The 144,179-nt window shown below is 36.0% G+C and overlaps 7 protein-coding genes across 9 annotated transcripts in view; 4 read left to right on the top strand and 3 right to left on the bottom strand.

The window, feature by feature from the left end:
- Window positions 1–22,789: 22,789 nt before the first annotated feature.
- Window positions 22,790–30,897, top strand: LOC123534895 (uncharacterized). The gene is made up of 6 exons (XM_053520539.1): window positions 22,790–23,642; window positions 23,999–24,149; window positions 24,425–24,465; window positions 27,492–27,666; window positions 28,218–28,337; window positions 30,806–30,897. The coding sequence occupies exons 1-6, from the start codon at window positions 23,394–23,396 to the stop codon at window positions 30,895–30,897; spliced, it is 828 nt and encodes a 275-aa protein (XP_053376514.1). The 5' UTR covers window positions 22,790–23,393.
- A 12,593-nt stretch (window positions 30,898–43,490) lies between these two features.
- Window positions 43,491–61,727, bottom strand: LOC123534030 (RING finger and transmembrane domain-containing protein 2-like). 2 transcript variants are annotated; one of them, XM_053519831.1, is made up of 11 exons: window positions 61,654–61,727; window positions 59,777–59,897; window positions 58,067–58,265; window positions 57,446–57,586; window positions 56,535–56,620; window positions 56,043–56,155; window positions 53,190–53,343; window positions 52,058–52,207; window positions 51,087–51,152; window positions 49,581–49,682; window positions 43,491–45,220 (listed from the first exon to the last, which is right to left on the bottom strand). In XM_053519831.1, the coding sequence occupies exons 2-11, from the start codon at window positions 59,882–59,884 to the stop codon at window positions 45,086–45,088; spliced, it is 1,254 nt and encodes a 417-aa protein (XP_053375806.1). In that variant the 5' UTR covers window positions 59,885–59,897; window positions 61,654–61,727; the 3' UTR covers window positions 43,491–45,085. The 2 variants fall into 2 exon arrangements, with proteins under 2 accessions (XP_053375806.1, XP_053375805.1); XM_053519830.1 differs by having other exon boundaries at window positions 61,636–61,664.
- Window positions 61,728–61,855: 128 nt separating this feature from the next.
- Window positions 61,856–68,750, top strand: LOC123533697 (SREBP regulating gene protein-like). The gene is made up of 5 exons (XM_045315479.2): window positions 61,856–61,989; window positions 66,038–66,197; window positions 66,553–66,704; window positions 67,556–67,669; window positions 68,613–68,750. Exons 1-5 carry the CDS (start codon window positions 61,897–61,899, stop codon window positions 68,700–68,702), a joined length of 609 nt encoding a protein of 202 aa, XP_045171414.2. The 5' UTR covers window positions 61,856–61,896; the 3' UTR covers window positions 68,703–68,750.
- A 466-nt stretch (window positions 68,751–69,216) lies between these two features.
- LOC123533294 (uncharacterized) lies at window positions 69,217–111,655 on the top strand. 2 transcript variants are annotated; one of them, XM_053519828.1, is made up of 29 exons: window positions 69,217–69,350; window positions 70,191–70,337; window positions 71,253–71,380; window positions 72,255–72,357; window positions 73,056–73,197; window positions 73,789–74,002; window positions 75,354–75,477; window positions 76,220–76,400; window positions 81,266–81,444; window positions 81,890–82,033; window positions 82,995–83,156; window positions 83,741–83,856; window positions 84,452–84,578; window positions 85,373–85,522; window positions 86,125–86,257; window positions 86,612–86,821; window positions 87,538–87,679; window positions 89,411–89,600; window positions 90,679–90,918; window positions 94,742–94,897; window positions 95,757–95,928; window positions 96,586–96,750; window positions 97,533–97,693; window positions 98,568–98,752; window positions 100,041–100,064; window positions 102,490–102,625; window positions 105,455–105,523; window positions 106,490–106,693; window positions 108,873–111,655. In XM_053519828.1, the coding sequence occupies exons 1-29, from the start codon at window positions 69,228–69,230 to the stop codon at window positions 108,909–108,911; spliced, it is 4,266 nt and encodes a 1,421-aa protein (XP_053375803.1). In that variant the 5' UTR covers window positions 69,217–69,227; the 3' UTR covers window positions 108,912–111,655. The 2 variants fall into 2 exon arrangements, with proteins under 2 accessions (XP_053375803.1, XP_053375804.1); XM_053519829.1 differs by lacking the exon at window positions 100,041–100,064.
- A 1,960-nt stretch (window positions 111,656–113,615) lies between these two features.
- LOC123533292 (M-phase inducer phosphatase-like) lies at window positions 113,616–119,564 on the bottom strand. Its single transcript, XM_053520538.1, has 6 exons — window positions 119,518–119,564; window positions 116,678–116,810; window positions 115,549–115,692; window positions 114,960–115,306; window positions 114,683–114,800; window positions 113,616–113,890 (listed from the first exon to the last, which is right to left on the bottom strand). Exons 1-6 carry the CDS (start codon window positions 119,562–119,564, stop codon window positions 113,729–113,731), a joined length of 951 nt encoding a protein of 316 aa, XP_053376513.1. The 3' UTR covers window positions 113,616–113,728.
- A 4,893-nt stretch (window positions 119,565–124,457) lies between these two features.
- LOC123533291 (uncharacterized) lies at window positions 124,458–129,623 on the top strand. The gene is made up of 3 exons (XM_053520537.1): window positions 124,458–124,589; window positions 125,501–126,358; window positions 126,980–129,623. The coding sequence occupies exons 2-3, from the start codon at window positions 125,510–125,512 to the stop codon at window positions 128,303–128,305; spliced, it is 2,175 nt and encodes a 724-aa protein (XP_053376512.1). The 5' UTR covers window positions 124,458–124,589; window positions 125,501–125,509; the 3' UTR covers window positions 128,306–129,623.
- A 13,195-nt stretch (window positions 129,624–142,818) lies between these two features.
- The window catches only part of LOC123533290 (M-phase inducer phosphatase-like), a 1,651-nt gene continuing 290 nt past the window's right edge, over window positions 142,819–144,179 (bottom strand). Inside the window, exons 2-4 of the mRNA XM_053520536.1 lie at window positions 143,686–144,038; window positions 143,340–143,457; window positions 142,819–143,084 (exon numbers count right to left, since the gene is read on the bottom strand). Coding sequence (XP_053376511.1) covers window positions 142,923–143,084; window positions 143,340–143,457; window positions 143,686–144,038 — 633 coding nt within the window. The 3' untranslated portion in view covers window positions 142,819–142,922. The remainder of the gene's footprint in view (window positions 143,085–143,339; window positions 143,458–143,685; window positions 144,039–144,179) is intronic.

Here is a 144,179-nt window from a genome sequence, read left to right as displayed (position 1 = left end):
AATCTATTTATAGTAACAACAAAGGGACATAATTCTAAAAAAAGTGTGCCTCATAGTTGTGAACATTTCTGCCAAGTTACATCAAAATCCCATCATGCATGAAGAAGAAATGCTCCTGACAAAGTCATTCTTGAATTTGACCTTTAACCTCTAAGTATGACCTTGACCTTAGACCTAGAGCTGGGGCTTTGCGCACAACATCTTGTTTCATCCAGGGAAATGTTTGTGCCAACTGATATTCAAATCCTGTTTTGCATGACAAAGTTATACACCGGACAGGAAAAAAATCCTATTGACCTTTGATCTCAAAGTGTGACCTTGACCTTTAAGCTAGGGTTCTAGGTGTTGCGCATGACACGTCGTCTCATCATGGGGAACATTTATGCCAAGTAATATTGTAATCCCTTGATGGATGACAAAGTTCTGGACCGGACAGGAAAAAACCCCTATTGACCTTTGGCCTCCAATTGTGACCTTGACCTTTGAGCTAGGGGTCCAGATTTTGCGCATGACATGTTGCCTCATCATTAGGCACATTTGTGCTAAGTAATATCAAAATCCCTTCATTGATGGCAGAGTTATGGACCGGACAGGAAAAAAGCCCTATTGACATTTGACCCCCAATGGTGACCTTGACCTCTGAGCAAGGGCTCCGGCATTTGCGCAGGACATGTTGTCTCATCATGAGGAACATCTGTGCTAAGTAATATTGAAATCCCTTAATGAATGACAGAGTTATGGACCGGACAGGAAACAGACCCTGTTCGATGCCATGTTAACATTTGACTGCTAAGTGTGACCTTGACCTTTGAGCTAGGGGTCTGAAAGTTAAGCAAGACACATCGTCTTATTATGAGGTACAATTGTGCCAATTGATATTAAAATCCCTTCATAGATGGGAGAATTATGGACCGGACAGGAAAAAAGCCCTGTTGACATTTGACCTCAAATTGTGACCTTGACCTTTGAGCTAGGGGTGCAGGTTTTGCGCATGACATGTCGTCTCATCATGGGGAACATTTGTGCCAAGTAATATTAAAATCCCTTCATGGATGAAAGAGTTATGGACCGGACACGAAACAGACCCTGTTCATGCCATGTTAGTGTTTCCTGCAGGCCTTTTTAACATGGCGCAGCGCCATGCCCCGTTTGAAGTGCCGCCAAGCTGCCCTTCAAACTGCCCGTTTGCGCCACGTGCCCTTTTATTCTATGAAGCTTGTATATTTATCTTGACAAGTGCCCTTTCAAAACCAGTTTGGAAAGCCAATGTCCGCGGGCCATGTTCCGTGGATTGTTCCGTCAATTAGCGGCTGTGATCAACTGGTCGACACGTGGGTGCATCAACCGTGAATGACCCTGATTAAGAACTGACAGGATTATGCAATCAATTACTGTTTTATGATAGTTTAATTGGGAACAGTAGATGAAAATTTGTTTGTTTTTAGCACGTCGACGGTGAAGCAACATGTAGCCTTTTTACGGAAGATATGATTGAAACGGTCAATTAAACGATAATTATTTTAAAAGGTTGTAATCATTTAAAATGTAGATTGATTATCGCACATTTTCGATGCGCTAATAAGGCCTTTAAAAATAAAATATTGAAGGTTTGCCGATCGCCGACCAACCCATGAAAATTGACCAGACTCAAAATATTTTATATCGATTTTATCTACAAGATTTATTTTATTCCTTTACGGATTATTTATAAAAATAATAAGATAAACGTTTAAGCTTTAGAATGATACCAAATTCATTAAAATCGACCGATGTCTTGATTTGTAATATTACGAAGCACCTTCATGACGCGCCGATGCAGAAGTCGTCGCCATCTTGAAAATTTAAAAACGTACATCGGTATGAAAATAACCGATAACTTAGCGATTAAGTTATAAAAACTGATCGAGATTTAAATGAATAAACTAAAAATGCAAGGCCCTAGTTTTGTTTTCGTAAATAATTTGCCAAAATGATTTTATAAGGCCGAAATTTAAGATGAAAGTGCACAGCCGCATGCGTCAAGCAAGCCGAAATTTTGAGTTATTACTCGCAATGAACCATTGGTATTCACATTTATGTTTATATTACTGAATAATGTGTGATTAGACGAAAAAAAAAACCAGATTCATAGTCAGTCACTGTATGTATCGCAAAAACATCCGAGCAACGGGGGAGTGATAAAAATAGTGGCAGACGATCTAATCTAGCAATTTCACAGCATGTACTTTTTACGTCGCATTCTACTTTCGTTTTCGCATGCCCAAAACACTAGCAAAATATAACTTTCCGACTCGACCTGTCGTCTAAATCCTACTGGCAAGGAAGAGCAATGGGTTTAATCAGCAATATAGGTACAAAGTCATTGATTACATGTAGATTTGACGAACTGCCTATTCTCTTAACGTAAATCAGTGGTGAAATGATATGATTGACAAAATAAAATTGGGCACTGATAGTTGTTCAATAAAACTTGTTGCTAATTAATTATCACCTGACATCTGTCTCTGAAAATGCAAGCTAACACTTCATGAGGGTAACAGAATAAGAATGTTTGAAAGTATGAATCATCAGTGTCATCTTTAAACAAAAGAAAGGAAAGCACTTTCACAACATGCCCTGGTAGGCATTATAAAGAATAAGTACAAAATATCTATCCCATATCTGAGATATGAAAGATTCTCAAATTCAATGAGAAAATAGTATGTAAAATGACGCCGACAAGCGTTCTTGGACGAATGCCCTTTCAATGCCAAACCGCGCGTTAAAAGTGCCCCTTTTCAAGGGAAGCACCATGCCCCCTTAAGAGTCTGCAGGAAACACTACATGTTAACATTTGACTGCTAAGTGTGACCTTGACCTTTGAGCTAGGGGTCTCAAAGTTGTGCATGACACATCATCTTATTATGAGGTACAATTGTGCCAAGTGATATTAAAATACCTTCATAGATGGGAGAATTATGGACCGGACAGGAAAAAAGCCCTGTTGACCTTTGACCTCCAATTGTGACCTTGACCTTTAAGCTACGGGTCCGGGTTTTGCGCATGACACGTCGTCTCATCATGGGGAACATTTGTGCCAAGTAATATTAAAATCCCTTCATGGATAAAAGAGTTATGGACCGGACACGAAATTGCGGACGGACGGAATGACAGAATGACGGAATGACGGAAAAGCGCATTCCTATAGTCCCCGAAACTGGTTTTCAACCAGTAGGGGACTAATAAATCGTGTTTATTTTAGGCAAGAATTATTTCGGTTTACAATGTTGGCTAATTTTAGAATATGTTATTTTAATAGACTCCTATATCAGCTGTACAAGACAAGGAAAGTAACAAAGTCTAGTCATTTCAATAATTATTGTCTATTCGGAATCTTTTTATTACAACTGTATATTTTGTCAATGACGTCACATCATTCGGAGTCTATTCGGCAGTTCGCATTGACAGATTGATCAGCTGGTGTAGACACAAAATTTGTAAAATTTACTTAATTAAATTGAAATTCATCTTCCAAATTTAAAATGCCTGGCCGTGGTGGAGGCGTCAACATTTATTTATTTTATTTTGTTGGGTTTAACGTCGCACCGACACAATTTTAGGTCATATGGCGACTTTCCAGCTTTAATGGTGGAGGAAGACCCCAGGTGCCCCTCCGTGCACAATTTCATCACGAGCGGGCACCTGGGTAGAACCACCGACCTTCCGTAAGCCAGCTGGATGGCTTCCTCACGTGAAGAATTCTACGCCCCAAATGAGGTTTTAAACCCACATCGATGAGGGGCAAATGGTTTGAAGTCAACGACTCTAACCACTCGGCCACAGAGGCCCCGGAGGCGTCAACAGGAAGGCAAAGAATCCTACAACATCAAAGAGGCAACGCATTGATTTGCCAGATGCTCCGGATTCGGAGGAAAACACAGGTAAAATTGTCACTGAAAATGTGACTTCGAGAAGCCAACAATCTATCATCGATTTTGATGAAATAATTCAGGTATCACAATTAATAAATGAAAAAGAAGGTGAAGGATGTGGTGTAGCTGGTAAAAATCCTCAGCTGGTCATGCAATTTACATAGTTTGCATGGCGCACCTTATAGTGACGATGACATTGCGGCCCACGTGCCATGTTCATTGAAACAACAGATTTGCTGAAGAGTAACATCAAGTTAAATGAGATTTGTAGTGGTTCCTCTTTGCATCTGGCTCAAGGCGGCAAACTTGAATCTCGGCCAAAGGCAAACAAAGAATGATGATGTTATTCCTTCTACTGATCAGCATAAAGATGCATTTTGTTATTTTTATGTCCATGTATTCAACAACTCAAGCTGATGAAATTGCTGGATTACTGCATTATATGTTTATATTGCATTATATTACTTGTGAAGCGGCAGCTAAATATGGCGGTCTGGCTTGGCGTATATATGACGAGCAGTTCTGGCTGCGTCATAAGCTACATCCAAATCAAATTGGTCACACATGAACCAAGATTTGTGGTAGCGCTGTACTTTACAAAGGCAACCCACACCAGGTGGGAAGATGCATTCATACTTTTTAACTGCTTTACTCATGGTTTTAATTTACATTATTCAGGTCCGCATACAGCAAGAGAATCTAATAATTTAAGTTCAGTATATGATAATCCGTCTGTTGTTCAAAAGAAAATTGAAAAAGAAATTAAAGCTGGTAGGGTTGCGGGCCCTTTCATTCATAGACCACTATCAAATTTACAAGTTTTTCCTAGAGGTTTGGTTCCTAAGAAAACTCCTGGCGAATTTAGACTTACACATCATCTGTCTTGTCCTAAATTTGAATCTATTAATGATTTTATTGATCCAGACTTACTCTGTTCAGTATACTAGCTTTGACAAAGCAGTATTTATGGTACAAGACTTTGGTCCAAATTGCAATTTATTCAAGTAAGATATAAAAAATGCATTCAGGTTGTTGCCAATAAATATTGAAGATACTGAATTGCTTGGTTTCAAATATGATGGCAAATACTATGTTGACAAATGCTTGCCATTTGACAATGCACCAGCAGTGCACTACAAAGGAATATAAGCTTTTACAACTTAGGCAGTAACTAAAAGGGAAGGCACTCAAGGCCATCAAAGATTTAGGTCATTCAGAATCAGCATATGATGCTGCAAAACAACGCTTAGTGAGAAAATATGGTGGTTAACGGAGAAGACTTGGAAAATACATGGAATGCATTGAAAAATTTCCAACAATGAGTGTGAAAAATGCCAAGAGTTTGGACCAATGTAAGACTTATTGGACATAACTGTAATAAACATTAGAGAAGCAGGCTTAGAATCGGAGCTAGGCACTGGAATGATGTACCTGGCCTTACAAAAGAAACCGCCAGAACCAATGTTAAGTTATCATTGATTGATATTATTATTCACCTGTTAAACTTGGCCTTTGACTCATCAAGAAAAACATTCTGACCAAGTTCCAAGAAGAAATGGTCATCAATGTGGCATCTACAGTGTAAACAAGCTTTTCCATTGATTGGAGTGGTGACCTAGTTTTTGTCCTGACAAGTCCCAGTTTCAAAACTGGCCAAGGAATCATCAAGATAATGTCTTACCAAGTTTCATGAAAATAGGGTCATAAATATGGCCTCTAGTGTTAATAAGCTCTTCCTTTGATTTAAGTGGGTGACCTAGTTTTTGACAAAACATGATCCAGTTTTGAACTTGGCCTAGAGATCATCAAGATAAAAGATAAACATTTTGATCAAGTTTCATGAAGATACTAAGGGTAACAAGAGCATGTAGAACACGAAATGCTCCACTCACCCTTAATGCATTCAGTAATTACATAAGGAACTGAAATTATTTGGTCACTGTGCACTAGACGTTTGACGTACTGACCTCTAATCAATAACATACATGACATATCTCCCGCCGGGAGCCTTTTTCTCCCATATTTTCAGTACATCTCCAGGTCTCCCGCCGGGACATGAAAACCTCCCATAAAAAAAAAAATATTAAAAAAAAAGTCCCCCGTCGAAAAATCGTATCTCGGACCCAATGTAGACCTTTAGAAAATACTTGAAATTCAATATCGAGTAGCCCGGAAATACTCTTCAAAATACAATTTTTATAGTTGTCTATAATCCCTAGCTTGTTTATTGAGAGATACACGCCTGAGGCATTAATTATCTTACCACCTACTGTCACCATCTGAAAACAATTAACCATTTAATCTTACCCGTAGCCAATTAATTGTAAACATGTGCATGCGAGATTTTACACTGATTAAATACTATCAAAGTCGCTGATCCGTAGTTTTCAAAACAATATGTAAACCAGTCTTAAAATTAAGTCATTTTACCGCCACCTGCCAAAGTGTACTTTCGTTTTCGCTGACCTCGATATTTATCAAGCCATCAGAGGATGAGACAGGTTAGTGCTCACACCGAATTTATGCATCTCAATTTAAATATTTGCACAACATGCAAACTAGAAATGTGTCCATGGGACACAGATGCCCCCACTACATGACATTAGTCAGGGGCCAGAACTCCTACAATACTGAATGAATCCGGATGCGAAACCCCAGGTGCACAATTACACATGCTGACCAACATTCCTGTAAACTTTGGTGATTCTAGGTCAAATACTTTTGGGGCTATGCGCGACACAACATTAAAATGACCAATTTTTTACTAAGTCAGGGGCCATAACTCCTACATGACTGGATGAATCCGGACGCGAAACCGCAGGTGCAAAACTACACATGCTGACCAACATGCCTGTAAAGTTTTGTGACTCTAGGTCATATACTTTTGGAGCTAGGCACGACACAACATAAAAATGACCAATTTTTACAAAGTCAGGGGCCATAACTTCTACATGACTGAATGAATCCGGACGCGAAACCCCAGGTGCACAACTACACATGCTGACCAACATTCCTGTAAACTTTGGTGATTCTAGGTCAAATACTTTTGGAGCTATGCGCGACACAACATTAAAATGACCAATTTTTTACTAAGTCAGGGGCCATAACTTCTATATGTCTGGATTAATCCGGACGCAAAACCCCAGGTGCATAACTACACATGCTGACCAACATGCCTGTAAAGTTTTGTGACTCTAGGTCATATATTTTTGGAGCTAGGCACGACACAACATTAAAATGACCAATTTTTACAAAGTCAGGGGCCATAACTTCTACAGGGCTGAATGAATCCGGACGCGAAACCCCAGGTGCACAACTACACATGCTGACCAACATTCCTGTAAAGTTTTGTGACTCTACGTCAAATACTTTCAGAGCTACGCGCGACACAACATTTTCGGAAGGACGGACGGACGGACAGACGGATGGACGGAAGGACGGACGGACAAGAGCAAATCTATATGCCCCCCCCCCCAAAGTGGGGGCATAAAAATCAACTACGATTTAACAAAAAATGGCGAGTTAATGTCAGACTACACAGAATTTCGGACAAACATGAATTCGGATAAGTGAATTTTATGAAATAAATTGCAATTCACACTGCCCAAAGAATTGACTGCCATTCCTTTGTGATATTGTCATGTTGTAATAATTAACAGTTAACTTGGAGTTCTACTGGGTGAAGCACTGGCTAGGGTATTTGAGATGAACATTGATTTGTGTCGACATTTGCCAATAAATTTGAAATGTCCTGTTAAAGTGGGGAGAAATGTGGTTGTCCTCATATAAGGTGGTCTCTGTTGCTCAGTATTTGAATGCTGGGCATGGTGGGCCAGAGGTCTGAGGTTCGAAGCATGGTCATGGCTACACATTTTCTCCTCAAAACCAGTTTCAATAGTAATTTAGCAATCCGAGTTACTTTAAAAACTCAGAATATCAATCTTAAATCTTATATTTCATGTTCAAATCTACAAAATGTTAAGTTTGATAATTTCAATTTTTAACAATTACACAAATAGTTCTTTAGATATTTAGTTTTTTCTAGAAAAAAAAACCTTAGAGGGAACTTTTACATACTTCAAGTAATAAATTTACAATTAGCCGACATAGCTCTTACTTACTGTAGAGGGTTTTTTGACAGCTGACTTCAGAAACAAAGAAACAGCTAGCAGAGCCAGTTGGTAGCAACACTGATGGCGGACAGAAAGAAGATACACAGAAGTCACCAAAAAAGTCACCAAAGTCATCAAACAAAAATAAGACTACAGTAAGTGATGAAGTATGTGACTCTGAACTTTTCAGACTAAGTGGGCAGTTTTATTTACTTTCATTTTAAAATGCTATATTTCTCTTTTTCTCACCTTGATAAATTTCATAAAATGACAACATTATTGACTCTGTTTAAATCACTTTATAGAATGAAAAGTCAATGTCAAAAACAATGTGTGTGATCCATAGAAGTCATATGAACTTGTCCAATTATCATTTATATTAGTACTCATCTGTACAAAATCTGTAGAAAATGAAACTCCTGATTCTATTTGCTTTTGTTACTGTCTTTTTTTTTTTATTTACTACAAATCTAGCTATATTATAATTCAACGTCAGTAAGTGAGGCATGAATTAATAGCGGATAATTTATCCGCTATCCTCAGCGTTTACCACAGTATTGTTATGAGCTAAAAGTGCACGCCTCCATGCATAAAGTTTATATATAATCTGCCAAATAAAACAGTTATTTTAGTTTATTAATAAGTAACTTTGAACTCGCAGCTGTTCCTTTTAATTTGAAGCCCTGAAATGAACATGTAATTACAAGGATTTGGGCACAATTTTAAGGCATTTTAAAGTCCTCTAAAATGCTAAAATTCAGGAGTCTCCCCCTGGACCCTTGCCGATTAAAGTACCTCTGATTTCGAAATTTCCTTTTCTCATGCCTGCAGTCAGAATGAAGATGAGAGATCGCCTCAAACTAGAGCGCAGGAAGCACGAAGTAGCAGAAATTCTGAATGAAATTACTGAATTTGTTTGTTTAATGTGATTCAATTTTTGATAAAAAATTATTTTCAACAACATTACAGTCCTTTTATTTTTTTTACATTTAATAAATAAGGATTGTCCTGGGAACAGGAATTTCAGGATTTCCTTGGATAGTCTCAGGATTTCCTGTTCATTTTCTGCACAGGCAAGTAAAAACAATGTAGGTGTTACCGACATAATCAGAAGTCAAGGAGATTGAAAAGGAATATGACAAAGTAATGCAACTACTTCATGAGTTACAAAGTGATGATAAGAATGAAACACATGATAGTGACAAACCTGATCTCATAAAAGACCTATGAAAGCAGTTAAAACAGGAGTTGATTCCAATTTACAATAGTGAAACAAACAAGAGGACCATGATGGTCCTGAATCGCTCACCTCTTCCCACATGACCCAATTTTGAGTATGACAACGTTTTTTCTATTATTTGACATAGTGACCTAGTTTTTGAGCTCATGTGACCCTGTTTTGAACTTGACCTAGATATTATCAAGATAAAAATTCTGACCAATTTTCATGAAGATCCATTTAAAAATATGGTCTCTAGAGAGGTCACAAGGTTTTTGTATTATTTGACCTATTGTCCTAGTTTTCGAAGGTACGTGACCCTGTTTTTAACTTTATCTAGATATCATCAAGGTGAACATTCTCACTAATTTTCATGAAGATCTCATGAAAAATATGGCCTCTAGAGAGGTCAAAAGGTTTTTCTATTTTTATACCTACTGGCCTAGCTTTTGACCGCACGTGACCCAGTTTCGAAACTGACCTAGATATCATCAAGGTGAGCATTCAGATCAATTTTCATGAAGATCCATTCAAAAATATGGCCTCTAGAGAGGTCAAAAGATTTTTCTAATTTTAGACCTACTGACCTAGTTTTTGACCGCAGTTGGTCCAGTTTCAAACTTGACCTAGATATCATCAAGATGAACATTCAGACCAACTTTCATACAGATCCCATGAAAAGTATGGCCTCTAGAGAGGTCACAAGGTTTTTATATTATTTGACCTACTGACCTAGTTTTTTAAGGCACATGACCCAGTTTCAAACTTGACCTAGATATCATCAAGGTGAACATTCTGACCAATTTTCATGAAGATCCATTCAAGGGTATGGCCTCTAGAGAGGTCACAAGGTTTTTCTATTTCAAGACCTACTGACCTAGTTTTTGACCCCACGTGACCCAGTTTCGAACTTGATCTAGATATCATCAAGGTGAACATTCTGACCAATTTTCATGAAGATCTCATGAAAAATATGGCCCCTAGAGAGGTCACAAGGTTTTTCTATTTTTAGACCTACTGACCTAGTTTTTGACCGCATGTGACCCAGTTTCGAACTTGACCTAGATATCATCAAGACGAACATTCTGACCAACTTTCATAAAGATCCCATGAAAAATGTGACCTCTAGAGTGGTCATAAGCAAAATTTTACGCACGGATGCACGGACGGACGACGGATGCCACGCAATCACAAAAGCTCACCTTGTCACTTTGTTACAGGTGAGCTAAAAAGTTGTACATTTATATTTAATTTATAACTAATATACGGAATAATTCTGGATATTTAAATACGCTACATTTGATGAAGGATTACATTTAATGCGTAATACAGCCTAATTGGAAATAAGAACAGTCAGTGCAGATCCAGGATCAATATTAAACTCGATCGAATAGCTATTGATTAACAATTAAACAAGAGCTGTCCGTAAGACAGCCAAGCTCGACTATTCGAAATATTGACCCAGAAGCAGGAAAATATTACCCAAAAAAGTTAAATATCAAAAGAGTTTTAAGTTCAAAAGTGGGAATAATTTGACCAAAATGCATATCAGTTATGGGACTTGCTGCTATCAACTAGTTTTATAACCCCGAAGGCACATGAGAAGTTTCAATTCAATATCTGCATTAGTTTTGGAGATAGAAACTTGCATGTAAAACTTTAACCAGAATTTTCAAAGTCCAAAAGGGGGCATAATTTGCCCAAAATACATGCCAGAGTTATGGGACTTGATCCAGTGAGGTTAGTAATTGATCTAGAAAAAGAAAAAATAAGTTTCAAATCTATATGCATTTTAGTAATAGCTGTATGTACTTGCACGCAAAACTTTAACCAGAATTTGCTAAGTCCAAAAGGGGGCATAATTTGGCCAAAATGAAGGTCAGAGTTATGGGACTTGATCCTATCAACTAGTTTTATAACCCCGAAGACACATGTGAAGTTTCAAATCAATATCTGTATTAGTTTTGGAGATAATAACTTGCATGTAAAACTTTAACCAAAATTTTCTAAGTCTAAAAGAGGGCATAATTTGCTCAAAAAACATGTCAGAGTTATGGGACTTGACCCAGTGAGGTTGGTAATTGATGTAGAAAAAGAAAAAATAAGTTTCAAATCTATATGCCTTTTAGAAATAGTTGTATGTACTTGCACGCAAAACTTTAACCAGAATTTTCTAAGTCCAAAAGGGGGCATAATTTGGCCAAAATGAAAGTCAGAGTTATGGGACTTGCTGCTATCAACTAGTTTTATAACCCCGAAGACACATGTGAAGTTTCAAATCAATATCTGCATTAGTTTTGGAGATAGTAACTTGCATGTAAAACTTTAACCAAAATTTTCTAAGTCCAAAAGGGGGCATAATTTGCTCAAAATACATGTCAGAGTTATGGGACTTGACCCAGAGAGGTTGGTAATTGACCTAGAAAAAGAAGAAATAAGTTTCAAAGCTATATGCCTTTCATTGATGACTGTATGTACTTGCATGCAAAAACTTAACCAAGGTGTGACGCCGACGCCGACGCCGACGCCGACGCCAGGGTGAGTAGAATAGCTAGACTATTCTTCGAATAGTCGAGCTAAAAATGGCGTCTTCAAGAAAATCTCGCCAAGAAAAACGAACATATGACAAAGACAATGTGGATAATTGGACCATATCGGATGTTAGGGTTGCACTTGAAAAACAAGGGATTAAAGTTCCAGTGAGCATGACAAAATCAGTGTTAAAATCTTAATATAAAGAAAACGTCGGCGAAAGTTCCATCTGCTCCGACAGACAAAGAAGTAGGTCGCCGGTCAGAAACATAGAGTTGAACGACGCCAATAGCAGCGCGCAAATGGCGCAATGTGTTCAAACATTGAATGCAACTATGTCAGCATTCAATGAAACAATAAACATTAAGTGAAATATACAGGCACACTGAGCAGACAAACAACGGTATGTATACTGGTTTCGAAGCAGTTTCCGTCATAAAATGAAGGTTTTTAAAATATCTTTTTTCTTGAACGTTTCAGTTCCGTAAAATGCTTCCAAAGAGAACACCTTAGCTCTTCTGCTTTACGAAAACATAAATATCAATAGTGTCTAGCCCACGTGATAACACACAGAGGGGCTCCAAAAGGGGTGAATAAATAGAGTTGAATCGGCTGACTACAGAAGCAGTTTCCGTCATCAATTTTTGTTTTAATCTTTATGTACATTTTTACAGTGAAAACGACTAGAAAAGCACCATCCGTGTTTTTTAATCTTTCTGGTGAAATTAATCAATACAATTTGAAGAAGTTTGAAAGTTCAGGTGTTAAATTAGGCTTGTTGAAAATAGGAGGTAAAAAAAAAGAAGCAAGACCTAAGACTCGAACTCGCGATCTCATTTTTGTGAAGCAGATGCTTTACCGATTGAGCTAATCGGCCAGTTGACGAAATAGCAACAATTTATATATCTTATATATACATATACTACGTAAGGGATACAACCGTCACTTTGTATAGCACATAGTATGTGACCAGTTACCCCCCATGGATAAGAAAAAATCTAATCATCTATATTTCATATTGTTTTTTGCTCTTAATTGTGAAAAAATTAGTGCCGATGCACAAAAATGACTCATTTTTTATCTTTATTATGTATTTTTGGTAAATCATCTGGTTTCGACTGCCAAAAGGAGGAACTTTCAACTTTACTGGGGATTACGGAGTTATTCTTTGCGCATGCGCATTAGTTGCACGTGAAATCCCCCATGTGCGGAATGTAAACAAAACAATTATGGAATGAACAATTCGAGTTTTCTTGGAAAGTTTTTACCCTTTGTTGCTGAAATTTGACAGAGCTCTGGATTGCAGGGTAGCGTTATGGAAACAATCTCGACTTCATTGTGAAGAACGTCATGAAACGTAAAATAACGCGTTGACGGATACTACTAGCCGATGGGAACTGCTTCGAAACCAGTATGTCTGAATTAGATTCTCTAAGGCATCAATCCGCAAAAAATAAAAACGGCATTCCAGCAAGTATGCTCACAAACATCGATGTTGTGAGTGATACTGTAAAGAAGCAAATTATTGATGGTAAGGATGTGAATCTGGCAGTTCTACTTATTCCCGAATTCGAACCTAACAGTCAATCTAAGAAAGCAGATAGTCGCCTAAGGAAACGCTTGTCTATAGAACAATTCAGAACAGCTTTCGGGAAATATTCGAGAGTCATGGTTGCAAGGTGGCCGCATCGACTGGAAGAACTTGAGGCTTATGAGACCGATATTAGCAAAATACACTCCTTCTACGTTGAGCGTTTCTACGACTACCATCTTGCATTTTCAAGTAAGGCTGCAGAAGCTGTCAAGTTGGGAATTGCGGTAGATTGGTCAAGAAGCGACAACAACTTATTTCAACTCGTTCTTGGAGGAATAAAGGCATGTCAGTGTTCTGTGTGCACCTCTACGTTGCACGAAACAGACTTCTGCCCCTATACCTTAACGTCTGAGATGCACAAGTAAAAGGCAGTCTTCAGCCATTCTTGGGGATGAAACTCCTCTTCAGCTTTCAACCATGAACGTCTCATGTTTATTGCTGCAGCTGAGTTTCTTTGGGCATTAGGCTATAGTTCAATAGCCTATCCCCCAAGAAAGCTGAAAGTAAACTGGCTCGACTACACCAGACTAGATATAATAACTTGTTCTTTTATTTATCTCTAACTTGTTTACTATGTTCGTATTTACTTCAGTATAACAATATATATACAGTTTCTAGTCATGGTGTATCAAGCCAGTTTTAGCCAAAAAACAAATGATAGAATAGATCTATGCTTTTCTTTTTTCTCTAGTGGAATATTTGGTATAAATTACATATTTTTGCTATATTTACAAATCTTACATGTTTGTAATATGGAATGTAGCAATTTTATCGGAACACTGTATTCTGATTATTGTTGTACTTTTTCCAGCAACATTTCATTAACCTGATTGTAACAGCACCTAACTTGAGTGTTGCAATTCAAGTTTTACTTTCGGAAGCATTCACAACGGAAGAGCTGACATCTTGCAGCGTGATGGGGGCTCGAAATATGAAAGGAGAAACAAAGCCAGCCTTGGATCATAAAAAAAGAAGTTTGATAGAAGGTAATTTAAGGTTTCTGATCACATATTTTACAGACCAGTATGAAACTGAAAATGATTGTTTAAAAAAAAATTAAAATTGCCTAAAGAGTTAAAATCCACGCAGAACCTGAATTCAACCAGAAGGAAAACAAGAGCTGTCAGTGGACAGCACGCTTGACTATTCTCAGTGCTTGATAGTATTATATAAGCTATGAGTAAATTTTTACTTTTAACATTACAATAAGCATATTCTAAGTTGAAAAGGGGCCATAATTCAGTCAAAATGCTTGACAGAGTTGCCTCCTCCTTTTTACAGACTTGGGTCTTGATGGTAAACAAGTATGCAAAATATCAAAGCAATATCTCAATGGACTTTGAAAATATTTGGGGTGGTACGCAAACTTTAACATTTCAATAAGCATATTCCAAGTCGAAAAGGGGCCATAATTCAGTCAAAATGCTTGATAGAGTTGTCTCCTCCTTTTTACAGACTGGGGTCATGATGGTTAACATATGCAAATTATCAAAGCAATATCTCAATGGACTTTGAAAATATTTGGGGTGGTACGCAAACTTTAACATTTGTGTGACACTCATGCTCACGCTGACGCTGGGGCAAGTAGGATAGCTCCCCTATTCTTCGAATAGTCGAGCTAAAAAATTAACATATTTTTTGTCCAAAATCACAGGTCACAGGGCTTTAATACAAGGCCTTCATGGTCCTCTTGTTTTTGGAGATCAAATTTACCTTGTATCAAATTTGTAAATGAATTTCAGTTGAAAGTAAAAGAGTAATTTTTGTCACAGTATAATGATCTATCATAATATTGGGGATACTATGTGTAGGCAATACTGTAGGTTTTTTTTTTACAGAACTCAGAATGGTATTCTGAGTATTCCAGTGTATGTATTGGTTTGGCTGCACATTTTATTCACTTTCTAACATATAATCAATTAAAACAATTAAATTTTCAAATTGATTTTTGATGCACAGCTTAATGGACTTTTACAGTTTTGCTGCTAAAATAGAACCAATTACCTTTACATTAGACCCATTTTAAATTTCAGATTAGTATAACAACTTTTTAAAGTCATTGTTCATGTGTTTTACAGCTGCACTCCTGGAAAAATAAGATTCCAACTTGACTACTGTGAGGAACCTCATGAGAGACAGGCTCAAGTTGATAAGAAAAAATATAACTTACAGTGGAAAAGACATTATTTGTGTTTTGAAAATAATAAGAACATATAAGATTTATGTATGGTACATTGGATTCTTAAAAAAAAATTGACACATATAACATTGTGCTTTTTTTTATTGTCCATATTTTTAGGTATATATCGGATACTACTGTATTTTGCATTTATAATGATCAATGTTTTAAAATAAAATGTGTTGTTTTGATTGAAATGGTTGTCAGTTTTTGTCAGATACCTATGATAAGAATCACAAATAGGAATAATTAAGTTCACCATTTAATTCCATGTTTATTCATGAAATCTCATTTCAGTCCATGCTGAAACTACAAGATATGGTCATTCCAAATAAGGGTCAGTTCTGCAACTAGGATGCCATGGTCCTGTTACTTTTCTAGCTTCCTGGGATATCCTGGTCCCAGCACTACTTTCAAGGGAATCCCAGGATATCCTGGTCCCAGCACTACCATCAAGGAAATCCCAGGATATCCTGGGCCCAGCAATCATTCTACCATCCATTTATCTTAAAGACGTATTATTTAGAAAGGCACTGACAGTAATCATGACTAATACTCTAAAACTGACGTACAAGAAAGCAAAAGAAATGCTCCCGAGAAGTCTGCCTAAAGTCTTTTATATACTTGATTTTTTGTGAAATATCAGGTGTCTGATTACTTTCGAAAGGACAAATTAAATGGATCTAATTTGATTTTGGAACATTGGTTTTTGATTCTATCAATAAAAACAATACAGGCAGAGTTTTTATGCCCCCACCTTGGGGGGGGGGGGGGGCATACAGATTTGTCTTTCCGTCTGTCCGTCCGTCCTTCCGAGAATGTTGTGTCGCGCCTAGATCCAAAAGTATTTGACGTAGAGTCACAAAACTGTTACAGAACGTTGGTCACTGTGTGTTGTGCACCTGGGTTTCGCGTCCGGATTCATTCATCGTGTAGGAGTTATGGCCCCGACTTTGTAAAATTGGTCATTTTTAGTGTTGGTTGCGCCTAGCTCAAAAGTATTGACGTGTCAAAACTTTACAGGAATGTTGGTCACAGTGTATTGTGCACCTGGGGTTTCATGTCAGATTCATTCAGTCGTGAGAGTTATGCCCCTGACTTAGTGAATTGGTCATTTTAATTGTTGTGTCGCGCCTAGCCCCAAAAGTATTTGACCTAGAGCTCACCAAAGTTACAGGAATGTGGTCAGCATGTGAGATGTGCACCTGGGGTTTCATGTCCAGATTCATTCAGTCGTGTAGAAGTTATGCCCCTGACTTAGTTAAAAATTGGTCATTTTAATGTTGTGTTGCGCATACTTCAAAAGTATTGCCCTAATCACCAAAGTTTACAGGAATGTTGTCAGCATGTGCAGTTGTCACTTGGTTTCGCGTCCGATTCATTCAGTTTTGTAGAGTTTTTGCCCTGACCTTGGAAAAAAAATTGTCATTTTAATGTTTGTTCGTGCGTACTCATGAAAATATTTTACCTACAGTCATTACGAAGAAATAGTTTTTGACAGCATCACATAATACACACTTTGTTAAATAGCAACATATTGTTTTCCGAAGTTGATCTGTGTCCTTTGTCATGTAGTGGGCATCTGTGTCCCATGGACACTTCTAGCTTTTTTTTTGTTGTTTTATTTGTGTTTCAACATAAATTGAAGTTCTAGTGAAATATTCCACTTATATAATGATTATTTCTGAGGATAAAGGAAATGATCTGGGGAGTGAGGAGCCCGACGATGTTTCAGAAGAAGTACCACACAGTTGTAGAATCTTTGAAGAAAATGTCTTCAGCCAGCAAGTCAGCATCTGTTCGGCAGATGTTAAGGCTTACCTTGGAAGAGCGTGTGGGAAAACTTCAAAATAGCCAGAGAAAGGCAGATTTCAGGAGTTACAGAAGATGGTTTCCAGTGTTCCCAAAAACAGAATTTGTGAGTATTTAGTTTGTACATCACAGCTATTCTGTTAGGGTTTTAAGCATTTATTAAAGCTTGGCTTGTCGCCCGTATTTATGACACAAGGTCAGTAACTCGAGCAGTAATATGCCCATATCAAAAAGTCGAACGCATTGTCCCCACTGACAGTACTTGTTTGCATATGGAGACTTACTGTAGTACACTTTTAAAATTAGTGTAGTGTGACAGTTTAAATTACAATGCAGTAGCAATAAGTTGCAGTTCCAGTTATTTAACTTGGACTTCATAATAATTATTGTCATTTTAAGGCATTGTTGTTACTCTACACTGAAGAAGCAACTATATTTTGTTTTGGTCTATTCAAAGGTAATCTACAAATGATAATTCAGCTGCCAGACAAAAATACATGCACTGAAGAGCTGATGTCCGAGGGTTGTTGAGCTGGCAGACAGCATTATGGATTATTTAGTTCAAAAGGGCTTTGAAGTTTAGCCGCTCCCTACTCAAAACAGATGGTATGATACGCTTTTTGTTTTAATTATCTTTGTTGATCTGTTTATATCATTTGAGGATTGTACTGAAAAAAGAAATGGTATTCTTCACAAAACCCTATATTGATATTGCTAGTAATTAAATGTCATTTTCTTTTTATACATTTATGTATAAGAAAGATATTTAGGGCAGGTGTGAATATGACTGCATTATCATAATCCAGTATTTCTTACTGTTTATGGCAAGATGCTTTAAAAGATTGCAGTATTAATTGTTTTCTTTTTACTTAAACAGCAAAAGTCTGCCAGCCTCAGTTCATAGTTTTGAAAAGAAGAGTAAACAAGAGGGCAAGATGGCCCTAGGTCGCTCACCTGATAAACACACCATAACAGTGTAACATGTTTGACATAAGTGATTTCATGGAAACAAATATTCTGACCAATTTTCATTAAGATTGTATCAAAAATGTGGTCTCTTAGTGTAAACAAGCATTTTCTTCAATTTGACCTAGTGACCTAGTTTTTGAGCTAAGATGACCTACATTCGAATTTGACCTAGATTTGATCAAGGCAATCATTCTGACTAAATTTCATCAACCTCGATTGAAAATACAGCCTCTATGCATACAAAAGGTTTTATCTTTGTATATCCTAGCGACCTAGTTTTGACCCAGATGACCATATTTAAACTTTACCTTTATTTCATCAAGGCTAGTATTCTGGCCAAATTTCATGAAGATCAATTGAAAATAAAGTCTCTATTGCTTATACAAAGGGTTTTTTGATTTGACCTAGTGACCTAGTTTTTGACCACAGATGACCCTATTCTAAACTGATCTAGATTTCGTCAAGGCAGTCAGTCTGACTAAATTTTATGAGAATCCAGTGAAAAAAATGCAGCCCCTATTGCATACACAAGGTTTTTCTTTAATTTGACCGGGTGACCTAGTTTTTTTAACACAGATGACCCATATTCAAACTCCACCTAGATTTCATATAGACGAACATTCTGATTAAATTTCATGAAGATCCAGTGTAAAATGCAGCCCCTATGCATACAAAAGGTTTTTATTTGATTTGACCTAGTGACCTAGTTTTTGATCCCGATGACCCCATATTCAAACTTAACCTAGATTTTATCAAGGCAATCATTCTGACCAAAATTCATGAAGATCAATTGAAAAATACAGCCTCTATCGCATACACAAGTTTTTCTTTGATTTGACCTAGTGACCTAGTTTTTGATCCCCGATGACCCATTTCGAAATTGGCCTAGATTTTATCAACTTATTATTCTGCCAAATTCATGAAGATCATTGAAAAATCAGCCTCTATCGCATACAAAAGGTTTTTCTTTGATTTGACCTAGTGACCTACTTTTTAACCCCAGATAAACATTTTCAACTCGGCCTGATTTCATCAAGGTAATCATTCTGACCAAAATTCATGAAGATAAATTAAAAAGGACCTGATGGTCATGAACGCTCACCTTCCACATGACCCAGTTTTGATATGACATCGTTTTTTCTATTATTTGACATAGTGACCTAGTTTTTGAGCTCAGTGACCAGTTTTCGAACTTGACCTGATATATCAAGATAAAATTCTGACCAATTTCATGAAGACCCATTGAAAAATATGGTCTCTAGAGAGGTCACAAGGTTTTTCTATATTTGACCTATGACCTAGTTTTCGAAGGTATGTACCTGTTTTGAACTTTATCTAGATATCATCAAGTGAACATTCTCACTAATTTTCATGAAGATCTCATGAAAAATATGGCCTCTAGAGAGGCACAAGGTTTTTCTATTTTTTACCTACTGGCCTAGTTTTTGACCGCACGTGACCCAGTTTCGAAACTGACCTAGATATCATAAAGGGTGAACATTCAGATCAATTTTCATGAAGATCCATTGAAAAATATGGCCTCTAGAGAGGTCAAAAGATTTTAATATTTTAGACCTACTGACCTAGTTTTGACCGCAGTTGACCCAGTTTCAACTGGACCTAGATATCATCAAGATGAACATTCGTACAACTTTCATACAGATCCCATAAAAAGTATGGCCTCTAGAGAGGTCACAAGGTTTTTGCAATTTTTGACCTACTGACTTAGTTTTTTAAGGCATGTGACCCAGTTTCGAACTTGACCTAGATATCATCAAGGTGAACATTCTGACCAATTTTCATGAAGATCCATTCAAGGGTATGGCCTCTAGAGACATCACAAGGTTTTTCTATTTCAAGACCTACTGACCTAGTTTTTGATCGCAGTTGACCCAGTTTCAAACCTGACCTATATATCATCAAGATAAACATTCAGACCACTTTCATACAGATCCCATGAAAAATATGGCTCTAGAGAGGTCACAAGGTTTTTGCATTATTTGACCTACTGACCTACTTTTTGATAACACGTGACCCATTTTCGAACTTGACCTAGATATCATCAAGATGAACATTCTGACCAATTTTTATTGAGATCAATTCACAAGTATGGCCTCTAGAGAGGTCACAAGGTTTTTCTATTTTTAGACCTACTGACCTAGTTTTTGATCGCACATGACCCTGTTTCGAACTTGACCTAGCTATCATCAAGATGAACATTCAGACCAACTTTCATACAGATCCCATGAAAAACATAGCCTCTAGAGAGGTCACAATGTTTTTCTATTATTTGACCTACTGACCTAGTTTTTAAAGGCACATGACCCACTTTCGAACCTGACCTAGATATCATCAAGGTGAACATTCTGACCAATTTTCATGAAGATCTCATGAAATATATGGCCTCTAGAGAGGTCACAAGGTTTTTCTATTATTTGACCTACTGACCTAATTTTTGAAGGCACATGACCCAGTTCGACCTTGACCTAGATATCATCCAGGTGAACGTTCTGACCAATTTTCATGCAGTCCCCATGCAAAAAAAACCTCCGAGAGGTCACAAGGATTTTCTATATTGACACTGTCATGCCGATCAGAGCAAAGAAATATGTCAATTAATTATCAATAGTGTTGCAGTGGTACAGAAACTAATGACACATGATACACCTTTAGCCATGTTAGGCCCTTTAATCTGAATTGAACTAAATAAACCTCACTTTCCATTTAGCAAGATAAGATCTTGCATAAGTTATTCAATAACATGATTATATTAGTGATCTTTAGGCAGAGAAAACAAAAGACAGCTGGAAAGTGCTTTAGTCCAATTCAGCAGAGAAAATGTAGAAAATTAAAATTATTGTAATATGGAATGTAGCAATTTTATCGGAACACTGTATTCTGATTGTTGTACTTTTTCCAGCAACATTTCATTAACCTGATTGTTACAGCACCTAACTTGAGTGTTGCAATTCAAGTTTTACTTTCGGTAGCATTCACAACGGAAGAGCTGACATCTTGCAGCGTGATGGGGGCTCGAAATATGAAAGGAGAAACAAAGCCAGCCTTGGATCATAAAAAAAGAAGTTTGATAGAAGGTAATTTAAGGTTTCTGATCACATATTTTACAGACCAGTATGAAACTGAAAATGATTGTTAAAAAACCAATTAAAATTACCTAAAGAGTTAAAATCTTAATGGACTTTTACAGTTTTGCTGCTAAAATAGAACCAATACCTTTACATTAGACCCATTTTAAATTTCAGATTAGCATAACAACTTTTTAAAGTCATTGTTCATGTGTTTTACAGCTGCACTCCTGGAAAAATACCTGGAAAAATACGATTCCAACTTGACTACTTTGAGGAACCTCATGACGGACAGGCTCAAGTTGATGAGAAAAAGGCACTTTTAAAAAGCTATGAACCTAAAAAATATAACTTACAGTGGAAAAGACATTATTTGTGTTTTGAAATTGATAAGAACATATATGATTTATGTATGGTACACTGGATTCTTAAAAAAACTGACACATATTATATTGTGTTTTTTTTTTATTGTCCATATTTTTAGGTATATATCGGATACTGTACTGTATTTCGCATTTATAATGGTCAATGTTTTAAAATTAAATGTGTTGTTTTGATTGAAATGGTTGTCAGTTTTTGTCAGATACCTATGATAATAATTATGAATCACAAATAGGAATAATTAAGTTCACCATTTAATTCCAATGTTTATTCATGAATTCTCATTTCAGTCCATGCTGAAACTGCAAAATATGGTCATTCCAAATAAGGATCAATTCTGCAACTAGGATGTCATGGTCCTGTTACTTTTCTAGATTCCTGGGATATCCTGGTCCCAGCACTACTTTCAAGGAAATCCCAGGATATCCTGGTCCCAGCACTACTTTCAAGGAAATCCCAGTATATCCTGGTCCCAGCACTACTTTCAAGGAAATCCCAGGATTATCCCGGCACCAGCAATCATTCTACCATCCATTTATCTTAAAGACGCATTATTTAGAGAGGCACTAACAGTAATCATGACTAAAACTCTAAAACTGACGTACAAGAAAGCGAAAGAAATGCTCCGAGAAGTCTGCCTAAAGTCTTTTATATACTTGATTTTTTGTGAAATATCAGGTGTCTGATTACTTTCGAAAGGACAAATTAAATGGATCTAATTTTTTTTTTTGGAACATTGATTTTTGATTCTATCAATAAAAACAATACAGGCAGAGTTTTTATGCCCCCACTTTGGGGGGGGGGGGGGGGGGGGGGCATATAGATTTGTCCTTCCGTCTGTCTGTCCTTCTGAGAATGTTGTGTCGCGCCTAGCTCCAAAAGTATTTGACATAGAGTCACAAAACTTTACAGGAATGTTGGTCAGCATGTGTAGTTGTGCACCTGGGGTTTCATGTCCAGATTCATTCAGTCGTGTAGGAGTTATGGCCCCTGACTTAGTGAAATATTGGTCATTTTAATGTTGTGTCGCGCCTAGCTCCAAAAGTATTTGACCTAGAGTCACCAAAGTTTACAGGAATGTTGGTCAGCATGTGTAGATGTGCACCTGGGGTTTTGCGTCCAGATTCATTCAGTCATGTAGAAGTTACGGCTCCTGACTTAGTTAAAAATTGGTCATTTTAATGTTGTGTTGCACGTAGCTTCAAAAGTATTTGACCTAGAGTCACCAAAGTTTACAGGAATGTTGGTCAGCATGTGCAGTTGTGCACCTGGGGTTTCGCGTCCAGATTCATTCAGTTTTGTAGGAGTTACTGCCCCTGACCTAGGAAAAAAATTGTCATTTTAATGTTTTGTCGTGCGTAGCTCTGAAAATATTTTACCTACAGTCATTACGAAGAGAAATGAGTTGTTTTGACAGCATCAGCATAAATACACACATTTTAAATAGCAACATATTGTTTTCCCAAAGTTGATCTGTGTCCTTTGTCATGTAGTGGGGGCATCTGTGTCCCATGGACACATTTCTAGTTTTTTTTGTTGTTGTTTTTTTTTGTTTCAACATAAAATTTGAAGTTCTATGAAATATATCCACTTATATAATGATTATTTCAGAGGATAAAGGAAATGATTCTGGGGAGGTGGAGGAGCCCGACGATGTTTCGGAAAGAAGTACCACACAGTTGGTAGAATCTTTGAAGAAAATGTCTTCAGCCAGCAAGTCGGCATCTGTTCGGCAGATGTTAAGGCTTACCTTGAACGAGCGTGTGGGAAAACTTCAAAATATGCCAGAGAAAGGCAGATTTCAGGAGTTACAGAAGATGTTTCCAGTGTTCCAAAAATCAGAATTTGTGAGTATTTAGTTGTACATCACAGCTATTCTATTAGGGTTTTTAAGCATTTATTAAAGCTTGGCTTGTCGCCCTTATTATATGACACAAGGTCAGTAACTCGAGCAGTAATATGCCCATATCAAAAAAGTCGAACGCATTGTCCCCACTGACAGTACTTGTTTGCATATGGAGACTTACTGTAGTACACTTTTAAAATTAGTGTAGTGTGACAGTTTAAATTACAATGCAGTATGCAATAAGGTTGCAGTTCAGTTATTTAACTTGGACTTCATAATAATTATTGTTATTTTAAGCAATTGTTGTTACTCTAACACTGAAAGAAGCAACTATATTTTGTTTTGGTCTATTCAAAGGTAATCTACAACATGATAATTCAGCTGCCAGACAAAAATACATGCATTGAAGAGCTGATGTCGAGGGTTGTTGAGCTGGCAGACAGCATATTGGATTATGTTAGTTCAAAAGGGGCTTTGAAGTTTAGCCGCTCCCTACTCAAAACAGATGGTATGATACGCTTTTTGTTTTAATTATCCTTGTTGATCTGTTTATATCATTTGAGGATTGTACTGAAAAAAGAAATGGTATTCTTCACAAAACCCTATCATTGATATTGCTAGTAATTAAATGTCATTCTTCTTTTTGTATACATTTATGTATAAGAAAGATATTAAGGGCAGGTGTGAATATGACTGCATTATCATAATCCAGTATTTCTTACTGTTTATGGCAAGATGCTTTAAAAGATTGCAGTATTAATTGTTTCCTGTTTACTTAAACAGCAAAAGTCTGCCAGCCTCAGTTCATAGTTTTGAAAGAAATAGTAAACAAGAGGGCCAAGATGGCCCTAGGTCGCTCACCTGATAAACACACCATAACAGTGTAAACATGTTTGACATAGTGATTTCATGGAAACAAATATTCTGACCAATTTTCATTAAGATTGTATCAAAAATGTGGTCTCTTAAGTGTAAACAAGCATTTTCTTCAATTTGACCTAGTGACCTAGTTTTTGAGCTAAGATGACCTACATTCGAATTTGACCTAGATTTGATCAAGGCAATCATTCTGACTAAATTTCATCAACCTCGATTGAAAAATACAGCCTCTATTGCATACAAAATGTTTTTCTTTGATATATCCTAGCGACCTAGTTTTTGACCCCAGATGACCCATATTTAAACTTTACCTTTATTTCATCAAGGCTAGTATTCTGGCCAAATTTCATGAAGATCAATTGAAAAATAAAGTCTCTATTGCTTATACAAAGGGTTTTCTTTGATTTGACCTAGTGACCTAGTTTTTGACCACAGATGACCCATATTCTAACTTGATCTAGATTTCGTCAAGGCAGTCAGTCTGACTAAATTTTATGAGAATCCAGTGTAAAATGCAGCCCCTATTGCATACACAAGGTTTTTCTTTAATTTGACCGGGTGACCTAGTTTTTTTAACACAGATGACCCATATTCAAACTCCACCTAGATTTCATATAGACGAACATTCTGATTAAATTTCATGAAGATCCAGTGTAAAATGCAGCCCCTATTGCATACACAAGGTTTTTATTTGATTTGACCTAGTGACCTAGTTTTTGATCCCGATGACCCATATTCAAACTTAACCTAGATTTTATCAAGGCAATCATTCTGACCAAAATTCATGAAGATCAATTGAAAAATACAGCCTCTATCGCATACACAAGGTTTTTCTTTGATTTGACCTAGTGACCTAGTTTTTGATCCCCGATGACCCATTTTCGAAATTGGCCTAGATTTTATCAACGTTATTATTCTGCCAAAATTCATGAAGATCAGTTGAAAAATTCAGCCTCTATCGCATACAAAAGGTTTTTCTTTGATTTGACCTAGTGACCTACTTTTTAACCCCAGATAAACCATTTTCAAACTCGGCCTAGATTTCATCAAGGTAATCATTCTGACCAAAATTCATGAAGATAAAATTAACAAGAGGACCATGATGGTCATGAATCGCTCACCTCTTCCCACATGACCCAGTTTTGAGTATGACATCGTTTTTTCTATTATTTGACATAGTGACCTAGTTTTTGAGCTCATGTGACCCAGTTTTGAACTTGACCTAGATATTATCAAGATAAAAATTCTGACCAATTTTCATGAAGATCCATTGAAAAATATGGTCTCTAGGGAGGTCACAAGGTTTTTCTATTATTTGACCTATTGACCTAGTTTTCGAAGGTATGTGACCCTGTTTTGAACTTTACCTAGATATCATCAAGGTGAACATTCTCACTAATTTTCATGAAGATCTCATGAAAAATATGGCCTCTAGAGAGGTCACAAGGTTTTTCTATTTTTATACCTACTGGCTTAGTTTTTGACCGCACATGACCCAGTTTCGAAACTGACCTAGATATCATCAAGGTGAACATTCAGATCAATTTTCAAGAAGATCCATTGAAAAATATGGCCTCTAGAGAGGTCAAAAGATTTTAATAATTTTAGACCTACTGACCTAGTTTTTGACCGCAGTTGACCCAGTTTCAAACTGGACCTAGATATCATCAAGATGAACATTCAGACCAACTTTCATACAGATCCCATAAAAAGTATGGCCTCTAGAGAGGTCGCAAGGTTTTTTTATTATTTCACCTACTGACTTAGTTTTTTATGGAACCTGACCCAGTTTCGAACTTGACCTAGATATCATCAAGGTGAACATTCTGACCAATTTTCATGAAGATCCATTCAAGGGTATGGCCTCTAGAGAGATCACAAGGTTTTTCTATTTCAAGACCTACTGACCTAGTTTTTGATCGCAGTTGACCCAGTTTCAAACCTGACCTATATATCATCAAGATAAACATTCAGACCAACTTTCATACAGATCCCATGAAAAATATGGCCTCTAGAGAGGTCACAAGGTTTTTGCATTATTTGACCTACTGACCTACTGACCTACTTTTTGATAACACGTGACCCACTTTCGAACTTGACCTAGATATCATCAAGATGAACATTCTGACCAATTTTTATTGAGATCAATTCGCAAGTATGGCCTCTAGAGAGGTCACAAGGTTTTTCTATTTTTAGACGTACTGACCTAGTTTTTGACCGCACATGACCCTGTTTCGAACTTGACCTAGCTATCATCAAGATGAACATTCAGACCAACTTTCATACAGATCCCATGAAAAACATAGCCTCTAGAGAGGTCACAATGTTTTCCTATTATTTGACCAACTGACCTAGTTTTTAAAGGCACATGACCCACTTTCGAACTTGACCTAGATATCATCAAGGTGAACATTCTGACCAATTTTCATGAAGATCTCATGAAATATATGGCCTCTAGAGAGGTCACAAGGTTTTTCTATTATTTGACCTACTGACCTAATTTTTGAAGGCACATGACCCAGTTTCGACCTTGACCTAGATATCATCCAGGTGAACGTTCTGACCAATTTTCATGCAGATCCCATGAAAAATATAACCTCCAGAGAGGTCACAAGGATTTTCTATTATTGACACTGTCATGCCGATCAGAGCAAAGAAATATGTCAATTATCAATAGTGTCGCAGTGGTACAGAAACTAATGACACATGATACACCTTTAGCCATGTTAGGCCCTTTAATCTGAATTGAACTAAATAAACCTCACTTTCCATTTAGCAAGATAAGATCTTGCATAAGTTATTCAATAACATGATTATATTAGTGATCTTTAGGCAGAGAAAACAAAAGACAGCTCGAAAGTGCTTTAGTCCAATTCAGCAGAGAAAATGTAGAAAACTAAAATTATTGTAATATGGAATGTAGCAATTTTATCGGAACACTGTATTCTGATTACTGTTGTACTTTTTCCAGCAACATTTCATTAACGTGATTGTAACAGCACCTAACTTGAGTGCTGCAATTCAAGTTTTACTTTTGGAAGCCTTCACAACGGAAGAGCTGACATCTTGCAGTGTGATGGGGGCTCGAAGTATGAAAGGGGAAACAAAGCCAGCCCTGGATCATAAAAAAAGAAGTTTGATAGAAGGTAATTTAACAAGAAAGAAAGCGAAAGAAATGCTCCGAGGAGTCTGCCTTAAGTTTTTTATAATGGCAATTAAAAACAATATTGGTATTGTTTATTTTCGAACCAAACAGAGAAGAGGTTTAAAAGGCGTATATTGGAGTAACACTGTCAAATTTGTTGCCGATCAGAGCAAAGAAATACGTCAATTATAAATAGTGTCGCAGTGGTACAGAAACTAATGACACATGATACACCTTTAGCCATATTAGGCCCTTTAATCTGAATTGAACTAAATAAACCTCACTTTCCATTTAGCAAGATAAGATCTTACATAAGTTATTCAATAACATGATTATATTAGTGATCTTTTTATCTTTAGGCAGAGAAAACAAAAGACAGCTCGAAAGTGCTTTAGTCCAATTCAGCAGAGAAAATGTAGGAAACTAAAATTATTGTAATATGGAATGTAGCAATTTTATCAGAACACTGTATTCTGATTATTGTTGTACTTTTTCCAGCAACATTTCATTAACCTGATTGTAACAGCACCTAAACTGAGTGTTGCATTCAAGTTTTACTTTCAAAAGCATTCAAAACGGAAGAGCTGACATCTTGCAGTGTGATGGGGGCTCGAAATATGAAAGGAGAAACAAAGCCAGCCCTGGATCATAAAAAAAGAAGTTCAATAAAAGGTAATTTAAGATTTCTGATCACATGTTTTACAGACCAGTATGAAACTGAAAATGATTGTTAAAAAAACAATTAAAACTAGAAAATGCTTTTGTAAAAAAGCGCATGTCTCCCCCAATGCAAAGTCCTATAGGCAAGAAGTCAATAGGGGTCAGGAGCGAAAGTCAAAGAGACACTGATGGTTGGCTGCTATAGGGATCATCTACTTGGCATGTCCAGTCATCCCGCCAAATTTCAACACTCTTGGCCTAGTGGTTCTCAAGTCACTGTTCAGGCTCCTGTGACCTTGACCTTTGATCAAGTGACCTCAAAATAAATAGGGGTCATCTACTCTGCATGTCCAATCATCCTATTAAGTTTCAACATTGTAGGTCAAGTGGTTCTCAAGTTATTTCCAAAAAATGATTTTACATGAACAGGCCACTGTGACCTTGACCTTTAATAGACTGACCCCAAAATCAATAGGGGTCATCTACTCTGCATGTTCAATCATCCTATGAAGTTTCAACATTCTGGGTCCAGTGGTTCTCAAGTTATTGATCGGAACTGGTTATCAATGTTCAGGCCTCTGTGACCTTGACCTTTAACGGAGTGACCCCAAAAACAATAGGGGTCATTTACTCTGCATGAACAATCATCCTATGAAGTTTCAACATTCTGGGTCGAGAGGTTCTCAAGTTATTGATTGGAAATGGTTTTCCATGTTCAGGCCCCTGTGGCCTTGACCTTTAACAGAGTGACCCTAAAATCGTTAAGGGTCATCTACTCTGCATGACCAATCATCCTATAAAGTTTCATCATTCTGGGTCAAGTGGTTCTCAAGTTACTGACCTGAAATGGTTCTCAATGTTCAGGCCCCTGTGACCTTGACCTTTCACAGAGTGATCCCAAAATCGTTAGGGGTCATCTACTCTTTATGACCAATCATCCTATTAAGTTTCAACATTGTGGGTCAAGTGGTTCTCAAGTTACTGACTGGAAATGGTTTTCAATGTTCAGGCCCCTGTGACCTTGACCTTTCATGGAGTGACCCCAAAATCGATAGGGGTCATCTACTTTGCATGTACAATCATCCTATGAAGTTTCAACATTGTGGGTCAAGTGGTTCTCCAGTTATTGATCGGAAATGGTTTTCAATGTTCAGGCCCCTGTGACCTTGACCTTTGACGGAGTGACCCCAAAATCAATAGGGGTCATCTACTCTTCATGGCCAATGATCCTATGAAGTTTCAGCACTCTAGGTCAAGTGGTTCTCTAGTTATTGATCGGAAATGGTTTTCAATGTTCAGGCCCCTGTGACCTTGACCTTTGACTGAGTGACCCCAAAATCAATAGGGGTCATCTACTCTTCATGGCCAATCATCCTATGAAGTTTCAACATTCTGGGTCAAGTGGTTCTCCAGTTATTAATTGGAAATGGTTTTCAATGTTCAGGCCCCTGTGACCTTGACCTTTGACAGAGTGACCCCAAAAACAATAGGGGTCATCTACTCTTCATGACCAATCATCCTATGAAGTTTCAACATTCTGGGTCAAGTGGTTCTTGATCGGAAATGGTTTTCAATGTTCAGGCCCCTGTGACCTTGAACTTTGACGGAGTGACCCCAAAGTCAATAGGGGTCATCTACTCTTCATGGACAATCATCCTATGAAGTTTCAACATTCTGGGTCAAGTGGTTCTCTAGTTATTGATCGGAAATGGTTTTCAATGTTCAGGCCCCTGTGACCTTGACCTTTGACGGAGTGACCCCAAAAACAATAGGGGTCGTCTACTCCAGCAGCCCTACAACCCTATGAAGTTTGAAGGTTCTAGGTCAAATGGTTCTCCAGTTATTGCTCGGAAATGAAGTGTGACGTACGGACGGACAGGGCAAAAACAATATGTCTCCTGGGGGAGACATAATTACCTAAAGAGTTATTGTAAAATCTTAATGGACTTTTACAGTTTTGCTGCTAAAATAGAGCTAAGTAATAGAAAGAGCATTGAAACTAAAGGGTAAACGATTTGTACGAGGGGGCGTAGCCCCCGAGTATAAATCGTTTACCCGTGAGTTTTAATGTTCTTTCTGTTTTGTATCATAGCCATCCATATATGGAAGTTTTAGGCGGTCCACATTGCCATATACAGTAGTTCAGTGAGTACTTAAAATCCTTGCTTTACAAATGTGTAAAGCCCAGGTAAAATAAACCAATGCTAGAGCAGAAAATCAATAAAATACACCTTGCTGTCTACTGTTCCAGACACTCTGGCATACTTTCCTATCTAACAGTGCGGTAACTAGCGTGCGGGTATTAAATATCTGCACACTTTTAGTTACCGCACCCTGTACTCAAGAGTATACGAATTATCTGCACCAAATTTGTTAAGAAAAAACACCGAGCTATGATACAATTACCTTTACATTAGACCCATTTTAAATTTCAGATTAGCATAACAACTTTTTAAAGTCATTGTTCATGTGTTTTACAGCTGCACTCCTGGAAAAATACGATTCCAACTTGACTACTTTGAGGAACCTCATGAGGGACAGGCTCAAGTTGATGAGAAAAAGGCACCTTTAAAAAGCTATGAACCTAAAAAATATAACTTACAGTGGAAAAGACATTATTTGTGTTTTGAAATTGATAAGAACATATATAATTTATGTATGGTACACTGGATTCTTAAAAAAACTGACACATATTACATTGTGTTTTTTTTTATTGTCCATATTTTTAGGTATATATCGGATACTACTGTATTTCGCATTTATAATGATCAATGTTTTAAAATAAAATGTGTTGTTTTGATTGAAATGGTTGTCAGTTTTTGTCAGATACCTATGATATGAATCACAAATAGGAATAATTAAGTTCACCATTTAATTCCAATGTTTATTCATGAAATCTCATTTCAGTCCATGCTGAAACTACAAGATATGGTCATTCCAAATAAGGGTCAGTTCTGCATCTAGGAATTGTCATGGTCCTGTTACTTTTCTAGCTTCCTGTTTGTTTGTTTGTTTTGGGTTTAGCGCCATTTTTCAACAGTATTTCAGTCATGTAACGTCGGGCAGTTAACCTAACCAGTGTTCCTGGATCCTGTTACTTTTCTAGCTTCCTGGGATATCCTGGTCCCAGCACTACTTTCAAGGAAATCCCAGGATATCCTGGCCCCAGCAATCATTCTACCATCCATTTATCTTAAAGACGTATTATTTAGAGAGGCACTGACAGTAATCATGACTAAAACTCTAAAACTGACGTACAAAAAAGCGAAAGAAATGGTCCGAGAAGTCTGCCTATAGTCTTTTATAAGCACAGTTATGCATTCAGCATAATTTAATTTATTTTTGCTGCAAAACATCGGGTCGAAAATATTTGGGTACGAAAATAGTTGAGTACGAAAGTACGATAAGCGGCTATTTTGTTTCGGTTCACGTGACCGATATTATCACGTGACACAACAAAGGCCTTTCTGTTTCCGGTTGAAATAAAACACAGACCTTGTTGCTCCACAAAAAATTTTAAATCTGAGAATCGTGAACTGAAATAAGATGCCAGGACGTGGAAAGGGGGTAAAAAGAAAGAGAACGATGGAAAGATCAGTCAGAAACCAAGGAACCCGCAAACCAGCCGAAGCAGCTGACGATATTGAGGAAATTGTGCAGCTGGGCCACGATGTTGAAGTGGACAAAGAAAGCACGAAAGGTGACCAGGCGCCGAAAGATTCGGCACCTTTTATTGATTTTGAGCATACACTGAATTTAAACAAATCACTGTTTAAAACGGCCTTTCCGCTGGGTATGAACCAAAATTACGAAAGCATGCCAGGAAATTCGAAGAACGATGACCAGGAACATGGCATCGAAATGATAAGGTGCGGTGGGGACGGGATAGCGGCACACATTCCTGATCAAATTTGTCAGAAAATATGGCAACATAAATTCATAAATCTGGCCTGTCTGTTGAAGGGAAGCATAGAATTAGCTTCAATGTATGATCAAGGGGGGATATTAACATTAAATGATCAGGGTACTTTAGAAACGAAAGTAAAACAGATCAATGATAAGGTGCATAGCATCGAGAAATGGACAGATGCATTTTTTATTTTTTGTGATATATATTTATAAAAATTTCCACAGAAATGTCACGAACTGTTGCAATACCTGTCTGTTATAAGGGAAGCAGCCAATCGTAACACAGGAAATGCATGGCGTACATATGATGAGCAATTCAGATTGCGTCAAAAATATGTTCGGTACAATACACTAGCTTTGACCGTGCAATTGAGATGGTTCAAGAGTTGTGACCTGGTGCCTTGCTATTTAAGATGGACATTAAGAATGCCTTTAGACTGCTGCCAATTCATCCAAAGGATTTTGATTAATGTTAGGTTTCAAATTTGAAAACAACTATTATTTTGATAAATGCCTTCCTTTTGGCTGCAGTATATCTTGCAGCACATTTGAAAAATTTTCTACCTTCGAGTAGAAAGCAAATTCAAAACATGTATTACATTATTTGGACGATTTTTTGGGCGGTGGCCGGGCTGGCACGAACGAATGCCAGGACTTACTTAACAAATTTATTTCATGCATGAGACAACTTAATGTTCCATTGGCAGAAGAAAAAACAGAGGGACCAATTGAAGTTCTATGTTTCCTTGGTCTTGAACTTGATTCAGTTAACAAGGTGGTACGCATACCAATGGACAAAGTCAAGGAAGCAGTTATAAAGATTGCACATATTCTGTCCAAATCAAGGGTAACACTCCGTGAGGTGCAATCAGTAATAGGTTTGTTGAATTTTGCTTGCAGGGCAGTCGTGCCAGGCCGACCATTCTGTCGTCGTTTAATTAATGCAATATGCGGCCTGTCAAAACCACATCATCACTTAAGGGTAAGTGGAGCAATGAAGGCTGACCTTCAAATGTGGTTAACATTCCTCAAAGATTTCAATGGGGTCTCAGTCTTCCATAAGCAGTTCTGGTCCAAAAATGATCAGTTACAATTATTTTCTGACAGCGCTGGGGGAGAAGGTCTGGGCTTCGGTGACTACTATGCGGGGCAATGGGCATGCGCAAAATGGCCCACCAAGTGGCACACGTCTGGCTTTACACAGGATATTACATTCCTGGAAATATTTCCAATATTTGTTTCACTTCAGATATGGGGCAAGAATTTATCTGGTACGAAGTTGTGCTTTAACTGTGACAACAAAGCTGTGGTGGATATAGTCAATTCCATGACGTCTCGCAACAAGAACGTAATGGTTGTCTTGCGCCTAATTACCCTTACATGTTTGGAACATAATATTGTTATTAAGGCACAGCATGTGCCAGGTACTGACAACAATATTTGCGATGCGCTTTCTCGTTTCCAATTTCAGAGGTTTCGCCAAGTAGCACCGAATGCAGACGTAGACCCGCAGCCAGTTCCAGACGAGATCTGGAGCATATGGGCAATGTAGCATGTAAACTTATAAATGCAAGCATATCTGCCAATACCAAATTGGCATATCAAACGGCTATACGGGTTTTCGGGAATTTTAGGGCAGCCCATAGCTTACGGTCAAATTGGCCCATACCAAAAAACCATGTAATCCTATTTGTGGCTAATTGCTTTGACAGGGGATGTGCAGCAGCCTCTATCTCCACATACCTAGCAGGGATAAGTTTCTATCACAAAATTAACAGTTGGAAAGACCCGCTAGAACATTTTATAATACGTAAAATGCTAGAAGGCTGTAAAAGATCATGGCCAGCAAGAGATCGCCGGGCACCAATTACGCATAAATTTTTTTGTAAATTAATACCAAAACTTGAGTCAGTGTGCTACTCTGCATATGAAGCAGTTTTATTTAAGGCTGCATACAATTTGGCTTATTATGGTTTACTTCGTATAAGAGAAGTTTTGGCCCTGTCTGTAAATGATATTGAATTGGAGCATGGAAATGCCGCACTGAGACTTACTATTAAGCGATCAAAGACAAACGATAAGCCAGTGACACTTAGAATCCCGAAAGAAGATACGGCTGCTGTGTGCTCGGTCAAAGCAATACATAGCTATATGATGCTACGGCAAAAACAGGGAGGGGTTTTCTTTAGGCACCGTAACAATTCCAACTTGACGCGGTCTCAGTTCTCAGCAGTACTACATAAAGCTATATGCGCCATAGGGTTATCACACTGTACATTTCAAACTCACAGCTTTCGCATAGGTAGAGCCACTGAACTTTCTGTACAGGGTTACCCTGACGAAGCCATACAGAAAATGGGTCGCTGGAGGTCTGCAGCTTATAGGTCATACATTAGAAAGAATCTAGTATAAAACTACATATTCATACTTACGATGATTTTACAGGTGTTGGATATTTGGCGACTCCATTGTTAAACGGGCAGGAGAGCGTGCCACCACCACCGGTAGATGCCATCTTGGACTTGAAGTGCACAGGTATAAGGTTGAATGGTTTGGAAAATCAGGCATGAGATGGGGTAACCTTTTAAGACACTTCCAATTGCAACAGATGTTTTACCAACCGCCAAAATTTATTGTTATTAACTTGGGTGGGAATGATATCCCATATATCGAATTGAGCGAACTTAGATTTGCCGTGAAACGTGACATCGCATATATTGCTAGTGTATTTCAACAGGCTCGTATTGTATGGGTATACATACTGCCACGGTTAGCCTGGCGGGGGGCAAACAGGGAAGATGCCGATACGCAGCTAGATAATAAACGCAAGCGGGTTAACCGAGCAGGTCGCCAGGCAGTGTGTGCTACTGGAAGAGGCTGCTTTGTTGTACCAAATATTGATCTGGCAACCCATGGATTTTTTCTCCAGGATGGCACTCATCTGTCGGTGGTGGGGGAAAACATGTTCCTTTTAACACTTACGGAAGCACTGGCTACTTTTATTGACAGTCCAAATACACTTCGTTACGATGAGAACTGAGACCTAGAATTTTGGAGGACAAAGACAAAGCAATTAAGACAAACTCTTTTAAATGCATTGTCTTTGCTGTGGTAGAAAATTCTAGGCGGCAGGACCCTGGCCCTACTTTAATAGGAAATTTGAAAGAGTCCGGTCTATTGTGACACCTAGCAGGACCAATTTTAGAATAACACACCCTTGATTACCTCCCTTGTCTATGGTATCACCTAGTTGGGTAGGTTCAGTCGTGTGGTGACAAATCACCATCTCCGAAATTCAAAATTACTGATAGCATATCAGGCGTTCGGGTTAAGCCCTAAGAGCGAAAAAAGGCTAGGTTTTTCCTGCGCTTTCTGTAATTTGTTTCATTTGGGGCGCTTGGGATGGTGAGTAATATATTAGGCACTTGCGCGCTATTTTAATTATATAGTCCCTTGGGGGCTGCTAAGATAAAAATCCGATAACAAAAATGAGGAGAAAAATATTTGTACAGGGACGCGCTGCGAATAGTTGTTAAATGGCTAGGGAACTGCCGCTTGGATTTTCCATCTTTTCTCTATGGTAGCACCTAGAGAAAAGTTTTACATCACGATCGTTTAATCCATCAATTAAGTCTTATTTGATTTTCTGTGTCATTATTCAATTTACATGTGTGATTATGTTTATCATGTTTAAATGGTTTTATATGAATATACATATATATGCATAATAACATTTTGATGCCAAATACATATCCTTTTAGTCAGTATTAAATTTATTAGTGAAAAGTAGAAGTTAGTTGTTATTGCTGTCATAAAATAATGGCAATTAAAAACAATTTATTAAAATGTAAGTAATCTCTGATTCTACCAGCTATAAATTTGCTGTACATTTATAATACTTGAAGATATTCTGGTACTGTTTGTTATTTTCGAACCAAACAGAGAAGAGGTTTAAAAGGCGTATATTGGAGTAACACTGTCAAATTTGTTGCCGATCAGAGCAAAGAAATATGTCAATTATCAATAGTGACGCAGTGGTACAGAAACTAATGACACATGATACACCTTTAGCCATATTAGGCCTTTTAATCTGAATTGAACTAAATAAACCTCACTTTCCATTTAGCAAGATAAGATCTTGCATAAGTTATTCAATAACATGATTATATTAGTGATCTTTAGGCAGAGAAAACAAAAGACAGCTCGAAAGTGCTTTAGTCCAATTCAGCAGAGAAAATGCAGAAAACTAAAATTAATTGTAGCGGAAAAAAACAACAACAAGAATTTTATAAGTATAGAAAAATCCTTATAAAAGACTGATGTCACCAAACAGGCATTGGCTACTCAGTCCTACATGTAAAGTTGTCCAAAATGTAGGGCTATGCTGTTGATGAAATCTGTTATAACTAGAAAATGCTTTTGTAAAAAAGCGCATGTCTCCCCCAATGCAAAGTCCTATAGGCACGAAGTCAATAGGGGTCAGGAGCGAAAGTCAAAGAGACACTGATGGTTGGCTGCAATAGGGATCATCTACTTAATTGGCATGTCCAGTCATCCCGCTAAATTTCAACACTAGTGGCCTAGTGGTTCTCAAGTCACTGTTCAGGCTCCTGTGACCTTGACCTTTGATCAAGTGACCTCAAAATAAATAGGGGTCATCTACTCTGCATGTCCAATCATCCTATTAAGTTTCAACATTGTAGATCAAGTGGTTCTCAAGTTATTTCCAAAAAATGATTTTACATGAACAGGCCACTGTGTCGACCTTTATTAGACTGACCCCAAAATCAATAGGGGTCATCTACTCTGCATGTTCAATCATCCTATGAAGTTTCAACATTCTGGGTCAAGTGGTTCTCAAGTTATTGAACGGAACTGGTTATCAATGTTCAGGCCCCTGTGACCTTGACCTTTAACGGAGTGACCCCAAAAACAATCAGGGTCATTTACTCTGCATGAACAATCATCCTATGAAGTTTCAACATTCTGGGTTGAGAGGTTCTCAAGTTATTGATTGGAAATGGTTTTCCATGTTCAGGCCCCTGTGGCCTTGACCTTTAACAGAGTGACCCTAAAATCGTTAGGGTTCATCTACTCTGCATGACCAATCATCCTATGAAGTTTCATCATTCTGGGTCAAGTGGTTCTCAAGTTACTGACCGGAAATGGTTTTCAATGTTCTGGCCCCTGACCTTGACCTTTTACAGAGTGACCCAAAAATCGTTAGGGGTCATCTACTCTTTATGACCAATTATCCTATTAAGTTTCAACATTCTGGGTCAAGTGGTTCTCAAGTTACTGACCGGAAATGGTTTTCAATGTTCAGGCCCCTCTGACCTTGACCTTTAATGTAGTGACCCCAAAATTGATAGGGGTCATCTACTTTGCATGTACAATCATCCTATTAAGTTTCAACATTCTGGGTCAAGTGGTTCTCAAGTTATTGATCAGAAATGGTTTTCAATGTTCAGGCCCCTGTGACCTTGACCTTTGATGGAGTGACCCCAAAAACAATAGGGGTCGTCTACTCTTTCTGACCAATCATCCTATGAAGTTTCAACATTCTGGGTCAAGTGGTTCTCTAGTTATTGATCGGAAATGGTTTTCAATGTTCAGGCCCCTGTGACCTTGACCTTTGACGGAGTGACCCCAAAAACAATAGGGGTCATCTACTCTTCATGACCAATCATCCTATGAAGTTTCAACATTCTGGGTCAAGTGGTTCTCTAGTTATTGATCGGAAATGGTTTTCAATGTTCAGGCCCCTGTGACCTTGACCTTTGATGGAGTGACCCCAAAAACAATAGAGGTCGTCTACTCCAGCAGCCCTACAACTCTATGAAGTTTGAAGGTTCTAGGTCAAATGGTTCTCCAGTTATTGCTCGGAAATGAAGTGTGACGTACGTACGGACGGACAGACGGACGGACAGGGCAAAAACAATATGTCTCCTGGGGGAGACATAATTAAATAATATGAGGATGTGACAATAATACTTTAGTCTTAGTATTATTACTAATTGTACTTGGTAAAGCTCTTGACCATTTCCTTTGTGAATTGACACTGATTTGATCTGGTGACCTAGTTTTTGACCCTACATGACCCAGTTTCTACTTCGACCTACAGCTCATCATGATAAACATTCTGTGCAAGTTTGTATTAAAACAAAGCATAAACCAGAGCTATCACTGAAGGTGATGAATGTACCCCACCTACCCATGCACTGACACGCACTGCAGTTTGACGCACACAAGACTGCTAATTATGTGGACTGTAAGTATAAAGACTGTATGTATATAGTATAGTAACAAAAAACAATGTCCCATAACTCTGCAGAATATTTATCTAAAAGAACGTAACATGCACCATGCACAAGGAGGGTTGGTACTGATTACTTGTGTGAAGTTTCATTAAATTGTGTGCAAGGGTTCGGGAGATTAGGTGCACACAAGCTCGCATATGCAGACTGTATGTATATAGTATATTAACAAAAAACAAAGTCCCATAACTGTGCAGAATTTTTTTCTGAAAGAATCTAACATGCACCATGCACAACTAGGGTTACTACTAATCACTTGTGTTAAGTTTCATTAAATTGTGTGCATGGGTTCAGGAGATTATGTGCGCACAAGATTGCATATGCAGACTAGCTTTAGCGGTCACCTCTATTAAACAGCCAACCTGTCTCAAGCAGCCAGTGTCTCATATCCCAAATTATTCATTCATTCTATAAATTACCTGCATTAAGCAGCCACCTGGTGTAAGCAGCCACTTTTTCCCACTCCCTTGGCTGGCTGCTTAAGACAGGTTTTACTGTAGTATAGTAACAAAAATCAAAGTCCTGTAACTCTGCAAATTTTTTTTCTGAAAGAACCTAACGTGCACCATGCATAACTACTGTTGTTACTGATCACTTGTGTGAAGTTTCATTAAATTGTGTCAAGGGGATGAGGAGAGTAGGTGCACACAAGATTGTGTCTATGTATATAGTGTAGTAACAAAAAACAAAGTCCCATAACTCTGCAAATTTTTTTTCTCTGAAAGAATCTAACGTGCATCATGCACAACTACTGTTGTTACTGATCACTTGTGTGAAGTTTCATTAAATTGTGTCAAGGGGATGAGGAAAGTTGGTAAGTAGACTATGTATATAGTATAGTAACAAAAAACAAAGTCCCGTAACTCTGCAATTTTTTTTTCTGAAAGAACCTAATATGCACCATGCACAACTACTGTTGTTACTGAACACCTGTGTGAAGTTTCATCAAATTGTGTCAAGGGGATAAGGAGAGTTGGTGCGCATAAGATTGTGTCTATGTATGTAGTACAGTAACAAAAAACAAAGTCCCATAACTTTTCCAAAAAAAAAAAAAATCTGAAAGAACCTAACATGCATCATGTACAACTACTGTTGTTACTGATCACTTTTGTGAAGTTTCATTAAATTGTGTCAAGGGGATGAGGAGAGTTGGTGCGCACAAGACTGTGTCTACAGACTGAGACAGACAAACAGACAGACGGATGGACGGACAGACAGACAACCTGAAACCAGTATATCCCCCCTTACAACTTTGTTGTTGGGGGGGGTACAATGAAACCTGCATTATGGCTGAAAGGGCCAACAGTGATTCATTTTGCCGTGCATCCTGCATCAAAGACACATATTTTTCACAGGGGACACGTTAATTTGAAATGTGTGCAGCTGCGGGACGCAAACAATTTCACTGACATTATGTGTACCTTTGTTTACTTCCTCTAATGGTTTAAAAAGTAGAACGGATGTCGTGGATAATTTTCATGCGACAAAACTATCTTATCACCGTTCGATTTGTAAAGTATATTCTGATTGAACAGTAGTGATTTTTTTTAACCAATCGGTGACGGTCATTTATTTTGTGCTTGGGAGTATTGTTTCCAAAGTACCCGGTTATTTCGGCCAAAATATTTCAACAATCTGATGATGCCGTTGAAAAAACAGCTGAAGTTAGATCCCAAACAGCAAAAACTTTCTGGTTTTTTGGGTCTAACTTCGAGTGAATCGTCGATTACTGAAGAAATAGCACTTCAACAGAAAATGAAGCAGCAGCTGCAAGCACGTCGGAAAATCAAGATAAGAAAAAAAGAAAATTTGTTTCTAAATGGCTCACTCTTTATTTGTGGTTACACTATGATGAAAGCTTTACCTATATTAAAGCAGGACAGACGGCTGTACAGTGTGAAAATGAAAGTAGCTCAGACTGAGAAAGAGCAGTGACTTTTTTCAGATATTATATGACTGACATATTTGACTCTAGTCATAAGTTAAGTTTGTTCACATTTAACAGAAGTTACAACCAAAACTGTTCTAATGTTGTCTTTTCTTCCCTCAATTTTTTCTTTCTTTTTGTCTGTTTTTTATCCTCATCCTGTTTAGTTCAGTTCTGGTGCAGATATATAGGATGTAAAACCCATTAAATCAATCAATCAATCAGTCAACCAATATACAATGTACAGGATGAGAAAAAGCAAACAATTCAAATTTGGGACTTACGTGAGTCCCTTTTTGACTCATTACTCACTGGCTGGATCTCATTGTTTCAAATATGTGATTCCCATGGACTCGTATCTTCAGATTTCAAAATGAATCACTGGGCCAAAAAAGAAAATTCTGCCCATTTCAGGGGCAGTAACTCTAGAACCCATGATGAAATCCAGCCAGTTTTCAAAAGGAACCCAGTTCTTAATTTGACTTAAGTTGTGTGTCAGTGTGATTAAAATTGAATGTAAAATGCCATTTTTATCCTGTTCACAAAGTAAAATTAAGTAACTGTGGAACATATGATTGGATCTGATGGATTCATCATGGAATCCAAGATCTATCGTTGTTAAAGATACTTTGCAACTTTGTATCAAATCAAACCATAAATGATGTCCCTATATGGCTGCAAAAGACAAAATAGCAAATTTTGGCCCTTTAAGAGGCATTTACTCTGGAACCCAAGATGGGATCTGGCCAGTTTTTGAAAGGAATCAAAATATTATGCCAATACAAGTTGTGTGCAAGTCTGGTTAAAATTGATTGCAAAATGTGGTCTCTATCGTGTTCAAAAGAAGTCGTGAACGGACGGACGGATGACAGACAAAATGCAATCACTAAAGCTCACACTGTCACTACATGACAGGTGAGCTAAAAAGTCTAGTTCGAACTGTGTCTTAGACATTTAGACTTGGGTCTGGCAAGGATGAAAAAAGAAATTGATGCCAAGGACATTTTAATACATTTGCATTAGAACTTTTACAACAACATGGCATGCGGTCTGTGCCATTACCGTCTTACAGGGGAGCCAGATTTAATATATTGTTCTCAAGTGCTGAAGCTATATATTTCCTCCAAACAGTAATGAAAGACTTCTTGGAAAAATTCCGTGCTTGGAACCAACTGTTGTCTGCTTTGTTTGACTTGAAAATGACAGGTTCATAATAAATCTGTTCCTACATTTTATCAGTAAATAAAATATGGGCAGGAGTTAGAATGCATAATTCAATTCAATTCAAACGGACATTACAACAGCAGGACAGTGAATGTCATCTATGGTATCACGTGTTCTGTATGTGAAAAGATAGTATACATTGGAGAGACTGGAAGTGCACTTTGTGGACTGTGTGTCAATGCAAAATGGAAAACGGGAGACATTAGTGCAAGAAATAGAATCTACCAATGGCTGTCAATGCAAAATGGAAAAGGTGAGACATTAGTGCAGGAAATACAACCTACCAATGGCTAGTGATAGCTAAAGTAATGACTGGACATGCAAAATGAAAAAAGGGAGACATTAGTGCAAGAAATAGAACCTACCAATGGCTGTCAATGCAAAATGGAAAAGGTGAGACATTAGTGCAGGAAATACAACCTATCAATGGCTAGTGACAGCTAAAGTAATGACTGGACATGCAAAATGAAAAAAGGGAGACATTAGTGCAAGAAATAGAACCTATCAATGGCTAGTGACAGCTGAAGTTATGACTGTACATAAAGGTGTTGTAGGTGCCCTTCTCAGAAAGAAGAATCCAAGACTTGTACAAGTTCATTGTGTGGCACATGGTTTGGCTCTGTGTGCAGGCCAGGCATGCAGAGATGTTACAGCTTTCAGTGACAACCATCACACGGTGAAGAATGTCTACCGATATTTCCAAAACTCTGCTGTAAGATAAACACTCTTCAATGAAATGGAAACTGTTTTGAATGGTTTCTGCTGGCTATCACTTAAAAGTGCTGTCAAAGCCATCTACCATGTATATCCGGCCTTGTTGGCAGCACTTGAAAATGAAGCTGCAAATGGAAGTAGTGAAGCTAAAGGACTATTGAAATGTGTCAAAGTGTAGCATTGCTACTTTAGATACTATTGAATGCTACAAGGTAAGGAACGGAAACACCCTGGATGGTGATGAAATCAGTAAAACTCACTACAAAGGCGTAAAGCTCGCTGATACTCCTCAGGTCTGCATTGGCTTTAATGGATGAACAGTATGCCAAGAATCAACAGATAGCATCAACAAAAATGTCTTGGATAAGGATGTCACATTATATGAATAGAAAACTACAGAGAATTAAGTAAAAAAAAAAAAAAAGAAGACTAAATACATTCAAGAGAAGTCTTTAAATATACATGTTTCATATACACTGTCTAACAATGGATCCATCAATGAATCAGTTGACTGTTTGATAGAATGAAGCTGAAAAGGTACACAAAACTAATACACAGCATGATTACTTAGTAAGAGGAAACAAAACAAGCTTATAAAAAAATGAAGGATTTTTTGAGAATTTCAACATTCTTTTTCAATTTCAAGGACAAATATTAAATTCAAGGAATACATTAAAAAATGTTTTATCATAAATTAATGTGAACCCTGGTAAGACTGTGAGGTAACATAAACAAGAATGATGAAAAACTTTCTGAAAAATTCATAGATATTGTTTTTTTTTTCAAATTCAAGAACATGACTGTATCATATTCAACGAATATTTCAAGGTCAATGAATGTTTTATGATAAATATGAAATGTGAACCCTCATTAGACTTTGGGGCAACACAAGTAAGAATAATGAAGAAATTCCTTAAACTTTTAAGAATAGATTTTCTTTTTCAAACTCAAGGCCACATATCAAAATCAAGAAGAAATATGAAATTCAAGGAAGGATATTGAAGTAAACCCCTTTTTTATGAAACTTAATGCTGGTAGTTAACTCTGATCAGATTGCCAGTCCATATAAGCAAGAATAATGCAGAATTTATTATTTAGTAAACAAAACATGAATAGTATTCAACACAATATATATGACACCCTTGACGAAACTGCAGTGATACAATGCTCACTTGATCATCAATGGATCGAGCATCTGGGCTTGCTCAAACAATCCATGTGGTCCCAGGTTTGTTCCTCTGGATAACCCGAATGTCTTGGTAACTGGAGTATGCTGCTCATCCCCTCACGACATTGCACAACCAGTGTTTTACAGTATTTTCATATATAATATTGTCTAAACTTTAGCCTGCTGGCGGCAAGTGATTTTGCCTTTGAGGCCTGTACATCCGTCAGTATATTTTCTGAGAACACCCCTTTGAATAAGAAGTGGTGCTGCCCAAATTGAATAATGGACCAGTCCATTTTACAAACTTAGCTGGGTAAAGGTTAAACACAACAAAAAATAAGTAAACTGTTAATCAACTGATAATAAAATGTTAAGAATAAACACATGCACAGTTAAACTTTTATCTCTTATTTTTCCTTGAATAAAGAACCAGATATACCGGTAAAGTAGATTTTCTCCAAACCTTGTCACTGGCTCTATTTACTGAGCTAAATGGGCAAGTGTTTTACCCCAGAAAATACTAACTACATACAGGTATCTCCTTGTACATGTACTCATTCTTCTTAGAAAATAGAGATGAAAGCTTAACCAATCATTCAACAGATATCACAGAAAGTTTATATGAACCATTCTTGATGAAGATCAGGCTCAACAACAACGGGTTGAAAATCCTGCTGGTGCTGCTACAGCCTTCTTATACATCAATATACACTTTTTCTTTTAAAAAGAAAAGTTTGCCTTATTTGTATGCCAACAAAATTCAGCTTATGAGATGATTTTGAAATAGGTGAAGTTATATTTCAAATAGATGGACTTTATAAAACTCTGAGCAGACAAGTAAAACTCACCAGGTCAGATATAAATATATGAGCAGGGTTGTTTTTATCTCATGTTGTTGTTTTTTTGGACACTGATAAACCTCAACTTCCTCAAAGAATGGCTCATATGCATTTTTAACAGTAGGTAAATACTAAATTATCAACTCTTAAAGCTCTAACTAAGAACTCCTTTCTCAACACAATGGAACAAGTTTCTAATTCTTTAAATCTTCTGGCTCTTTGTTCCAGTACAACAATTTGATGTACGATGATATGATGTTTTTTTTTTTGTTTTTAGTTTTTTACAAAATGAAATATTTGAAAATAAAATGGAGGTAAGCAACTTTTTAAAATCATAAAATCCTTTATAAAATACCCACAAAAATAATGCTAACAGAATTTATGCTTTACATCTGTTCAAAATCCTTTCTTCTTGATAATTGCAAACAGTGATACTTTCACTTCCAGAAATTATATCCAAATTTCGTTATCAGTGTTTTCCTCGAAAACATGCTCAACATTCAATACAGAATACCTTACTCCAAAGAATTTTCTGTCAGACCTCTGTACTCTTATGAAGACAATTCTCTGACATCTCCTGTTTCAATACACATTCAAATCTCTTTTCAGTTTTTTCTCACATTTTCCACAGAAATGCAATGTCTATCACAAAGACGATCAAATCAGTACCACTGGAGATGTGCACTAGTTGATCCATCCTGCCACACGGGACTGTCTGATTGTATCTCTGCTCGGCACATTGGACATGTTTTCTCTCGATCAAACCATACAGACACACAGTTCTCGCAAAATATATGCTGAAATACAATATTGTTCATAATTACAAATTTAATTATAAAGAAACAAGAGATCACAGAGTGATCTTGGCGCCCACCAATGTGCCATTTTTGTGTGTTCCAAATTTCAAGACTTACTGATTAGCTCAAGGTCAAATTTCATTTCCGTACACAACACTGTGCATGTGGTCTAAATTCCAAAGCTGTAGCTTGAGAAATGTGAAAGTAGGTCACTAGATCAATTTCAAGGACAAAGTGGTTTGTACACAAAACTATGCATGTGCATCAAGTTTGAAGACTGTAGTTTGAGAAATTGGAAAGTAGGTCACTAGGTCAACCTTAAGATCAAAGTTTATTTCGGTACACAAAACTATGCAAGTGGTCCAAATTTGAAGGCTGTAGCTTGAGAAATGTGAAAGAAGGTCACTAGGTCAAAATCAAGGTCAAATTTCACTTCAGAACACCAATCTACGCATGTGGTACAAATTTGAAGCCTGTACCTTCAAAAAAGTGAAAGTAGGTCACTAGGTCAATGTCAAGGTCAAAGTTTGTTTCGGTACACAATCCTATTCATGTGGTCTAAATTTGAAGCCTGTAGCTACAGATATGTGAAAGTAGGTCACTAGGTCAATCTTAAGGTCAAAGTTCATTTCGGTACACAAAACTATGCAAGTGGTCCAAATTTGACACCTGTACCTTCAAAAATGTGAAAGTAGGTCACTAGGTCAAAATGAAGGTCAAATACAAAACTATGCATATGGTCCAAATTTGAAGCCTGTACCTTCAAAAATGATAAAGTAGGTCACCAGGTCAATGTAAAGGTGAAAGTTTGTTTCGGTACATAAAACCATGCATGTGGTCCAAATTTAAAGGCTGCAGCTTGAGAAATGTGAAAGTAGGTCACTGGGTCAAAATCAAGGTCAAATTTCATTTTGGAACAAGAAATTATGCATGTGGTCCAAATTTGAAGCCTGTACCTTCAAAAATGTGAAAGTAGGTCACTAGGTCAATGTCAAGGTCAAAGTTTATTTCAGTGCACAAAACTATGCATGTGGTCCAAATTTGAAGGCTGTAGCTACAGAAATGTGAAAGTAGGTCACTAGGTCAAAATCAAGGTCAACTCATGTCAAGGTTCATCTTGCCACTCAAAACCATACATGTGGTCCAAATCTGAATGCTGTAGGTTATTGACAAGAAGTTTTTAAAAACTTTTCCCTATATAAGTCTATATGAACCATGTGACCACCAGGGCGGGGCCATATTTGACCCTAGGGGGATAATTTTAACAAACTTGGTAGAGAACCACTAGACGATGCTACATTACAAATATCAAAGCCCTAGGCTTTGTGGTTTGGACAAGAAGATTTTCAAAGTTTTTCCCTATATAAGTCTATGTAAACCATGTGACCCCCGGGGCAGGGCCATATTTGACCCTAGGGGGATAATTTGAACAATCTTAGTAGAATACCACAAGATGATGTCACATACAAAATATCAAAGCCTTAGGCCCTGTGGTTTTGGACAAGAGGTTTTTCAAAGTTTTTCCCTATATAAGTCTATATAAACCATGTGACCCCCGGGCGGGGCCATATTAGACCCCAGGGAAATAATTTGAATCATCTTGGTAGAGGACCACTAGATGATGCTTCATACCAAATATCAAAGCCCTAGGCTCTGTGGTTTTGGGCAAGAAGATTTTCAAAGTTTTCCCCTATATAAATCTATGTAAATTATAGAAATAAACAAAGGGCCATAACTTACTAAAAAATTGTTGCACCAGTGTGATTTTCAGAGGGACACAACTAGGGTACCAATACATCATTCTGACAAAGTTTGGTAAAAATCCCCCTAGTAGTTTCTGAGGAGATGCGATAACGAGAAATTGTTAACGGAAGGACGGACGGACGGAATGAGGGACGGACGGACGGACGGAAGGACGTCGGACCACGGACGCAGAGTGATTTGAATAGCCCACCATCTGATGATGGTGGGCTAATAAAACACAGTGACAGGTCCTTTTTGTTGAACAAACTTTCTTACCTTATCCCAGTATGACCAAAAATACTTCACTTTTGTTGTCGTTTGTTGGTTTTGTTTTGTTATACTGACACAGCTCAGATCATCTGGTGAGTTTTAAAGAAGACTCACAAGTGCTCTTCTTCTTCAGCACCCAGCTGGATGGCTTCTTCAAATGACAATCCCAGCTGAGCACAAACCCATAGAAGTAAGGGGCAGGTAATTTGAAGTCAGCGACCTTAATAACTCAAGTCATAGAGATGGGAAGATGTGTGATCTACACTTTTATCTTTACCAGACAACACATGTAGATTTTCGAAATTATTCCGACATACTGGACAACCCTCTCCACAAGAAATTTTGGTAAACTATCCAGCAACAAACTGTACACCTAATTTTTACAAGGTACTGTAAAAGCAGAAATTTTTGCAAGGGTTTAAATTTCGCTATATTTGCGAGGCCCTTAATATAGCGAAAATTAATTCTCATGTGAATATTCACCATTAGTATAATTCAAATTCAAGTAGCATACAATTTTTACAATTTTGTGATATTAAACCTCAACAAGAGATCACAGAGTGATCTTGGCGCCCACCAATGTGCCATTTCTGAGTGTTCCAAATTTCAAGACTTACTGACTACCTCAAGGTCAAATTTCATTTCCGTACAAACACTGTGCATGTGGTCCAAATTCGAAAGCTGTAGCTTGAGAAATGTGAAAGTAGGTCACTAGGTCAATGTGAAGGTCAAAGTTTGTTTCGGTACACAATCCTCTGCATGTGGTCTAAATTTGAAGCCTGTAGCTACAGAAATGTGAAAGTAGGTCACTAGGTCAATCTTAAGGTCAAAGTTCATTTCGGTACACAAAACTATGCAAGTGGTCCAAATTTGAAGGCTGTAGCTTGAGAAATGTAAAAGTAGGTCACTAGGTCAAAATCTATTTCGGAATACAAAACTATGCATGTGGTCCAAAATTGAAGCCTGTACCTTAAAAATGTGAAAGTAGGTCACTAGGTCAATGTAAAGGTCAAAGTTCATTTCGGTACACAAAACTATGCATGTGGTCCAAATTTGAAGGCTGCAGCTTGAGAAATGTGCAAGTAGGTAACTAGGTCAAAATCAATGTCAAATTTCATTTTGAAACACAGAACTACGCATATGGTCCAAATTTGACACCTGTACCTTCAAAAATGTGAAAGTAGGTCACTAGGTAAAAATCAAGGTCAAAGGTTTTCCAGTGCACAAAACTATGCATGTGGTCCAAATTTGAAGGCTGTAGCTACAGAAATGTGAAAGTAGGTCACTAGGTCAAAATCAAGGTCAACTCATGTCAAGGTTCATCTTGCCACTCAAAAATATACATGTGGTCCAAATTTGAAGGCTGTAGCTACAGAAATGTGAAAGTAGGTCACTAGGTCAAAATCAAGGTCAACTCATGTCAAGGTTCATCTTGCCACTCAAAAATATACAGGTGGTCCAAATTTGAATGTTGTAGTTATTGACAAGAACATTTTAAAAGCTTTTCCCTATATAAGTCTATATGAACCATGTGACCCCCGGGGCGGGGCCATTTTTGACCCCAGGGCGATAATTTGAACAAACTTGGTAGAGAACCACTAGATGATACTACATTACAAGTATCAAAGCCTTAGGCTTTGTGGTTTGGACAAGAAGATTTTCAAAGTTTTTCCTTATGTAAATCTATGTAAACCATATGACCCCCAGGGCGGGGCCATATTTGACCCTAGGGGTATAATATGAACAATCTTAGTTGAAGACCACTAGATGATGTCACATACAAAATATCAAAGCCCTAGGCCCTGTGGTTTTGGACAAGGGATTATTCAAAGTTTTTCCCTATATAAGTCATTATAAACTATGTGACCCCCAGGGCGGGGCCATATTTGACCCCAGAGAAATAATTTGAATCATCTTGGTAGAGGACCACTAGATGATGCTTCAAACCAAATATGAAAGCCCTAGGCTCTGTGGTTTTGGATAAGAAGGTTTTCAAAGTTTTTCCCTATATAAATCTATGTAAAATATAGAAATAAACAAAGGGCCATAACTCACTCATAAATTGTTGAACCAGTCTGATTTTCAGGGGGACACAACTAGGGTACCAATACATCATTCTGACAAAGTTTGGTCAAAATCCCCCCAGTAGTTTCTGAGGAGATGCGATAACGAGAAATTGTTAACGGACGGACGGAATGACGGACGGACGGACCACGGACGCAGAGTGATTTTAATAGCCCACCATCTGATGATGGTGGGCTAAAAACATAGTCAAAATTTCAAATTCGGTAAATTTCGACCCAGTGAAAATATGTGCTTTTATAGTACTCCCTCATATTGTACTTACTTTACAAGACAGCATAACAGGATCCTGGTAATCATCCTGACATATTGGACAATTCTCCCCACGAGATTTAATCTCCTCAGCAGTAGGCTGTACACCAAATTTCTACAACAAACATAACAGCAACATTTAAAACAAAGTGAAAAATGAATGTTTTCCCTCTTAAATCTTCATATAATCAATTAACCTTTACCCTGCTAAATTTCTAAAATGGACTCGTCTATCATTCAATTTGGGCAGTGCCATTTATTTTTCAAAGGGGTTTTCAATGAAAGATTACTGACTGAATAGCGAACAGTGCAGACCATGATTAGCCTGCACAGATGTGATGCAGGATGATCTTGGTCTGCACTGGTCACAAAGGCAGAATCACTTGCCACTAGCAGGTTAAAGGTTAAAAGTACACTAAAAGACTGGTCATTATTCAGAACTTTGTGACAGGTGACATCGTTGACAAATATAGGTAGTTAGTATCCCCAGATGCTGCTTTGATACACTTTCAAATGTCACAATCATAACCTTTGACCTTGAAGTGTGACCTTGACCTAGGACCTTGTTGTACACTTTGCACATCATCTTCTTGTGGAAAATCATAATGATTATTTTCCTTCAGTTGGCCATGAAGGTTTTTATTACTTGTCATAAAAAATCATCTCCTGCACTGGTGAAGAGAGAGCTAACAGCTCTGCTGTGTGCCAACGACTGTCTGGGAGTGCTTGATATAAGGCAATGTGCAAGAAATGTCAAATATTTCCATATTTTAGTAAAAATTGGACACAAAATTTTGTTATCGTTCAATTTTAATAAAACTTTACAAACAACATGAAGTAAATTCCTTTAGCTCTGACAATCACAATAAGATGACACTAAAATCAACAGCTACATTAAGAGGATACTGATGCTGGCGGCTGTCTGTTTATCAGGTCCCAGAAAAGTCAAGGATTACTACTCACTCTCAAGAGTGTACCAAGTTTCAAAGCTATAACTCACAGATTTCAAATTTAAGTGGACCTAAACAATAATTTTATCAAAGAAATTCCATTATCTTCAAGTTCAAATGGGTCACAATTCAGAAAAAATGCAAGTGGGAGTTATGGTTCTTGATCAACATACTTATCTAACGATGATGAACAAGTCTGCAAAGTTTAAAAGCTATTGCTTTCATAGTATTCAACCAAAGTCAACAGCAGAGTATTGCTGGCAAAATTTATCAATCAAATGTACATTTTAAACAAGAAATTTTAATTTTTTAAGTACAAAAAGTGACATAAATACTACAATATACAAGCATGAATTATGGTTCTAAGCCATTCAATCAAATCATGTATCTAATGATGATAATTGAGTGTGCAAAGCTTCAAAGCTATACCTCTTACGGTTTTGAAGCAAAAGTGGACGTACAAAAAAATCGTAACCAAAGCTGTTGGGGATGTCAAAGCCAACAATCATGTGGCTACAATGCCACAAGATTTTGTTTTAAAAAAATCAGACAAACTAAATTGTACTTACTGTATCAACCAGAAGCATTTTGAATGCCTTGCTTATTTTAAAATATTCTAGGAATAAAGCCCATCCCTGAAACACAGAAAAAAACAAAATCAAACCAGTCAGAACTGGAAAAGGTAATGTTTAAATATTTCTCCTTTTCACTTCATATACCAATCAATATTTCAAAGCTTTTCAGTTTTTAAATCATTTTATTATAAAAGCTTCTTTTACTGCTGACTTGTGAAGCAAAAGATGATACAATTTATAGACTAAACTTACACAATATTCTTTTATCACAGATGTTAGAAATTACAAAGCCTATGAAAGGTCCAGACATAGGAATGTATTATTATTACATATATTGATCAAATGCTTATAAACAACACAAGTCAGTGGTTCCGTAATTAGCAGGTTGAACAACAATGCAAGACATTTAGTTCACCATAGTCACTGTGGCCGGAACCTCTACCAGCTTTCTGTGCAGGTGAGTTCTTCAAGATGGTGCCGTTTCCAGCAGTATCTACCTAGACTGGAAGATGGAGTGGTAAATATGGCACCTATGCTATTAAAGCAAAAATAAATTGTTCCACCTTTTCTATGTGGGGACTTTGATCACTACCTGTGTTAAAACTTATATCTTCACCTTTTTCAGCTGTTCTTACATCTGCTCATTTAACCTCAATACAAAATACTTCTCTGTGAATCAATAACCATATATATTTTTTTTTGTCCAGTTTTAAGCCAAATGATACAATTTAAGTTGTGTAGTGACTTTCCAGCTTTTGATAGTTAGGATAGATTACAGGACCAAAGTGCCCTTCAGGGAATTATTTCAGAAACAGGCAGGCACCACGGTAGAGCCACCAACCTTCCGTAAGCCAGATGGATACCTTCCTCACATTAAAGAAATCTACTCTCTAGCAGGTCTTGGACAAACTGCAAACTGACAAGAGATTCAAATTCAGCAATATAATGGTATAAATTGTACTTACTTTTAAAATTAAATATATCACAGCTAAAATTGCAGAAAATATAAGTTTTCCCGACTTTGGTTGATCATACAAGAAGTGGACCCAAGGTGATATAGGTAATGTCATCCTAATGGTCTGTATGACAATCTCTATAAACATATACAATCTACCCTAAAACAGAAAAGATAACAAATTAATGTATAACTATATATGAGCCATGCCATGGGAAAACCAACATAGTGGGTATGCGACCAGCATGGATCTAGACCAGCCTGCGCATCTGCGCAGTCTGGTCAGGATCCATGCTGTTCGCTAACAGTTTCTCCAATTCCAATAGGCTTTAAAAGCGAACAGCATGGATCCTGACCAGACTGCACGGATGCACAGGCTGGTCTGAATCCATGCTGGTCGCATACCCACTATGTTGGTTTTCTCATGGCGTGGCTCATATATTTTAGAAATAGTACTTTACTTAGTTGCAGCATTTATAACAACCCTAGCTTAATCCCACTTTCTTTTAACTTGATACATCTTCCTTAAATTCAGTTTGTTTATTAGCAGGCCTTGTTTTAAACAGTATTTCAATATGCATTATGCAAAAGTGCAGATTATACATGGGTCTCTACAGTACTTTAGTTACATAACTGATGTATGCCTAGATTTCTGACAAAGTTGTGCTACCTCCTTTCCACTAAAAATATGACAAATTATTAACATTATGATCATGATAAAAGAATCTATAAAGCTACAGTTATGGGTCTTCTACTCACTTCAGTCTATCAACAATTCATTAATTTCAATTCAGCAGTAACTGTTGCAAAGTGATTTTTCGAAAAGCAAATGTGAGAAATAATGTACAAAAGTCCAGACAAACTGAAAACTATTAAAGTTACAGTTCCAGCACTCTGTCTTACAAGTTTTTCCTACTAGTCTGCAATCTATTATTATCATGATAACTTTCTTTAAATTCTTTCAATGATTTTGAAGTCCAGACAAAAATTTGAAATCTAAAATATAAATAATTCAAGAGTTATGGTTCTTGCATTCTGCTCTTCCTCTCACTGAAATCTATCATTAAAAGAAGTCTCATCTCTTTGGCATTACATGATGTCACTTTCGATTTGAATAAAGGTATAAATAATTCTCTGTGTACCTTTTTCTTCTGGCGAAGGAATAAAGATGGTGTTATGGCAACAAGGCATTTAATTATAACAGCTGCATATCTAACCACATGATCTGTTATCATGGTAACCCAAAATAAATCAAACAAATCTCCCTGCCAGTTGCTAGGTAACCGCCAAGAAAACCTGAAATTGATGATCAGTATTTAAAAATTACTATTCAAAACAGCAGCTACTGTCTAATTCATCAATTTTGTTATGGGAGTTATTTTCTGCTTTTTAAAAACAAGAGGGCCATGAAGGCCCTGTATCGCTCACTTGACCTATTGACCTAAAGATCATCAAGACAGTTTCATTAAGATATGGTCATAAATGTGGCCTCTAAAGTGTTAACTAACTTTTCCTTTGATTTGACCTGGTGACCTAGTTTTTGACCCCATATGACCAAGATTTGAACTTGAACTAAAGATCATCAAGATTAACATTCTGACTGTTTCATGAAGATACAGTCATAAATGTGGACTCTAGAGTGTTAACAAGCTTTTCCTTTGATTTGACCCGGTGACCTAGTTTTTGACCCCACATGACCCAGATTCAAACTTGACCTATAGATCATCAAGATTAACATTCTGACTAAGTTTCATAAAGATATAGTCATAAATGTGGCTTCTAGAGTGTTAACAAGCTTTTCCTTTGATTTGACCTGGTGACCTAGTTTTTGACCCCACCTGACCCAGATTTAAACACGATCTATAGATCATCAAGATTAACATTATGACCAAGTTTCATTAAGATATGGTCATAAATGTGGCCTCTAGAGTGTTAACTAGCTTTTTCTTTGATTTGACCTGGTGATCTAGTTTTTGACCCCACATGACCAAGATTCAAACTGGATTTTGGGATCATCATGAGTAACATTCTGACCAAGTTTCATGAAGATGTAAATGTGGACTGTACAGTGTTAACAAGCATTTCCTTCGATTTGACCTGGTGACCTAGTTTTTGACCCCAGATGACCCAATATCGAACTCATCCAAGATTTAATTGAGGGTAACATTCTGACCAAGTTTCATTAAGATTTGGCCAAAATTGTGACATCTAGAGTGTTAACAAGCTTTTCCTTTGATTTGACATGGTGACCTAGTTTTTGACCCCAGATGACCCAATATCGAACTCGTCCAAGATTTTTATGAGGGTAACATTCTGACCAAGTTTCATTAAGATTAGGCCAAAACTGTGACCTCTAGAGTGTTAACAGTCAAATTGTTGATGACGGACGGACGACGACAGACACAGGGTGATCACAAAAGCACACCATGAGCACTATGTGCTCAGGTGAGCTAAAAAATATAAACAAGAGCTGTCGGATGACAGTGCGCTCGACTATTCGAAGAATTGATTGAAGAATGGGGTCAAAATATTTCCATAGATTTTCAGACAAAAGAAAAAAATGGATTCAGCAAAAAATGTTCCTGTATTTGTGGAATTCGATTAGTCTTGCACTAAATGGCAATGTGTGACCATGATGGCAAATATGTTATTAAGTTATATGTTAGGCAAAATATGGACTTGTATGAAAAATTTAACTAATTTCCAAGTCCAAAAAGGGTCATAATTCAGTCAAAATAGTTGACAGAGTTATGTACACTTGCCTACAGATGGAAATCATGTTGATATACTAGTGTTTAAAGTTTCAAAGCCACAGTTCAAATAGTTTTGACAAAAATTTCGAAGTCGAAAAAAAGGGCCATAATTCAGCCAAAATAGTTGTCAGAGTTATGTACTCTTGCCTACAGATGGAAATCATAATGATAAACAAATGTTTAAAGTTTAAAAGCCATATGTCAAAATAATTTTATAGTCTTGACAAAACATGGACATATACCAAAACAGAACCAATTTCCAAGTTCAAAAAGGGCCATAATTCAGCCAAAAAAGACGACAGAGTTATGTACTCTTGCCTATTGATAGAGACTATAATACTGAACAAGATATAAAAGTTCCAAAGCCATTTGTCAAACACTTTACACAAAATATAAACTGGTACGAAAAACTTAACCAAGATTTCTAAGTCAGAAGGAGCCATAATTCAGCCAAAATTCTTGATGGTGTTATGTACTCTTGCCTACAACTGGACCTGGTGATGGTAAACAAGTGTTGAAAGTTTCAAAGCTTTATCTCAAAAGACTTTGTCAAAATGTAGACTGGTACGTAAAACTTAACCAAGAATTCTAAGTCAAAAAGGGGCAATAATTCAACCGAAATGCTTGATGGAGTTATGTACTCTTGCCTACAATTGGACATGGTGATGGTAAACAAGTGTTGAAAGTTTCAAAGCTTTATCTCAAAAGACTTTGTCAAAATATGAACTGGTACGAAAAACTTAACCAAGATTTCTAAGTCAAAAGGGGCCATAATTCAGTCAAAATGCTTGACAGAGTTATGTACTCTTGCCTATAACTGGACATGGTGATGGTAAACAAGTGTTGAAAGTTTCAAAGCTTTATCTCAAAAGACTTTGTCAAAATGTGGACTGGTACGAAAAACTTAACCAGGGTGTGACGCCGACGCCGATGCCGTGGTGAGCAGGATAGCTCTACTTATTCTTCGAATAGTCGAGCTAAAAATTATAGTCAAATAAACAAGTAAAAATTATAAGCTCTTCCATATTGTAATACTGATACTTTGGATTTGCCTGCTGCTCCATTTGCAAATACAAGCAAAAAATAAAATCATCAATGACATTACCCTATCGACTGTATCAAAACCTACCTAGACTTTTTTAATCTGTACTTATCACAATATTTACATAAATTGTATACAAAAATATATCAATTTTGTTCTTCGATTCAGAAGAAAATCTAAACATTAAAGGTAAACCTTACACTTTCCAAAGTTGTTGATCATCGAAGAACCAATAAATACCAAATATCTGTGCCGACAGGAACACTATCAACCAGACACAGGATATCAGCACTTTACCATGACCATGACTGTCCTAGAGAGAAAAAAACATGATTGTTTATACAACACATTCATATCCCTCAAAATTGGGGAAAATATTATTTGGTAAAAGTGGCCTTCCATACAAACTTATTGGAATGCACATTTTTTAAAAAGCCTGTTGTATTTCATTAGAAACATGAACTATCTATGTCTTTTACTAATAAGAACTTAACCAAAAATAAAACAATGGCTAAAATCCACAGCACTGTGGGGTATGTTAATTTAACTGCTTGGCAAAAAGAGAGCCAGTGACTGAATTATCAAAAACGATTAACTTTAGTTAATATGCTAGAGATTAACTAAACAATATTTTTAAAAAGGCATATACACATATATTCTTAAACTAGCATGATGGTACATATTTTACTTACCCTTAGTGATGTAACATGAACAATCTCAATCATTCGCAAATTGGCGTAGTAAAACACCAGTGATAGGCCTATAAACACAAGAATACCTGAAAGCAAAAAACAACAGTTTTTAGATGAATAAATAGCCATATAAAATGTGTTTTCTCCCCCATAAAACATGCTTCTCTGTACAGGTAGCCTGGTGGTGCAGTGATAACACCTCTTATTGTCAATCCAGTGTTTAAATCCAGGTCTGGGTATTGCAAATTTCTGAGATGTTTTAAGGTGTCTTCCATCCAAAGGGCAGTGTCTGACCATACTTATTGGACAAAGTTACCCACAGGTCAAGCCTGTCTTCATAAACTTACCTGCACTGACTTCAAGTTCTGCAACCACTTGTACTTATACAAGTCACAATTTAAGTTATTTAACTTTACTTTATACTTAATGGTTAAGGTTAAACCTGTATCCATCCAACATTGCAGAAGTTTACATTCAGCTACAGTCATCGGCTTCAACTCGCAGAGAACCTATGACTGAACTTTACTTAGCAGTTTGACTTGTACATAAATCCGTCTCTCAAATAAATATCTGCACATGTCAGAAAGCTGCTACTCTGACCTAATCACCTCTTAGAATAAATGACTGTTTGTGAGTAATAAGCAGGAAGATAGCATGTTTCAAATACAGTTAAACTTTTATTAAGCAGTCAGCCAAAGGAGCAAAAACATCTGGCTGCTTAAGATAAATTGAAAACTAACTGTACCAACCAGTGCCACTGTATGCAACTACTAATGAAAGCTGGCAGTTGTGGAGCATAATGTAAGCCATGTTTGAAATTTGTTGAGGTTTAGTGAACAATGTTAAAGGAATATAGAAATTTGTAAACAGACTGTTTATATGACAATTCTAAGGTATAACAAAGCATTTACCTAATATATGATCAACCATCAACCGTAGGAAAAGAATGACAACAAAAGCTGCTGAGCCAAGTATCACTTTCCAATCTATTGGCTGTGGTTGTCTCCCTTGTCTGTGTGTGTGTCCATGAGCATGTGCATGTTGGTTATCATCTGCAGGAAATCCAATATATACATGCGATGAAAATAAATGAATGAACAGAAGTAAAGCTGAAATCAAACAACTTGACAATAACAGTAGCAATGCGGCTGTAAAAATCCCATCACATTTACTTGGATTCAGTATTGTTATACTTTCTGATCCTTTGGAATTCGATCTTACAGTCAGTCCATTCAATATCTTTGAAATAGAATTAAGCCAGTGCTAGGGGGCATGAGGGGAATTGCACATTCTATTACCTTTCATGAACACAGTCAAACTGAGTCTGCTATTAGTCTGCTTAGTTACATTTTATGTCTCCAAAAGTCTATTATATATCTTTTGTGCAACAGCTTATCAACAGAACGCTACAGGAAACATTTCATGTACTTGAGGATCAAATTCAAGACCTCTTAAATCTTGACTTTTGCACTAATTACTGAGTTTATCAAAGAGGTTTTGTATATCAAGTTTACATACTTATGCTACTTTACCTTCAGCAGTATCATTATGAGCAATAACTTCTTGTAACTGAGCTTCCAGATCTCCAAGTGCGACATGTTCATCCTCAGTGTGAATTCCAACGTGCTGGGTCCCATTTGCGCCTGCATTACGATCATACAGATGCTGTAGGTAGGGGTTTGGATGGTACTCTGGCTGGGGACCAGCACCAGGTATGACCCCTCGTACAACCTGTCAAGTATATTATAATTTAATTTTTCGTGTAATTAATTTGTGAGGAACCTCCTAACAAGTTGAGAAACATAATAATTATGAGATGTGGACTTGGCAGACATGCTTCAAAATGACATGTAACTGCTATTTGCAGGGAGTTTCATTAAATGCCAGTGAGAGGGGGTGTGGATTTCCCCCTCCTATTGTGGTCTCGTAACCCAGGCTTCTTTTCCTGTATCAAGTAAAGTTCTAAATGTGAGGACCCTTGGACACCCTCTATTCTGCAAAGTCCACCTTCTACTTTAATAATTAACAAAACACCTGATTTAAAGTGTACTGCAAAAGAAGACCTACACTTGAAATACTGCAGATCATTCAACCAAAACTCTTCACTTTGTCTTGCAAAAAACAGTTTCATAAAAACTTAACTAGCAATTTGGAATTTTCATCTGCATTTCACAGTTTGCTAGCTTAAATTCAAACCTCGACTATGGTACATTTCTTGTAGTTTATAAATTTAAAAAAAAAAAAAGAATCATTAAAACTGGCTGTCAAAAATTTACCATCCTGCTTTTTGCAAATTCAACACCAGCCAGTGTAACAGTGTTTAATCTCTGCATTACTATGAATTAAAGAAGTCTCTTAAATTAATGTACCTTCAATCAAATTACCTAATGTATAACTTGAAACAATTTTTATCAGTCTTTAAAGTCCCAGTGAGTTTAGTCTCCTTAAGATTACATTGACACTGTAACAATCAAGCCTCTTCAAACTCTCGGTACCTTCATTACACATATCTGCACATCTTACCTTCTTAATCTTAACAATTCCAAGGAAGTATTTTAAAAGCACATATTTTTTGCTGGTTCAAAATTGCGTGATTTTGAAATGTTTACTATATTTGCAAGGTTTAATATTCATGAAATTGTAAAAATGGTATACTACTTGAATTAGCATTATCTAATTAACAAATATTCAAGGCCTTCAAGTGGGTTATCGCCTGATTAACCACGGTTCAGAGTTCAGATTCATAGGAATTGTACCACGAGGTTGTAAGCCCGAGTGGTTTAATACTGAAGCATCTGAACGATGAACCATGGTAAATCAGACGATAAAATAATCACAAGAAGACCTTGATTGTTTTCATTGACATGCTCATTGATATATTTTAATAAATATTATGCTGGAATTCATTTACGCAAGGAGTAATGTATCGGACGTCATGCGGTAATTTGACGTAATAATTGATGTCATAATGCTCTCTTACCGGTCTGCGCGTCAACCGCTGTTTATCGAAGAATATACAAAGCTTGATTTCCTTCTTTGTTTAACTGGAAATCAAATCGAGCTATGTTAGAATGGTAAATATTTACGTGAGGATTAATTTTCACGAGATATAGGCCTCGCGAATATAGCGAAAATTAAACACTCGCGAAAATTTCTGCTTTTACAGTAAATTTTCTTGGCATAATTTTCAATCTAAACAGCAGGAAGCTTTCTTACTCTCTAATGGTTGAAAACAAAACTACCTGTCCTAGCTGCTGCTGTACTCTTTGGTTACCGAGGGTTCCAGGTAAGTTGTTCATGTTGGAAGGTAAATCCCAAAACACACGCCGCTCATTACCATTACTCTCCATTAAGTTTAGTTTCCTTCATGAAAAGTAGAAACAATTTATTATCATATGAAATCATTGATTTTCACTGGAGACTAATTTTTGTATGTCAAAATTGGTGGCAATGAACATATTGAAAAATTCCACCCCCAACAGTGGGCAAGTAGCTTTAAATGGGCCAACTCCTTTCACTTCTGCTGCGTACAATGAGAAACTGGCTGGCATACAGTCATGCTTTCACATTAAGCAGCCGACTAGGTATTTGTTAGGTTTCCTGGTACCTTTCACTTCTGCTACGTACAATGAGAAACTGCCTCGCATACATGCTTTCACATTAAGCAGCCAACTAGGTATTCATTAGGTTTCCTGGTACTGCACAGGTAAAACTGGTATACATGAAAGTGCCCAAGTGTTTTTTAATATTGAAGTGTCTATCAGCACAAAATATTTGCTTATTCCCACGAAGGTCATGCCGATTATTTTTCTTATTTGAACAACTGTCATGCTGATTAGTATCATTATTTGCACAAAGTGCATTTTGATATTGTTTCTATTTTTTGATGTAAGGTATATCTTAGTTAAAAGACTATTAGCATTATGTTCGTTGTTCAAGATATTAAAAAATAGACATTAATTAGATATCAAAACAACACCACAACAAACGATAATTTGAAAAGATGGCTTAATTTTCTTGTTTATGGGTAAAAACTATTGATGTGACCATTCATTTTCTTGGATATATCATTTCCTATCCAATGAGTATTGCTTCATTCCATAATTCTGAAAGAAGCTGTTTTCAAAAAATCCAGCTGACACTGGTAACTTGTGGTAAGTATTACCCGCAGAGTTTTTATAACATTTTTTTGCTGCTATATCTTGCATATAGTCATCAATTTAGCATGAACAGTATCGGGCTCAAACAAAAATTAAAAGTATACTGAATTTGTAGAAAACTGCCCGATGAAGGTCAGTCTGCAACTGGTCATTTTGAAAATATTTATAAACAAGCAGTTTATGAGTCTTTCTTTTCCAATGGAGACCAAATAATTGTGTAGTATGTAACGCCAGCTGACTGCTTATTTATTCAACAACTTGTTTACAAGACGTTGTTTTTGCACTGGCACATGTTGACAGTTATCGGAAAGTGTCAAAGATTAACTGCGTTGCTGATTGGCTGAATACTATCGCATCTAGTTTTACGCATTTGATTCGCTGTCACAGTTCTAGCAAAAATCCCAAAAGTACCTGAAGTAGGCTGAGCTTAAATTATGCCATCGGCATGTAATTTCAACTCATTTTGCAAAGTGTCAACAGTCTGATTTGGGGTAATTTGCGTGTGTGGATAAAAAAAGGAAAGTCAGGTTGCTTGAATTTCAGTTCTTTATGGACGGACAATGTATTTTCTGTCACGAAAGCATTGTACCCGAGGATTTTTAAAACTTGCATGCAAGTGACGTATTATACCTGAATTATGTGGATTTTAGCGTGAATGGGAATGCTGGACTGTCATGCTAGTAACAAAACTAATCGGCACAACAGTCATATGGATAAAGAAAATTATCAGCATTGCCATCTTGCGGATAGTCTTATACTGCTATATCCACAGGATTCCAGTCTTACAACAAACAAAAAACAGGTTGTTGCCACTTTCTAAATTTTAAAGCCCCGCGAAATTATGTGACAATAGAGTAAAACACCACAACAGAATCGAAATTAGACTACAATTTATAGACAGTGATATAAATGCAAGTTAATGACTACAAAAATATTTGTACTGTTGAATAAACATTTACAAATGAAGATTTTTTTCCTATTTTCGGTTTCCCAGCGCCAGGTCACGATATTTGCGAATATTTCACTACAGTACACATAATTTTAAACCGAAGTAAAATAAAAGAAGTAGTTTTAAAGCCCTTAATAGAAATATTAAAAAATAACTTGTGTCATAAAATTAATTATATTTATTGTTTCTGTATCGTTAAATTAAAAAATTAAATTCGAAAATACTGCTATTTTACATTGTCGCTAAAATACCAATGTTGAGGATCAGAGCCTTTCGAAGGCGATGGTTTCTAGCTGTTTTTGCTGCCTGTTTTGTACTGTATATAATTTATGACAATTTAGATAAGGTATATCTTGATGTAGAATAGTTTAATTATCTTTTTGTATTGAATGATTACACAGGTTGGTCGGAAAATCGGTTTACCTTACTTTTATCAAAGTACTCGAGGTACTTCTCGAAGACCTAAAGTAGCCAATGATATCAAATTAATTTAAGGCGGACCTAGCAAACACCAACACATTTTAGATTTTGGACATTCGACCTTCTCCTGCTATCAAGTATTGGCACTTCTATAAACTTAAGAGAGTAAAAAAAAAAAATAAAATAAAAAAAATAAAACTCAAAGAGCAAAAGACCCATTGTTATGGCCTGGAATGCTTAAACAAATAACTGACTACAAGACTGTCATATTTGTTACAAATATTGACAATCAAATCAAACTGAACCACTTGTATCACATGAAACACCGCAACAACAGAGACATCTGGTTACGGTCGATGCATTTAGCAATTATTTCGCAATTGATTATCTTCCAGACATGGAAAGAAACACTGTACGTGTAATACAAAAATTGAAACCCCATTTTGCTCGACATGATATCCCTGACAAGCTAGAAAATTAAAAAAACGTCAATGCAGGTCAATTTTACTCGGATCAAATGACATACGGATTTTGCTAAGGAATGGAAATTTACTCAAGAAAATCTTTTCCTCGGGATTAAAGGATTAAAAAAATAACTTTTATCTTTAATATTTTAGTCATAGATGGTGCTCATAAATTTTTGTATGCCCCGACAACAAAGTTGTAAGGGGGTTATACTGGTTTCAGGTTGTCTGTCTGTCCGTAGACACAATCTTGTGCGCACCATCTCTCCTCATCCCCTTGACACAATTTAATGAAACTTCACACAAGTGTTCAGTAACAACAGTAGTTGTGCATGGGGCATGTTAGGTTCTTTCAGAAAAAAAAACTTGCAGAGTTATGGGACTTTGTTTTTTGTTACTATACTATATACATAGACACAATCTTGTGCGCACCATCTGTCCTCATCCACTTGACACAATTTAATGAAACTTCACACAAGTGATCAGTAACAGCAGTAGTTGTGCATGGGGCATGTTAGGTTCTTTCAGAAAAAAAAAACATGCAGAGTTATGGGACTTTGTTTTTAGCTCGACTATTCGAAGAATAGTCTAGCTATTCTACTCACCCTGGTGTCGGCGTCGGCGTCGCACCTTGGTTAAGTTTTTGCATGCAAGTACATACAGCCATCAATTATAGGCATATAGCTTTGAAACTTATTTTTTCTTTTTCTAGGTCAATTACCAACCTCTCTGGGTCAAGTCCCATAACTCTGACATGTATTTTGAGCAAATTATGCCCCCTTTTTGACTTAGAAAATTTTGGTTAAAGTTTTACATGCAAGTTACTACCTCCAAAACTAATGCAGATATTGATTTGAAACTTCACATGTGTCTTCGGGGTTATAAAACTAGTTGATAGCAGCAAGTCCCATAACTCTGACTTTCATATTGGCCAAATTATGCCCCCTTTTGGACTTAGAAAATTCTGGTTAAAGTTTTGCGTGCAAGTACATACAGCTATTTTTAAAAGGCATATAGATTTGAAACTTACTTTTTTCTTTTCTAGATCAATTACCAACCTCACTGGGTCAAGACCCATAACTCTGACATGTATTTTGAGCAAATTATGCCCCCTTTTGGACTTAGAAAATTTTGGTTAAAGTTTTACATGCAAGTTACTGTCTCCAAAACTAATGCAGATATTGATTTGAAACTTCACATGTGTCTTCGGGGTTATAAAACTAGTTGATAGCAGCAAGTCCCATAACTCTGACTTTCATTTTGGCCAAGTTATGCCCCCTTTTAGACTTAAAAAATTCTGGTTTAAGTTTTGCGTGCAAGTACATACAGCTATTTTTAAAAGGCATATAGATTTGAAACTTACTTTTTCTTTTTCTAGATCAATTACCAACCTCACTGGGTCAAGTCCCATAACTCTGACATGTTTTTGAGCAAATTATGCCCCCTTTTAGACTTAGAAAATTTTGGTTAAAGTTTTACATGCAAGTTATTATCTCCAAAACTAATGCAGATATTGATTTGAAACTTCACATGTGTCTTCGGGGTTATAAAACTAGTTGATAGCAGCAAGTCCCATAACTCTGACCTTCATTTTGGCCAAATTATGCCCCCTTTTGGACTTAGCAAATTCTGGTTAAAGTTTTGCGTGCAAGTACATACAGCTATTTCTAAAAGGCATATAGATTTGAAACTTGTTTTTTATTTTTCTAGATCAATTACTAACCTCACTGGATCAAGTCCCATAACTCTGGCATGTATTTTGGGCAAATTATGCCCCTTTTGGACTTTGAAAATTCTGGTTAAAGTTTTACATGCAAGTTTCTATCTCCAAAACTAATGCATATATTGAATTGAAACTTCACATGTGCCTTCGAGGTTATAAAACTAGTTAAGAGCAGCAAGTCCCATAACTGATATGCATTTTGGTCAAATTATTCCCCCTTTTGAACTTAAAACTCTTTTGATATTTAACCTTTTTGGGTAATATTTTCCTGCTTCTGGGACAAAATTTTGAATAGTCAAGCTTGGCTGTCTTACGGACAGCTCTTGTTTGTTACTATACTATATACATAGACACATTATCCTGTGCGCACCATCTCTCCTCATCCACTTGACACAATTTAATGAAACTTCACACAAGTGATCAGTAACAACAGTAGTTGTGCATGGGGCATGTTAGGTTCTTTCAGAAAAAAAATTGCAGAGTTACGGGACTTTGTTTTTTGTTACTAAACTATTATACATAGACACAGTCTTGTGCGCATCCCCTTGACACAATTTAATGGAACTTCACACAAGTGATCAGTAACAACAGTAGTTGTGCATGGGGCATGTTAGGTTCTTTCAACGACAAAAATTGCAGAGTTATGGGACTTTGTTTCTTGTTAACATACTATGTACATACAGTCTGCGTATGCAGTCTTGTGCGCGCCTAATCTTCTGAACCCTTGCACACAATTTAATGAAACTTCACACAAGTGAACAGTACTAACCCTAGTTGTGCATGGTGCATGTTACGTTCTTTTAGATAAATATTCTGCATAGTTATGGGACTTTGTTTTTTGTTACTATACTGTATACATACGGTTTATATACATACAGTCCACATAATTATGCAATCTTGTGTGCGTCAAATTGCAATGTACTGCGTCAGTGCATGAGGGGGGTACATTCATCAGCTTTAGTGATAGCTCTAGTTGTATTCATTTTACTTATCTAAATGAAGGTGACTAATGGAAATTGCTGTGAATACATCTCCTACATACAGAATCCGGTTAATGCCACATGATAGAATGTTGTGTGTCAGGCGACACATGACAATCAACATGACATGACACACAACATGTTTCATTGTCGCGCTAGGTTTTGACAAAACATATTGCAGCAATTGAAATTGAGTATCATTGTTCATTGCTGGGTGTCGTGTATCACGTTGAATGTCATGCGTCGTGTTGTGTGTCAGTTGAATGTCGTGTGTCCCCCTAGAAAGCGATGTATACGACATTCAACTCGACATATTGCGCAATTGTCATGAAATTGTCTATTGTTGACTTAAATTGCTTAACAACAACACACATCATTCAATGCGACACACAACAATGAGCGAGAACACACGACAGTCTATCGTGCAGATGTCGCTGAATTGTGGCATGTCGAGGTAATTGAGTATTGAGAGTTACACACAACAATCAATGTGGCACTAATCGGATTCCGTACCTACCAGGGTGAGAGCTATTAATGAAATATTTACAAAAAAATGTGTAATAACCATAACTTTATAACAATTAATCATAGCTTTTCCCCAGGAGTTACCATATACTTTAGTAATATAGTACATAATAGTACCTGTATTTGATTACGAGACCTGCTAATTACCTTGCCACTAACTCCTTTTAAAATGGGATAGACTACTATTGGACATAAGTCTTTATTTCAGACACCTGTGTAGTTGTGAGTATTGCAGTATTTTTCTATTAATTATCATATCTTCTGTTTTTAAACGACTTTCAGACTCATACAGATTCTTCCAGTATATATGAAGTGCAACATACCTTGCTTAGACAAACATTCCAGTGGCAGCCAAAAACACAAGATGTAGAAAGTAATTTAACAAGAACAAGTCGCTGTAGAAATTCCGTCCAAGGTCGTCAGTATTTAGTAGATGAGAGAGGTAGGTAACATAATTTTTCCATGATGCAGTGTTGCTTCATACATTCATGATAAAATATAGATATTATTACTCTTTGCCAGACTACGTTATTTTGTCTATATAATATTATAAGAATATTGCAGGATACATAAATATGTTGATAAATTTATTCCTAGGATTTCGTGCTAAAATTGGTGGATACACATAATTTATTTATTATTCATTAAGGTTCATACACATGGATGTCTGCAGAAGAACCAAATGTCGCAAATTATGTCATAAAAAGTATTAACTATTAAGACATTTTGTCACTTTTGGAATTTGATCAATTGCATTTCATGTTCTTGGTATCTATATATATATTTGCTGTACATAGGGTATGTGTGTGAGAGATCAGATTTGACAAGTGGTGGATGTTGTGACAAAACAACAACCAAAACAACAAGATATAACTGTACTACCTGTAAAACTAACAGTTGCTGTACAATATATGAATATTGCGTGTCCTGTTGTCTTCAGCCAGACAAGGTACGTATTTAAACAATAAAATATAACTGTAATATTTGTTAAACTGTTGCTTTGTAGTATACTAATATTGCAGCCTTGTCTCTAGACAAGGTGTTATAAAAACAACAAGATATGAATTTATCATATGTAATACAAACATTAAATTTTTTATCAGATGCCTGGATGAAAATTAAACAAAGTTAACATGCTGATTTGGTTGTCAAATTACACATTTGTCAATACAGTAGATCCTCACTGATACACCCACCAAAAAGTGACCCTTAATATTGAAAGTGATATTGATGCCATCAGAGTTTACTTTATAAGTCATGTTGAACAATTTGTAAATGTAAGGCTCTACCATTCTATAACAAAGGTTATTATCTTGTTCTGGAGTTAATGTTAATTAAAGGCAAGAATATTCCATCATATAGAAAAAAAATTGGCATACTGTATTGCACAGTCTTCTTCAGAAAAGTGCTAGTTAAGTGCTTAGTATCACATGACATAAGTGGGTCGCTTACTAAAAAGCTCTACAAATAGTTATTGAAGTATTGGACAAAACCCCGCCTAAAAAAACACCTCCTGAGGATTTTTGAATAAGCAGACAAAACATGATGAATTTTCCCTACTTTTTATATTATTTTCAAACATATTCAAGGGCTATGTCTAAACTCTTTGTTAAAAAATAGATGTTGAAAATGAAATATAAAGATATTTGCTGAAGTGTGATTATTCTTTTGAATATAAAGGAGGGGTTTTACCATTTTGTCTTCTTTGAAAAATATCAGCAGGATATGTTTTGTCTGGCTCACATGACAAAAAAATAAAAACAATGTCTAAATCACTGTTTTTGCAATGGATTATTTTAGCAACCAGTTCTACAGAGAATTCTACAACAAGCCAGGAATAGTGTTGATAAATTGTTTGTAGCTGTCTCAGACCAGTTTGAACTCTGCCTCGCTAAATGTAGAACCTCTTCCAAGGTCAGGAAAATATCTAAGTTACACATTTAACCTGTTTAAAGTTCAAAGAAAAGTAACCTGTAAGGATATAAGTTCTCTTTTCATTACAACATTAATTTTACACAGACTTACATTATGTCACAATGTAGGTAAGGCTAGCATGTTTCTGATTATATAGTGAGTGTTGATGACTGAAATTAATAACAAGGAGAGATGACTTGTTACTGGCACCTTAGGGCAACTTTGAATAATAAAACTGTATTAGAGATGCAATTTATTATTTATTCTTGTACTCTGTTTTGTTGCTGATTTTGGTTCCTGTTTTGCTAGCACAGTAGTTCAAAGGTAGAGCATCAGACTTCCTTTCATAGTTTGAATGTTGCTGAGAGTAGACTTTCAGCCTACTCTTCCATCTGTTCTTCGACCAGCTCACCCAGTCAGGCTGTCCGATGTTATATTTTCTGGTTCTTTAGGATCATGGAGTATATTCATTCATACTTTGATAGAATTCTGCTTAAGCCTTTGCTAGGGGGCATGAGGGATGTTGCACATTTCATTACTCTCTCAAACAAATCAGTCTGCCATTATTGTTGCTTGGTTGCATTCAGTGCTCACAAAGGATCTTCTCACAGATTTTATTAGGTAACATACATTATGAGAAGTTCTTCTACCAAAAGAAGTCATTGTTTACCCATAACCATGTTGAATATGATTGATTCTGCCTTTGCGGCCAAGGTAGATCTTGATAAGCCTGCACATTGGTGCAGTCTGATCAAGATCTGCTTTGTTTGCCATTCAGTCAGTAACTTTTACGTAAGCACCCCTTTTAACAGTTAATGGTACTATCTAAATTGAAAGATGGACAAGTAAGTTACAAGTTCATTATAGAAAGTTAGCAGGGTAAGGGTTAGAATAAACTGAGTCCTTTCTTTGCAACTAAACAAAGTAATTTTATAATTTTCAGAGTGTACAGCATGAAAATTCCTACCGTGACCCTCGAGCCAAATACTGTTATGGAGAAGACCCTCCCGATCTACAAATGGTGGTCACATGACCATCACATGACATGTCACATGATCTCAAATCCATAAAAATGGAAAATTATTTATTATAGCATAAAATATAAATTGTTGTAAATAATTGTACATGTTGAAAATTTGTGGTAAATTTCTTCAATTTTTTGCATGTAAATTTTTGTTTTTGGTGTAATTATTGCATAAGATGTAAATATTTATCTGACTTTTTATACAAATTTTGTTAAGCGTTTTGTATTTGTATTATATGTAAATGTGAAAGAGAGGTAGAAATCCTTTGCAATTCTGTGATAAGTTCAGTACATATACGCTTTTAGTAATGTAAATTTTTTTAAGTGAATTGCTTCCTAAGAAAGTTGTCCGAAAATTGTATTCGGAATATAATCTGTATAGATATCCAGTGATAACTCATAGGACAGTACAAAAATAGTTGTACATACTTCAGTTTTCAGTAATTAAGACATCAAGAGTTTAATTCTTTTGTAACATCAGTTCAACCCAAAATTTTAAAAACTGATTTTGTAAAAAATAAAACTTGGTTAAGAATGGCAAGTACGGGAATCGGCAAGGAGAGGGGAGACAACCCAGCGGACAGGGAACCATTCAAAGTTCATTGGTTGGACTCTGCTTATCAGCAAACACTGCTACCAAATGCACCATGGCACCTGGTAGGGTTTCATGTATTCTTTTTGTTTTATTGTGAAGTCTTATAAACTACCATCTTCAAAATAATTTCAGAATATTGATTATCATGAAAACATTAGATTTCCCAACAAGAAATTTCTTATTATCTAACTGCATTACAGTTAAATTTTAATTGAGACAATAGGTAAGTTATTCAGTTTAAGTGTATACAGTGTAAGGTGTTGATAAAATATGATGAAATATTTTAGCTGGATCAGTTTTGAATGTATTGATCATCAATGAAAGTACATATTAGACTTGTTTAAGAATCTGTTGTAGTTTAACTGTTTGTGAAAGTGTTATACCTATGTAGACCAAACTCAGTCTGTCTGTATCTGTAACTTAAAAAAACTGGAACAAATTTTCATGAATTCTTTAGGTTTTAGTGAACAAGAGTTCAGCTGTAAGGTTACGAACATTAACAGTTGAACCTGTCTTAACAGTCACATGTATTAAGCAGTCAGTTGCCTTTAGCAGCCAGTCAGTAAACTTTCTACATTGCTATTTTGTTACTTGCCTTAAGTAGCCACATTATCTTGCTGCCTCGACTGCCTTCTAAAATGCAGGTATGCTTGTAGTTGTTTCAGTAAAGCTTGTTCATAATTGAGCCGCACCATGAGAAAACCAACATAGTGTATTTGCGTTTAGCATGGATCCAGACCAGCCTGTGCATCCGCGCAGTCTGATCAAGATCCATGCTGTTCTTGCCCAGACTGCGTGGATGCACAGGCTGGTCTGGATCCATGCTGGTTGCAAATACACTATGTTGGTTTTCTCATGATGCGGCTCAATTATTGTTTATAACAGTAAGTTTGGCATTTCAGATAGAGGACCGGATATCACAGGTGTTAGCACAACGTGTAGAGAAACAGTTCTTGAAGCCTGAACGTAAGGAGGCCCTACTACAAATACTTGGACAGGATTTTACCGACAAGTACCTGCCAACAGCCAAACGTAACCCCTGGGTCTTGGTAAGCAAATGTTGTAAAAATAAAATATCTGTCATTTTTAAGGTATAGTCGTAAAAATTGATGTAGGCCATTTATGAAACATAAGCAGTCAATCTAGGCCAACATAAGCAGTAAATCTAGGTCACATAGTTTCCATCTAAGTATTCAAAGGTGAATAACAGTTTAGCTTTTTCCAATGAAATTTGACCAAATGTCTGAAATCAGAAACCACTCTGCAGTAAAGAATATCACAAATACAGCATTTCACCATGGAAAAAAAAATACCCACAATATTAAATGATTTTGCAGATAAGATTTTGTTTATTATGTCCAGACTGATAAAGCTTATTAAATTGCTCCCTGCTGGAAAATCTAGAAGTTCAGATTTTAGTTTTACAAGTACAATATGAATGTTAATGGCTGAATAGTAGGAATTCTTTGAAATACTGTAATTAACCCTTAGCCTGCTGGTGGCAGATGATTCTGCCTTTGCGACCAGTGCAGACCAAGATCAGCCTGCACATCCGTGCAGTCTGATCATGGTCTGCACTGTTCGCTATTCAGTCAGTAAATTTTCAGTGAAAACCCCTTTGAGTAATAAGTGGTACTGTCCAGATTGAAAGATGGACCAGTCCATTACAGAAATATAGCAGGTTAAGGGTTAAAGTTCCATAAGGCTTTTAATTTAATGCTAATGATCTATCATAAAATTATCAATATTCAAACCTTAAGCAGATATAATTGTGAGAAAACAATTTCCAAAAAGAGGATTTACAAGGAGATTAACACATCTTTTATTTGTAACAAAAACTTTGGCATCTACGTTTCAAGCAAAAACATTATAGCCCTTTAAAAGTATGGAAAAAATCCAACTTAACATGTACCCATACATGTTTTAAGTCACAACTCCTGAATTCCAAATGAACTTATTTTCAGGAGTTGCCAGCTATGAGACCAGAAGAGAAACAGAAGATGTTACGAGAGGCTCAGGCCTATCTTAACAGTCAGATGTATAAAGCGGCTAATGATGTTGGCTATGAACATATGACTAAACCAAATCCAAGGTACAGGAGTTATCTGTCTATGCAATACCATACCAAAAGCTAATAGAAATTTTAAGGGGCCTCCCATTGAATAGAACTAAAAACATTTGTCATGATATATTGCAGTGTAGCCCTTACTGCATCTGAAAAATACTGCTGCATAAAATTTTGTCTGTCAGTTACTTAATGAGGGGCCCTGTCCCATCTGGTGAACTTTTCCATGTTGTCTTAACTTACATGAACCATGCTTGGTTTATAAGTTATTGCTATAAGGTTGAAATATTATAGAATTCAAAACGCTATGGAAAGTCTTGTCTGGATAACGGATTACAGTTTTCATGAGAACTGGCCCAAACTTACAGAAAGGATCACTATGAGGTGAATTTGAGCATACTTTCAGAGTATATAGGGATAGATAAATCATGCCAGGTTTAAATGTTATGGCCCTTAAATTTTTACAGAATACCACATTTACCTCGTGTATAACTCATGCAACTGTTTGTCAAGCAACCTAACCAAAACAAACAGAAATACAATGCTATTCTTGTTATTATCAGGATATACACATTTTACAGTATTTCTCGGTATAAATGCCGTTTTCTCTCTCTCCTGTAACACAGCCACCAACACAAATATGGTTAGCCGTCAAGTCTATGAGAATAAGTCCATAAAACTGTTCAAAATGCATAGAAACACCTCTTGTACTTGTGTGTTTCATTTGTTGCCATGGCTACAGTATTAGTTCATTCATTGAGGGTTTCAATTACTGGTACCCTAAATGAAAATTGGCTGAATGTGTTGGCTCAAAGCAAAAGTTAACTTGCATTGCCTGAAAAAATGATACCCAAGAAAACTTGATATCATTTTATCAGTTTTTTATGTCTATATCTTTCAGTGGAAATCCACCTCCAGATTACTCCGCATTCCTTCAACACACATTTAACATCTTTAAGATTGGTCTTGATAGAGAACTCTACAGACAGGAGCAAGAATTGACAGTCAGTTACATCTATTTATACTTTATATTTTGATCATCCTTTTCAATAGCAAGCAGTTAGTTAATGAAGAAAAAACATTTGCTGAACTAAACATTAATTACGGTTTGTTAAATACATGTACATGTGTAATATGAGAAGTTACCATGTGTTCAGTATATTGAAAGTCCTTTTTGGACCAAGGTTTCAAGTTGAAAGTAATTTAAACAGAGTTTGAAGACCAGTCATGGAATATAGCTTTATCATTGGTCAGTTTCAAAATTGAGCTTAAAATTAACCAATCAGATGCTACAGTTATGAGACTGGCCTCAAATCAGGGTTGTATAATCTCAAACCAAGATGTCTTTTGTCATAATGAATGATTTTGGTGTTACATATTGATAGATTGGTTGTCTGCATTAAGAATAGAATTATTGTTCTAAAGCAGTGTTGGCAAGTATTCTTTTAATAAAGTAAATAGGGAAGGCATATAATAATTGCATTATTAGCTGAAACTTAATCTGTGCAGTTGATTCCATTGAAATTTTACACAAGTGATTAGATGTGTTGATCACAAGAGTCAGGTCTATACTGCCTATTTCTCAGGCTAGGACCCTGAAGTCCTAACCAACAAATTAGTGAATCTATTGTTGTTTCAACAAAATTGTTTCTGTCTCAGAATTGTGTCAGTACATTGACTTTTATTCATATTTATCTAACAGAAACAAAGAAAGCATCAACTCAATATGGAGAGGAAGTATTTACAGAAAGTTCCAGCTCCAAGTCGACTTAAACCTGTCAGCACTGGGTACAGTACAGCAAGCAGCGGGACTTCAACTAAACCAAACAGTGGAGTCATGAGAAGTTAGTACTTTGTAATATTCTGTAAATGCACAAATGAATTGGTGCTTAATCTCTGAACATTTCTTTTATGACTATAATTGTTTAAATAGCAAATACATTTCACATTTTAAAAATGAAATGGATATAAATTCTCTACATCTAAGGTTTAGTTGTTACTTGACAGTTAGCTGTACTGAATATTTATTTTTATTTGCGTAAACAAATGGCAGCCATTTATTACTGCAAAGATGCTTAGATGTTGGTATAAAAATTATGCTTATATTTTATTGCTATATGAGTGAGTTACTCTGAATTACCATGCAAAAAAAGTATGAATCATGTAGTTGGGATGCGTAATATCATGTGGAACCTGGTAAGGTCCTATGTAAAATTTTGGAAAACGGAATTTTTACAGTAGTGAACATTATAATTGACAATTGTCTGCTTGTAATTTAGCTCTTGCCTAAAATGGACTACTCTGTGCAGAATGATCTTGATCTGCACTGGTCGCAAAGGTCAGTACTATTGCTGCAATTATGCTAAGAGTTAAGGAGAAAAATTATTTTATATCTTTTATTTGAGAAATGAAAATATTTGCTCTCTTCATTACAGTGGAAGTTCAGAGAGTGGATGGTGATCCCCCACCTCTGTGGGGTGCACAGAGTGATGAAATAGGCAAATCTATACTGGCGATACTACAGAAAGATCCACGTAAGTTTGACCACGTGGCAGGACGTTTACACGGCAGACAGTTACCTGGTAGCCTCAGAGCATATATCTGGTCTGATGTTCTGTTTAAGGAGGAAAGAAAAAGATTGAAAGAAGTGTAAGTAAAAAGTGTTTTATAGGCAGTTCTAAAAACTGGAATATACAGTCCATCTTTGTTCACTCAGACTGTGGAAAATCATTTGAAAAACCAAGTAGTTTCAGCCAATCAAGGTTAGAGTGTTTTGATATATAATGATGTTGAACATACTACATATTGTATTAAGTATATTGAATACATAGATTAAGACAAAATGAAGTATATTAAGAGAAATGGCAACAATCAAACCAAGTTTGAATGATCAAGGAAGAACCATATTATGTTGAATTTATTTCAGTCTGACCTTCCCTCATCCCTTCAGAATATTTTCTATGGATGCAGACATGGCACATTTTTAGCTCGACTATTCATAGAATAGTAGAGCTATTGGACTCGCTCATGCATCGGCGTCCGCGTCCGCATCCGCGTCCGCGTCCCGATTTGGTTAAGTTTTGTATGTAAGCTGGTATCTCAGCAACCACATGTGGGAATGGATTGAAACTTCACACACTTATTCACTGTGATAAACTGACTTACATTGCACAGGTCCCATAACTCTATTCTGCTTTTTTACAAAATTATGCCCCTTTTTCGACTTAGAAATTTTTGGTTAAGGTTTTGTATGTAAGCTGGTATCTCAGTAACCACTTGTGGGAATGGATTGAAACTTCACACACTTATTCACTGTGATAAACTGACTTACACTGCACAGGTCCCATAACTCTATTTTGCTTTTTTACAAAATTATGCCCCTTTTTCGACTTAGAAATTTTTGGTTAAGGTTTTGTATGTAAGCTGGTATCTCAGTAACCACTTGTGGGAATGGATTGAAACTTCACACACTTATTCACTGTGATAAACTGACTTACATTGCACAGGTCCATAACTCTATTTTGCTTTTTTACAAAATTATGCCCCTTTTTCGACTTTCGTATTCATTCAGTCGACAAGGCTGTTGAATAGTCGAGCGTTGCTGTCCTCTGACAGCTCTTGTTTTGTGAGGATATGTGTTATAGAGAGGTACAAAACAACTTCTATTCTGGTGCCGGTCAGATGATATTTAGCAGAGTTGTAGCCTTTGCACTAAGTCATTTTTTTTTCATTTTTGTACTATGCATACTTGTATTAAGTTGATGTTCTGTTGTACAGGTGTGTTTTGACTGTTTTAACCTTTAGCGTGCTAGCGGCAACTGATTTTGTCTTTACAACCAGTGCAGAAGGATCATGGTCTGCACTGATCGCTATTCAGTCAGTAAATTTTCAGTGAACACCCCTTTGAATAAAAAAAAGGTATTGCCCAGATTGAATGATGGACCAGTCCATTTTGTAAATTTAGCAGGGTAGAGGTTAATCAAAGTATTTATATTTACAGGGTAGTAGAGAAGGTTGTACGAGAGAGGTTTGCTAAGGCATTGGGACGAGGAATACAAGATCTGAAGATAAACAGAGCAACTAGCTCACCTATCAACGGCCTTATAGAAAATGCTGTGATTGAGGTAGGTGATGAATATCTTTTACAAACCATTGACCGAAAATGATAACTCATTGTTTTACATAACAGCATCATACTGACTTTGATTACGAAAGGAAAATATTGTTATAAACCTTACTTGTCAAAAAATAAAATCTTGATTGTTATCACTTTTATTCAGTTTGAAATCTAGCCTTATTAGTTGGTTGTAGACTAGAATTTAGAGAATTTGCTCTTTATCACTAGAAAGAAATACTTTCCCAAGATACAGATATGGCAGTACTGTAAAAGCACATATTTTCGCTGGGTCAAAATTTGGCAAATTTGAATTTTTGAGTATGTTCGCGAGGTTTAATATTCATGAAATTGTAAAAATTGTATCCTACTTTAATTTGACTTATACTAATGGTGAATATTTCCGAGAGGATTAATTTTTGCTAGATGTAAGGCCTCACCAGTATAGCGAAAATTAAATCCTTGCAAAAATTTCTGCTTTTACAGTATGTTGTGACTACTTGTATGAGAGTGCTATATAGTTGTTCACATACAGAAGTAAACATTATGTTTACTTGGAAATACAAAAAGAAAATTACATTTTGTCATAATTGATGACAATACAGTTATTACAAAAATGTTATTTTGCTCTTCTGCACTGAATATGAGAGAAAAGCCTGAGTAGCAACAAGAACAGTTTCATTTGAAATAAAGGTTATGTAGAATTTATGATAGACATTTTAGGGTTCCTAGCATATTTCTTTACATTGCAGACATACAACAAGACAACATGTTTGGTGCCTTTCAAAAGTCCTGAGCACATGAAGGAGGCTATAAGGACACTGAATGTTATATACGTGTACGATCGCAGTTACGAACCATACCTCATACACTGGTTATTTCCCCTGCAGATAGCATTCCAGCCACAGGGTGTAGACAGAAAAGATGATAAAGGTATTTTCTCAAGTTTCATGTTACTTAACTGATTTTTAAAGCACAAAGTGGGGAAAGATGAGAAACGGCAAAACATCATTGTTATTATGTCTCTCCCCACCCCACCTCCCCCCGTTCTGGGGAGACATATTGTTTTTGTGCTGTCCATCCTTCTGTACTTCACACTTCGTTTCCAATCAATAACTGGAGAACCATTTGACATATAACCTTCAAACTTCATAGGTTGGCAGGGTTTATAGAATAGACGACCCCTATTGTTTTTGGGGTCACTCTGTCAAAGGTCAAGGTCACAGGTGCCTGAACATGGAAAACAATTTCCGATCAATAACTTAAGAACCACTTGACCCAGAATGTTGAAACTTTATAGGATGATTGGTCATGCAGAGTAGATGACCCCTATTGATTTTAGGGTCACTCTACTAAAAGGTAAAGGTCACAGGGGCCTGAACATGGAAAACCATTTCCGATCAATACCTTGAGAACTGCTTGACCCAGAATGTTGAAACTTCATAGGATGATTGGTCATGCAGGGTAGATGACCCCTAGTCATTTTGGGGCCACTCTAATAAAGGTCAAGTTACAGGGGCCTGAACATGGAATACCATTTCCGTTCAATAACTTGAGAATCACTTGACCCAGAATGTTGAAACTTCATAGAATGATTGGACATGCAGAGTAAATGACCCCTATTGATTTTGGGATCACTATATTTAAGGTCAAGGTCACTGGGACCTGAACATGGAAAAACATTTCCAGTCAGTAACTTTAGAACCACTTGACCCAGAATGTTGACACTTCATAGGATGATTGGACATGCAAAGTAGAAGATCCCTATTGATTTTTGGGTAACTCTATTAAAGCTCAAGGTTGCAGCAAACAGAACATGGAATTCCATTTCCGACCAGTAACTTGAGAACCATTTGACCTAGAACCTTCAAATTTCATAGGGTGATAGGAGTTACAGAGTAGATGAACCCTATTGTTTTTGGGGTCACACTATCAGAATTCAAGGTCACAGGGGCCTGAACATAGAAAACGCTTTTCAATCAATAACTTGAGAACCACTTGACCCAGAATGTTGAAACTACATAGGATGATTGGACATGCAGAGTAGATGACCCCTACTGATTTTGGGGTCACTCAATCAAAGGTCAAGGTCACAGGGGCCTGAACATGGAAAACAGTTTCCAATTCATAACTTGAGAACCACTAAGCTCTGATAGTTGAAACTTTGTGGAATGATTGGACATGCCAAGTAGATGATTACTATTGCAGCCAACTATCAGTGTCGCTTTGACTTTTGCTCCTGTGACTTCCTACCTATATGACTATGCATTGGGGGAGACATGGGCTTTTCTACAAAAGCATCATCTAGTTGTTCATCCAAATTTTTATCTAGTAAGGAACTGTCACTAGAATAATTCAGCTGTTGTTGTTAAGTCTATTAGGGCCACATATTTTGCAGAAATGAAGATGTCCAAATTTCGATCCCTGTATTCAGATACAATTTTACTACACAACATAAATCCTCTTCCTTTATCTTCATGTTTGGAACTAGTAATTAATTTATAGAGAATGAATTGATACATTAAGAAATCAAGTAACAGTTTTTAGCTCACCTGTCACAAAGTGACAAGGTGAGCTTTTGTGATCGCGCAGTGTCCATCGTCCGTCCGTGCGTCCGTAAACTTTTGCTTGTGACCACTCTAATGGTCACATTTTTCATGGGATCTTTATGAAAGTTGGTAAGAATGTTCGTTTTGATGATATCTAGGTCAAGTTCGAAACTGGGTCACGTGCCATCAAAAACTAGGTCAGTAGGTCTAAAAATAGAAAAACCTTGTGACCTCTCTAGAGGCCATATATTTCACAAGATCTTCATGAAAATTGGTCAGAATGTTCACCTTGATGATATCTAGGTCAAGTTCGAAACTGGGTCACGTGGGGTCAAAAACTAGGTCAGTAGGTCTAAAAATAGAAAAACCTTGTGACCTCTCTAGAGGCCATATTTTTCATGAGATCTTCATGAATATTGGTCAGAATGTTTATCTTGATGATATCTAGGTCAAGTTCGAAACTGGGTCACGTAGGGTCAAAAACTAGGTCATTAGGTCTAAAAATAGAAAAACCTTGTGACCTCTCTAGAGGCCATATTTCTCAAAGCATCTTCATGAAAATTGGTCAGAATGTTCATCTTGATGATATCTAGGTCAAGTTCGAAACTGGGTCACGTGGGGTTAAAAACTAGGTCAGTAGATCTAAAAATAGAAAAACCTTGTGACCTCTCTAGAGGCCATATTTTTTAGCTCACCTGAGCAATGCTCAGGTGAGTTTTTCTGATCGCTCGATGTCCGGCGTCCGTCGTCCGTCGTCTGTCGTCTGTCGTCCGTCGTCTGTCAACATTTAGCTTGTGTATGCGATAGAGGCTGTATTTTTCAATTAATCTTCATGAATATTGGTCAGAATGATAACCTTGATGAAATCTAGGCCGAGTTCGAAAATGGGTCATCTCGGGTCAAAAACTAGGTCACTAGGTCAAATCAAAGAAAAACCTTGTGTATGCGATAGAGGCTGTATTTTTCATTTAATCTTCATGAATATTGGTCAGAATGATAACTTTGATGAAATCTAGGCCGAGTTCGAAAATGTGTCATCTCGGATCAAAAACTAGGTCACTAGGTCAAATCAAAGAAAAACCTTGTGTATGCGATAGAGGTGGTATTTTTCAATTAATCTTCATGAATATTGGTCAGAATGATAACCTTGATGAAATCTAGGCCGAGTTCGAAAATGGGTCATCTCGGGTCAAAAACTAGGTCACTAGGTCAAATCAAAGAAAAACCTTGTGTATGCGATAGAGGCTGTATTTTTCAATTCTTCTTCATGAATATTGGTCAGAATGATAACCTTGATGAAATCTAGGCTGAGTTCCAAAATGGGTCATCTCGGGTCAAAAACTAGGTCACTAGGTCAAATCAAAGAAAAACATTGTGTATGCGATACAGGCTGTATTTTTCAATTGATCTTCATGAATTTTGGTCAGAATGATTGCCTTGATGAAATCTAGGCCGAGTTCGAAAATGGGTCATCTCGGGTCAAAAACTAGGTCACTAGGTCAAATCAAAGAAAAACCTTGTGTATGCGATAGAGGCGGTATTTTTCAATTGATCTTCATGAATTTTGGTCAGAATGATAACCTTGATGAAATCTAGGCCGAGTTCGAAAATGGGTCATCTGGGGTCAAAAACTAGGTCACTAGGTCATATCACGTAAAAACCTTGTGTATGCGATAGAGGCTGTATTTTTCAATTGATCTTCATGAATTTTAGTCAGAATGATTGCCTTGATGAAATTTAGACCAAGTTCGAAAATGGGTCATCTGGGGTCAAAAACTAGGTCACTAGGTCAAATCAAAGAAAAAACTTGTGTATGCAATAGAGGCTGTATTTTTCAACTGATCTTCTTGAAATTTAGCCAGAATGATTACCTTGATAAAATCTAGGCTGATTTGGAAAATGGGTCATCTGGGGTCAAAAACTAGGTCACTAGGTCAAATCGAAGAAAAACATTGTGTATGCAATAGAGGATGTATTTTTCAATTGATCTTCATGAAATTTGGTCAGAGTGATTGCCTTGATGAAAACTAGGTCGGTTTTGAATATGGGTTATCTGAGGTCAAAAACTAGGTCACTAGGTCAAATTAAAGAAAAATCTTGTGTATGCGATAGAGACTGTTTTTTTCAGTTGATATTTATGAAATTTGGTCAAGTTGATTGCCTTAATGAAATCTAGGTCGAATTTGAATATGGGTCATCTGAGGTCAAAAACTAGGTCACTTGGTCAAATCAAAGAAAAAACTTCTGTATGTGATAGAGGCTGTATTTTTCAGTTGATCTTCATGAATTTTGGTCAGAATGATTGCCTTGATAAAATCTAGGTCGAGTTTGAACATGGGTCATCTAGGGTCAAAAACTAGGTCATATCTAAGAAAATGCTTGTTTTATCGCAAGAGACCAATTTTTTGGTCCAATCTTAATGAAAATTGGTCAGAATATTTGTTTCCATGAAATCACTAGGTCAAACATGTTTTACACTGTTATGGAGTGTTTCTTAGGTGAGCGACCTAGGGCCATCTTGGCCCTCTTGTCATGAGATCTTCATGAATATTGGTCAGAATGTTCATCTTGATGATATCTAAGTCAGATTCGAAACTGGGTCAGGTGGGGTCAAAAACTAGGTCAGTAGGTCTAAAAATAGAAAAAACCTTGTGACCTCTCTAGAGGCCATATTTCTCAATGGATCTTCATGAAAATTGGTGAGAATGTTCAGCTTGATGATATCTAGGTCAGGTTCGTAACTGGGTCATGTGCGGTCAAAAACTAGGTCAGTAGGTCGAAAAATAGAAAAACCTTGTGACCTCTCTAGAGGCCAAATTTTTCACGAGATCTTCACGAAAATTGGTGAGAATGTTCACCTTGATGATATCTAGGTCAAGTTTAAAAGCGGGTCACGTGCCTTCAAAAACTAGGTCATTAGGTCAAATAATAGAAAAACCTTGTGACTACTCTAGAGGCCATATTTTTCAATGGATCTTCATGAAAATTGGTCAGAATTTTTTATCTTGATGATATCTAGGTCACATGTGCTCAAAAACTAGGTCACTATGTCAAATAATAGAAATAACTATGTCATACTCAGTTGAACACTGGGTCATGTGGAGATAGGTGAGCGATTCAGGACCATCATGGTCCTCTTGTTTTGTTGTTGTTATTGTAAATATTTTCAAAAAGATCAATTTGAATGAAACAACATAACAACTCAATACCTTTTAGATTGAGATGTTGAACATAAAATTGTAATTGTAGGTGAAAATGTGATAGAGCTGGCTATGTACATGGACCTATTGAACTCCAATAGTTTTCCGACATGGCCAAGCGTGTTTGCTATAGCTGAGAAATCACTGACAGATATCAGGGAGTCAGACCCAGACTTCTACAATCATTTAAAAATGATCTCAAGAATCAATGTGAAAGTCAACCCCAAGGTCTGTATAGACAAAATTACATTTTGTATATGTGATCTTTCAAAATTTCCTTAATTTAATTTCATTGGATAACAAAATTTTGATGCGTAATGTTTTCGATTTCTACTGTACAATAAGATAATTTACAATAAGATGAGAATTTACTAATAGGTTCTTTCATGAATTCGGTTTGAAATTAGATACGTATCTGGTATGTCTATACCTTTTCAGTTGTTTGTAAATATTAAGTCAGAAGGTCAGAGCATAACAGACTCACATATTTAATATTTATTCAGTATAGTTACTTAAAGTTACACAATATGCAATGTGTATCAAAATTTTTTAATTTTGGATATTTAGGCCAAACTTCACATTTACATATACTTAAAATTAAGGGAAAACTGAAAATTTTAAATGATCTATTGATTTTAAGCCAGTGATGACAAGTTTTGAAATACGTTTACAGGAGTTCCTTGTACAATTGTTGCATGAGGAGAAAGCAAAGGCAGAGTTGTTGCTGCAGACGACACCAGGAGGTGTACGAGAGCAGGAAATGTCAGCACAGCTACTGGCCGACCCACTTGTCTTCATACGACGCTGGATTGGTGAGGTCTGTAATAGTGTATATTACAGAAATTTTTGTCATGAAACCAGGGAAAATTTGTATTGGCTAAACTGCCAAACCTGTTTTAAGCAAGCAGCTAACGGAGCTAAGGGAGCTGCTGGTTAAGGTAAGTTGAAATTAGAACAGAAATTCTATATGGGAAGTTAACTGACTGGCTGCTAAAGACAAGTGGTTGCCTATTACAGGTTTCCAGTAGGGCAGGTTCAGCTGTACACATAAACATTGAGCTAGATTTGAACTATTTTCACTAATGTTAGAATGTTACTTCAGGCTAATCCTAAATGCATGTACTGGTACACAGAAGAAAGCTGAACATTCATTCAAAGGAAAAAGTGCCACGCACTGTGGACAACAGTACCTATTCCTGTCAAACTGGCAAAAATATATTTCTCAGATAATTTAGAGTTTGTTTTACACTTTCCAGTGAAAAACTATCATGTATCAGTGATAAAAAAATAACATTTCCACTTTTTAATGCAGGAAAGATATCAATTTTATTTTTCACTGGTATGGAACTACACTTGAATACAACAGCACATCATTCGTAAATAATCTGAAATTCTTTCGGAAATATATTTCAATTAACATGTAGATATATACATGTTGTATAGGCAAACATAATGATAATATGCTGCACCTAATTGAAATGCAAAAGAAACCCTGAAATCTTGTAAAACTATTATACATTTTATCAGCATAAATATTGTAATGTCATGAAGCACGGCAGTGGCATGGGTAGAATGAGTATGTTTAAGTTAAAAGTCAACAAAAAAAATGTAAAATAAAATGTTTTACATATAAGACCCAAATATCTTTCAGTACTAAACACTGTTTTACATTTACACCAGTGGTTGTGCCAGTCATGAAAATATTGCATCTGGTGTGCTTTCAGTGAACATTTGTGGCTTTATTAGAACTGCTATATTTTACCTTGATATTATTTCAGGGTTTTGTAAGTATTCTAGATGCCCCGAGTGTGATGTATATCTGGGACCAGTGCTTCCTCCAGAACTGGCACAGCACTGTCATAGAAAACTTCGTTGTAGCATTACTCGAGCTGTTAAGACACAAGTTTATGGCTGCCAGGGACTATCTTGGTATGAAAGAGGTGAGTATGCAACATTATATGTGTCATCCCTTATTCAGCTCCAAAAAATAAATGGATGCACCCCACCCATTCCCCATCCACAAACACACTCATGTTGGGCTGAATGAGTGGTCTCATGAGCACTATCTCCTTACAGCTGTGGGTTTGAAATTTTATGTGAGATGTAGTATTCTTTCATGTAATGAAGCTCTCCAGCTGGCTCATGAAAGTTTGGTAGTTTCAACTGGATGCCAGTACCATATATGAAAAGAATATCCTCAGCTGCACATGGGATCAGCCTCCACCATTAAGACGCTCTGAAATTGCCATTTGTCAATAAGACTTTAAATCCAGCAAACAATATTCTTAAAGTTAGTGTACCACATCCTCCAGGAGGTCAGATTGTGAAAATGAAAGTAAGAACTCCAAGAAGTTCAGTGATACTGTATCAATTTGGTAATTTACCCATTTACTTAAGTTGTTGTAAGTTTCTTAATTTTGTTTAACATTTATGGTTTCCCTTCAGATTATAATGGACACACTTTGCATGTGGTCATTTTATCTGTGCATTAGCAAGATATAATAGCATGCTCTTTCTATTCTAGGTGTTTCTTAGAGAGCCATGTAAGGTATATACCATAGATTTACAGCAGGCCTGGATCCATATGGAGAGAGGGAATGACCCGTCAGATATACCGTTCCTAAACAGGCAAAGACCTAAGTAAGTATTGTATAATAAGATTTCGGAGACAGTTCTCTGTATTTTTCTGTTAGGCTTTTTATCCACCAGATCGTACTCAAGTGTATGGTCACTATAGATACACCTATAGCTCAAGGTTTGAAAAGAGTGATCTAAATGTTCATGTTATTCAGAGGTTTCGAGTGGTCCAAATATAGAAAATGTGAAGAAAATGTCCGAGCATCAAATGAATAGCTTGAGTGAGCATTGGTGCTTGAGCTGTCAACACTCAAGCAAGCGGTGTTTTACTGTAGTGGGAAGCAGTCATTTAGGTATAGAGGTTTAGAGTCCATATCTGTTGGTAGTGGGTTCAAAGTCTGGTTTAAAATAGAATTTGCTATTAATGATATCCACAAGCACAAATATGGATGTAGTGTTAAGACTACTAAGATACTGAGTGCAGTTTATAGAGAGTATGTTACCTCATTTTCTTTACAAACGACATTTAGAAATGGTTGGTGTAAACTAAGCTACATTTTTCTGAATATAATAACTTGAGATTCTTGCTTTGTGAAAATAATTCTTTATACTCTTGATACCTTAGAATTCATATTGATACATTTTGTATTAATTTTAGCACCCCGTCATCACGTATGAGCCAGGTATCATACCCATTCAGTGACCCTGAAGGTGGAATTCTCAACCCGTGTGGACTCAAAGATGTCAAGTTAGAACTTGTCATACCATCAGAGGTCATGCAAAGGGTAAGTATTTTGAGGACATCAATTACTGTAGATTGGACAATATTTGTGATGCTTTCATTTTTGCTAATATTTGTAAGTGAGCTACTCGCGTATTTAATATATTCATTAATATTTATCTACATCATGCCCTAGAAGACAAACACGCACATTTCACAAATTCTTAACACTTAAGAATGAAGCCAATATGAAAAATACCTGATCCACAATACCAGTATTTGTTTACAAAACTAAAGCAAATTCAGACATTAAGAGGAGAACAGCAATCCTTTAATTTTGCATCTGGAAGATTTTAAAAGTGTAAAGTAAATGTGTGGTGTTTCTTTAATTTAAATTCTTATGAAATGTTCAAATGTTCAGGAAGATTCCTTGCAGGAAAAAAGTCTTATCACATGTTTGACACCATGGAGAGAAATAAAGTCATTACATAACTGAGATGTTACACTTGTGTAATAGTGCTAGTATGTTGACATTGTTTGAAGCACAGGAGTCAGCCAAATTACTGTCTGTAATAGGTGAAGAAAGAAGAAATGTCAATGTTTTGGCAGGAAAAGCTGATTTTTGATAAAAAGAATATTACATTTGTGTCTGTCTGTATTGAATTTGTTATACTTGTTGAATTAAAATAATAAAATGCTGGGGAGAGCCTCACATTTAGGGGGCATTAATAAGGGAATATGTGGTAACTTACTTTATCCTCCAGTTTACAAGATGAATAACATTTTTCTTGAAGAGTTGTCAATATGGGTAAACAATGTCTCTCATTAATATTAGACATACATTTCTTATTAATTCAGGAGCCATGGTTAGCTAGTGTAGATCCCAACAGTTTAAAGCTGAATGTTGTAGCTTACTTTGGGGAGGTACGACTTAAGTCAAATAGCTCTATGATGCCTTCAAATGTGATCTCTACAACACAAGATAGCTACGGAAACACCATTTATCAGGTAGTCAGTTTACTTTATTGATAACACTTTTAGTTCTTTCTTTGTTAAATGTTTTGTCTAATATTATAGCATAACAACAAGTTCAGCAGTATTTCATTGTTTAACGATTGTCTACTAGACTGGTTACCGTATGTAGTCAACAATGGTTAAACAAATGAAATGCCTCTGGACTATACCATTTACTAACATGCTCTTAGCAAAAGACTGACTACTTCAGTCAAGCTGTCACAGGTAACATTGACATTCTTAACACCAAAAATAAACAGAAAATATAGTTTTTTTTATTTGGATTATGTTTTTTTTAAATTCAGTGGATTGACCTGTTTACATAATCCATGAAAACTAGTCCTAGATAAACATTACTGATTTTATGGTAAAGATATATGTAGGAGAAAGGTATAAATATTGGAAATTGTTCCTTATTACACATTTGATAAATACCCTATTGCTTGACTGAAACTTTTACCAGATTCTTTTAGGTTTAGGTTCATATTTGATGTACTGGCTTGTTAGACAGTCCCAGCATATCTACCCAGCACAGAAGAATTAAATATGATGTTATATTTGTTGCATAACATTGAAGTATGTCTTGATTTTTTCAGATTGTTTATCCAGAAGACAAGTTTATATTCAGGGACCTAGATTTGGCCCCGTATGATCTTGAAAGGGAAATGGGAGCATATCCCTATGCTATTGTGAGAGTTGACTACACCCTGATAGACCCATCTTCTCCAAGTATGTGCTTTGTTAAACTAGGTTTGAAGTTGTAACTTTATTGTAGCTATAAAAAAGTGTGTTCTTGTCTAATAGTTATGAAGTAGATGATTTTCGAAAATAGAACTGGTCAAATGGTTGAGGTTAAATCTTTCTCTGCCGTTGCTTAAAGCAGTGACTGGGGCACAAGATGATTAAGTTTAATGTATAATAGTCAACAGTAATGATTATCACTGATTAGTGCCTAATGTGATTTGTGCACAATGATTTTCAGTGTGATTTTTTTTTTTCTGGAAAGTTTTGACTTTTCTTAGAGATTTTAGATTTTTTGTTGATCTTAGTCATATAAAACTAATAGAACTTTGCTTTTTACAGAAAATAAGAAGTTGATTCCAGTGGGCTGGGCTAGAATTCCATTGTTCCAACGCCAGCATCTTCATGGTGCAACATCAGTTACCTCCCTTGACATAAAATGGGACCTTCAGGAAGGAGAGCGGACCTACGACCTCCATCCAGGAGAGATCCCAGACTCTCTAATCTCAACCCAGCCCGTGACCCCACAAGAGTATGGCCAGCCACAAGAAGGTTAGAAATGATTAATGTATTATATACAGTGAAACAATGCTCGCTCAAGCATGATGCCTCTGGTACCAGAGCTGACAAAATAAGTCATCATCATCATCATCATCATCATTTTGAGAAATATTTGCAAATGGATAAAAATACATTACACATGCGCAACAGGGAGGTCTGACTTCTTCCAAATAGAAGTTCCTTTGTATTCAGTAGGATAAAAATTGATAAAAACATCTCTAAGAGACTAGCAGGTGTGTTGGTTGGCCAGGACCAGTTGGAAACCTTCCATGGCTTTCTGGACAACAGCAGTTGTCCTATGGTCCCTAGCCATTTTCGATATATTCTGTCAGAATTGATCACTAAAAACAATAGATAATTTGAGCATTATTCCCATCTCCTCTGACATTGAGCAATTGAGATTTTGATGTAGTTCACGACATTTTTCAGGGCAAATTTTGAATTTTACTTTCTTTATTGGAGTCCTAGTATTGTATTAGCAGAGTCTTGTCAAGCCCATTTGAGCCATTCATATGAAAAAAAAACAACATGAAATGTCTGATTGCTTAATGCTTTCCTTAATGAAATTTATTTTTATATGGTATTCACTTGAAGTTTTCATTTCAGGTTATCTAATTTAGTTTTAAAACCTCAGGTTGTAGGTTAAAAATTTACAAAGTTTTTCAATTTCGAAACTAAAATGCTTCTATCTTAATTGTTTTTAACAGGAGCAATTCTTGGATACAATTCCAAGTTGACAGCGCTGATCTTTGATCCCAAAAATGAACCCCAGGGTAAATTTAAAGCCTCTCTACCACCTCAGATGCCGCCTACAGACACAAGGAAACCTACTCCCGTCCCATCTCCCAGGTCTGTATTGAATATGTGAAATTGCTTAATGTGGGTTTTGTCTATATAGTATTTAGCTGGAAACATATAATATATATTTGTATAAACAAAAGAGTTACTTTTATTTTAATGAGACTTTCAAAGGGAAAAATCTTTATCCCATTCCATTGATTTTGTAATACAAGCATTTTAGTATTCCAATAATTCTTCAAATAAGGGCTGTTCATTAAATTTACTTTTCTGGATGAAAATTTCTAGTTGGGCAAACCGGTTAGAATGATTAAAATTTTGTAAGTTTCTAAAGTTATTCAAATGATTTAGGAATTCAAATAACTGCAGATGTTCATGTTCTCTCCAAAATATTTTAAACAAATCCTTGACGTGTTCAAAATAAGTCATCAAAAATTCGAGAAACCATTATTTTTAGCTCACCTGTCACAAAGTGACAAGGTGAGCTTTTGTGATCGCGCGGCGTCCGTCGTCCATCGTCCGTCCGTGCCTGCGTGCGTGCGTCCGTGAACTTTTGCTTGTGACCACTCTAGAGGTCACATTTTTCATGGGATCTTTATGAAAGTTGGTCAGAATGTTCACCTTGATGATATCTAGGTCAAGTTCGAAACTGGGTCACGTGCCATCAAAAACTAGGTCAGTAGGTCTAAAAATAGAAAAACCTTGTGACCTCTCTAGAGGCCATATATTTCACAAGATCTTCATGAAAATTGATCAGAATGTTCACCTTGATGATATCTAGGTCAAGTTCGAAACTGGGTCACGTGGGGTCAAAAACTAGGTCAGTAGGTCTAAAAATAGAAAATCCTTGTGACCTCTCTAGAGGCCATATTTCTCAATGGATCTTCATGAAAATTGGTCAGAATGTTCAGCTTGATGATATCTAGGTCAAGTTCGAAACTGGGTCATGTGCGGTCAAAAACTAGGTCAGTAGGTCTAAAAATAGAAAAACCTTGTGACCTCTCTAGAGGCCATATTTTTCAATGGATCTTCAGGAAAATTGGTCAGAATGTTTTCCTTGATGATATCTAGATCAAGTTCGAAACTGGGTCACATTGGGTTAAGAAATAGGTCAGTAGATCTAAAAATAGAAAAACCTTGTGACCTCTCTAGAGGCCATATTTTTCATGAGATCTTCATGAATATTGGTCAGAATGTTCACCTTGATGATATCTAGGTCAGGTTCGAAACTGGGTCACGTGGGGTCAAAAACTAGGTCAGTAGGTCTGAAAATAGAAAAACCTTGTGACCTCTCTAGAGGCCATATTTCTCAATGGATCTTCATGAAAACTGGTGAGAATGTTCAGCTTGATGATATCTAGATCAGGTTCATAACTGGGTCATGTGCGGTCAAAAACTAGGTCAGTAGGTCTAAAAATAGAAAAACCTTGTGACCTCTCTAGAGGCCATATTTTTCACGAGATCTTCATGAAAATTGGTGAGAATGTTCACCTTGATGATATCTAGGTCAAATTTAAAAGTGGGTCACGTGCCTCCAAAACTAGGTCATTAGGTCAAATAATAGAAAAACCTTGTAACCTCTCTAGAGGCCATATTTTTCAATGGATCTTCATGAAAATTGGTCAGAATTTTTTATCTTGATGATATCTAGGTCACTTGTGCTCAAAAACTAGGTCATTATGTCAAATAATAGAAATAACGACGTCATACTCAGTTCAACACTGGGTCATGTGGGGATAGGTGAGCGATTCAGGACCATCATGGTCCTCTTGTTACTTTTAGACAACCTACACCAAGAAAGACACCGACACCGACACCAGCCCCACCTTCGAGGACATTAAATGAAGCACCTTGGGTGCCTCACGTCAAGGAAAAAACTAGAGGGGATCCCAAACCAACAGGCCTAGAAGAACCCTTTGATCTATATATAGACAGTGTACGGTTCATTCCAGACAATGCTACTATTGTTAAGGTGTGTAAACATGATGTTAAACCTGGGTAGGTCAAAGCTGATGTCAAAAAGAATTCTACAGTTCTGTTTTGGTATCATTTATACAATTTGTTATCATGAAAGAATGTTACAGTAAAATCATTTAATTTCATGGGCACGAAATTTCGTGGTTTTGGTCAAAACGGCAATTTCGTGGGGATATGAATTCGTGGATTTTAACTTTTGAACATTAAATGAATGGGAAGTTTACTTCTTCGTTGGGATGATATTTCGTGGATTGACTCAACCACAAAATCCATTCCATGAAAATTAGTCCCCCACGAATATTAATGCTTTCACAGTATGTCACTGGCTTTAATCACTTGCCCCTCACTGCTGGTGGTTTGAAACTTTGCTTTGGATGTAGAATTCTTTCAAAGAGAAAAACCAATCCAGCTGGCTTATGAAAGGTTGATGGTTCTACCCAGGTGCTTGTTTGTTTTTGAAATATTGTCTGGATGGGCCCATGGGGTCTTCCTTCATAATCAAAAGCTTGAAAGTTGCTATATGATTGAGTTGGTATGACATTAAGTCCAACAAAATTGATTGTATGCTTACTGTGTGAAAATTTTAAGATGGGTCCAAAATAGTAATACATATGAAGGTAAACGTACATTTATACTTAAATGTCCACCTGTATTTTGTAGTCTTTCCATTTCTTAATTATGATTCATAAAAGTATGAGATTGAATATATTTCTTTCTATGAATCAGTGTAAATAGAAGTTTGCTTTTCAGAAAGTGAAATAAGTATTTTCCTGCAAGCCATAGATGATGCAGTTTAAATGCAGTTATTGCATTGTTTAGATTTTCTTCAAAGGGTGAAATGAAGCATGAACTCTCTTTTAGCATTTTATTTCATTTTTTCATGGCATTTATGAAAATAGTTTAGACATCCTTACATTCAGACAGATAATTCAGACATCCTTACATTCAGACTGATTATTCAGACATTCTTAAATTGCTTAGATAATTCAGACTTGCTTAAATTCAGATAGATATTAAATTCAGACATCCTTAAATTCAAATATTATTAAACGATACGCTTGTTTTCCCCCCAGGTGACCGGAAGAATTCTACGCACAGGTTCTGTCGGTAATGTTGAGGATATATTAGTACTGCCTGACCTGAACAGCTCGGCCCGCAGTCCAACGTTCAGTTATCGTCTCACAATAAATATGGAGAAGAAAGAAGCGGACCCAGGAATGCTGGCATTCCTGCGAGTTTACTCTGTAGATATTGTCGGCGATACAATTGGAGTGATAGGCAGCTGTCTCGTTCCATTCTTTGATAATAAAAAGGTTTGTTACAATGTCATCTCAATACAACAAACACTGCTGACAACACTAAAATGTGTTATACAGAGTTTGTTGCTCTGGAGAGGTTAATATACTAAAATATTCATCTGTGGGAAAAAATAACTATCTTTCAAGAGACTTGTATTACTCTTTTGTGAAGTGGTGAACAGGGCTTAGGGGGCTTCCATGGCTGAGTAGTTAAAGTTGCTAACTTCAAATCTCGTGCCTTGCTCTGCTTTTGGTTCTAAATCTTGCTTAGGATGCAACATTCTTAATGTGAGGAAGCCATCCAGCAGCCTTACTGGAGGTTGATGGTTCTACTCAAAGTGCCCGCCCATGCCTGAAATAATGCTGTGAGGGACACCTGGGGTCTTCCCTTGAGAAGTCACCATCTAACCTAAATTGTGTTGGTGAGACACTTGACCAAACAGAACAAGAAACAAAGAACAATGTTTATACTGTATTAAAAAGTTCTCATATATTTTTTGTTGTGATGGAAACACAAAAAGTTCCCATTCGTTAGCACTGGAGTGCATACTTCCAGTTTGTTAATTAATTTGCCTATTGCAAGTAATTAGGCAGAATTAATGTTTTTCATTACTGAGGTAAAAATTATTGAGTGAAAACTACTATTTCATGGGGATATGAACTGGTGGATTACAATTTCTGAACATAAAAATGAATGGGAAATTTACTACAAATGTAGTTTTTGAGTTGGCTAAACGCTGAAAGCGTTTTGACGAGTCCTTGCTGTTCAGCGATTCTCTAAATGGACCAAATAACAGAGTGAAGGGATGTAGTTACATTAGATTTCTCAAACTTCAAACAGTTCACTGCATGAATGAAGTTAAGTTGTGTCAATTCCCTTTGCTATGACCAATATACGATGTAATCTGTCATATTTATGACTTGTAATTGTGCAATACTCGAATGTAACTCATTAAGCATAAATGTGCATTTTATGAATTGCGCAGGCTTACAAAGCTTGCGTAACATCCAGCGAAAGACAAAAAATAGTTCCACAGGGCTCCAGATAAGATGCGTATTAGCGTAAATTACGTATAGAATAATGCAAATACGCATGTCTGATAATTTCTAAGCGTATAAAAACGTATATAAAATTACAGAAATGCACACAATGCTTTTTTAAAAACAAAATCTGAATCGTCTGGATGCGTTAGGTAACGTAGCAAATCCCGATCAGCCTTAATTCTCCCACATTGAACGTATACACGCATCGTATGATTTCTATAAACTTTTCATGGGTTGAATTTTGCAGTCGTTAAACGGATAAATTATCGGAAGAAGAAGCTCTTACTGGTTTGTTTAGTTACTACAGATATTAAAAATGATTTTAATTCTTATTTTTCGAGAAATAAACAAATCAGCGAAACATTAAATTGTATTTTCTTGTAGTTTTTGAAATCGAAAGTAGATCGTCTATGTTTGGCTGCTTTCACGAAACGAAATAACTTTTTTATGAAAAGATTTAAATAAGAGGTAATTTAACCATAAACTTCAATGTCAGATACTGCCAATTGCTGATAAATGTCTTCGTATCATCACAATTTGTAAAATATATTGTTGAAACTGGAGAAAAGTGTAATCGTATCCGGATATAATATTTTGGGTAAATATCAAGCTGTGTTATGAAATTTTAACATTCAAGTAACATACATGATAGATATTATTGTAACAGAAATGATTCTAGAATTTATTTTTATTACACCTACATATAATCTATGTCAGACTCGTATTCTAGTCCTGAGGCATGATCTGAAAGTAAAAAGATGAAGTGACAGTCATACTTTGGATATTGTAATTCTTGAAAGAATCTAGATTGTAACCTTTCTGGAATTTTGACTGGTTTGGATAATTTGCTTAAGATTCAGGTTCGCAAAAAAATGAAACCGTCACCCATTCTGCTTTTCATGATGACACATGTCTTGATTTTTGCAGTCAGTAAGCGGATAAATTATCCCGAGAAAGAGCTCTTACTGATTTGTTTAATTACTACTGATTTTAGAAATGATTTTATTTTTCGAGAAATAAACAAATCGGCGAAACATTAAATTGTATTTTCTTGTAGTTTTTGAAATCGAAAGTAGATCGTCTATGTTAGAGTGCTTTGACGAAACGAAACAATTTTTTTTATGAAATGATTTAGATAATTTCACCGTAAACTTCAATGTCAGATACTGCCAATTGCTGCTAAACTGTCTTCATATCATCACAATTTGTAAAACATATTGTTGAAACTGGAGATTTTGGCAGTATAAAAGAAAGTCTAATCATATCCGGATATAATATTTTGGGTAAATATCGAGCTGTGTTATGAAATTTAAACATTAAAGTAACAGACATGATAGACATTATTGTAACAGAAATGATTCTAGAATTTATTTTTATAATACATACATAGAATCAATATCAGACTTATATTCTAGTGCTGAGGCATGACCTGAAAGTAAACATATGAAGTGACAGTCATTCATACTTTGAATATTGTAATACTAAAAAGAATCTAGGTAATATTTAGAAATTGAAACATAAAATTTCAGTTGGAAATCGCACCAAAGGCTGTATCAAGGGTCTACATTTTCAAAATTTCCTTGTGGTGATACCCCAAACCCTACTTGCAGGAGGGGGTATCCTCCCACACCCTCCCCCCTTATTGCCACTTTACAGTTTGATACATTTGCCCTTTTACCACCTGCCACAATGCCCATTTCAAAATCTGACTGCAGTTCAAAGCGGGAAGGAACACCCCTCCCCACACCCACCCTGCTACCGACCACGTAAAAATGGCTCAAACATTTTTTCAGCCCAGTCTGGGCCTGTCTGTCTACATGAATCAAAACGGATAATTGAAAGTACATAGACTTGGGGACTACTGACATGGTTTTGAAGGGGTTAACAGGTCTGAAATAGAATAAATGATGGTTTTAACTAAAAAAGAACTGCATTTATTAATATTGGTTATCTTTTCCGAAATTGGTAGCTAGTCCGAGTAACTTCTCTTAGTTTCGAATGCGCAATTTTCCTGTCAGTGTAAACATTCATGACACTATATATTGACACTCAGCAACATTTATCTTTAAACGCAAAAGTAAGTATACTTTAAATTCACATCCTTTATAATATGATTGAACAATACCTAGCGTGTGACACGGTTATTGCCAGGCCCCTTATCTGTAAAATATCTGAACAGTTTTTTCGTCCATCCGTTACAAATTGTATGTGGCAATCCGCGCTATAAAATTTCAATATATAAATTTTCATATTCAAATTTTATCATGTGCGAATATATACCAGCCGATAATTGCCTGTTTTGGTAATGCCGGAGGCAAATGTTTACTGGAAAAATATTTATAGTAATGGGCAGTATCTTAGTGTCACCTGTCAAATTGTAGTTTGTACTTTCAACATTTTTATTTTTGTGAACCACTCTTCAATTTAAGAGAAATATATTGGGTTTAAATACTTGTATAATGTCAATCAAAGTTTTACTAGGCATCGATTGAATGTCCATTTCATCTATTGTAACAAAATCTCTGTTCAATTGGGGAAAAAAACTAAAACCAAACTGAAACTGGTAGACTATACTACCAGTACATCAATCATTAGCCGACTCTCAGGCCCTTCAGGCCTTTGATTTTGGATTAAATTTCACGGAAATGAGCCCCCCCTCCCCCCCCCCCCACCCCCAACAACCACAAATATAAATGATTTTACAGCAGTTTGTGCAGTGAGGGGTAATTCTTGTAAAATCCCATAATAATTGAATAATGAAAAGAAATGTAGATGAATATTTTGTGTCTTTCAGAAGTTACGTGTTGGAGGTTTCCAGTATCGCTTACACAATGGAATGCCGGTGCTAGCCCAGCCTACGGGGATATCGGGGATAAAACCCACAGATTTGGACACTATACCAGCTATGCCTGGGTCATCAATGCTGGTGCGGATCAGACCTCATACAGAGGTAGGTAACAAGCGCATTGCATTCAATGTTACTTTTACAAGCCCTGTAAGAGAAATGGCATGTAAAATATCTAGTCCTGCTTTCAATGCAAATTTATTATGTCCCCATTTGAAGGAGAGGGTGTATATTGTTATGCACATGTTGGTCCATCCGTTCGTTGGTGGGTAGTCGAGCTAGTTTCAAAGAATTTAAATAATTTTTCCTATTGGAAGAAAACTTCCTTCATAGTTTTGAATATTCAAAAATACTAAATACTAAGTGTTGACTGGTTGGTCAAATATTCAGGTGGATTCAGAATTGTATGCAGATTATAAAAGATGGATTCTTAGATTAGAGATTCATGAGTTTGTTACACTATATCATGTTTTATGCAAGATTTGTAAAATAAAGCAGATCTAAGATTCTCATAAGAACATTACGGTGATCCAAATGAGATCTTGTTTCAATGAGGACAGTTTCTTTGCATTTAGTTAAATTAATTGTCTTGGCATTTGATGTAATGGTCACAGTGATGTGTAATTACATGAGAAAACTGCCAGTTTTGATAATGTTTTTATGCCCCCGAAGGGAGGCATATTAGTTTTCAGCTGTCTGTCCGTTCGTTAGTTCGTCACAACGTTAACTTTTTGCATGAAGGCACTTTACTCACAAACCACTGCACCCACGACCTTCAAACTTCACTTGCTGATAGTATTTATTGAGTACACGACCCCTACTGACTTTGGGGTCACCAGGTCAAAGGTCAAGGCACTGTGGGGGCATTTGTCACCATTAGTGACAGGTCTTGTTTTTTTATGTGAATGGATTGTGAAACCTTTTAGGTTTGTGTACGGATTTATATTTTTTGTTGTCTCTACAGGAACAAGCACCATACCCCCAGTATTCGTCTGGTTACTTTGAATCTTCGGCGTGCGAACCCACCACCTCAGAATACCGGATATTTCGCAGTTACGGCGAGCACATGGCATACCCGTCATCAGTGAGAGAAATGATACAGAGAATCATGGAGACTGATGGACTACCACCTCATGGTCAGTTTGAAATACTGTTTAAAAAAATTGCATTGCCAATAATTTGTTGATCTGTGCCATGTATGAAACCATGTTCTTTTCTGATGTATATATAACTTAGGATATAAAATAGCATTGCTAAATGTAAACAGTTTCTAAGACATTGCAGTTCTTGAGCATATATCAGGAAAGGGTATGTCAAAGTTAACTTGGGCTTACTGGATAAAAAATAAAATGTTACGCCCAAATGCAAAACCACTGTAGCCTCACTCTGTTGCAGTAGTTCTGCACATTTGAAGAACTAGAAGGGATGGCATAATGCCATTTATCCTTAAAACTAAAATTTAAGCCCAGATCAGGCATACTAGAGTGTGAATCAGATTATGAGTAAATGGCAACTATTGTTTAATTAATAAAACTGGCAATGTTTTAAAGATTAGATTTATGAACAAATGTGTTGACATGTGAAAAATATCCATATATGGTCATAAAATCAGGAGATTTGTGAAACTCTTTAATCATCTGCAAGTCTCAAACTTTGAAAAAACATTGAGTGGGACTGTTATTTTACCGGTATGTTATTTTGATTGAATTTTCTGGATTGATGCAACCACAGAATTCATGGAGGTTTTTCCCTAATGAATATTTATGACTTCACAGTATTGTTTATTGTCACAGGTAAATCTGACACAGAACTTGTTGACTGGTTGAAAAATAGACTAGATATTAGACAGCACTTGACACCAGGTCGACCTGCCGGTGATCTGTCTCTTCTACGATGTGTTCGTTATAAACTCAAGATGGGCCTCAAAGTTCAGATCAACCAGGTGTATGGAATGCCAGGTAAACAGAACTAAAATATGGAGGACTTCTGTGTCAGTGTAACGCTTATTCTTTTCCATATGTGTCTTTAACTTTTAGCCTGCTGGCGGCAAGTGATTCTGCCTTTGTGACCAGTGTTGGCTGATCTTGGTCTGCAGTGTTTGCTATTCAGACAGTAAATTTTCAGAAGATACCCCTTTGAATAATAAAAGGTACTGCCCATATTTAATGATGGACCAGTCCATTTTAGAAATTCAGGCAGGTAAAGATGAAGCTTTAAAGCAGTTACTCAGACTCTTACAGTAGATTAAAGGCTTCATCACATTACAGTATTTTTATGCAGCAATAATTTTTTCTTTTCATCTGTCCCATGTTATTTAATGATGATGAAGTTATCTCTCGATTTTGTTCTAGTTTTCAGATGAAAATTCGCACAAGATTTTAACAAATTTGATCTGGGTGTATAAGAGGTTTCTAGCAAAATACTGCTGATTTTGGTGCAAACCTGGGACCCTGTCTTATAAGCTGTCTGCCTTATAAACAAATATATACATTAATAAATTGATGCTAATTTTTAAACAAATACAAGGGGTTCGAGAGAAACACAAATGTTATGAATAATGGAAGGTACCTCCAAAGTGATAGATAAGGGTACTCCATTTCAGAAACATTCTTCATTGGCTGGTGACATCTCTTTATTCAAAATTTGATGCTGCATATACATATAGCCATAAGACAGCAAGTTGGACTGTAGTGGCTTAAAGTTAATAGAGTAAGTGATAACTTGAATTCTCATATTTCAGAGGGTGTATATATTCAATGTTTTGGGAGAGTAGCGCCGGGAGCAAAGGTCCTCAGTATGGAGCAAACAGCCGATGGTTTTGGGGGTGAAGAGAAATTTGTGACCCTAAAACACAATTTTGACAGTTACCAGTCAGCACAGGAGTGGACAGATGATCCCACTGTAAGATATGTTTACAATAATTGAAGAAATTGATTTTAATTTATAATGTAATACCTTCCCCAAAAGTTATAAAACTGAATATGCAGACAGGTCTTAAACTACAACTTTGCCATTTGTCAATTTCAAAATTGTCTGTGGAAACAGCTAGTCAGATCCATGCATTTTAAGACGGGTCTCCGATTTCAGTATTATAATCTCTGACCTTGCAGTGGTGCATAGGTTGAGCTTAGGATTCCAATGGCAGAGGTCATGGATTTTAATCCTGCAAGGTGTGGATTTTGGTCATGGTCTCTGGTAGTGCAGGAAATAGTTATCATATGAGCCGTGCTATGAGAAAACCAACATTGGCTTTGCGACCAGCATGGATCCAGACCAGCCTGCGCATCTCACGCAGACTGGTCAGGATCCATGCTGTTCGCTTTCAAAGCCTATTGGAACTAGAGAAACTGTTAGCAAACAGCATGGATCCTGACCAGACTGCCCAGATGCGCAGGCTGGTCTGGATCCATGCTGGTCGCAAAGCCACTATGTTGGTTTTCTCATGGCGCAGCTCATATATATTTGACATAAGATAGAAGTCTATTTCAGAAATCCGTAAAATGTAAAGTAGATATGTTTTTATTCAAAATCAGTCTTGATGCAATTAACATTGAAAGCTCAAGAGTGCTTAAATTCTGTGGATTGACACTACCACAAAGTCCACGCAAAATTAGTTCCACAGGAAAACTGATGATTTCACAGAAAATGACTGTTTTTTTTGAAGAGTAACATCTATTCTGAATGCTTAGCTAGTGAAATAGCTGTTCAGATTTGAGGTATTATACCACCATAGTTGAACTGTTCTTCAGTTGCATTTCTTCTCTCTTTTTTTCAGCATTTACATCCATTTTACGACCAAAACTCCTGCCTTGTGATACAGTTGTTTGGTTTAGAGGTACAGTATCACCCTAGACCAGATCATAGAGAACCAGGTGCTGTGAAAGATGTCCGAGGTAATGAGCTCTCACTGGAAGACGAGGATCGGATCATCGGCTGGACTGTGCTCCCTTTGTTTGAAGGGTGAGTACTGTATGATAGTAGTAATTTTTGTCGGAATTTTTATTTTTTTTATTCTACAGTGAAACACTGCTTGCCTTAGCATCAATACGCGAGCACCCAGTCTCTATTGAGCAGTTTATGTGATCCCCGGACATGTTCCATATATTTTTTGTGTTAGAATATTCTTAACCCTTGTAATGGGAGCCTTTTCCTCATCCCGCCTTGAGACCTGGAACAATCAGTGTTTTACTGTATTTTCAAATTGTTATCTTTTGTCAGTTTAGTGCTTTCCAACAATTTTTTTTTCTTCTGTGTGTACAAATTATTTACAATGAAAAGATGTGATTATATTAGTGGAAGAAAGAATAAAAAAGAGATTTTTGTTGAAATGGAAGATTTTTTTCTTGCTAGCATTTATACATTGATAGCAGATATGGGAATTTGAACACAGAAAATGTTGCTGTGATTAATTTTTCTCAGGGGATATTTCCCTTAGTAGCAGAGTAGTTAAGGTTGCAAAATTTGAATCATTTGCCCCTTTTTAATGTGGGTTCAAAATTTTGCTCTGGGTGTAGAATTTTCTATGTTAGAAAATCATCCAGCTGGCTTATGGAAGGTTAGTGGTTCTGCCAAGATGACACCCTCAGGCAGGGGCACCTGCTGCCTTCCTGCACTGTAAAAACAAAAACTGGAAAAGTCACCATATGACCTAAATTGGGTCTGTGTGACTGTATTACCAACAAATTTTAGCTATTTTGAAAATGAAAGACCTACTTGACAAGCTTTAAAGATTGAAAGAACTTCAAACTGTCTACGGACTGTCTGCATAATGACTAACATCCTCTGGCACTACACATGTCAAATGTGTTTTATTGATTAGTCATGATTTTCACAATAGTCATGTATCTGTGTTTCATGCAAAGAAGTTGTCAGTTACATGTGGAGATCAAATTAGTAATAGACAATGTATAACCTTGAAAACTATATAGTCCACGTCAATTCACAGGTTTCTTTCATTTGGAAGAGAGTGATATGTGCTAGGTTACTTCTGTTTTGATTCCAATGGCCTAATGACTGAAATTAAGACATTCCAGGGCTAAAGGAAATTAAAGAATCAGTTTGGAGACCAGTCTCCGAACTCCAGCATCTGATAGGCTGTTTCTGAGGACAAATTCAAAATGAACCAATAGCAGTGTTGCATTTCTAGACTGGTCTTCAAAATCAGTTTTATAGAACCTTTACAAGTGAGTCCCTTCTGTGATATGGAAATCATTATGTCAAGTTGTATTTTGTTGATATTGAATTACAGAAACATGTTTAACAGTGTACCATGGTAAGTTAAGAACACAGGATTTGGTAGAGTGTTCTTTTGTTATGTGTGTTGTTAGACAGAAATAAATGATTTCACATTTGAACAGAAATTTCAGTAAAGCCTTATAGTTTTGTATAAGTGGTTAATTGCGCAATGTGGAAGCATTTGTGATTTTTGCAAATGAGAAATATTCACAGAGTGGGTCATAGATGTATGCCCAAAAAATGAAGTCATTATTATTCAATTATAAATCCTAGACTGTGAACATTATATATGTATTTCACATTGATAAAAATATTCACAAGTATTTCCACATGCACAATGTATACCTTCAGTGTTACAGAACATTTATTGTGACACAGAAATATTCACTTACATATGACTTTCATTTGTGTGTTCTAGAGAGAGATTTAGCTGATATATAGACAGAGAAATTGGATAGAAGTTCTTTGAAGGTTTTAAGAGACTATTACACAGACTATAGAATTATATGTGAGGAAAAAGTAGAAACTGTCTTTTTAACTCTGTTGTTCAGAGGGTCTTTTTGTTTGTATCTGCCAATAGTTATGTGCCACATGTTCTAATCACATTTTTGTTTTTGGAGTTAACCTGGTTGGTATATTGGTATAATCAGTTATTGGTTAAATTCTCACGAAAAAATGAAAGACGTTTGAGTCGGATGCTATTGAAATGGAATGATTTCAAAGTAACTGGGGACAGATATGGTCATACAACCAGGTTAACCCGCTGTTCAGGTTAATCCCAAAATGTGGACCAAATAATTATAGTATACCCTCTGACAATTACGTCTGCAAAAAGCAAACACCTCTACAAAAAGAGATGTTTTTATTTTGTATTAGATAGAAAGCAAATTCTCAATACGAAAAGAGGTATTTTATTCCAGTTACATGTAGATAGAAAGCAAATAATCACTTCTAAAGCCTGTTTCAGTTTCCCAATGGTGTTTGCTATAGGGGGAGGTTGCGTGGCACATTAAAAGAGCCTCATTTGAAGACCACTTTCATGTAGCTCATTTTAAACAAGGTAAAATGCTACCTCCTCTGAGCGAATACTCTTCAGAAGACTTTGTACAAGGTGTTTGCTCTTTGCAGGGTATACTGAATTAGATCATCTCTGAAATGTAGAATAAACAGTGAATTTATTGTGTGCATTCTTCATTAAACAGATTTCTTTATTATTGAATTATTGGTAATTCTCTTATGGTAGTGGACACAGATTGACATTTGGCAAATTAGGTATTCTCCATGTATGATTTCGATATTCTCTGTTTTTTTCGGAAAACCGTTTGGGTGTTGAGCTATGTCTTAAACCAAAGACTGCTGAATTGCATATTGAAAATATATAAAAATAACACAGAAATGTTTGCGTGTCATGACAAATCCGCTATCATAAGTCATGTAAGATTTTAGATAGAGCTGTACAAGACTGGTTCAAGAAGCTCTGCGGTGCTGAAGTTGGGAAAATGTTTTTCCAAAGTGAATTTTCTTACACTTAAGTCTGAATCAGAGTTCTCGGAACAAAGATAAATATTGCTTTATGATTTGATTGTCAGCATTCTTATTTGCATTATTTAGAGTTATGTCTGGAAACATGAAATTATTTCTGTTGATCATCTATATAATCATGAAACCGTATTTGCTGTGATGTAGTCACTTAGTTTTCAGTGTTTCAGTAGTGTTGTGAATTATTCTACGACAGTTGTATAATTATCTGAGAAATTGTTCACTTGTACTTTTCTGTGCTTCACAGTAAGTTTGTGTGGGTCACAACTGTGTGCGTAGTAAGTATATGCTGTCTTGGACAAAGGTCGCTTAGCATAGTTCTTTGATGTACCATGTAGTTGGTCACCTTATCAGTGGAAACTTCTGGGGGATGATTTGTTCTTTGGCTAAATTTTATTGTCTTGTATACATTGTATGTATACTTAAATGAATTGGTAAAAAACAGTGATAAATATGTTTCATATTGTATTTTTTGAAATTATGGGGTTCGTTTTCACATTTTTGTCAAATATGATACACAGATGAAGACAAAACGTGGATGCTAGTCACAGAATAATGTGTACAGTAAATTGCTTTAGCTTTCCATCTGTTTGTCATATCTCTGTTTTAGAAATAAGTCTTACTGTTACCAGTATTTCAAGTGAAAACTTTACAATTGATAATGTTACCATAGTCATATCTGTTTCTAGTACTTGTACTAAGTCTTATTGTGGTGGCCTCCATGAAAGTATAAAAAAAAAACTTGATTAAGGCCACTGACTCCAAGGTGCCTGCCCATGCCTGAAATAATGTTGGAGGGGCACCTTGGTATTCTCAGTACCATCAAAAGCTGGAAAGTTGTCATATGATCTGAACAGTGTTGTATTGCTTGCTTGCTCAACAAAAAAAGACAAAGAAAAAATACTAAGTCTTCTTGCTTACAGGAATTCCGTGTTGGTAGGAAGCCATCATGTTCCTGTGTTCAAGGGGAAACCTTCAGCTGAGATTCTACAACAGCTAACCATGTTACCATGTGAACAGGTCCTTCAACAACAAAACTGGTCATCAAGGAGTAAATATGTGAGTTTTGTTTTATGTCAAACCGCCAACCCAAATTGCCCTGAGTCCTTGTCCGCTCAGTATTATAGTCTAAGAACAGAAATTTTATTAAAGACTTAATATATATTTATATATTGTAATACAAATAGTATGTAAATAAAAATATTCTTCATCACTTGATCATATGTATAGTTTCAGAAAAAAAAATGTAAATAACAAGGTATAAAGTTCAAAGTATACTAGTATAGAAAATAAACAACAGTGATAGTCTTGCAGACCTAATTGGTTTAAACTTTCACAGGTGATAAGGAATTTATTGTATAAATTTTCTATACTGTAACCATTGAAATCGATTTCTTCAGTGTCAATTTTTGTCGAGCCTGCTTGCGGAAGCAAGACATAGTTGTCTAAATGGCTGTTCGGTGTATGTGCGTGCGTCCGTCCGTCTGGATTTGTTCGTCCGAACCATAACTTTGACATGCATGGAGCGGTCTCGTTTATATTTGGCATTAATGGTAACCTCAGTGAGACAGAGTGTCATGCGCAAACCACAGAAGGTCAAGGTCACACTTGGAGGTCATAGGTTAAATTCAGTAATGACTTTGTCTGGAGCATTTCTTCTTCATGCATGGAGGGGTTTTGATGTAACTTGGCACAAAGGTTCACAACCATGTGACAGAGTGTCATGCGCAAGAACCAGGACCCTAGGTCTAAGGTCAAGGTCACACTTAGAGGTCAAAGGTCAGATACAAGAATGACTTTTTCCGGAGCATCTCTTTTTCATGCATAGAGGGATTTTGATGTAATTTGGCACAACTGTTCACCATCTTGAGATTGAGTGTCATGTACAAGAACCTAGAATTATTATGTCTCCCCCAGGAGACATATTGTTTTTGCCCTGTCCGTCCGTCCTTCCGTCGGTCTGTCCGTACGTCACACTTCATTTCCTAGCTATAACTGGAGAACCATTTGACCTAGAACCTTCAAACTTCATAGGGTTGTAGGGCTGCTGGAGTAGACGAACCCTATTTTTTTTGGGGTCACTCTATCAAAGGTCAAGGTCACGGGCCTGAACATTGAAAACCATTTCCGATCAATAACTGGAGAACCACTTGACCCAGAATGTTGAAACTTCATAGGATGATTGGTCATGAAGAGTAGATGACCCCTATTGATTTTGGGGTCACTCCGTCAAAGGTCAAGGTCACACGGGCCTGAACATTGAAAACCATTTCCGATCAATAACTAGAGAACCACTTGACCCAGAATGTTGAAACTTCATAGGATAATTGATCATGAAGAGTAGATGACCCCTATTGATTTTGGGGTCACTCCGTCAAAGGTCAAGGTCACTGGGGCCTGAACATTGCAAACCATTTCCAATCAATAACTAGAGAACCACCTGACCCAGAATGTTGAAACTTGATAGGATGATTGGTAATAAAGAGTAGATGACCCGTATTGATTATGGGATCACTCCGTCAAAGGTCAAGGTCACAGGGGCCTGAACATTGAAAACCATTTCTGATCAATAACTAGAGAACCACTTGACCCAGAATGTTGAAACTTCATAGGATGATTGTACGTGCAAAGTAGATGACCCCTATCGATTTTGGGGTCACTCTATTAAAGGTCAAGGTCACAGGGGCCTGAACATTGAAAACCATTTCCGGTCAGTAACTTGAGAACCACTTGACCTAGAATGTTGAAACTTAATAGGATGATTGGTCATAAAGAGTAGATGACCCCTAACGATTTTGGGGTCACTCTGTGAAAGGTCAAGGTCACAGGGGCCCGAACATGGAAAACCATTTCCAATCAATAACTTGAGAACCTCTCGACCAAGAATGTTGAAACTTCATAGGATGATTGTTCATGCAGAGTAAATGACCCTTATTGTTTTTGGGGTCACTCCGTTAAAGGTCAAGGTCACAGGGGCCTGAACATTGATAAACCAGTTCCGATCAATAACTTGATAACCACTTGACCCAGAATGTTGAAACTTCATAGGATGATTGAACATGCAGAGTAGATGACCCCTATTGATTTTGGGGTCAGTCTATTAAAGGTCAAAGTCACAGTGGCCTGTTCATGTAAAATCATTTTTTGGAAATAACTTGAGAACCACTTGACCTACAATGTTGAAACTTAATAGGATGATTGGACATGCCTATTTATTTTGAGGTCACTTGATCAAAGGTCAGGGTCACAGGAGCCTGAACAGTGACTTGAGAACCACTAGGCCATGAGTGTTGAAATTTAGCGGGATGACTGGACATGCCAAGTAGATGATCCCTATTGCAGCCAATCAGTGTCTCTTTGACTTTCGCTCCTGACCCCTATTGACTTCTTGCCTATAGGACTTTGCATTGGGGGAGACATGCGCTTTTTTACAAAAGCATTTTCTAGTTTCCCTTTGTTGTTACTATAAATAGCTTATATTTTAACTTTTTTATGACTGGTCATAGGGAAAAATCAAGACCACTTTTCTGTAGTACAATATGCATGTTACATCCAATTTTGAGGTGTATTTTGACCTATCTCTACTGGTAAGGATTTTTGTGTAGACTTAGATTTTAGTAAAGATTTACTTCCCTTTGTTGTTACTATAAATAACTTTTATTGTAACTTTTTTCAGTCATTTTTTATTTGGCATAAATGTTTGTCTCAATGAGACAGGGTGTCATGTGCAACTCCTAGTCCTTTTGACAGCTGGTGGGCTCGACATGTTGCCTGTGGGCATCTAGTTAGATTAAACTTTTGCAGAAATTGACTTCAGAGGGCATGCATTCAGTTGAAAGCATTTTAGGAAATGAATTGTTCCTACAATTTTCATTTTTCATGTTACAGAATGCAGGCAGTATGAATATAACCCTGTGGGATGCTCACTTTGACTACAACGACATACCTGAATTACCTGTAAGTATTTAAAAATCTGTAATGCTTTAAATTTTATATAAAAAACAGATGAAACAGCTGTCCTAATAGATTTTATGCAACATGATTTAGGAAAGAGCTACTGTACAAATGATCTTTTACAGTTAAAGAGTCATAAAGGGAGGTAATCAAAAACAATAGATGAAATAAAGCTTTCAACAATATTCGTTGATATTTAAACTTTTTAACAAATATTAGAGAAAACAGCTGTTGGAAACAGGATTTAACCAAAAAAAATTCATTTATGATCGTAATGGAAAATATGGCAGCTACATTTTAAACAAGGGCATTAATTACCCTTTAAGAGGAATATTCTAGCATAAAACTGCTGTTCTTGTTACTTTTTGGGGGTGTTTTAACAAGAGAGAAAATGTGTGTTAACAGAGAGATTCTTGCGTTCACGTGCTGTTATAACACCTTTTTATATATGCGCATTCCTTGGCAAAGCGTAAACGTATTACGGCCCCAAAACGGATAATTCAAAAGGAAATGACGTCAACGTGATAAACAACGTAAACTTTACCGCGCATTTTATGGAAATTTAATGACTCTGCGGGACAATATATTCATTTACTTGGTATTTTACGCGTTTTATGCTAGAACAGCGTTAGCGCATATTCTTTTCATGTTATAACATCTGCAGAATCCCTCGGGAATCGTTGATCCCTCGGGATTCTGCAGATGTTATAACACGAAAAAACATGCGTTATCCCTACATAAGTATTCACCTGAGCTTTTCCCACTTACCTGTACAGGTTTAAAACTGTCAAAACTTTGCTTAAATACACTCACAGAAGTAGCTTTAAAAGTTCTTAAATAAAAATATTTTATTTAAAAATAGTTTATTCAGAATTTCCATTCTTGATATCACTCAGAACTTGGAAGCGGTTTTTGTATAGAAGAGTAAATGGCTGAGAAACAAATTTAATTAACGCTTGCATTTTCTAGATTTATGAGTATCTACTTGAGCCTGTGGGTAAATTGGCAGACTACCGAAAAGCCCGGAACCCGGGATCCGGTAAAACTATGAATAACTTTGTTCTCGATGTGCTGGAAACCAAATACAAGAAACAGGGTACCAACAGCTCAATTTTCCAGAAGGAGAGGGGATTCTTCAAAGAAATCATGGAGAAAACATTTTATGAACTTATGGTATGTTTGTTAGCAATGATTTTTGCAGGTTTTTGTTCTTGCTTCAATATTTGTTGGTTTGTATCGAGTAATATTCATGATTTTTTTAGTAGAAATATTACATGACTGTATTATTCGGCTACAGAACAAATGCATATTTCTTGATAGTTCAGCTCAGTAGTTGGTGCACAAGACAAACTGTCGAAAGTCAAATACCCTCCACCTCTAATTCTTATGGTAAAGTTGTCATTTAATTGTGGAGATTTTTCACAGTTTTGCTACACAAGTGGCTTGCATTTACAGAAAAGCATGTCCTTTATTTAGATTGGTTCTGGTACACAACATATTTGAGCCACGCCATGAGAAAACCAACATAGTGTATTTGTGACTAGCCTGCATCCAGACCAGTCTGTGCATCGCGTAGTCTTGTCAGGATCCATGCTGTTCACTTTTAAAGCCTATTGCCATTAAAGCCATTAGCGAAGAGCATGGATCCTCACCAGACTGCGCGGATGCTTGGAATGTTTATATTTGGGTTATTTTACTGAGAAAACGAAACAAATTTACTGTTGATAAAAGATGATAAAGTTGTGTTCTTCTTGAAAAATTCAGGAATTAAATACATATCAGTGCAGGCATTCCCCAGTTAAACTTTCTTCTCAAATGCAGACTTATGTTTTATATTTAAGAATTTTCAAAATTTGATAGATTTTTGATTGCACTAGTGACAATGTATATTGTTATATCAGACATATATAGTGAGCATACAGAGCCCCCTACTGACACCGGAGTGATGTCAGTACAGAAACGGTACAGGGTTGGTTCTAATTTATTAGGTTTGATATTCAAAACCACTGTTCACATGTTTTAATTTGTTCACATTTGATGTGTTGTATGTTTTTCTTACGCGAATTTAGTGTTATTTAAAAGTTTATTGTGAAAAACATAATGGAGGTTCGATGTTTTTCAATCACTTGAACTTTTCTTGACTTCACAACTTCCAGTCTTGATGTGGAAAACTGGTGTGCATCATCTTCTCACCTTGTTTTCGGTTATTAAAAATATTTTACATTCAATACTAACACATTTTATTCTAAGTCAAATTTTGGACTGTCACATAGACTTAACAGTGCACAAGAAAACATACAAATTAAAGGGGAGCGGTGGATAAGGTGTCGGCCACTCAATCCAGGGGTCATGGGTTCAGGCCTCACTAGGCCATGACCATGACTTCATGACACCAGTACTGGCTTTTCCAGGAAGTAGACTTGAGAGTGGTTCCAATAAGCTTGAAGCTTTCATCACAATCAAGCTGAAACAAATTAGTATAAACTAAAAACAGAAACTAAACTAAAACACACAAAAATATTTAAGGGGTTTAAACTGTATCATCATCATTTGGATACAGCCTCAGGGGAACAATGTAGGTAAATTAGATGTTTAAGGTATAAATGGGCCTTAAAATTGTAATTTTAACCCTACATTATGCCAGCTTCAGTCTTTAAAGTACTATTTTTGTAAGCTGAGCCTTTGCAAGGGTTACATGATATGTTCAATGAAAAATGCTGTCAATAAATTTTTCTGTATTATAAAGTTCTTTGTGTATTCCTGGAATCTTGTTCTTTTTTTTTTTTACAGTTCTTACAATTCTTTTTTAAGAAGAATTTCACAGATCATTTTAGAATTGGAAGACAATGCAAGTTGCATTTCAGTATTTAAGTATCTGCTTTAAACTGTCAGATGATTGTAATCAAGTTGCTGGCTACATATAAATCTACATACATATATATTTTCGCGCTTTAAAATAAAGGTTTAAGTTTTACAAGTTTACAAGTACATTTTGAAATGTTATAAATTACCTTTAGTATGGTATTAATTGATATATTAAATAATGAAATTCTACACTTCTGTAGATTTGGTAATTATCACTACATTTTTATTTCATTATTTTGAGTTAAGATGCTAAGGATTTGTTGAGAATTTGCACTTTCTGTTTATTCTTAAGAGTTAAGGATCCTTAATATTGATATAAGTTTTGAATGCCATTGTGGTGAACAAAAATTAGTGCAAAATGAAATCATCAGGAATAATACCCAATTTACACTATGATTGGTCTAGTATGAGATAACTAGCTCTGTTAGTTTGATCTTATTGTTGATAACCAAGATTATCCACTTATTTTGTTTTTATTTTCTTCCAGGAAAATGCATTGATGACCTCTGGGTATGGTCCATTGTAAAATCAGTGTCCAGCCAGCTTTACCTCACTGCAAGGAAAACTTAACATCATCAAAAAATTAGATAAATAAATAAAAAATCAATTTTGACATGCATACATAGAGAATGTGACTATTCAGTATTGTTTCTGTTAATGTGACATTTAATATTTCACTATCAAATTTTAGTTGGGACATTTTCTTCTTCTTTGTTGTAGAGTAAAAAGACTATGTATATTGTTTTTGATACATTGTTTCCAGAATGATCAGAAGTATGAAATTTTTAATGTTTTTGAGAAATATGCACATGTCCTGCTATGTTTGAAATATTGCATGACTTTAGGGGCGCAGTAGTAATATATGAAAGAATGAGCTCATAATCTTTATTCTAGAAAAGTTTGTTGTGTGGCTTTAGTAATAAGGGTTTCCATATGGTCAAGTTGTTAACTTTTAGCCTGTTGTTGCCCCATGTGGTTCTGGGACGATCTGTGTATGAAAAGAATTGGAACCACTGCCTTACCCTTGCATGATCGTAAGAGGCGACTAATAGTGTCTTAACACTTGGTTTTGTTGTAACTCTGTGATTCCAGCAGGTATGCAAATTTTGATTCCATACCTCGTGTTTTTATTTCGATGTGAATGAGATGTGGAACCAAAATTTGTAGTCCTGTTTAGCGCCATATAACCTATACTGTGTTGGTGCGCCGTAAAACCCAAATAAATAAATAAATATTTAGCCTGTTGTCGGCAAGTGGTACTGCCTATCCGTGCAGGCTGATCATCGTCTGCACTGTTTGCTGATCATTCAGTAAATTTTCAGTGAACACCCCTTCGAATAGAATGCTGGACCAGTCAATTTTAGAAATTTAGCAGACTTAAGGTTAAGTAAGGTCGTTCATGTACTTGCCCCACTAAACTGTTGATTCAAAACCTTGCTGTGGGTGTAGAGTTCTTTCATGCAAGGAAGACATTCAGTCAGCATACATGGGCACCGTGGGTCTTCCTCCACCGGCAAAAGATGGAAAGTCACCTTATGGCATATGAATGTGTCGCTGTGACTTTAAAGTCGACACAAAAATAAATGTTTATAAAGTCATCACATGCTGGATATGAAATTTTCATGACAGTGTAATCCATTATGTTTAAAGTTCCATTGTAACTATAAGTCATAAGGCTTATGTAAATATTCAATAAAAGTCAAGATTTTTTTACATTATGGTAACTTGTAAATATTTTTTACTGGCTAGAGGAAAACAAGATGTCAAAATTTTATACATGCAATGTTGATCTGAATCATATCTTTTTTAAAATTAATTCTGTTTTGTTTATTTTAAATAGACAATATTGAATTTGTTTCATGTAGTTGTGAACCTTTAGTTTAGGCATGATATATTTTATGATGAAAGCTTCCTTTTTAGCTCGACTATTCATAAAATAGTGAGCTATTGCACTCGCCCATGCGTCGGCGTCGGCGTCTGCGTCCGCGTCCGCGTCCCGATTTTGGTTAAGGTTTTGTATGTAAGCTGGTATCTCAGTAACCACTTGTGGGAATGGATTGAAACTTCACACACTTATTCACTGTGACAAACTGACTTACATTGCACAGGTTCCATAACTCTATTTTGCTTTTTTACAAAATTATGCCCCTTTTTCGACTTAGAAATTTTTGGTTAAGGTTTTGTATGTAAGCTGGTATCTCAGTACTTACTAATGGGAATGGATTGAAACTTCACATACTTGTTCACTATCATGATCTGACATGCACTAAGCAAGTCCCATAACTCTACTCTCTTTTTTTTCAAAATTATGCCCCTTTTTCGACTTAGCAGTTTTTGGTTAAATTTTTGTATGTAATCTGATATCTCAGTATCCACTAATTGGAATGGATTGAAACTTCACACACTTGTTCACTGTCATGATCTAACATGCACTGTGAAGGTCCCATAACTCTACTTGGCATTTTTACAAAATTATGCCCCTTTGACTTAGCAGTTTTTTGTTAAGTTTTTGTATGTAAGCTGGTATCTCAGTATCCACAAATTGGAAAGGATTGAAACTTCACACACTTGTTCACTGTCATGATATGACATGCAGTACAGAGGTTCATTACCTCTACTTTGCATTTTACAAAATTATGCCCCTTTTTCAACTTTTGTATTCATTCAATTGACAAGGCTGTTGAATAGTCGAGCGTTGCTGTCCTCCAACAGCTCTTGTTTTTTATACATGTAACTAGGCAACCTAAATACCTTTTTTACACTTCCAATAAAATTGGTGTTTTTATTTTTTGTCAAAAGTTTAAGGCAGTCTGTGGTTTGTTTTTTCTCAAAAACAACCAGTAAGTTGCTAGTTGAGAATAGTCCCCAAACTCAGTTTCTAATCTTGCACGAAACTCTTGATCACCAGCAAGACAACCAATAAGATGACAGAGCTGAGTCTGGTTCGCAATCTTGTACTAAAATCTGATGACTGGGGAGACAACCAATCAGATGCTACAGTTTAGACTGGTTCCCAGTCTCCATATCTAATCTTGTACCAAGCTCAGCTTGACATACATTTTAGTTTATAGAGCATTTATTTGAAATCATAACTGCATCCAAATTCGAATGAATTTAGATAATATTATTTTCAGTGTCACAGTCTGATCTTTTTGCCAAAAATTAGGGTATAAACTACTTTATTTGTTTTATTATAGATAAAACTCAGTTGATAGTTTAGACTAAAGAACTGCATAATTATTTGTATTTTATAATAAATGACGGAAGTAATTTATTTTGTTCAATATTTTTCTCTTCAGAAATGAAACAATAATCTTGAGGCCTCTTTCCCATTACTTTTGTGACTGCTTGATGTATGTCGTCCGCCCAGTAAACATGTTCTAAAACTAGAAATGTGTCCATGGGACACAGGTGCCCCCACTACATGACAAAGGACACAGATCAACTTTGGGAAAACAATATGTTGCTATTTAAAACAAAATGCAAAAAAAAAAATAACCATATATAATGACAATTTTTTCCTAGGTCAGGGGCCATAACTCCTACAATACTGAATGAATCCTGACACGAAACCCCAGGTGCACAACTGCACATGCTGACCAACATTCCTGTAAACTTTGGTGACTCTAGCTCAAATACTTTTGGAGCTACGCGCTACACAACATTAAAATGAACAATTTTTAACTAAGTCAGGGGCCATAACTCCTACACGACTGAATGAATCCGGACGCGAAACCCCACCCCAGGTGCACAACTGCACATGCTGACCAACATTCCTGTAAACTTTGGTGACTCTAGCTCAAATACTTTCGGAGATACGCGCGACACAACATTAAAATGACCAATTTTTTACTAAGTCAGGGGCCATAACACCTACACAATTGTATGAATCCGGACGCGAAACCCCAGGTGCACAACGACACATGCTGACCAACATTCCTGTAAAGCTTTGTGACTCTAGGTCAAATACTTTAGGAGCTAGGCGCCACTTAACATTCTCGGATGAGAAGGACGGACGGACAAGTGCAAATCTATATCCCCCCCACCCCCCGAAAGTGGGGGCATAAAAATCTTCCTCAAAACTACTAGGCAGATTTACACCAAACTTCACATGAATTATCCTTGATTTGCCCCATTTCAAAATTGCCCAAAGAATTAAAATCTGTGCAGAACTATGGTTGCCAATTGCAACTAAAAGGAGAATTATCTTGTCCAAAACCACAGTTCCTAGGGCTTTGATATTTGGTAAGTAGTACCATCTATAGTGGTCCTCTATTAAGATTGTTCTAATTATCCCCCTAGGGTCAAAAAAGGTCTCACCCTGGGGGTCACATGGTTTATATAGAAGGAAAAAAACTTTGAAAATCTTCTTGTCAAAAACCATCTGATGTCTAGTATGTAGCAACATCTAGTGGTCCTTGAGGAACATTGTTCAAATAATCACCTTAGGGTCAAATATGACCCCACCCTGGGGGTCACATGGTTTATATACATGTAGTGATATTGGGAACAAACACAAAAATCCTGTCCAAATCTACAGGGCCTAAGGCTTTGATATTTGATATGTAGCATCATCTAGTAGGTCTACATTTTGATCAAATTATGCCACTGGGGTCAAATATAGCCACGCCCTGGGACAACATGGTTTATATAGATTTATTATGTATGGAAACATTTTGGAAATCTTATACAAAACAACATAGCCTAGGGTTTTGATATTTTATATGTAGCATCATCTAGCAGTCAAGATTATCCCTCTGGGGTCAAATATGGTCCCACCCTGGGGGTCACATTATTTATATAGGGAAAACTTTGAAAATCTTGTACAAAACCACATGACCTAGGGCTTTTATATTTCGTATATAGCAACGTGTTTGAATCCGTTACCAAGATCGTTCAAATTATTCCCCTGCGGTTAAAATACTTATTGTCTTCAACATAAGACCGAGAGCTTAGATGTGTAGTATGTGACATGCTCTAGTGGTTCTGTCAAGATTGTTGAAATCATGACCCTGGGGTCAACTAAACTTAGGTGAGCGATATCTGGCCATCATGACCCTTGTTTTACATGGACATATTTGTTTTTGACGCGATGGCAAAGAAATTTGGACCACAAGTATAATGTTTGATACAAATTTCAGTGCAGTCGTGTTCGAAACTGGATCATCCGTAGTCAACAACTAGACCACATTTTAATAAAAACGAGTAGATATCTAGTTTTTATTTTTTATTTCTTCACAGCATAAACGAGTTATAATCAACAAATACAGTAAACAAAACAACATAGAGCACAACCAGCAAACTGTCTTACATTTAGCACTTTTCAACACATTAGCACAATATTTAGAAGTCAATATTTAAACAAGCAAGTCTGCTTCTTTGTCGTCTGCTTGTCTTCTGTTTCTCACCAGCGGTCCAAGATTTCGACTTGACACGGAAGTGACGTAGGTCTGCAGCATGGTCCTCGTGCAACATTGGCTTGTAGCTGATTGGGTCACACAAATCCTGAAATTCATAAAAAAATAAAACATTCAATAATCTGAATAAATGAAATGCGCAGAATTGCAATGCAACTCGATATCGTGCGAATAAACATACGCTACTCGCTTTATTTAAGATTTTTATAGTTAAATTGGCCACATCCCGCATCTGGTGCCTTATGGGTCCCCCAAAAAAAAAAAAAAAAATAAACACTTTCCTAAAGAAAAAAAAATTTGAAATTTTTCATATATAACTCAAGGAAAAGGTGCTGTTTCGTAACGTATGAGTTACTAGACATGTGAACACAATGCCAGTCAGTCCATCAGCCCTGCTCATTTACACACTGCTTATTATGTAAACATCCTTCTACTATAACAGCTAATCTATTTAATTCTAGACGCAAACAACGGATAGTTTCTCTCGTTGAACAAAATGCGATCGTCATGTATTTTGCAAGTGCGACATTGGCTGTTATTAAATGTATATTTAAGCTGTTACAGTAGAAAGTGGTTTACTTTTATAAGCATGATGTGTAAATTGAGCAGGACTGCAGTATGCGGGCATTTGGTGTTCCAAGCGTGTTAGAAACTCAAGCGTACGCAAACATGCACTTTTCATAAGAGTATAATGGGAAAATTCAAAAAATTTTTTCGTTTGGCTAAACAGTTTTATTTTTTTTTTTTTTTTTTTGGGGCGCACAAGGCACCAGACGGACGCACTGTGTAATGTCCTCATTTCCATAAATTACTGCAAATACGAGTCGCAGAGAAAAAGCTGAAATGTAAACTGATGGAACTTCAAAATATGGACAAGCACATTGTGTGTAGAAAAGAACGCCTTGTAGCCGCCATCAGGTAAGTAAATCTCTGGGAAGTTGAGATGCGGATATCTGTGTTTGTTCAGCTCACGATCCTGGCTTCTCAAGAAACGATACCTGGAATATAATAGACAATAACATTATTTTATTCGTCCTATTTCAAAATGAAATTAATGTATCATAAAGTAACAATATCAGTTTTGTGAAAGATATTTCTTAATGCAACAATATCTATTGAATTTATATTAACGATACTCAGCGTATTCGTATACTTACATTTCTGGTCCCCTCTCGGACGAGAACTCGCAGTGGAAGATTAGCACACGTGGTTGCTCTGACTTCTCCTGGAGAAGTGTGTTGACGGCGTCCTTTGTGTACAGGTTTACCGCTCCCCGGATATGACCTCCCTCGAACTCATACGGATACCTACAGTCGACAATGGTTACTTTCCCAAGTTGTTCTGTATAATGCCCTTCCACGATGTCCGCCATTGTTTCTGGAGAGATGGACTTGAGGTCGCTGTGTTTGCCGGGAATTGTGGGTAACGTGTAGCAACGGGTTCCGTCAGCTACGAGTTCACGTGATTCTAAACGTTCAACAGCTTCGATGATATCATTGGAATCCTATAATTAGAAAAATGATAAATTTATATTTTGTAAATGTGCATTCCTAATTAAAATAATTTAAAATAGTAAACAGACATTCAAAAATGAATGAACGATGAATAACCTAGATATGTAAAACTAAATGGCATTTTCTTGATCTTCATATATTCTGTAATTAGTAGCAATATGAAATACATATCTTGCTGATGCTTTTTAAATGGCAAAGTGAATAATAAAACAATGCTGAGCAGGATACTAACCGGAAGTACAGAACTGTTCCTAAGTTTCTTCGTGGCGGGAGATTCTACTTCAAGACTGTCGTCTGCTTGACGTTTTCCAGAAAACAAGCTTCTTCTGGCGTCTAATGTTTGGCGATTCAATGACTTCCGCGACGGAATCTTTATCTGTAAGGAGAAATAAATACATAAGTTACGAAAATGTTAATGCCGTAATGATGTTACAGAAAAAAAACAACATATATAGAACACAGGTGCCCGTCCAGTCTTGGTGCCCATATGGGTGCCGCCCCCTCAAAAAAAAAAAAATAAATATAAAAAAAATAAAAAACACTGTTTTAAGCCTAAAACGAAAAAAAATTTTTTTTGAATTTTTTTCCCCCTATATATACTCTTATATGGAAAAGGTGCATGTGTTGCCGTAACGCTATGGAGGTTTACTAGGACACGCTGTGGAACAACCAAAATGTCCAGTTCAGTACCAATGCAAGCTACCCTGCTGCAATTTACACATCATGCATTTATAAAATAGTAAACCATCCTTTTCTACCTAGTAAACAGCCTTAAATAACTTACATTTAAATTCAAACAAGCCAAATTGTCTAGACACTTGCAAAATAACAGTGACGATCGGCCATTTTGTTTCAAAACGAAAGTAGAAAACCTATTCCGTTGTTTGCGTCTTAGAATTTAAATGTAAGTTATTTAAGGCTGTTTACTAGGTAGAATAGGATTGTTTACTATTTAATAAATGCATGGTGTGTAAATTGCAGCAGGGTAGCTTGCATTGGTACTGAACTGGACATTTTGGTTGTTCCACAGCGTGTCCTAGTAAACCTCCATAGCGTTACGGCAACACATGCACCTTTTCCATATAGAGTATATATATGGAAAAAAATTTTCAAAAATTTTTTTTTTTCGTTTTAGGCTTAAAACAGTGTTTTTAATTTTTTTTTTTTTTTTTTTTTTGGAGGGGGCGGCACCCATAAGGGCACCAAGACTGGACGGGCACCTGTGATATAGAATAGTTTTATAGTGAATGCTGCAAATATATTTTATTTGAAAAATACTCAATGTGTGCGGAGGCTATCGTCGAACAATTATATTTTCAAATATCATTAAAATGAAAAAGGTTTTCGTGTAAGAAACTTACCGAAAAATCGGCTTCAGAGCTTGGTGACTTGTAAAGCTTTCCATAGGGAGTGATTACAGCTTCGATCTCGTCCCAGACTTCACCGGAAATTGTCTGCACAGGGGAATCTACAGCGTTTTCGAACAAACGAAGTCTGAAATAAAGACAGGGAAATATTGATACATGAACAAATAGAAGAAACACATCTGAATTAATTGCAAAACAAACACAGATTTTTAAAATGAAATTATAGAAAGCACTCGTATAGCAAATGCATTGAGAATTTGCAACATTTTGTTAAAATGCTAAATATTTTGCACAATATTTTATTTATATATGAGTGATAAGCATCTAAATTCGACATACCTCAAAGACATGATTTAGTAATTCCAGTTTCTCAAGAATATAAAATATAAAGTGATATTCAAATTATATATGTGCTGTATATATGAATTGCCGAAGAGGTTATGACTGTAAAATGAAATATTTTCGCTTATATACTTTGTAAGTAGAGAAGATTGGCCATTCTCGTAATTATGAACTAATAATTAAGGTTTCCGATATAGCTTTGAGCTTATTTTGCCGTAGCACTAAAATTTAAAGAATACATGTGAAAAACACCTTCCGTTTTCCTGTTTTCACAACTCCTTATTACAATTATAGAACACGTGTTTTGTACTCGGACAATCCGGCCTATGTGACAAGATGAACTAATTTGTAGATTTGGCGATATGGTGTCAATGTTGTTCGTAAATTGCAATTTTATGCCATGTTTCTATTTTTTTCATTAGTAATATTGTAATAAACAGTATCCGGGAAAATACTTTCCTAAATGCAAGTAAAATACTGTTAACAAAAGTTCACTTAAGGTATCCGGTCCTTAAATAAGCAAGTTCTATACAATAATGCTATTAAAATATATCAAATATTGATGGCTGGTAAGCTCATGTCATTAGAAAGAGGACTGTCTGCTGAAAAAGAAAATATAAATTATATAAAAACATTTTTATAGATTATTTTTTCCTTGAAATCCAGTTATTACAGTGTAAGATTTATCAAACATGACTGTACTGATTCGTGCATATTATTTATGGTCATTTTACTTTACTAATTCTTGTTCATCAGACACAACTCTTTTAAATGATACCAAAAACATTGGGTCACCAGGCATTAAGATATCTATTTGTGGATCGAATACCTTAAGTCGTGTATTACATTTTTTAAACTGCTTTTGTTGTTTAACTTTTACGTTGTTCCAATGAAAATGGAACAGCAAAAAAAAAAAAAGATCCAAAAGAAAGACCTTAGCTTATTGATCGTATAAACTTCATTCTAGATAACGTTTTATATTTTATAGAGATTATCTATTATATATTAATCTCTTGCGCGGATACAGGGGGGGGGGGGGGGGGGGGGCCGGACCTCCCCCCACCCTGAAAATAAAAAAAAAAGAAAGAAAAGAAGAGAAGAAGGAAAGAAAATGGTTTTCCAAATTCTAACAGGTGAGCTCGTCGAATAACGTGAAAATAAGGGGTATAATGTATATAAAATTGCAGTCGAAAAGGTGTTCTTAAATGCTCCTAAAATACCCAAGAATGCAGTAAAAGAAGCGCCGAATTTCAAAATTTTCGGGTGGGGGGGGGGGGGGGGGGGGGGGGGGGTATTCAGCTGGTCGGCTACTTTTCTACTTCAGCCTGTTCAACAAAAACTTTTTGGCAACTCTATACTTGTAAACGGCTAGCATCCAAAAAAAAGATCAAATTATTTAGTGTATAGAGACACATGTTTGTCATGTGAGGGGTCTTTCGGACCCACTCTGAGAAAATTGGCTGGATCCGCGCATGATCTTGCAGGTTTTATTGTATTCCTTCAAGCTTTAATATAACCATGATAATCTCATTGTCTACAATTGGTCGACTGCGTTGGCTAAGAGTTTTGTTTAATTCCACATTGCTTTTAAACTTTGCACACTTGTTCAATATTTAATATATTAGTGGAGTAAGTAGGTCAAAAACGACAACCCTTACTTGCCTTTTTTCAGAGTTATGGCCCTTTATGTACTATAAGAACAATAATTTTACAAACTTATATATTACCATTAGAGACTAATCTTCTACTCGCACGACAACAACAACAAAAAATAAAATAAAAAAGGGAGAAATTTTAGCTACTGGCAGATTATATGTTATTGCAACACAAGACAGTAAGTTGTTCCATTCAAACTGAGAAGCGTTAGTAACAGGGTTACCGATTGTAACCTGTCTTAACTATAAAGTTTTGCTATCCAGGTAAAAAGAACAACATACCCATCTGTCCGTGCGTATTCTTTTTAAGTTTTCGTGCGTTTTGGGTAAAATGTAAAATAATAAATCGTTCAGCTATTAAAGCAAGTGTAGTCCTACCCATACCGCATAGAATTGACCTTTTGCTGCACGGTAAATGTCACAGAAACGAATTCTTCACATGTGACCGAAAATATCACAGATCAGAGATTTGACAAATACGCTTTGTCTTTAGATGCGAAACGTAAATTTCACAAACTTGTGACACATTCCGACGATTATTATGAAATTATCGCCCGAATTCCTCACATGTGTGAAGAATTCGTTTCTGCGGAATTTATTCAACTTGGTATTGTTTCTGTCGTTGACATATCAGGTCTCCGTAATACGTAAATACAACAGAATATACACGCATTTAACAGTCAAAATGCGACTCAACCGTTCCGGTACGGCGCTCTACCCTATTGATTCCAAGTATGACCATGACCTTCTGCTAATTTCGTGGTTTTGCGCGCGATATATTGTCTCATAGTAACCATTCAAGATACTATAGCTACACCTACTGCACATTTGCCCTACGCCATTGCACCTTCACGCTTTGTCATTGCACTATCGCGTCTCGTCATCGTATCTTCGCATATCGGCCATCATCATTGCACGATCAAACATTGAACTTTCACGCTTTGTCATTGCACTATCGCGTCTCGTCATCGTATCTTCGCATATCGGCCATCATCATTGCACGATCAAACATTGAACTTTGGCCTCTATTCAATGCACAAAATGCGTTGACGGGACACGAATTCAAAACAGAATACTTTTTTTTGCTTCACAAGTTATTTTCTAATAGACCACAATACTATATATAAGAGAAATGCATTACAATTCAAAGTTTTCTGGAGAAGCATGCCCTCGTAATCTTTATCTGGCACAATGTTCGGTGAACAGCAGGGTGCAACGTACTACTGCAGTCCTCGACGTTACCCACTTTAGTTTAACAAAGTCACTCCTTAACGTATATAACAGAAAATGACGTAAGAAACAACAGTGTTTGCGCACGCTTTATGTACAAAACGCAGACTGGTTGTCTGCAAGAACATCCGAGCATCCTAACCACACAGGTGCCCGTCCAGTCTTGGTGCCCTTATGGGTGCCGCCCCCTCCAAAAAAAAAAAAAAAAAAAAAATTAAAAACACTGTTTTAAGCCTAAAACGAAAAAAAAAAATTTTTGAAAATTTTTTTCCATATATATACTCTATATGGAAAAGGTGCATGTGTTGCCGTAACGCTATGGAGGTTTACTAGGACACGCTGTGGAACAACCAAAATGTCCAGTTCAGTACCAATGCAAGCTACCCTGCTGCAATTTACACACCATGCATTTATTAAATAGTAAACAATCCTATTCTACCTAGTAAACAGCCTTAAATAACTTACATTTAAATTCTAAGACGCAAACAACGGAATAGGTTTTCTACTTTCGTTTTGAAACAAAATGGCCGATCGTCACTGTTATTTTGCAAGTGTCTAGACAATTTGGCTTGTTTGAATTTAAATGTAAGTTATTTAAGGCTGTTTACTAGGTAGAAAAGGATGGTTTACTATTTTATAAATGCATGATGTGTAAATTGCAGCAGGGTAGCTTGCATTGGTACTGAACTGGACATTTTGGTTGTTCCACAGCGTGTCCTAGTAAACCTCCATAGCGTTACGGCAACACATGCACCTTTTCCATATAAGAGTATATATAGGGGGAAAAAAATTCAAAAAAAATTTTTTTTCGTTTTAGGCTTAAAACAGTGTTTTTTATTTTTTTTATTTATTTTTTTTTTTTTTGAGGGGGCGGCACCCATATGGGCACCAAGACTGGACGGGCACCTGTGCCTAACCAGTCACAGAAATTCGTAAACCGCACCGACATGATTCTTTTTCGTAATGAAAACTGTATATGCAACTGAAAAACACTTTTAAAACGGTAAGGAAGTGTAAAGGCTGTCAAGTTTCTACGTGGATTGCAAACAAACAAACAAAAAATCCTAAAGCCAGTGCGAGAACGCGGTGAATGACGTCACCGTCAAGGCTTCCCATAAATTTTGCAAAGTATGATATTCGCTGTAAAAGGCATGTTGGCACTAAATGTAAACTTCACTGTTTCGAGCGAAGTTTCACTTTCTTTTAAGTGTTGATTATTTCTTCGTAAGTAGATATAATATGAACTAAGGCAAAGCCTCAAAGCGAGCTCAAAGAAATCGGATTTATGTAAAAATATTATACATCATTTATTTGTCACAAAGAAACTATTCACTAGTCACAAGAATTCAGGAGAACCTGTTCACTATAGGCTGATCACTACCAAATAGAATGTAAGCCTCCGCAGGTCTAGTCACAAGTAGTCCAAATATAAATAGTACTAATCTTTTTTCCTTTCCTAGTGCATTTTCTCGGCAGCAACGTGCTTACTTTTACCCTACCGCGTTTCAGTATGTATCACTTTGCATTCTAATGAAATCGGCATGTTCCTATTGGCTGCTAGATAAAAATGGCGGCGTAAGAATTTAATGTCACGAAAAGAGAAATTGAAAGAAGCGAAAAGTAGTAAAATCAGCGGGTTGTATTTAACGAACTGTAGTTTTCTTATATAAAAGTTAACACCCCCTTTTCTTTTTGTTTTTCTAAAGTAGCGATCTAGTTCTTTATGGGAATATAAGTCTCTGAAAATCTGATATGCTAGAAAATGTCGAAACACCGTTATGAAGTGAGTGGATTTTATATGAAATAAAGAACAGCCGGATTTAGTGGTGTTCAGCCTATAAGGGGCAATACATGTTATTTTCTGAAACCCCTCGAAAATGAATGGAAATGCCATTAATCTATTCTTTATGATGTAAAACGGTAACAAATGGCTGAAAACGCTTAAATTTCTTGTGTTTTTGGAATTTAGATCGAATTTTCGACCAGGTGGGACTATTTTGGTTCGTTTTAGGACCTAGTAAATGTCTTTTCTCGCATTTTAGCACTTCAGTTGTCTAAATAATATTGAAATTAGCATGTTTCTGAATGAAAATGACAAACATCGTAACGATTAAATGGGTGTTCAATGTAAATTCCACGAATAAGGTAAAATTAATTGAAATATTGCTTGCACAGGGCTAAATTTTGCATAATTTTGGGGATGGGGTGACCTGTAATGAATTGTCATTTCTCTACATTTTCTCAATATTTTGCACCAAAACAAAGCAGAATCATTGTGAAATAGGTGTACCTTGAGAATGAATGCAAATTCTTGGAAAAATCAAACAAAAAAGTTCTCTTATAGGCTGATCACTACCAAATAGAATGTAAGCCTCCGCAGGTCTAGTCACAAGTAGTCCAAATATAAATAGTACTAATCTTTTTTCCTTTCCTAGTGCATTTTCTCGGCAGCAACGTGCTTACTTTTACCCTACCGCGTTTCAGTATGTATCACTTTGCATTCTAATGAAATCGGCATGTTCCTATTGGCTGCTAGATAAAAATGGCGGCGTAAGAATTTAATGTCACGAAAAGAGAAATTGAAAGAAGCGAAAAGTAGTAAAATCAGCGGGTTGTATTTAACGAACTGTAGTTTTCTTATATAAAAGTTAACACCCCCTTTTCTTTTTGTTTTTCTAAAGTAGCGATCTAGTTCTTTATGGGAATATAAGTCTCTGAAAATCTGATATGCTAGAAAATGTCGAAACACCGTTATGAAGTGAGTGGATTTTATATGAAATAAAGAACAGCCGGATTTAGTGGTGTTCAGCCTATAATGAAAAAGTGTACATTTAGTGTCACCATGCCTATAACAGTGAATATCATACGTTGCAAAATTTATGGGAAGCCGCTGTCACGGTGACGTCATTACCGCGTTCCCGTTTCTTTCTGCTTATTAATGACATTTTTTCCATTTTCTGGCCGATGCTTGATCTTTTAAATGCAAATAATATTTTTTTCAAACAACTGGAAATCATTCTTTCATTATTGTTGAGTGATGAATAATTTTTAGCAATTGAATCAAGTTCTGTATTCACTCTGGAAAGAAGTACTTCCTGTGAGCACCAATCCGCTAGGGTGCGCTTTTTTAAAACTTCCGACGAAACTTTTCAAATCCATCACCAAGTGTGAAAGTATACTTGCGTTACCGTAAAGCTCGATTCTCGAGCAGGCCCTTCGGGCCTGCTCTTCTAGCTCGCTATAAAAGATAAATCCCCATACTAGGCAGGCCTTAATTCATATTATAGTTTTGCTTGTATCAATGTCACAATAGAAGCACTTTTGTAATACAAAACAGGAAGGATTAGTCAGACAGACAGACAGATAACTTTATTTTCTACCAGGTTACACACATGAAAATTACATGGTTTACATGATATACAAATACATGGTAACTAAAATAATAACAGAATTCGTCACCAAGGGCCTGGAAGCAGTTTACGCATTTTCTAACATTATATTCTTTATGTTTATTTTTCCAGCGACCAGTTTCTATTAGAAGAGTTATGTACTTGTTCCAAAGCGGAGAGTTTTTCGAGGCCAAATATTTCACAATCATATGTTAGTATTGGTAAAATTGTACCATCGAATAATTTTAATTGAAGACCGATCGGTATGTTTATATTGTTAATTCTCATAAGTAAATCTAATAGATGCATTGCCTTTTTAGCCTGATTCGCTATATGTTTTCTTGCTTTTGCAAAACTATCTGTATTAGAAAAAATAAAGTCCTAAGTATTTATACAATTTTATAATTTCTACTTCTTTACCTGCGAGAAAGAATTTCATATCGTTTTTGTATTTCGCTCGATAACCATTACTTTTGTTTTGTCAGAATTCACCTCTAATTTCCAAAGTTTGCAGTAATTTTCAAAATCTTTTAGACATTTTTAGGGCTTTTTTGTCGTCTGCAAATAATACAGTATCGTCAGCGTACAGGAGTGCAACAAAAACCTACATTCGCTTGCTGATTTCAATTCCAGGATTATCGTGAGAAACCATAAAATGTTCAAGGTCATTCAGATAGATACTGAAGAGCAGGGGAGACAAGTGGACCCATTGTCTTACCCCTATTTCGCATTTGAAAAATGATGATTTTTCGTTGTTAATAGAGACCGTGATTTTATATGCTTATACATGTTGTAAATTATTCTTAAAATAGAAATAGAAAATTGTTAGACAAAGTCATGCCTCCTGATGTTTCTTAATATTTATTCATTTAGGAAGATTTTGTTTTATATGAATGTTTTACCAGAAGAAGTACAAAAAACGCATTAAACATAATATTAAACAGACGTTATACATGACGTCACGCATGAATTTTGAACGTCAATATGGAAAACTATTGACGTTTCGGGTTCCATTGAAACTTAACAGAGGTTGTAAATGAGTATGTAATAATATTCAATATATGCATATTTAAGACAAATTACTTTACTATTGCGGAAAAAATAACTATGAACACAAGTTTTCAGTTACTTCTCTCCCTTTACACATTAAAAATAGAACAAGGAAGTATAACCTATATCAAAATTCCTCGAAAACAAAAGATATCATTTTGTTGACAAGGCACTGAAAAATGTTTAAAAAATATGTCGAATAATGTAATTACGGACAGAAAGTTTATCTAACAGATATCGGTAAGTTATCTTTTGTATATAACTATTGAAAATAACTGAAATTGTTTTAATATTTTAAAATGTTGTGAATTTGGTCGTATTTACAGTTCGTGTCTAAGCATGTTATCTTGGAAAAAAATCATAATTCTTATAGATTTGGTAAAATCTCTATGTGTGAATAATGGGGCAGATCTATTGACTTTTTTGAGGTTTCATGGAAGAAGAAAACAGTGAAAAAGGTGAAATAAACCAGCTTGCGTCTCTCATAACCTAGTGTGTTTTTATATCATATGACCCGGTTTCAAATTTAAATTTTAAGCTCATTTAAACACACATTCGCAAATGGTTTGACGCGGATCAAAAAAAAAATATGTTTGAGTTTTATCTGAGCAAAAAGGTAAGAAACGGAACAGTAGAATATACGACCTTGACGGTACATGTACTATCAAAATACAATCTTGAGACTCGAACAATCAGAGTGTGCAGCTATATTGATGAATTGCTTTCTACGCTTCCAGAGGGTCTTATTTCAGAGTTTAGTCTCCATTTCTTCTTTTCTTTTTAATAATTATTAAAAAAATAATTCATTTTACTTGTTTTACTTGGCAGTCGTGGCACCCGAACCCTTGAGTTATAAAACAATCACCGTTGCGTCTGGTCATTTTATCTTAACATTATGATACTAAACTGCGCTATTTTTTCCATCAACTATTCAGACTGAGTTGTACCTTCAATAACTTGTCCGATGATTATAAAATGCTTCTCCTCCTGAAATTGATTTTGCTGATTTTTGAGATTAAAGAAAATGAAAACAAATGAATAGATCTAAATCTAATTTCAACAATAACAGATTAAAATGTAACTTCATATGTGCAAGCTGTAAGAAACTCTGTATAAATACTTCGTGTTTATCGTCATGATTTATTTTTCAGTAAAAAACTATGGAAGTATCAGGAAGAAGAGGGAGAGAGAAAGATTTCACACCATCCTTTTCACGTGGTTCTGATGATGCTGACCAGCTATACTGTCTCCCGTGTAAACAAGATGGATCTCGGGTACCAGCTTTCGGATATTGTCAAAACTGCGCCGAACATTTGTGCGAGACATGTTACAAAGTTCACACAAAACCATCACCTAGCAGGAACCATATCCTCCTAGACAGGACACAAATGCCAAAAACACAGGATAAAGGTAGACTAACAAGTACACAAGACTTGACTGAAACATGCCAGAAACACCATGGTAAAGTTATAGAGTACTTTTGTAAGGATCATAAAACGTTAGGTTGCAGCCCATGTATGACGATGGACCACAGAAGTTGCAGGATAGATTACATTCCAGATGTCTCCTGGACCTACATAGCCAGTTCTCAGTACCAGAGTCTTCTACAGGCCTTGCAGACTTTACATGAGAATTTGAAGGAAACAAATAAATCAATTAAAGAGAACAAGAGACTCATTCAAGAAAATCAAGATAAAGTAAAGGCAGATATTCAGCAGTTTAGACATGAAATCAACACTAAACTAGACAAATGGGAAGCTGAAATGTACAAAGAAATTGAGAGGCTCGTTTCCCGAGAACATCAGAGGATATATTCAACACTGACCCAATGCCAAGAAATGACAAGAAAGATTGAAGCACAACAAACAAGCTTCAAAAGTCTTGAACGAGATAAGAAATGCAACTTGATGTTTATACATGGCAAGAAAAAGGAAGAATCAATTAAAGGGAATTCTTATAGTTTTTTATGCGCATCTTTCTGCGCAGCCGACACTTTCTATGGAAAACTGAACTGAAGTCAACATTTGTTGAAACATATTACAGACAATCTTAAATATGAGGAATTTTGAATGAAATAACAATTTTGGTAAGTTATATCATTAATCAAATGTTGATACTGGTATATGTTGTATTGACAAGTATCATGCCTGACAGGTATCTTGCTATTTTTGTGGTTGTGTTTTCACATCGCATTTTAGTACAAAGACAGTGTTGCTCATATAATGTAAGATAATTGACTTAGTACTGATAAGACAATATCACCTTTCAGATTATTTAGTATTCAATTATAGAAAGAATTAAGAATTTTTAAAACTTTTTTTTTAACTTTTAGCAGACATACATGCAATCAATTTGGCCAGGTTCGCGCCATTTCCGTCCGAACAGGTGTTGTATTCTAGCGGTCTTAACATAAAATTTAGCCTGGTGACCCATACATTTTAAGCCATTTTTATGCTCACAATACAATTATCTATACACAAGAAGAAAAAGAAAAAATTCTATGAAAGAGTTTTTTCAAAATAAAAAAAAAATCTTCACTATGGGTATTTTTCATTGAAAAAAGTTCACAAAAGTAAATATGAAACAATATTTTTTTTCATTTGTACCCATTATTGTAAGGATAGAGTATTACAAATATGACTATGATATCAAATAAGTATATAATAAAATCTGTAAAAAGAAAAAACCGTATTGTGCTGCCTGGATGTATATTTTGGTTGGTATTTATAAAAAAGCAGAAAATTATGAAAATGTTGAAAAATCGCTGGCAGTTTCAGCAACAGTGGGTGTGTTCAAAACAATTTTTCACAAAAACAAGCCTGGTGACCTATTGTTTTTATTTGTTCATTGTTTTCAGCACAAATTTTCCTATCATATATGTGAATTTAAAAAAATTCTATGAAAGGAAAAAAACTATAGGAATTCTCTTTAAAGCAGACAAGAAAATTGAACAGACATTGAAACAAGAATGTAAAGCTAACAGTTACATATTTCAACCGAACTTTGCAATAAAAAATCTACTAAAGACAGAGACTACATTAGGAACCTTACTCAACACTAGTGAAGAGTCCAAACATAACAAATTGCAAGACCAGGAAGCAGGTAATAAAACAACATTATCCGCGCACTTTCAGTTGCGGCCAAGACATCATGAGAATGTGTCAAGTTCTGACATTATTGTTACTCTATTAGATCAAATTAATCTTAAGACTGTCGGCGATCAATTTGATCGAGACATAGGAGGACTTGCAGTAATTGACACATCTAGACTTGCTGTTGTTGACTACTCAAACGTGAGTATTAATATTGTTGATGTGAAGCAGAAGACAACCGTTTCTGAGCTGAAATTATTGACTTCAAACCCATGGGACGTGACATTGTTGCCAGGCGACCAGCTTGCAGTTACACTTCCATATTCAAGCTTGATACAGATATTGTCATTTTCTAATGGTTTATCCAAAGTCAGGCAGCTGACAGCTAATCACTGGTGCTATGGGTTAGCTTTTATTGAAGGAAGCCTTATAGTTGGGATGGCAGACGGAAAAGTAAAGATAATGAATCTTTCAGGGAAAGTTTTAAAAACAATGGACTGTGGCGTAGCTGATGATGTCAGTTATGTTACAGCATGTTCAAACTACAGATATATATATGCTTCATGTGGTAGCAGTGTAATTCGTTTCAGTATGTCCGGTGAAACTATAGGACGGTATACACATGGAAGCCTGAAGAAGCCACGTGGACTAGCTGTATTGGAAGATGGTTCTATATTGGTATGTGACCATGGTAACAGCAGCATTCACCAGATTTCAGAAAATATGGAAAGCAGCAGGATGATACTGCAGGAAACAAATGAATGTATGAAACCCTACTGTATGGCACTTGATAGTGAAGAGAAGAAACTGTACATAGGTAGCGGCAATGAGTGCAACTTCATAAATGTGTATAGTCTAAAATAAAGAAGCTAATAATCATTTGCAGCTATTGTAAGTAACTACAACAGGCTGAGACAATTTTTGTAATTATACTATTCTGACTTCTACAGACTCAATGCAACTACTATAATTTCTACAAAATAATGTAGCTTCTTTTTTATTTTATAGTAAATGTAGCTAACTATAATAGACTGAGACGGTTCTTATAATTGTGTCTTCTGGAAAATGTATTCCACAGAATGAGTAGCGTGTGCATTGTGCTCTGTGTTACTGGTTTTTACAGATACCAAAAATGCTTATATTACAGATCAAGATATGTATACCGGCAAATTACCAGAACTAGAACATCATTTATAAATTAAGAAGTACATGGTGCCCTTTATACGATACATGTATATATCTATAAATCATGTAGCAGTAGTAAGTCGTTTCAGTATGACCAGTGAAGTTGTAGGGTGGTATACATATGGCTTGAAGACACTTGGACTATGGTTCAATGTCGTTCTGTGACCGTGCTTTGTCGTTCTGTGACAATGGTAACAGCAGCATTTACATTTATTTTCAAAAACATTAACACTTAATTATTATTAGATTAATACGATCAAGCACTTGTTTATACGAGAAGTTTACCTTTCATATGACTAGATATATAAAAGACAGTGTATTAGATATATGCTGCTGCCAACAACGGGTGTGAGGAGCTTTGTTTGCTACGTGTAAAGAACTTTAATCATGCATATGGAACTTTGTTTGTTGTATTTGAGGCACATGTTTACTACAAGAGAGAAAATTCGTTTCCTATATGTGTAAGAAACTGTTTGCTACGCGCAAAGAACGTATATGAACGTTGTATGTTGTGTGTGAGGCACATTGTTTACTATAAGAAAGAAAATTCGTTTGCTATGTGTGAGGAACTTTGACTGCTATGTAATGTTCTTTAATGTAAGTATCATTCTTGCATATACATTGATACAAACAATCATTTGTACAGTTCAAATTGCGCAGACTGTCATAATAAATTGCTTAGACTGTCATAATAAAAATCTTTTACGTGTAAAGTCTACAACAGCATTTAAAATTCTATTTTTATAACAGTGTGTAGAACTTTGTTTGCTATTGATGAAGGACTATGTTTTTATGAATAAAGTAATTTGTTTTCTGTGTATAAGACGCCTTATTTTATCTCACAATTTAAGTGGCATTAAGCGCATCTTACTGCACATAGTGTTTTGGTGTATGTTTTCATAAGCAATTTTCAGTTGCTGTGCATTTAAATGTGGTTAATTTAACAATAATGCCGCATAAGTATTTGAAGGTGATATTTTAGAAATAAAGAAATCGTAATAATAAAATAAGAGTTCTTTTCTTCAATCTTCTACGCAGTGACCTCCCTTACCTATATGTAGAGATTTCTGAAGTTGAAGGAAAGCAGTTTCTGCCTGCAGTTTGACTTCTTCTTAAAAAGACTGTCCCGGTCAAAATAAGAAAAGTCATATTTGGAAAGTTATTACTTCGTACTTTTGACAGGGAGAGTTTGGTACATTGGGTTAAAAGCTATAATTTCCTCCACCCTTTTTATACATCTGTTTTATGAAAAATGCGCAAAATTCCTCCTTAAATGTCATGGATTTCAGGACGAGTCATCTTTCTATGATATGAGCAAACGTATCAATTATGTGAAATGCCGACCTTATTTGTCTTCGATAACGCTTAAATAACTCAGAAGTCGTCCTTAAAGCAATGAGACGCGTAACCAACATCCCTAAGCTTGACATACGTAAATGCCAATCTATTCCTCCAATGTACATGTATCTAGATTAAAGAAATAGCAAAATTATTTCTGTCATGTACGTGTCATTTTTAGCCCACCATCTGATGATGGTGGGCTATTCAAATCACTCTGCGTCCGTGGTCCGTCCGTCCGTCATTCCGTCCGTCAGTTAACAATTTCTCGTTATCGCATCTCCTCAGAAACGACTAAGGGGATTTTGACCAAACTTTGTCAGTATGATGTATTGGTACCCTAGTTGTGTCCCCCTGAAAATCAGACTAGTTCAACAATTTTTGAGTGAGTTACGGCCCTTTGTTTATTTTTTATAATTTACATAGATTTATATAGGGACATTTTTTGAAAATCTTCTTGTCCAAAACCATAGGGCCTAGGGCTTTGATATTTGGTATGAAGCATCAACTAGTGGTCCTCTACCAAGATAATTCAAATTATATCCCTGGAGTCAAATATGACCCCGCCCCGGGGTCACATGTTTTATATAGACTTATTTAGGAAAAAACTTTGAAAAACCTCTTGTCCAAAACCACAGGGCCTAGGGCTTTGATATTTTGCATGCGACATCATCTAGTGGTCTTCTACTAAGATTGTTCTAATTATCCCACTAGGATCAAATATGGCCCCGCCCTGGGGGTCACATGGTTTATATAGACTTATATAGGGAAAAACTTTGAAAAACCTCTTGTCCAAAACCACAGGACCTAGGGCTTTGATATTTTGCATGTGACAACATCTAGTAGTCTTCTACTAAGGTTGTTCAAATTATCCCCCTAGGTTCAAATATGGCCCCGCCCTGGGGGTCACATGGTTTACATAGACTTATATAGGGAAAAACTTTGAAAATGTTTTTGTCCAAACCACAAAGCCTAGGGCTTTGATAGTTGTTATGTAGCATCATTTTGTGGTTCTCTACCAAGTTTGTTAAAATTATACCCCTAGGGTCAAATATGGCCCCGCCCTGGGGGTCACATGGTTCATATAGACTTATATAGGGAAAAGCTTTTAAAATCTTCTTGTCAATAACCTACAACATTCAAATTTGGACTACATGTATAGTTTTGAGTGGCAAGATGAACATTGACATGAATTGACCTTGATTTTGACCTAGTGACCTACTTTCACGTTTCTGTAGCTACAGCCTTCAGATTTGGACCACATGCATAGTTTTGTGCACTGGAAAAAACTTTGACCTTGACATTGACCTAGTGACCTACTTTCAAATTTTCAAGGTACAGGCTTCAAATTTGGACCACATGCATAGTTTTGTGTTCCGAAATAAAATTTGACCTTGATTTTGACCTAGTGACCTACTTCCACATTTCTCAAGCTACAGCCTTCAAATCTGGACCACATGCGTAGTTTTGTGTACCGAAAATGTTTTTCTTGACATTGACCTATTGACCTACTTTCACATTTCTCAAGCTACAGCCTTCATATTTGGACCACATGCATAGTTTTGTGTACCGAAAAAAACTTTGACCTTGATTTTGACCTAGTGACCTACTTCCACATTTCTGTAGCTACAGCCTTCAAATTTGGACCACATGCATAGTTTTGTGCACCGGAAAAACCTTTGACCTTGACATTGACCTAGTGACCTACTTTCACATTTTTGAATGTACAGGCTTCAAATTTGGACCACATGCATAGTTTTGTGTTCCGAAATGAAATTTGACCTTGATTTTGACCTAGTGACCTACCTTCACATTTCCCAAGCTACAGCCTTCAAGTTTGGACCACATGCATAGTTTTGTGTACCGAAAAAATCTTTGACCTTGACATTGACCTAGTGACCTACTTTCACATTTCTCAAGCTACAGCCTTCAAATTTGGACCACATGCATAGTTTTGTGTACCCCAAAAAACTTTGACCTTGACATCGACCTAGTGACCTACTTTCACATTCTTGAAAGTACAGGCTTCAAATCTGGACCACATGCATAGTTTTGTGTTCCGAAATGAAATTTGACCTTGATTTTGACCTAGTGACCTACTTACACATTTCTCATGCTACAGTCTTCAAATTTGGACCACATGCATAGTTTTGTGTACCGAAAAATACTTTGACATTGATCTAGTGACCTACGTACACATTTCTCAAGCTACAGCCTTTAAATTTGAACCACATGCATAGTTCTGTGTACCGAAATGAAATTTGACCTTGATTTTGACCTACTTTTACATTTCTCAATCTACAGCCTTCAAATTTGGACAACATGCATAGTTTTGTGTACCTAAATTAATTTTGATCTTGAGACCTAGTGACCTACTTTCACATTTCTCAAGCTACAGGCTTCATATTTGGACCACATGCATATTTTTGTGTTCTGAATTGAAATTTGACATTGATTTATTATCTTGTACCTACTTCCACATTTCTCAAGCTGCAGCCTCCAAATCTGAAGCACATGCATAGTTTTGTATACCGAAATGAACTTTGACCTTGAAATTGATCTTGTGACCTACTTTCACATTTCTCAAGCTACAGCTTTTAAATTTTGACCACATGCATTTACCACATGCACAGTGATGTGTACTGAAATGAAATTTGACCTTGATTTTGACCTTGAGCTAGTCTTGAAATTTGGAACAATCAAAAATAGCTCAATGGTGGGCGCCAAGATCACTCTGTGTTCTCTTGTTTGAATTGTATATTTACAAAAGGTAAAAAAAAAAAGAATGAGGTTATGCAAATAAAATATGGAAGACCATAATACAATTAAGATTGAATTTAGAAGGTAACAAGAAATTTTCCCGCTATACATATATTACAACGCAAACATCCGTCTTTCAACCAGGCAAATCAAAAAAAGCTTTAACTTTTTCGAAATGGTAAGCCTAATAAACGAAAATTCTATATGGGTGTTCGCAATTACATCAAACTTCAACAGCTTATTTCAATGTAATGTATTTAAGATTGTATATTCAATGCCTGCCATTATTGTATGCAATTCATTTGTAAGAAGAAACTATTTTAGTCAATTCTATCGTTCCAATTTTCCTATTGTGTGTAGACTTGTCAGTTGTCATGCATAAAGAAGAAGAAGAAGTTTATTCATACAAGCATCATAATAATACACATTACATGATACAAAACTGAAACTGTTTCATTTGATTAAACGCCTATTTTTACACAAAAAATAAGATATTTAATGACATATAACATAAATGAGCATAAATACCATTGTGAATAAACTATTTAGTAAGCATTAAAAAAAGATCAGACATAAGATAAGATTAATAAAATATTAGAATATTAAGATACAGTAAGACAGCGGTTTGTTATTAAGTAAGAATAAGTGGGTTATTGCGACATGTCCAGAAGTTATTACAAACAACTGTATTTTGTATTTGTTATAATATAGTTCATATTCGAATGTATTTATACAATAAAATCATCCAGTTCATGTTACCTCAATTTCTTAAAATTTACAGTCTTACCACACATATTTAGCAAATCACTACAAATCTATGAAAACATTTGATAGCTTTATTAAATCAAGAAACTGAAAATGTAAGAAAAGTGTTTTACTTTGGGAAACTACTATTTTAATAATTTTATCAGTTCGAAGCCCGTTTATTTTCCCTGTTACTTGGGTCAGGGACCAATACATTGTACATATGTCTCTCACAAACCGTAATCTCCAATTAGCGCATGACCTTTAATTATCCAAAAGACATTGAAATCATCACAAGAAAAGCTTTATTGTTGATATTTCAGTGTTGTAACTAAATCGAAGATGGCCGTCATAGAATCCTTTATTTTTTCATTTATTTGAAATCACTCTTCAAATGAGCACATTGTGCAAAACGTTGCATCGTTATACCTTTAAACTAGGCTCCTCAAACAATTTTACACTTATATTTGTTAAAGAACTCAAGTTGGCCAGCAGAGTTGATTTAATCATATTTTATTGCTTCTGAACACATAATACATAGCACATATACATAATAAGTAACAAAAGCAAATGGGTTGGGCTACAAGTTATTGCAACATTAGAAGTCAGCCCTTCCCAAGTGCGTAACATTAATAGCAAATGAAAAAATGAACGAGTGTATTAGTTTAATTAAGCATTCCTTATACAAAGATATATGATAGTGATAATAACTACAAAGATAAAAAGATGAAGGAGATGAAAAAGAAGAAGAAGAAGAAGGGAAATATTATGATGATGATATCAATGTAGTAACAAAATGATAACCCTAATAGTATTTATGATAATAATTACACGATGATGTAGTAAAAAAATGATAACAATAATAGTATTTATGATAATAATTACACGATGATGTAGTAACAAAATGATAACAATAATATTATTTATGATAATAATTACACAATGATAATTAATAAATTTTAGTATTAGTCAAGTTATGGTTGTAATCATTATAGTTGAGCTAGAGAAGAAAAGAAAAAGAAATATATGCTGCTCTATATCCCCGAGTGTCTACCCAGTAATCACAAACATCCTGTCCCAAAGTAACGTAATAATAACAAGAGGACATAAGAAATACATTATGTACTGTCGAAACGTCTTGTATGTTTGATATAGTTTTGAACTTCTGTGAAAAGAGTAGTGTTATCTTCTATAGAAATATTATCATTGCCATATAAAAGCTTATTGACACTTAGTGGGTGAAATAATCTTGTTTTAGTAAAAAGTTCTCTTCTTTGATGTGAAAAACGAGTGCATTTAAAGAAATAGTGTTCTGCGTCTTCCGTTTCGGACCCGCAGTCGCAGTTTGGATTTTCTCTGATGTGATTATTAAACAAGTCGGCGTTTACATTACTGCACTTGTTTCGTATCCTAGCGTGAAACACAGAGTATCGTCTGTCACCAATTAAGTAAAAAGTAGAACTGGTCTCAAGTAAGCTATATAGATTTTGTTTAAGGTGTGCCTTCTAAGTTTAAATTTCAGCGCTCTCATAGATCCTAGAATTTTTGCTGCCGACTTTACAATATTAGATATATGTTCGTGCCAAGATCCATCTTTAGAGAGTGTTATGCCAAGATGTTTGTGATAATCGACAAAATTTAACTGAGTATTTTCAAACAATAGATTAGGACATTGTCTACGCGCGAGGGAAAAGAACACAGCTTCTGTTTTTGTAGGATTAAATGTAACCAGCCATTGTTTTGACCATTCTGATATTTTTATAAGGTCAGAATTTAGAGAAAGTTCAATTTCGTGTATATCGGGAGACGAAGCGGCTAGAGAACTATCATCTGCAAATAATCGTGTCGTACTTATAAGTGAATCTGCGATGTCGTTAACGTATATTAGAAAGAGAAGAGGACCTAACACTGAGCCTTGAGGAACACCAACTTTAAGCTCTTTAGAGTCTGAGAAAGAGGAGTTAACGAAAACTTTTTGGCTGCGATTTGAAAGATAGTGAGTAATCCAGTCAATTAGTTTGCCTGAAAAGCCATGTTGTGTAAGTTTAAAAATAAGACCCTTATGCCAAACTCTATCAAATGCTTTTGACATATCACAAAAGACTATACATGTTGCTTTTTTTTCGTCAAAAGATTTGCAGATTTGGTTATAAATATCTATGAGTTGAAAAACTGTGGAATGTCCTGGTAGAAACCCTGATTGACTTTTGTATATTAAATTGTTTGACATTAAAACATTGTGCATGTAATTAAAAATAACACGTTCCATGACTTTACCTACACAACTGATTAAAGAGATTGGTCTATAATTAGATGGGGTGTTACTTTCTCCTTTTTTGAAAAGTGGCATAACATTAGCTTGTTTCCAACAGTTTGGGTAAATGCCTTCTTGTACGGACCTGTTAAATAGAATAGTAAGTGGTTTTTTAACTGTGGATGCTGTTCCTTTTAACATACGATGGCTTATTTCGTCGGGTCCAGATGCTTTGTTTAATTGCAGGTTAGAAATAACATCAAATATCTCTTGTTCTGAAATTGTTATATCATTTAGCAAAGAGTCTGTCTTGGCAATGAAAGATGGAAGAGAAACATTCGAATCATCTAAATTTGAAATAGACACAAAATAATTATTCCAGCAGAGTTCAAGATAATCGCCATAAAATCATTTTTTCCATAAAAAACTTCACTTCGGCATAGTGTGTGCACATCAGTATGATGATGAAACATTACATTGTAGTAAATATATTTGTAAATTACGCTCCTCTATCGAATGTTACACTGGATAAATAAATACAATATGGCCAACGAAGTATCTACCTCTTGTTATGCTGCAGTAACATTGCCAACGTAAAAAATGATAACACCGTTGACAGTATTGATAAAATGATGCTGTCGCACATGTTGGACAACAAATCTACTTATTTGATGGCAATTTTATACTGGGAAATTTGCAGATGCAATTTGCTGTAAATCTAAAGGTTGTTTTTAAGGAAAAGGATTTCGGGTCCGCTCAATAAATAAAGATCGCTTTGGACTTCAGTCGTGAAACTTCATAGGATGGTTGCCTATTGTTAGTGGGTGACCCGAAATTTGCTTAGGGCCAGTAGGTCAAAGGTCAAGGTCTAAGTGCATTTAGTGGCCTTGAGACTTGGAACGGTTTTTGCTCAATAATTAAATTACACTTTTGCCTACAGTCGTCAAACTTCAAAGAATAATTTCTTGTTGTCAGTAAATGTCCGCTATTGTTTTTGGGGTCAGTAAGTAAAGGTCATAGTCTATGAAAAAGGTTTCCACTCCATAATGAAAGAACAGTCTCGTTTACAACTGTCTATGATCAGTAGATGATACCTATTATTTTTTAAGGGTCAGGTCAAGGATGATTGCATGTGGACAAAAGATTTTGGATCATTAAAGTCACTGTGACTAAAACAGTTTCCGTGGAGTTACTAAAGAACACTTTGAACAACAGTTGTGAAATTCATAGGTTCATTGCCTGTTGTCAATAGATAAGCAGTAGGTCAAAGGTCAAAGTTCACACTGATCTCGAGACGGGTCAGAATGAAAGAAAGGTCTTTTATCATCAAACTCTACAAGATGATTGCCTTGGGTGATGAGTAGATGATCTCTATAACGTGTATTTTGGGGGTCAGTAATAGACCAGTTCCCAATGACCTCTACATATGGGAAAATTAGAACCATCGATTTTTCGCACGAGTAAAAATATTTTATACAGCGCAAAGAAGGCAAAGGAGCCCTTTACTTTATTTAAATTTATGGAAAAGTATTATAGGTAGTTTAGCTTTGCAAACGATGTGATAATATTCAATGCATTGTCTTTTTAATGAATATTTTAATTTTTAAAATGAAGTTAAAAGAAAATGGTCTTTTTGCGTAAACTTTATGTATGTCTGTCTACAATTAGATACTTAGTAAAATATGGATAATTTGCTGAAATGTCTTCTGTTTAACAAGGATTCTTGTTTGCCCTTGAAGACCATTGCAAACGACTTAGTAATCTATATTCATTTAGCTATAATATCATATTGATTTCAGTTTTCTAAGTGAAGAAGAAAATGGTCTTTTTAAGCATTTTGAAGATGGGTATAGGTTTTTTTTCGTTATCGGAAAGACTCGAACATTCTCGTATATTTCCGTCAATTCTTACGGAATTTAAGGTGAAATTCGCCCCAAATTATTTTGCCGAATATTGTCCTGAAATTTATACTGTACAAAATTCAGGATATATGCGATTTAGTTCCGGTTTTGCTTTTTCGCCATATGGTTCGTATTTTTTGCTATTGTGTCACAAACATGGCTCCTGACGTCACTTTTCGTGCAACGACGAGTTCCGAGTGTTTTCGGCATTCTTCCTTTCCTGCGCGCTGAATGTCATATAAATGAAAAATACAAAATAAAATTCAGTGAAATGGAATTGACGCTTAGGACGTCAGTGACGATTTTGTGACGTCAAAACGGAAAAAATCACATCAAGTTTTGCTAAAAAGTTTGCCTTAAAATTCAGTTTATAAAAAATCGGCTCGATAAAAAAACGTATAATTTTGGTATGTTGTTTCGCAATGTGTGTACGTCTAGTAGACACATAAAACAACACAGACGTTTACAACACTGATAAGGCTATAACTGCGTTATGAATTACGGGTATTCTATGTTTTGGTAATTGCAAGATATAATTATCATGCCATTTTAATATTTTGCATATTTTTTATTTTGCAAACAGTTTTCATATTTTGGTGAAGAATGTGTAGTTATATTATAATGAGTAATGTCTGCTTGAATACGGCAAAATACCTGTACCACGCTGATTGCCACTATCTTTTTTCTTTTTTTTTTTTGTAATTTTACAAACATACCATAATTTTCAATTCATCAAATTTCCTATTTTGCCAATATGTTAAGAATTACTGAATTGATATACATATGATATTCAAACATTTCAAAGTAAAAAATTCAAAACCTACGCCTGTGTTATTATAAATTGTGATCAACTGTTTAAAAAAAAAAAAAAAAACAAAAAAAAAACACATTTATACAGTATGTATATGTATTTTTGTGACTAAAAATGGATGTGACATTAAAGAAGCAGACTGTTCGTACCAGAAAATGGTCATTTCTATGTGTGATGCTAATGAATTGTCAGTAAATGATATCAAACAGAAATTGGATGAATTAGGTATTAAAACAAAACTTAGACAAAATGAAAAACCGTATGAATTACTGAAACAGTCTATGTCAAAACAGTAATAGTCAAGAAATACACAAAATGTGTATGCACATATACAAGATGTGTATATGCACTGATATTGCAATGAGGTTTCATAAGTAGAAAATGTCAATTTTAAACAATGATATTTTTCAAAGTTTACACACATGTAAATATGTTAGATATATGAACAGTTGAAGACTTGCAGTAACTTTATTACTAAGTATGCAGCTTTTTATGTTAAAATGAGCAATAGAGCAAAGCCCTATTTTTGATTTCCTACAATTTTCAAAAGTGTTGAAATATACATACTTCTTATTATAAGAAAATGTATGAAAATATGATTTTTATTAAAAAATATGTTTTTTATTACTTATAGATATGTTATATTGGGTATAAAAATTCAATTTAATTATTATAAAATAGCATGTCTATAATGCTATGAATCAGAAAATTACATATTAAATGTTCTTTTGGTAAAAATGACTTGTTTTATTTCTAATGAAAAATCCCTTTTCCATAGTTTGTAACTCCAGTAACATTTCAATTAAGCTTGTTTAATTATCTTATGGAAAACCTTCTCTTCTATAGCACTTGATATTGAAATAAACATGCAGTTGACAATACCCGTAGGCAATAAATATCGACATCGCAATACCGGTCACCTGTTACCAATACCAATACCATATAGCTGTTGTCTCCCCTGATATCGATTTTCTGCAATATCGGTCACGAGGTCAATTCTTCCTAAGGCTTAGGCGTCACCGACTTTAATTTTTCGCAATATAACAAACTTTACCCTCACCCCCACACGGTTTGTGGCTGTATGACGTTAGAGTAAAAAGAATGAAATGTCATTTACATAATTTACACCCTTTATCAAACATCTCATTAAGATATTTCAGGTCCGTAATCACTTGATTGTTATTACATGTTTAAAAAAATCGACTTTTTTCTTTACACTTTCTTAGCAAATCTCACCATATGTCTCTCAATACTTTCATGTCAATCCGTTTCATCAATTCATTCCGAATTTACCGTTAATACATGCAGCTTCGCATATTCTTTAGATTATTTTGTTAAAAAATGACGATCAAACGTGACATGTCTTAATGGGGTAGGGGTAAAATATCGTCAAATATTGAAAAATTTAAGTCGGTAACTCCTAAGTATTTATGTGTCTACTAGACGTACACACACTGCAAAACAACATACCAAAATTTTACGTATTTTTATCTAGTCGATTTTTTATAAACTGGATTTTAAGGCTAAATTTGTAACAAAACTTGATGCGAGGTTTTTCCGTTCTGACGTCACAATATCGTCTCTGACGTCCTAGGCGTAAATCTTAATTCGCTGAATTTTATACCATTAAGTAGCATTTTCTGAATGCAAAATGACGACTATTTTGTAGTTTTCATTTATATGACAGTCAGAGCGCATGAAAGGAAAAATACCGAAAGCACCCGGAACTGGGCGTTGCACGAAAAGTGACGTCAGGGGCCATGTTTGTGACACAATAGCAAAAAACAAGAACACTATGGCGATAAAGTAGAACCGGAGCTCAATCGCATATATCTTGAATTTTATACAGTATAAATTTCAGGACGAAATTCGGCTAAAACATTTGGGGCGCATTCCACCTTAAGCTCCTTAACGGTAAAGATTGATATCTTCCCCCCCCCCACCCCCCACGCTAAACTGCACACATGTACGGATTTATAAATTAGTGGACGCCCCATAATATGATTTTGTTTACAGCTAATAGTCAAATTTAAACAGCTTGAGGATCAAATTCAAAATTTCAAAAAGAATTTAGAGTTTGCATAGAATTTGGATCTTGCTCGAAGCTCGAAATTGAAATGTTCAGCCTTTTTATTCGAGCCAGCATTGAACATCGAGTCTGTCGAAAATGGAAATCTTAAGGAACTGATTTCGAGCTTGTATTAAATTTCGAGCGTGTAAGAAGAAAAGAGACTTAAAAGTTTCAAAACGTTGAAATTTGAGGCGGCATATTTTGGGCAAGTTAGAAGCAGAAGATCGAAATTCAAATTTTCGAAACGATGAAGTTGAATTCATTTAATTTCGCACAAATTCGTAAATCGAAATTAAAATCGAAAGAAATCATCGAATTTCGAGGCAGAATTGAAATTAGAGCCAGCAGGAATATTGAAATTCAAATATTTTGAGCTAGCATGAACTTCTAGTCAATCTGCAATTAAAAAATTAAATTGCGATCTTTAAACTGTCTCTTAATTCAATACCTGCTCGAAATTCAGATTGAAAATTTAACTTAGATTTTCGGACTTGTTCGACATACAGCGCTAGATTTTCGAATCGTCGATCGAGCTCGGAAATAAAATAAATGCAAGTACGAAATTCAGCTGTAACAAAAGTTAGTTTCACATTCAATCCCTGTTTTAAATTCGATTGCTTTGAAAATTCGAGCAGGCTTGGAATAATCTATTTAGATTTTTTTTTTTAAACTGGAATTTCGATCTTTTAATCTTTGAATTATGATCTTAAGCAGATCTCAGTTTCAGAATTATATTGAAATTCAAACTAAGTACGATTTTCGAGCTGGTTCGGCACTAATTTCTTGCTCGAAATTTGACTTTAAAAAAATTCAGTATCAGTCTTGGCTGTTTATTCAATACAAGATCGAAATTTGGCTTTTGGAATATTATGAATTTCGATCATTGAGCTGGTCCGAAATTAAAAACTATTTTGGAATTTGACGTTTTTCGATCTTCAGGGGTAGCTTGGGATCAAAATTCGACAAGTTATTAGTTGAATTTCGATCTTCGAGCTGGCATAAGATTCTAAGCTAGTTGGACACCGCTCACGGCATAATAATAAATGTGCAGTTATTTGATTACACAAATAACTATTTAAAACCTTTATTTCATAATCATTATCATCAAACAAGGATTTATAAAAGCGAGCTTCCATCCGATTGTAAGATAGCAGAAATTATTTTTGCAAAGTGATTGTTCGGTTTTATGATAATGTGTTTGTTGAGACTATCGTTATACAGGTATTCTGATAAATTCATCAAATACCATTTAGGTTCCAATTAGTTCCAATTTATTTAAGAAATGACATATCTCATTTAGTGATTTGCCGCTGAATAAATCATTGTTTGGAGTTCAGATTCGAAGGAATTACATGTATATCACGAGGGCGCAATCCGAGTGATATAATAATACGCATCTGAACGACAAACAATGATTTTATTCAAGAGCAAATCACTAAATGAGATACATTATTTCGATTCTAACACGTTACCAAGGACTTTAAAGTACATCCTTGTCGGCATTCATTAAATATTTGCCTGTGTTCAATCGGTTTCTTTTCCAGCACGCCGCTATGCCGTTTGACGCTAGAACAGTGAATTGTTTTATTATAATTCACTATTTTCATCTTTCTTTATTTAATAGGAAAATGAATCGGATCATGTTAGAAATTCTATTCTAACATGACTCGGTTTGATTTCCAGTTAAACAAAGAAGGAAATCAAGCCCTGTATATTCTGAGATAAACAACGGTTGACACGCGGACCAGTAAGAGAGCATTGTGACGTCAGTTATGACGTCAAATTGCCACATGACGTCCGATACATTGCTCTTCGGGTAAATGAAGTCCAGCATAATGTATTAAATTATGTCAATAAGCATGTCAGAATGAAAACAATCGAAGTCTTCTTGTGATTCATCGTCAAATTTACCACGGTTCATCGTTCAGATGCTTAAGTATATAACCACTCGGGCGATAAAACACTCGAAGGCCTTGATAATTTGTTAAATATATCTTTGCTATCACTATAAATTAGACTTGATAATATTCCTTAAATCCATATGATCAAAAGTATGTATTAATGTAAAGGTACATTGGCTAAGCAGGAATTACTTGTTAGACATCGGCCTAAAAAACGGACTAGTACTTAGACCGAAAACTAGCGACGGCAGATTTACCTGGCCAAACTTATTATCGACTTTTGTGGTCTCGGATTTTCACGATCTAATTTTCCCATATCATATGGACTGAAACCTCGACCTCTCCTTTAAATAAAAGAGTTAAGTAAAAATAATGTAAAACATAAATTTTTTTTTCTCTTTTATTTCTTCACAGCATAAACAAGTAATAATCAACAAACACAGTTAACAAAACAACATTTAGCACAACCAGCAAACTGCCGTACATTAAGCACTTTCCAACACATTAGCACAATGTTTAGAAGTCAATATTTAAGCAAGCAAGTCTGCTTCTTTGTCGTCTGCTAGTCTTCTGTTTCTCACCAGCGGTCCATGATTTCGACTTGACCCGGAAGTGACGTAGGTCGGCAGCATGGTCCTCGTGTAACATTGGCTTGTAGCTGATTGGGACACACAAATCCTGAAATCATAAAAAAATGAAATATTTAATAAAGATCTTGAATGAAATATAACGCCGCATGGAATGAGAACATAGTTCAATTATTTCAGTTCAAGAGAATCCGCTTAGATATTACTGGAATGAAAACAATTTTCGTCTTTTCATTTAGAAAATTTGTATAATGATTCTCATATTCGTAAAGTTGACCTCCACAAATAACAAAATTGTACTGAGAAAGCTTTGAAACTGGAATGGACGCGTTTCCAAAATACCAACCTTGTGTGTAGAAAAGAACGCTTTGTAGCCTCCATCAAGTAAGTAAATCTCTGGGAAGATGAGATGTGGATATCTGTGTTTATTCAGCACACGATCCTGGCTTCTCAAGAAACGATACCTGGAATATAATAGGCAATAACATTATTTTATACGTCAGCTATTTCAAAACGAAATTTATAGTTGTTATGGTTACCTCAGGATTTTTGTAATAAAAAAGACGTTACGTTTATACACTTTTGTATGTTTAATGTATCATAAACTTTGAGTAACAATATCACAGTTTACAAAACCAATTTCTTAATGCAATAATTTCTTAGTTTATAAGTCTATTCGTTTGAATACTTACATTTTTGGCCCCCTCTCTGAAGAGAATTCGCAGTGGAAGATCAGCACACGTGGTTTCTCTGACGTCGACGTCTCCTGGAGAAGCGTGTTGACGGCGTCCTTGGTGTACATGTTTACAGCTCCCCGGATATGACCTCCCTCGAACTCGTACGGGTACCGACAGTCGACGATGGCTACTTTCCCAAGCTTTTCTGTATACCGCCCTTCCACGATGTCCGCCATTGTTTCTGGAGCGATGGACTTGAGGTCGCTGTGTTTGCCGGGAATTGTGGGTAACGTGTAGCAACGAGCTCCGTCAGCTACGAGTTCACGTGATTCTAATCGTTCAACAGCTTCGATGATATCATTGGAAACCTAAAATTAAGAAAACGATAAATATCTATTAACAAAATGTAAATGAGCATTTCTACTTAGATGATTCTAAACGGTAGATACACTCAAAATTGTGATGAATAAACCCAGGTATGTAAAACTAAACGGCATTTTCTAAATTTT

Source organism: Mercenaria mercenaria, chromosome 12 (assembly GCF_021730395.1).
Source record: "Mercenaria mercenaria strain notata chromosome 12, MADL_Memer_1, whole genome shotgun sequence".
Taxonomy (NCBI): domain Eukaryota; kingdom Metazoa; phylum Mollusca; class Bivalvia; order Venerida; family Veneridae; genus Mercenaria; species Mercenaria mercenaria.
This window is presented reverse-complemented; position numbering and strand designations above follow the sequence as displayed.

What these genes read in the sequence shown, in the direction of transcription:
- LOC123534895 (XM_053520539.1), top strand. Translation starts at nt 23,394, where the DNA reads ATGATTATTTCAGAGGATAAAGGAAATGATTCTGGGGAGGTGGAGGAG. An exon ending in TGTTCCAAAAATCAGAATTT is followed by an intron (nt 23,643 to 23,998) that starts GTGAGTATTTAG and finishes GTCTATTCAAAG; the next exon opens with GTAATCTACAACATGATAAT. An exon ending in TCATAGTTTTGAAAGAAATA is followed by an intron (nt 24,466 to 27,491) that starts GTAAACAAGAGG and finishes TACTTTTTCCAG; the next exon opens with CAACATTTCATTAACGTGAT.
- LOC123534030 (XM_053519830.1), bottom strand. An exon ending in GATGGTTGATCATATATTAG is followed by an intron (nt 56,621 to 57,445) that starts GTAAATGCTTTG and finishes TTTTGCTTTCAG; the next exon opens with GTATTCTTGTGTTTATAGGC. An exon ending in CTGTTATGCTGTCTTGTAAA is followed by an intron (nt 45,221 to 49,580) that starts GTAAGTACAATA and finishes ATTGTATTTCAG; the next exon opens with CATATATTTTGCGAGAACTG.
- LOC123533697 (XM_045315479.2), top strand. Translation starts at nt 61,897, where the DNA reads ATGTTGAGGATCAGAGCCTTTCGAAGGCGATGGTTTCTAGCTGTTTTT. An exon ending in TTTATGACAATTTAGATAAG is followed by an intron (nt 61,990 to 66,037) that starts GTATATCTTGAT and finishes AACGACTTTCAG; the next exon opens with ACTCATACAGATTCTTCCAG. An exon ending in GTTGTCTTCAGCCAGACAAG is followed by an intron (nt 66,705 to 67,555) that starts GTACGTATTTAA and finishes GGATTATTTTAG; the next exon opens with CAACCAGTTCTACAGAGAAT.
- LOC123533294 (XM_053519828.1), top strand. Translation starts at nt 69,228, where the DNA reads ATGGCAAGTACGGGAATCGGCAAGGAGAGGGGAGACAACCCAGCGGAC. An exon ending in CAAATGCACCATGGCACCTG is followed by an intron (nt 69,351 to 70,190) that starts GTAGGGTTTCAT and finishes TTGGCATTTCAG; the next exon opens with ATAGAGGACCGGATATCACA. An exon ending in TGATGGACTACCACCTCATG is followed by an intron (nt 95,929 to 96,585) that starts GTCAGTTTGAAA and finishes TTATTGTCACAG; the next exon opens with GTAAATCTGACACAGAACTT.
- LOC123533292 (XM_053520538.1), bottom strand. Translation starts at nt 119,564, where the DNA reads ATGACGAGACGCGATAGTGCAATGACAAAGCGTGAAGGTGCAATGGC. An exon ending in TCCGAGAGGGGACCAGAAAT is followed by an intron (nt 114,801 to 114,959) that starts GTAAGTATACGA and finishes ATTATATTCCAG; the next exon opens with GTATCGTTTCTTGAGAAGCC. An exon ending in CGTTCTTTTCTACACACAAT is followed by an intron (nt 113,891 to 114,682) that starts GTGCTTGTCCAT and finishes TATGAATTTCAG; the next exon opens with GATTTGTGTGACCCAATCAG.
- LOC123533291 (XM_053520537.1), top strand. Translation starts at nt 125,510, where the DNA reads ATGGAAGTATCAGGAAGAAGAGGGAGAGAGAAAGATTTCACACCATCC. An exon ending in ACACTTTCTATGGAAAACTG is followed by an intron (nt 126,359 to 126,979) that starts AACTGAAGTCAA and finishes GGATAGAGTATT; the next exon opens with ACAAATATGACTATGATATC.